Source organism: Lissotriton helveticus, chromosome 10 (genome assembly GCF_964261635.1).
Source record: "Lissotriton helveticus chromosome 10, aLisHel1.1, whole genome shotgun sequence".
NCBI classification, from domain to species: domain Eukaryota; kingdom Metazoa; phylum Chordata; class Amphibia; order Caudata; family Salamandridae; genus Lissotriton; species Lissotriton helveticus.
The window spans coordinates 78,685,985-78,830,163 of NC_136071.1; positions in this window are offsets into that span (position 1 = coordinate 78,685,985).

Sequence of the window (144,179 nt, forward strand, 5' to 3'; positions counted from 1 at the left end):
CGGGGGAGTCCAGGGTGGTATGGAATGCGTGGGTCCCCCAATGTTTTCCTACCCAGAAACCCCTGCAAACCTGAAATTTTGGTCAAAAAATCCACTTTTCCATACTTTTTTGGGTGGAATCTCGCTGCCGGAACAAATGTCCTACCACCCAGTGTTTCCCTTGTTCTCCCGAGTAAAATGATACCTCACTTGTGTGGGTGGGCCAAAGGCATGTGACTTAGGCTGGGGTGCTTAATTTGTAAAACGTAAATATGAGTAAAAACTACTTTTTTCAAAATTCATTTTTGGCGTGTTCTGCTTTGGGGCACCCACACAAGTGAGGTATCCTTTTACAAGGGAGAACAAGGGGAACGCAGGGTGGTATGATTTTTTTGCCGGTCCAGCGATCCCATGCCAAAAAGTTTGGAAAAGTGCAATTTTTACCTAATTTTAAGGTTTGCAGAGAGTTCTGGGTAGGAAAACATTGGGGGACCCATGCATGCCATACCTCCCTGGACTCCCCCGGGTGTCTAGTTTTCAGAACTGTTTGGGTTTGCTACTTTGCAAAGAATACCACCGAGCCCCGGGCCACAAACTCAGATGCCCCTTCCCCAAAATCAAGGTAGTTTTGCAATAAGGTAATGTAAATTCACCACCGTACGATTTGAACCGTTTCCTGTTGCAGCCACTATGTCTACCCACGCAAGTGAGGTACCATTTTTTTCGGGAGACCTGGGGGAACGCTGGGTGGGTGGAAATTTGTTGATCCACGCAGATTCCAGAACTTTCCACCTCAGAAATGTGAGGAAAATGTGTTTTTTTGGTCAAACTTTTATGTTTTCAAGGGATTCTGGGTAACAAAACCTGGGGGTAGGCAGGCGAGTCACCCCATCCTGAATTGCCCTGGGTGTCTAGTTTTCAAAAATGTATAGGTTTGCTAGGTTTCCCTAGGTGCTGGCAGAGCTACGGCGCAAAAACAAAAGGTAGTCTTTTTGTCCGAATCGTGCTAAATTTCACTGGGAAATTGAGGTGCGACCATGCTGCGTTTTGCGCTGTTTCATGTTGCAGCCACTATGCCTACCCACGCAAGTGAGGTACCATTTTTTTCGGGAGACCTGGGGGCACGCTGGGTGGGTGGAAATTTGTTGATCCACGCAGATTCCAGAACTTTCCACCACAGAAATGTGAGGAATATGTGTTTTTTTGGTCAAATTGTTATGTTTGCAAGGGATTCTGGGTAACAAAACCTGGGGGTGGGCAGACGAGTCACCCCATCCTGAATTGCCCTGGGTGTCTAGTTTTCAAAAATGTATAGGTTTGCTAGGTTTCCCTAGGTGCTGGCAGAGCTACGGCGCAAAAACAAAAGGTAGTCTTTTTGTCCGAATCGTGCTAAATTTCACTGGGAAATTGAGGTGCGACCATGCTGCGTTTTGCGCTGTTTCATGTCGCAGCCACTATGCCTACCCACGCAAGTGAGGTACCATTTTTTTCGGGAGACCTGGGGGCACGCTGGGTGGGTGGAAATTTGTTGATCCACGCAGATTCCAGAACTTTCCACCACAGAAATGTGAGGAAAATGTGTTTTTTTGGTCAAAGTTTTATGTTTGCAAGGGATTCTGGGTAACAAAACCTGGGGGTGGGCAGACGAGTCACGCCATCCTGAATTGCCCTGGGTGTCTAGTTTTCAAAAATGTATAGGTTTGCTAGGTTTCCCTGGGTGCTGGCAGAGCTACGGCGCAAAAACAAAAGGTAGTCTTTTTGTCCGAATCGTGCTAAATTTCACTGGGAAATTGAGGTGCGACCATGCTGCGTTTTGCGCTGTTTCATGTCGCAGCCACTATGCCTACCCACGCAAGTGAGGTACCATTTTTTTCGGGAGACCTGGGGGCACGCTGGGTGGGTGGAAATTTGTTGATCCACGCAGATTCCAGAACTTTCCACCACAGAAATGTGAGGAAAATGTGTTTTTTTGGTCAAATTGTTATGTTTGCAAGGGATTCTGGGTAACAAAACCTGGGGGTGGGCAGACGAGTCACTCCATCCTGAATTGCCCTGGGTGTCTAGTTTTCAAAAATGTATAGGTTTGCTAGGTTTCCCTAGGTGCTGGCAGAGCTACGGCGCAAAAACAAAAGGTAGTCTTTTTGTCCGAATCGTGCTAAATTTCACTGGGAAATTGAGGTGCGACCATGCTGCGTTTTGCGCTGTTTCATGTCGCAGCCACTATGCCTACCCACGCAAGTGAGGTACCATTTTTTTCGGGAGACCTGGGGGCACGCTGGGTGGGTGGAAATTTGTTGATCCACGCAGATTCCAGAACTTTCCACCACAGAAATGTGAGGAAAATGTGTTTTTTTGGTCAAATTTTTATGTTTTCAAGGGATTCTGGGTAACAAAACCTGGGGGTAGGCAGGCGAGTCACCCCATCCTGAATTCCCCTGGGTGTCTAGTTTTCAAAAATGTATAGGTTTGCTAGGTTTCCCTAGGTGCTGGCAGAGCTACGGCGCAAAAACAAAAGGTAGTCTTTTTGTCCGAATCGTGCTAAATTTCACTGGGAAATTGAGGTGCGACCATGCTGCGTTTTGCGCTGTTTCATGTCGCAGCCACTATGCCTACCCACGCAAGTGAGGTACCATTTTTTTCGGGAGACCTGGGGGCACGCTGGGTGGGTGGAAATTTGTTGATCCACGCAGATTCCAGAACTTTCCACCACAGAAATGTGAGGAAAATGTGTTTTTTTGGTCAAATTGTTATGTTTGCAAGGGATTCTGGGTAACAAAACCTGGGGGTGGGCAGACGAGTCACCCCATCCTGAATTGCCCTGGGTGTCTAGTTTCCAAAAATGTATAGGTTTGCTAGGTTTCCCTAGGTGCTGGCAGAGCTACGGCGCAAAAACAAAAGGTAGTCTTTTTGTCCGAATCGTGCTAAATTTCACTGGGAAATTGAGGTGCGACCATGCTGCGTTTTGCGCTGTTTCATGTTGCAGCCACTATGCCTACCCACGCAAGTGAGGTACCATTTTTTTCGGGAGACCTGGGGGCACGCTGGGTAGGTGGAAATTTGTTGATCCACGCAGATTCCAGAACTTTCCACCACAGAAATGTGAGGAATATGTGTTTTTTTGGTCAAATTGTTATGTTTGCAAGGGATTCTGGGTAACAAAACCTGGGGGTGGGCAGACGAGTCACCCCATCCTGAATTGCCCTGGGTGTCTAGTTTTCAAAAATGTATAGGTTTGCTAGGTTTCCCTAGGTGCTGGCAGAGCTACGGCGCAAAAACAAAAGGTAGTCTTTTTGTCCGAATCGTGCTAAATTTCACTGGGAAATTGAGGTGCGACCATGCTGCGTTTTGCGCTGTTTCATGTCGCAGCCACTATGCCTACCCACGCAAGTGAGGTACCATTTTTTTTGGGAGACCTGGGGGCACGCTGGGTGAGTGGAAATTTGTTGATCCACGCAGATTCCAGAACTTTCCACCACAGAAATGTGAGGAAAATGTGTTTTTTTGGTCAAATTGTTATGTTTGCAAGGGATTCTGGGTAACAAAACCTGGGGGTGGGCAGACGAGTCACCCCATCCTGAATTGCCCTGGGTGTCTAGTTTTCAAAAATGTATAGGTTTGCTAGGTTTCCCTAGGTGCTGGCAGAGCTACGGCGCAAAAACAAAAGGTAGTCTTTTTGTCCGAATCGTGCTAAATTTCACTGGGAAATTGAGGTGCGACCATGCTTCGTTTTGCGCTGTTTCATGTCGCAGCCACTATGCCTACCCACGCAAGTGAGGTACCATTTTTTTCGGGAGACTTGGGGGCACGCTGGGTGGGTGGAAATTTGTTGATCCACGCAGATTCCAGAACTTTCCACCACAGAAATGTGAGGAAAATGTGTTTTTTTGGTCAAATTTTTATGTTTGCAAGGGATTCTGGGTAACAAAACCTGGGGGTGGGCAGACGAGTCACGCCATCCTGAATTGCCCTGGGTGTCTAGTTTTCAAAAATGTATAGGTTTGCTAGGTTTCCCTAGGTGCTGGCAGAGCTACGGCGCAAAAACAAAAGGTAGTCTTTTTGTCCGAATCGTGCTAAATTTCACTGGGAAATTGAGGTGCGACCATGCTGCGTTTTGCGCTGTTTCATGTCGCAGCCACTATGCCTACCCACGCAAGTGAGGTACCATTTTTTTTGGGAGACCTGGGGGCACGCTGGGTGGGTGGAAATTTGTTGATCCACGCAGATTCCAGAACTTTCCACCACAGAAATGTGAGGAAAATGTGTTTTTTTTGTCAAATCTTTATGTTTGCAAGGGATTCTGGGTAACAAAAACTGGGGGTGGGCAGACGAGTCACCCCATCCTGAATTGCCCTGGGTGTCTAGTTTTCAAAAATGTATAGGTTTGCTAGGTTTCCCTAGGTGCTGGCAGAGCTACGGCGCAAAAACAAAAGGTAGTCTTTTTGTCCGAATCGTGCTAAATTTCACTGGGAAATTGAGGTGCGACCATGCTGCGTTTTGCGCTGTTTCATGTCGCAGCCACTATGCCTACCCACGCAAGTGAGGTACCATTTTTTTTCGGGAGACCTGGGGGCACGCTGGGTGGGTGGAAATTTGTTGATCCACGCAGATTCCAGAACTTTCCACCACAGAAATGTGAGGAAAATGTGTTTTTTTGGTCAAATTTTTATGTTTGCAAGGGATTCTGGGTAACAAAACCTGGGGGTGGGCAGACGAGTCATGCCATCCTGAATTGCCCTGTGTGTCTAGTTTTCTAAAATGTATAGGTTTGCTAGGTTTCCCTAGGTGCTGGCAGAGCTACGGCGCAAAAACAAAAGGTAGTCTTTTTGTCCGAATCGTGCTAAATTTCACTGGGAAATTGAGGTGCGACCATGCTGCGTTTTGCGCTGTTTCATGTCGCAGCCACTATGCCTACCCACGCAAGTGAGGTACCATTTTTTTTCGGGAGACCTGGGGGCACGCTGGGTGGGTGGAAATTTGTTGATCCACGCAGATTCCAGAACTTTCCACCACAGAAATGTGAGGAAAATGTGTTTTTTTGGTCAAATGTTTATGTTTTCAAGGGATTCTGGGTAACAAAACCTGGGGGTAGGCAGGCGAGTCACCCCATCCTGAATTCCCCTGGGTGTCTAGTTTTCAAAAATGTATAGGTTTGCTAGGTTTCCCTAGGTGCTGGCAGAGCTACGGCGCAAAAACAAAAGGTAGTCTTTTTGTCCGAATCGTGCTAAATTTCACTGGGAAATTGAGGTGCGACCATGCTGCGTTTTGCGCTGTTTCATGTCGCAGCCACTATGCCTACCCACGCAAGTGAGGTACCATTTTTTTCGGGAGACCTGGGGGCACGCTGGGTGGGTGGAAATTTGTTGATCCACGCAGATTCCAGAACTTTCCACCACAGAAATGTGAGGAAAATGTGTTTTTTTGGTCAAATTTTTATGTTTGCAAGGGATTCTGGGTAACAAAACCTGGGGGTGGGCAGACGAGTCACCCCATCCTGAATTGCCCTGGGTGTCTAGTTTTCAAAAATGTATAGGTTTGCTAGGTTTCCCTAGGTGCTGGCAGATCTACGGCGCAAAAACAAAAGGTAGTCTTTTTGTCCGAATCGTGCTAAATTTCACTGGGAAATTGAGGTGCGACCATGCTGCGTTTTGCGCTGTTTCATGTCGCAGCCACTATGCCTACCCACGCAAGTGAGGTACCATTTTTTTTCGGGAGACCTGGGGGCACGCTGGGTGGGTGGAAATTTGTTGATCCACGCAGATTCCAGAACTTTCCACCACAGAAATGTGAGGAAAATGTGTTTTTTTGGTCAAATTGTTATGTTTGCAAGGGATTCTGGGTAACAAAACCTGGGGGTGGGCAGACGAGTCACTCGATCCTGAATTGCCCTGGGTGTCTAGTTTTCAAAAATGTATAGGTTTGCTAGGTTTCCCTAGGTGCTGGCAGAGCTACGGCGCAAAAACAAAAGGTAGTCTTTTTGTCCGAATCGTGCTAAATTTCACTGGGAAATTGAGGTGCGACCATGCTGCGTTTTGCGCTGTTTCATGTCGCAGCCACTATGCCTACCCACGCAAGTGAGGAACCATTTTTTTTGGGAGACCTGGGGGCACGCTGGGTGGGTGGAAATTTGTTGATCCACGCAGATTCCAGAACTTTCCACCACAGAAATGTGAGGAAAATGTGTTTTTTGGTCAAATGTTTATGTTTTCAAGGGATTCTGGGTAACAAAACCTGGGGGTAGGCAGGCGAGTCACCCCATCCTGAATTCCCCTGGGTGTCTAGTTTTCAAAAATGTATAGGTTTGCTAGGTTTCCCTAGGTGCTGGCAGAGCTACGGCGCAAAAACAAAAGGTAGTCTTTTTGTCCGAATCGTGCTAAATTTCACTGGGAAATTGAGGTGCGACCATGCTGCGTTTTGCGCTGTTTCATGTCGCAGCCACTATGCCTACCCACGCAAGTGAGGTACCATTTTTTTCGGGAGACCTGGGGGCACGCTGGGTGGGTGGAAATTTGTTGATCCACGCAGATTCCAGAACTTTCCACCACAGAAATGTGAGGAAAATGTGTTTTTTTGGTCAAATTTTTATGTTTGCAAGGGATTCTGGGTAACAAAACCTGGGGGTGGGCAGACGAGTCACCCCATCCTGAATTGCCCTGGGTGTCTAGTTTTCAAAAATGTATAGGTTTGCTAGGTTTCCCTAGGTGCTGGCAGAGCTACGGCGCAAAAACAAAAGGTAGTCTTTTTGTCCGAATCGTGCTAAATTTCACTGGGAAATTGAGGTGCGACCATGCTGCGTTTTGCGCTGTTTCATGTCGCAGCCACTATGCCTACCCACGCAAGTGAGGTACCATTTTTTTCGGGAGACCTGGGGGCACGCTGGGTGGGTGGAAAGTTGTTGATCCACGCAGATTCCAGAACTTTCCACCACAGAAATGTGAGGAAAATGTGCTTTTTTGGTCAAATGTTTATGTTTGCAAGGGATTCTGGGTAACAAAACCTGGGGGTGGGCAGACGAGTCACCCCATCCTGAATTGCCCTGGGTGTCTAGTTTCCAAAAATGTATAGGTTTGCTAGGTTTCCCTAGGTGCTGGCAGAGCTACGGCGCAAAAACAAAAGGTAGTCTTTTTGTCCGAATCGTGCTAAATTTCACTGGGAAATTGAGGTGCGACCATGCTGCGTTTTGCGCTGTTTCATGTCGCAGCCACTATGCCTACCCACGCAAGTGAGGTACCATTTTTTTCGGGAGACGTGGGGGCATGCTGGGTGGGTGGAAATTTGTTGATCCACGCAGATTCCAGAACTTTCCACCACAGAAATGTGAGAAAAATGTGTTTTTTTGGTAAAATTTTTATGTTTGCAAGGGATTCTGGGTAACAAAACCTGGGGGTGGGCAGACGAGTCACCCCATCCTAAATTGCCCTGGGTGTCTAGTTTTCAAAAATGTATAGGTTTGCTAGGTTTCCCTAGGTGCTGGCAGAGCTACGGCGCAAAAACAAAAGGTAGTCTTTTTGTCCGAATCGTGCTAAATTTCACTGGGAAATTGAGGTGCGACCATGCTGCGTTTTGCGCTGTTTCATGTCGCAGCCACTATGCCTACCCACACAAGTGAGGTACCATTTTTTTCGGGAGACCTGGGGGCACGCTGGGTGGGTGGAAATTTGTTGATCCACGCAGATTCCAGAACTTTCCACCACAGAAATGTGAGGAAAATGTGTTTTTTTGGTCAAATTTTTATGTTTGCAAGGGATTCTGGGTAACAAAAACTGGGGGTGGGCAGACGAGTCACCCCATCCTGAATTGCCCTGGGTGTCTAGTTTTCAAAAATGTATAGGTTTGCTAGGTTTCCCTAGGTGCTGGCAGAGCTACGGCGCAAAAACAAAAGGTAGTCTTTTTGTCCGAATCGTGCTAAATTTCACTGGGAAATTGAGGTGCGACCATGCTGCGTTTTGCGCTGTTTCATGTCGCAGCCACTATGCCTACCCACGCAAGTGAGGTACCATTTTTTTTGGGAGACCTGGGGGCACGCTGGGTGGGTGGAAATTTGTTGATCCACGCAGATTCCAGAACTTTCCACCACAGAAATGTGAGGAAAATGTGTTTTTTTGGTCAAATTGTTATGTTTGCAAGGGATTCTGGGTAACAAAACCTGGGGGTGGGCAGACGAGTCACTCCATCCTGAATTGCCCTGGGTGTCTAGTTTTCAAAAATGTATAGGTTTGCTAGGTTTCCCTAGGTGCTGGCAGAGCTACGGCGCAAAAACAAAAGGTAGTCTTTTTGTCCGAATCGTGCTAAATTTCACTGGGAAATTGAGGTGCAACCATGCTGCGTTTTGCGCTGTTTCATGTCGCAGCCACTATGCCTACCCACGCAAGTGAGGTACCATTTTTTTCGGGAGACCTGGGGGCACGCTGGGTGGGTGGAAATTTGTTGATCCACGCAGATTCCAGAACTTTCCACCACAGAAATGTGAGGAAAATGTGTTTTTTTGGTCAAATGTTTATGTTTTCAAGGGATTCTGGGTAACAAAACCTGGGGGTAGGCAGGCGAGTCACCCCATCCTGAATTGCCCTGGGTGTCTAGTGTTCAAAAATGTATAGGTTTGCTAGGTTTCCCTAGGTGCTGGCAGAGCTACGGCGCAAAAACAAAAGGTAGTCTTTTTGTCCGAATCGTGCTAAATTTCACTGGGAAATTGAGGTTCGACCATGCTGCGTTTTGCGCTGTTTCATGTCGCAGCCACTATGCCTACCCACGCAAGTGAGGTACCATTTTTTTCGGGAGACCTGGGGGCACGCTGGGTGGGTGGAAATTTGTTGATCCACGCAGATTCCAGAACTTTCCACCACAGAAATGTGAGGAAAATGTGTTTTTTTGGTCAAATTTTTATGTTTGCAAGGGATTCTGGGTAACAAAACCTGGGGGTGGGCAGACGAGTCACCCCATCCTGAATTGCCCTGGGTGTCTAGTTTTAAAAAATGTATAGGTTTGCTAGGTTTCCCTAGGTGCTGGCAGAGCTACGGCGCAAAAACAAAAGGTAGTCTTTTTGTCCGAATCGTGCTAAATTTCACTGGGAAATTGAGGTGCGACCATGCTGCGTTTTGCGCTGTTTCATGTCGCAGCCACTATGCCTACCCACGCAAGTGAGGTACCATTTTTTTCGGGAGACCTGGGGGCACGCTGGGTGGGTGGAAATTTGTTGATCCACGCAGATTCCAGAACTTTCCACCACAGAAATGTGAGGAAAATGTGTTTTTTTGGTCAAATTTTTATGTTTGCAAGGGATTCTGGGTAACAAAACCTGGGGGTGGGCAGACGAGTCACCCCATCCTGAATTGCCCTGGGTGTCTAGTTTTCAAAAATGTATAGGTTTGCTAGGTTTCCCTAGGTGCTGGCAGATCTACGGCGCAAAAACAAAAGGTAGTCTTTTTGTCCGAATCGTGCTAAATTTCACTGGGAAATTGAGGTGCGACCATGCTGCGTTTTGCGCTGTTTCATGTCGCAGCCACTATGCCTACCCACGCAAGTGAGGTACCATTTTTTTTCGGGAGACCTGGGGGCACGCTGGGTGGGTGGAAATTTGTTGATCCACGCAGATTCCAGAACTTTCCACCACAGAAATGTGAGGAAAATGTGTTTTTTTGGTCAAATTGTTATGTTTGCAAGGGATTCTGGGTAACAAAACCTGGGGGTGGGCAGACGAGTCACTCGATCCTGAATTGCCCTGGGTGTCTAGTTTTCAAAAATGTATAGGTTTGCTAGGTTTCCCTAGGTGCTGGCAGAGCTACGGCGCAAAAACAAAAGGTAGTCTTTTTGTCCGAATCGTGCTAAATTTCACTGGGAAATTGAGGTGCGACCATGCTGCGTTTTGCGCTGTTTCATGTCGCAGCCACTATGCCTACCCACGCAAGTGAGGAACCATTTTTTTTGGGAGACCTGGGGGCACGCTGGGTGGGTGGAAATTTGTTGATCCACGCAGATTCCAGAACTTTCCACCACAGAAATGTGAGGAAAATGTGTTTTTTGGTCAAATGTTTATGTTTTCAAGGGATTCTGGGTAACAAAACCTGGGGGTAGGCAGGCGAGTCACCCCATCCTGAATTCCCCTGGGTGTCTAGTTTTCAAAAATGTATAGGTTTGCTAGGTTTCCCTAGGTGCTGGCAGAGCTACGGCGCAAAAACAAAAGGTAGTCTTTTTGTCCGAATCGTGCTAAATTTCACTGGGAAATTGAGGTGCGACCATGCTGCGTTTTGCGCTGTTTCATGTCGCAGCCACTATGCCTACCCACGCAAGTGAGGTACCATTTTTTTTCGGGAGACCTGGGGGCACGCTGGGTGGGTGGAAATTTGTTGATCCACGCAGATTCCAGAACTTTCCACCACAGAAATGTGAGGAAAATGTGTTTTTTTGGTCAAATTTTTATGTTTGCAAGGGATTCTGGGTAACAAAACCTGGGGGTGGGCAGACGAGTCACCCCATCCTGAATTGCCCTGGGTGTCTAGTTTTCAAAAATGTATAGGTTTGCTAGGTTTCCCTAGGTGCTGGCAGAGCTACGGCGCAAAAACAAAAGGTAGTCTTTTTGTCCGAATCGTGCTAAATTTCACTGGGAAATTGAGGTGCGACCATGCTGCGTTTTGCGCTGTTTCATGTCGCAGCCACTATGCCTACCCACGCAAGTGAGGTACCATTTTTTTCGGGAGACCTGGGGGCACGCTGGGTGGGTGGAAAGTTGTTGATCCACGCAGATTCCAGAACTTTCCACCACAGAAATGTGAGGAAAATGTGCTTTTTTGGTCACATTTTTATGTTTGCAAGGGATTCTGGGTAACAAAACCTGGGGGTGGGCAGACGAGTCACCCCATCCTGAATTGCCCTGGGTGTCTAGTTTCCAAAAATGTATAGGTTTGCTAGGTTTCCCTAGGTGCTGGCAGAGCTACGGCGCAAAAACAAAAGGTAGTCTTTTTGTCCGAATCGTGCTAAATTTCACTGGGAAATTGAGGTGCGACCATGCTGCGTTTTGCGCTGTTTCATGTCGCAGCCACTATGCCTACCCACGCAAGTGAGGTACCATTTTTTTCGGGAGACGTGGGGGCATGCTGGGTGGGTGGAAATTTGTTGATCCACGCAGATTCCAGAACTTTCCACCACAGAAATGTGAGAAAAATGTGTTTTTTTGGTAAAAGTTTTATGTTTGCAAGGGATTCTGGGTAACAAAACCTGGGGGTGGGCAGACGAGTCACCCCATCCTAAATTGCCCTGGGTGTCTAGTTTTCAAAAATGTATAGGTTTGCTAGGTTTCCCTAGGTGCTGGCAGAGCTACGGCGCAAAAACAAAAGGTAGTCTTTTTGTCCGAATCGTGCTAAATTTCACTGGGAAATTGAGGTGCGACCATGCTGCGTTTTGCGCTGTTTCATGTCGCAGCCACTATGCCTACCCACACAAGTGAGGTACCATTTTTTTCGGGAGACCTGGGGGCACGCTGGGTGGGTGGAAATTTGTTGATCCACGCAGATTCCAGAACTTTCCACCACAGAAATGTGAGGAAAATGTGTTTTTTTGGTCAAATTTTTATGTTTGCAAGGGATTCTGGGTAACAAAAACTGGGGGTGGGCAGACGAGTCACCCCATCCTGAATTGCCCTGGGTGTCTAGTTTTCAAAAATGTATAGGTTTGCTAGGTTTCCCTAGGTGCTGGCAGAGCTACGGCGCAAAAACAAAAGGTAGTCTTTTTGTCCGAATCGTGCTAAATTTCACTGGGAAATTGAGGTGCGACCATGCTGCGTTTTGCGCTGTTTCATGTCGCAGCCACTATGCCTACCCACGCAAGTGAGGTACCATTTTTTTTGGGAGACCTGGGGGCACGCTGGGTGGGTGGAAATTTGTTGATCCACGCAGATTCCAGAACTTTCCACCACAGAAATGTGAGGAAAATGTGTTTTTTTGGTCAAATTGTTATGTTTGCAAGGGATTCTGGGTAACAAAACCTGGGGGTGGGCAGACGAGTCACTCCATCCTGAATTGCCCTGGGTGTCTAGTTTTCAAAAATGTATAGGTTTGCTAGGTTTCCCTAGGTGCTGGCAGAGCTACGGCGCAAAAACAAAAGGTAGTCTTTTTGTCCGAATCGTGCTAAATTTCACTGGGAAATTGAGGTGCGACCATGCTGCGTTTTGCGCTGTTTCATGTCGCAGCCACTATGCCTACCCACGCAAGTGAGGTACCATTTTTTTCGGGAGACCTGGGGGCACGCTGGGTGGGTGGAAATTTGTTGATCCACGCAGATTCCAGAACTTTCCACCACAGAAATGTGAGGAAAATGTGTTTTTTTGGTCAAATGTTTATGTTTTCAAGGGATTCTGGGTAACAAAACCTGGGGGTAGGCAGGCGAGTCACCCCATCCTGAATTCCCCTGGGTGTCTAGTGTTCAAAAATGTATAGGTTTGCTAGGTTTCCCTAGGTGCTGGCAGAGCTACGGCGCAAAAACAAAAGGTAGTCTTTTTGTCCGAATCGTGCTAAATTTCACTGGGAAATTGAGGTTCGACCATGCTGCGTTTTGCGCTGTTTCATGTCGCAGCCACTATGCCTACCCACGCAAGTGAGGTACCATTTTTTTCGGGAGACCTGGGGGCACGCTGGGTGGGTGGAAATTTGTTGATCCACGCAGATTCCAGAACTTTCCACCACAGAAATGTGAGGAAAATGTGTTTTTTTGGTCAAATTTTTATGTTTGCAAGGGATTCTGGGTAACAAAACCTGGGGGTGGGCAGACGAGTCACCCCATCCTGAATTGCCCTGGGTGTCTAGTTTTAAAAAATGTATAGGTTTGCTAGGTTTCCCTAGGTGCTGGCAGAGCTACGGCGCAAAAACAAAAGGTAGTCTTTTTGTCCGAATCGTGCTAAATTTCACTGGGAAATTGAGGTGCGACCATGCTGCGTTTTGCGCTGTTTCATGTCGCAGCCACTATGCCTACCCACGCAAGTGAGGTACCATTTTTTTCGGGAGACCTGGGGGCACGCTGGGTGGGTGGAAATTTGTTGATCCACGCAGATTCCAGAACTTTCCACCACAGAAATGTGAGGAAAATGTGTTTTTTTTCGTCAAATTTTTATGTTTGCAAGGGATTCTGGGTAACAAAACCTGGGGGTGGGCAGACGAGTCACCCCATCCTGAATTGCCCTGGGTGTCTAATTTTCAAAAATGTATAGGTTTGCTAGGTTTCCCTAGGTGCTGGCAGAGCTACGGCGCAAAAACAAAAGGTAGTCTTTTTGTCCGAATCGTGCTAAATTTCACTGGGAAATTGAGGTGCGACCATGCTGCGTTTTGCGCTGTTTCATGTCGCAGCCACTATGCCTACCCACGCAAGTGAGGTACCATTTTTTTCGGGAGACCTGGGGGCACGCTGGGTGGGTGGAAATTTGTTGATCCACGCAGATTCCAGAACTTTCCACCACAGAAATGTGAGGAAAATGTGTTTTTTTGGTCAAATGTTTATGTTTGCAAGGGATTCTGGGTAACAAAACCTGGGGGTGGGCAGACGAGTCACCCCATCCTGAATTGCCCTGGGTGTCTAGTTTTCAAAAATGTATAGGTTTGCTAGGTTTCCCTAGGTGCTGGCAGAGCTACGGCGCAAAAACAAAAGGTAGTCTTTTTGTCCGAATCGTGCTAAATTTCACTGGGAAATTGAGGTGCGACCATGCTGCGTTTTGCGCTGTTTCATGTCGCAGCCACTATGCCTACCCACGCAAGTGAGGTACCATTTTTTTCGGGAGACCTGGGGGCACGCTGGGTGGGTGGAAATTTGTTGATCCACGCAGATTCCAGAACTTTCCACCACAGAAATGTGAGGAAAATGTGTTTTTTTGGTCACATTTTTATGTTTGCAAGGGATTCTGGGTAACAAAACCTGGGGGTGGGCAGACGAGTCACCCCATCCTGAATTGCCCTGGGTGTCTAGTTTTCAAAAATGTATAGGTTTGCTAGGTTTCCCTAGGTGCTGGCAGAGCTACGGCGCAAAAACAAAAGGTAGTCTTTTTGTCCGAATCGTGCTAAATTTCACTGGGAAATTGAGGTGCGACCATGCTGCGTTTTGCGCTGTTTCATGTTGCAGCCACTATGCCTACCCACGCAAGTGAGGTACCATTGTTTTTGGGAGACCTGGGGGCACGCTGGGTGGGTGGAAATTTGTTGATCCACGCAGATTCCAGAACTTTCCACCACAGAAATGTGAGGAAAATGTGTTTTTTTGGTCAAATTGTTATGTTTGCAAGGGATTCTGGGTAACAAAACCTGGGGGTGGGCAGACGAGTCACCCCATCCTAAATTGCCCTGGGTGTCTAGTTTTCAAAAATGTATAGGTTTGCTAGGTTTCCCTAGGTGCTGGCAGAGCTACGGCGCAAAAACAAAAGGTAGTCTTTTTGTCCGAATCGTGCTAAATTTCACTGGGAAATTGAGGTGCGACCATGCTGCGTTTTGCGCTGTTTCATGTCGCAGCCACTATGCCTACCCACGCAAGTGAGGTACCATTTTTTTCGGGAGACCTGGGGGCACGCTGGGTGGGTGGAAATTTGTTGATCCACGCAGATTCCAGAACTTTCCACCACAGAAATGTGAGGAAAATGTGTTTTTTTGGTCAAATTTTTATGTTTGCAAGGGATTCTGGGTAACAAAACCTGGGGGTGGGCAGACGAGTCACCCCATCCTGAATTGCCCTGGGTGTTTAGTTTTCAAAAATGTATAGGTTTGCTAGGTTTCCCTAGGTGCTGGCAGAGCTACGGCGCAAAAACAAAAGGTAGTCTTTTTGTCCGAATCGTGCTAAATTTCACTGGGAAATTGAGGTGCGACCATGCTGCGTTTTGCGCTGTTTCATGTCGCAGCCACTATGCCTACCCACGCAAGTGAGGTACCATTTTTTTCGGGAGACCTGGGGGCACGCTGGGTGGGTGGAAATTTGTTGATCCACGCAGATTCCAGAACTTTCCACCACAGAAATGTGAGGAAAATGTGTTTTTTTGGTCAAATGTTTATGTTTGCAAGGGATTCTGGGTAACAAAACCTGGGGGTGGGCAGACGAGTCACTCCATCCTGAATTGCCCTGGGTGTCTAGTTTTCAAAAATGTATAGGTTTGCTAGGTTTCCCTAGGTGCTGGCAGAGCTACGGCGCAAAAACAAAAGGTAGTCTTTTTGTCCGAATCGTGCTAAATTTCACTGGGAAATTGAGGTGCGACCATGCTGCGTTTTGCGCTGTTTCATGTCGCAGCCACTATGCCTACCCACGCAAGTGAGGTACCATTTTTTTCGGGAGACCTGGGGGCACGCTGGGTGGGTGGAAATTTGTTGATCCACGCAGATTCCAGAACTTTCCACCACAGAAATGTGAGGAAAATGTGTTTTTTGGTCAAATATTTATGTTTTCAAGGGATTCTGGGTAACAAAACCTGGGGGTAGGCAGGCGAGTCACCCCATCCTGAATTCCCCTGGGTGTCTAGTTTTCAAAAATGTATAGGTTTGCTAGGTTTCCCTAGGTGCTGGCAGAGCTACGGCGCAAAAACAAAAGGTAGTCTTTTTGTCCGAATCGTGCTAAATTTCACTGGGAAATTGAGGTGCGACCATGCTGCGTTTTGAGCTGTTTCATGTCGCAGCCACTATGCCTACCCACGCAAGTGAGGTACCATTTTTTTCGGGAGACCTGGGGGCACGCTGGGTGGGTGGAAATTTGTTGATCCACGCAGATTCCAGAACTTTCCACCACAGAAATGTGAGGAAAATGTGTTTTTTTGGTCAAATGTTTATGTTTGCAAGGGATTCTGGGTAACAAAACCTGGGGGTGGGCAGACGAGTCACCCCATCCTGAATTGCCCTGGGTGTCTAGTTTTCAGAAATGTATAGGTTTGCTAGGTTTCCCTAGGTGCTGACAGAGCTACAGCGCAAAAACAAAAGGTAGTCTTTTTGTCCGAATCGTGCTAAATTTCACTGGGAAATTGAGGTGCGACCATGCTGCGTTTTGCGCTGTTTCATGTCGCAGCCACTATGCCTACCCACGCAAGTGAGGTACCATTTTTTTCAGGAGACCTGGGGGCACGCTGGGTGGGTGGAAATTTGTTGATCCACGCAGATTCCAGAACTTTCCACCACAGAAATGTGAGGAAAATGTGTTTTTGTTGGTCAAATTGTTATGTTTGCAAGGGATTCTGGGTAACAAAACCTGGTGGTGGGCAGACGAGTCACCCCATCCTGAATTGCCCTGGGTGTCTAGTTTTCAAAAATGTATAGGTTTGCTAGGTTTCCCTAGGTGCTGGCAGAGCTACGGCGCAAAAACAAAAGGTAGTCTTTTTGCCCGAATCGTGCTAAATTTCACTGGGAAATTGAGGTGCGACCATGCTGCGTTTTGCGCTGTTTCATGTCGCAGCCACTATGCCTACCCACGCAAGTGAGGTACCATTTTTTTCGGGAGACCTGGGGGCACACTGGGTGGGTGGAAATTTGTTGATCCACGCAGATTCCAGAACTTTCCACCACAGAAATGTGAGGAAAATGTGTTTTTTTGGTCAAAGTTTTATGTTTGCAAGGGATTCTGGGTAACAAAACCTGGGGGTGGGCAGACGAGTCACCCCATCCTGAATTGCCCTGGGTGTCTAGTTTTCAAAAATGTATAGGTTTGCTAGGTTTCCCTAGGTGCTGGCAGAGCTACGGCGCAAAAACAAAAGGTAGTCTTTTTGTCCGAATCGTGCTAAATTTCACTGGGAAATTGAGGTGCGACCATGCTGCGTTTTGCGCTGTTTCATGTCGCAGCCACTATGCCTACCCACGCAAGTGAGGTACCATTTTTTTCGGGAGACCTGGGGGCACGCTGGGTGGGTGGAAATTTGTTGATCCACGCAGATTCCAGAACTTTCCACCACAGAAATGTGAGGAAAATGTGTTTTTGTTGGTCAAATTGTTATGTTTGCAAGGGATTCTGGGTAACAAAACCTGGGGGTGGGCAGACGAGTCACCCCATCCTGAATTGCCCTGGGTGTCTAGTTTTCAAAAATGTATAGGTTTGCTAGGTTTCCCTAAGTGCTGGCAGAGCTACGGCGCAAAAACAAAAGGTAGTCTTTTTGTCCGAATCGTGCTAAATTTCACTGGGAAATTGAGGTGCGACCATGCTGCGTTTTGCGCTGTTTCATGTCGCAGCCACTATGCCTACCCACGCAAGTGAGGTACCATTTTTTTCGGGAGACCTGGGGGCACGCTGGGTGGGTGGAAATTTGTTGATCCACGCAGATTCCAGAACTTTCCACCACAGAAATGTGAGGAAAATGTGTTTTTTTGGTCAAATTTTTATGTTTTCAAGGGATTCTGGGTAACAAAACCTGGGGGTAGGCAGGCGAGTCACCCCATCCTGAATTGCCCTGGGTGTCTAGTTTTCAAAAATGAATAGGTTTGCTAGGTTTCCCTAGGTGCTGGCAGAGCTACGGCGCAAAAACAAAAGGTAGTCTTTTTGTCCGAATCGTGCTAAATTTCACTGGGAAATTGAGGTGCGACCATGCTGCGTTTTGCGCTGTTTCATGTCGCAGCCACTATGCCAACCCACGCAAGTGAGGTACCATTTTTTTCGGGAGACCTGGGGGCACGCTGGGTGGGTGGAAATTTTTTGATCCACGCAGATTCCAGAACTTTCCACCACAGAAATGTGAGGAAAATGTGTTTATTTTGTGAAAATCTTAGCTTTGCAAGGGATTCTGGGTAACAAAACCTGGTGGTAGGCAGTCGAGTCACCCCATCCTGAATTCCCCTGGGTGTCTACTTTTCAAAAATTTATAGGTTTGCTAGGTTTCCCTAGGTGCCGGCAGAGCTAGGGTGCAAAAACTACAGGTAGGCACTTTGCCAAAAAAGGGTCAATTTGTAACTGCTAAATTTAGGTGTGACCACGTTACATTTTGCGCCGTTTCCTGTCGCAGGCACAAGGCCGACCCACACAAGTGAGGTACCGTTTTTATCGGGACACTTGGGGTAATTCAGATTTGTAAATCAACTGTTATTACCAATTGAGCTTTCATGGATTTCTCCCTTTGAATGAAAGACATTGTGTAAAATAAAAATCTTTATGAAAAATGACCAATAATTCTCATGCTAGTATGAGTATTCCCAACTTTGAAAATGTGCAATTATATACTGTTTCTGAACTCTATAATTTGTACCCAATTCAGAAATACATAGGTGTCTTTCATACAGATTATTCCATGTATACATTTTCCAAGACAAAGTGCACTATACCCAGTAAATCAAAAAATACCATTGCAAGTTGCTGCTCAGTTTTTGGATCTGGGTTCGTCGGGTTCTTGGTGAAACTACAAGTCCTATATATCCCCACAACCAGGAAGGTCTAACGGATGTAACGGTATATTGCTTTCCAAGAGCTGTCAAAATTAGAAAAAGTTATAGGTGAAAACGTTGAGACAAAAGGCTGTTTTTTTCAACAAAATTTCAAATATTCCAATATCTAACTGTTAGTTTCTATAACGAAACCTTCATGGATTTAGACAAATGACCCCTTTCTGAATTCAGAATTTTGTCTACTTTTCGAAAATGTAAAACTTTCCAGGATCCATTATTGCTTTCAAACTCATTTCTACCATTAACTGGAAGGAGGTTGAAAGCTCTAAAAATAGCAAAAATAGGCTATGTCCCAGAAAAATGCCAAAACTGAGTGAAAAATTTCGGTTCTCTGACAAAAGTCTGTCATTCCCTGAAAGCTGAGAAAATGGAGATTTCAGCCCCACAAACCCTTTTGTGATACCATTTTCAGGGAAACACCCAGAGGCTTTCATTTGCAGCCCGTTTTTCCCATTTTTCTGAAAAAAACAAAAAAATCACTATATTTTGGTTAATTTCTGGGCCCCCTCCAAGGGAATCCACAAACCCTGAGCGCCTTTAGAATCCACATGATGTTGGAAGAAAAGGACGCAAATTTGGCGTGGATACCTTATGTGGTCAAAAAGTTACAAGGGCCTAAGCGCGCACTACTCCAAAACGCCAAAAAAAGCCTCAGCACAGGAGGGGAAAAGGCCTAGCAGCGAAGGGGTTAAATCTATAGATTTTCCCATCTACAAGACCCTGGCGGAAGAGGACATATCGATGGGTAGTGGCTCCCTTGGACAGCCCACAGATGATCTTTGGTAGGACCGTCTGAGTAGCACTGTCTGCTCCCTGTGCTCCGAAATCACTTTTTGGAACACACTCCTACTATCCATGGTGAGTCAAGAGGCCCTATCCAAGATGGTGATACTGCCACACCTACTCCACTTTTTCGCAAATCTCCCAGGAGTCATCCCCTCACATGTTTTGCAACTTGGATACTCATTGAATTAATGTGGTGGAGAGACAGGCGGATAGTGGCATTGCCCAGTATGGGGCTCCCAACCAGTGAGGTCAGAATGTGCACCCAAATTCCTTCCTAATCTACCTAGCATGCAGCTGCGGTGGATGTGCCAGTATCCTGGGGAGTCTGGGCTACGGCATGAGCAATTGCAGGATGAGTAACCTACTCTTCACTGGCATGGCCATCAGGGTGCACCAAAAAAACAAAAAAAGGGGGTGTGAAGAGGTAATGCTCATAGGAGCAATGGAGGTGGATGCCTCCTCCGAAAAGTCAATGTATAGAAAACATAAAGATCCACCCTCAGATTGATGTTAAACCGTGTCCTCCCAGACTGCGTGTGTTTCCTACAGTTATGGAAAACACATGGTTTTGGTAAAATACCCCTCACACATCAAAAGGGCTCTTGTTGTCTTGCTTCATCATAGGGATCTTCCTACCCCACTATTTTAACAAAATGATGTTTTTTCCACCACTGTAGGAAACACGCGTAGTCTGGGAGGACACGGTTAAACATCAATCTGAGGGTGGATCTTTATGTTTTCTAGACATCAGGGTGCACCACCTGCCCTTGTTGTGCACCATCTTGGAATGTGAAACCTTTCTGATTTATGGGGCACTTAGGCAGGCGCTGATAAAGCACTGAAGTGTCAGAGGCTGCGAACCTACCACCAACCCACGTCAACACTCACGGCAGACACTTGGTTACGTGGCTCTACAGAGCATTTACACAAGACCCTTTAGCAGCCCTGGGACGATTCCCTCGGAACAGCATTTCATGACACTGAATCGCTTACCACCTTGGAGTACCCACAGAAGGGCTTCAGGAATTCCTGGTTTAAATGCATTCAATTCTACATCCTGCATAGGGCATATTTAACCCCTCCGCATCTACACCTCATTCACCCGACAGCAGCCGACACATGCCTCCCATGTCAATCTATGCCCACCAGTATGCTTCATATGTTCTGGTCCAGTGGGGTACTGCAAACCTTTTGTGGGCATGGGCGTCATTTAGGGGTCACCAGGGGTCACAGCTGCGACCCCTGGCTTGCCCCTTGCAACCCTTGGGACTGCTTTGCGACCACTGGCCTCAGAGGTCGCAAGATCAGTGCCTGGGACACAAGGGAGGATCTTTCGAATGGACGCTGGTTGGAGCTCCACTTGCCTGGTTTCTGTCAATTGTTTTATTATACAAATAGTGAATAATATTATTCACTAGCAGTGTAGTAAAAAAAATGAAAATGGAGTACATTAGCTGGGATATGACCCTCTCTGGAAGCTAAGGTAAGTAAAAAATGCTGTTAAAATATGTTGTATGCATGTTTGCAGGTGAGAGTGTGTTTATTTCCCCGAGAGTGTGTGAATATGTTAGTGTAAGCATGTGTGTGTGAGTCAAAGCAAAGATCGAATGGCGTGCGATGTCACTTCCACTATCCCTGGCCTTTTGGTGAATTGACGTCCATGTTTAGGGGCTTGTGCTCTCACGTTGCACAGACCACTCCAAAATAGTCACGGCGCATCATTGTTTCTTGGGCCTTTTCTCTTGACCCAAAGCCAAAAAAGGCGCAACAAGATTTACCAATTTAGCAACTATGAGGGCAGTGGCGATGCAGTGGAAATTGCACGTGCTCCCCCTTCGGTCGAATGATGGACAGCGAATGTGCTGAAGTGGGAGGTCCTTCACAGAGAGGAGGAGCGGTGCCTGCAATAGCACCCCCTGGCGACCATTTGCGGTACAATTCATCAAGCCTTTTACAGAACATGCCAGGGAAGACACCTGCCCACCATTGACACCCTGCTTGACGGGGCCGAAGGATCCCTGGAGCTGATCTCTTCTCCGATTCTGGCACCTCGTGGGCTGGGTCCTGCATAGCAGTGCCTAGTCACGGCCACCTTCGATCCTGAAGTTGTGCCGTTCTCCTAAGCACTATTGTACGGTGGTGTCCTCACGATGAATGTATGATCGCCAATGTTTTGCGGTGGCGAGTTTCTATTACGGGTGGCGAGAAGGGTCGTTATGTTAACTGTATATACTACAGGGTTTTTGGGGCTATGGGTGTAGGTTTTAAGGGTTGGGATAGTTTTTAGGGCTCAGGGAAGTTTTTAAAGCTCGGCTTAGTTTTTGGGTGCTCAGGGTGGGGTCGGGTAACATTTTAGGGCAATGGGGGTTGGGGTAATTTGTAGGGCTTAGAGAGGGCCAGGGTCATTTTTAGGGCTCGGGGGTCAGAGATATATTAGGGCTCGGGGGTTGGGTAGTTGTTAGGGCTCAGGGTGAAGTTGGGGTACTTTTTAGGTCTCGGGTGGGGTTGGGGTAGTTATTAGGGCTTAGGAGGGGTCGGGGTAGTTTTTAGGGGTGGTGGGGTCAGGGTACATTTTAGGGCTCAGGGGGGTAGTTGTTAGGGCTAAGCGCAGGTGGCATAGAGGGTCATCTTTACCACACATTCCTATACCAGTCATGAAATTAACGCAAAATTGAGTGGAAAGGCATGCGTGGTAGAAGAGTGCGTTGTTCGGATGCAGCCATGGTTTAGGCAGTGTAGCTGAGGTTCACTTGGTTTAGCCATGCCCACCTCTGTCATACCACCCTTTGGTACAGCCCTGCCGCCTCACTTTTAAATGGTCACTGATAGCCAAATTGGATTTTTTTTTCTTCTGGGTCATTGTGTTTTAATGCACGGTACTCACGCAGCACGTAGGCTGGCAGGCCATGCTGCGAGCTTGCGGTTTAAATTAATTAAACCCATATTTCTTTAGCTCTAACATGTCAGTCTCAAATATCTTCATTTGCAGCATATAGGATTCCAGGCACCCACCTTTATTGGGACTCGTAAAATCTTTTCCGAACATGAGATTGCAGGGGATTTGCAATGTTTATTTTTTCCAATCACTACTTTTGCATATGAGTGGCTTGAAGATTTAGCCTAGAAGCACAATCTGAGTTCCTACTAAAGCCCACTCTTAATTAGCTTCCTAGTCATCATTTCTCAAGATGTTGGTTTTGTTCTCTGTGACAGCAAAACCATATCAATGTCTCAGCACAATGTGGCAGCCCCAAGTCCCTTTAACCATGAGTGCCAGAGGTCTATACAGGTCGCATTGCAGGGCAGAGAGGACATAAAGTACTTTCTAGATAATTAAAATTAAATTATAAGAGGAATATGGGATAATAATTGGTATCCAGAAGGCAAGTCCCAGGATACATATGTCGGCCACCCGGCTACTTAAGGGAGGGGGGGGATGCAACCCAAGGGAAAGAGCAAACTTACCACAATCATTCTTTGTCTGTTTAATGCCAAGTTATTGAAATTTTCCTTCAAAAAGTAGGTTTTGGCTCTAGATATGAAGCAGGCATGTGGTACCGTAGTCTGAATCTGGATGTGCAATTTGCGAGTGTCGCTGTACATCAAGTGTCAGCACAGCATGGTGAAGGCTTCGCACCCATTAAGGTTGTTTTAAGCGACCCTGCCTGGCAATGAACTACAGTTCCCAGAAGCCTCTGAACTCTCGCAAGGTTTGGAGATGGTGACAGACATCTTGGGTTGTTGAGCATGACTTTCCTCTTACTTCCCAATACCCTTTCTAAGGGTCAAAGTGCAGAGTTTCTTCAGGCAGGAACCTTTCGTTGTTAATTTATGATTTATGTTCGGATAATCTATATTCTTCCTTGAGAGCGGCTGAGAGACATTGTTTCAGAGAACTATTCTGAAATAGCTAGTCAAGTAGAAAACGAGATCTGAACTATTAGAATAGACTTTTAGCATTCGAAGACTCTGGGACTCCTGGCACCCTCTTTAACTTTGAATTCTTTTGTGAAGTAACAGAAAGGATTCTGCCCTCGAGCTACACTTGTATATGACAAGCATCTAAGGTACAAGTGGTATTTTGTGGAGATACACGAGTGTGTGAGATTAGGAATCACAGTGTTAATGAATGTTAATTATTTTCAAGCTGTGCCAAAGATAAATCCGAACTTAAACCTGTCAGTATCAGATGGCACATATATTTGAAGTTGAAAGTGGTTATCTTGCCAATAGAAAGGGAATTGAATATGCATTCATTTGAATACTTTTATCTCATTATATGCCAGTTTCAGGAAAGGCAGGAGCACAGAGAGCTGGATACACAGAGATAATTCAAGGTATAGCACTACCACTGTGAGGGTTAGATGATGTTGTTACAGATTATTAAGGATATCTTATTTGCCTTTTGATATCCATTCCAAGCCGCAGACGCGCGTGCCCAGCCGAGTGACGAGGCAGTGTGCCCTTATCCAGTGTCTCTGCGTTCTCTCTTATCCCATCTCCTTTCCCAGCTTCAACTATTTGTCTCAGGTTTCGTTCTTTGTGTGGTCAGTGGTGGTTGTGCTGCAGGGTGCATCACTCCTGTTGGGGTCAGAGTTTCTGACACTTTCTGACACTTCCTTTACACCTGGATGTACCTGGATCCTTTCTAAGGGCACCTCTTAACTCTCCAGGCTGAAGATAGCTTCCAGGACTGGATGAGACAAACTCCTGGCTCACCCCCAGTGGAAAAATTGGACTTTGTTTCTTGCAGCTGCATGATGATTGGCTTGTATTGCACTTCTTTAAAGGGACCATTGAAAGGCAGCCTAGTAGATGCAGCACTCTCCCCTTTGACCACATGTTCATCATTCCTGGGGCTTCTGGTCTACTGTGGGTATCTTGGGAAGCTGACTGGTCTCTGTTGGTTGGGAGTCATCCAGAGGTGGAACTCCATAATGGCCCAGGTCTTGCACATCAACGAGTTGTGTGTTTCCGCAATGGGATCATCTTCGTGTCCAACTGTTTGAGTCAGATGTAGCCTCCGGCTCAGTGCCATTATATTCTCTGTGGCATAGGTGTGTCCCCAGAGGGCTACAGAGACAGTCACTGTTTCTAATTGATAAACATACTTCCAGAGGCCACATTTGGTGGAAGTGTGTGGCTAGTTTTACACCTTCTTTATTTGCGGCTAGTGGGTGGGCGTTTGCCGTAGACGTGTGAAGGAGAAGGCCTCCCTTGACTGCTACGGGAAGGGCACTCATATCCCTCCACCTTGTCTTCTGCTGCTGAGGGTTCACTTGTGTGGGGTTCATGAAGAGTGTGGCCGAATGAGGGCTACTAAGGATTGTTGTGAGTAGCGTCCCCTACTCACCAATCTGTGCGCTCAATCAACTTTGAAACACTATGGTTTCTTCAACAACTTAAAGTTTATTCGTCAAAAGTCTTATAGTTTTTCAAAATAAAGTTCTTTTTGAACGATTTCATGAATTATTTTCTTTAGATCATAATGTCCATCTTATGATACAAATTGCGACATGATTGGAAATGTTCACCTCCACCCAATGCATTTCGGGTCATAGAAATGAGACCCTTCGTCAGGGGTCTGCAAATAAGGGTCAAAACAGGACCAAATTAGTTACTCCCCAGGGGTAATACAATGTATTAAATCTAGAAAACTACTATATCAAGCAAATGCGCAATAGTAATGAGGTTGCATGCTGGGTGAGGACCTTGTGATGGACAGGACGCCCGTGTTATACCTCTATAGAGTGCCAGATCTATAACTGATATACTGTGTGCATATAGGCGGTGACAAAACAAAAAACCACCGACTGAAACCTCACCCAAACGTGAAGGTGCTTTCCTGACAATGAAAATTAAAAATTAAAACGTTAACTGATTCACTCAAACACTCACGTTCGTGTCGCATCAAGCTGGGCTTTCAAAATCCTCGGATAGTTCACCCGCGAATAAATCGCGCTATGATTAGTGCAAAAGTGAGTCACGTGTGCCATTTAAAGAACCAATGAGAACGACAGTGTGTCCGGGAACCCTCACCATGTGACCCGAGTGTATTGGCTTCAAACACGGAAGTGTGTCACGCGAACTCGAAATTGAATGTTAGGTGCTGATGAATGATATCTGATGGTGTCAAAACATAATTATAACAAACAGCAGATACATTTAACTTAAATACAACTGATAATGCGCAATTTGCTATGCAATGTAAGTTCAAGTAGTCATGGGGGCACGAAGGGCTAGATCAAACCAATACATAATAATACAATGCTCAGTGTATACTTATAAAAAGCAAGAAAGTTCAATCCGATCATTCATCCCAAACGGATGAATGGAATTCAATTTTCTGATCCAAAAGAATTCTGCTCTCAGTCTCTGTCTTAAGGGAACCATGTCTCGACGTTGTGGGATACTCTCCAACACCATAAACCTCAACTGTGAGATTTGGTGACCTGCTTCCTTCCAATGACAAGCTATATTGGATTTCAAGTTGGCTAGCCGTATATTGCTTTTATGTTCAGTTATACGAACTTTGATTTTGCGTTCCGTTTGACCCACATATACTTTGCCACACGGGCATTTGATGACGTATATGCAATTCATGGTGTCACACGTACTGGAATGGCAAAGTTTGATAGTGTAACCTTTCGTCGGATGCTTGAAAGTTTTACCTTCTATCACATTATTGCAATGTGTGCAATTATGGCATTTGAGCATTCCTCTCCAATTGAGTATGGTTCTTTTCGGTGAATTCAAAAGTTCTTTGAGATTCTTCGATCTTTGAAACGCAAATGTGATTTTGTCACTGTAAAGATCCTTCAGATCAGGTTCAGTTGTGATCAATGACCAATGGGAGTTGATGATTTTTTTGATTTTAGATGATTCTACAGAATGCTTCAAGACACATACGGTCTTTTTTACAATGTCTTTTTCTTTGGATTGTAACAAAGTGCCTCTGGTTAATTTTTCAACCTTACTCAGTGCTGTGTCCAAGATTTCTTGGGGATATCCTCTGTGTCGATACTTGGTTGTCTGTGATTTCAGTGATTCATTTAAATCCATTTCATTCGTTGTGATTCTCTTCAACCTAACATATTGCGACGTTGGTAGATGCTTTTTTAAAGCTTCAGGATGAAAGCTTTGGAATAACAAACAGGCGTTCTTGTCAGTCTTTTTGGTGAATACTCTGGTGCTGATTACATTGTTGCGTATCATCACTTGCACATCCAAAAAGGAAATGCTGTCTTTTTCAATGCTGTGTGTGAATTGAATACGCTCATTATGTGAATTGAGGGTCAATATGTTCTCTAGTAACTGATCTTTAGAACCACACCAAATTAAAAAAATGTCATCAATGTAGCGCTTAAATGTTACCACATGATCCATCCAAGATGTGTTGCACAAAATATGATCCCACTCAAATATTTGCATGAACATATTGGCGTATGAGGGCGCCCCCCCAAAACCCATTGAGGTTCCATTGCATTGATTAAAAAACTGGCCATTCCACTCAAAATAACTGTGGTATAATGCGAAATGCATTAATTCTAAGATGAAGATTTTTTGTGTTTGCTCCCAAATCGCTCTTCAATAAGCACCATTCTAATGCTTCAATCCCCTCTCCATGAGGGATCGACGTGTATAATGAAATGACATCTATCGTGCATAGCCAATATGTGGAATCTTGATCTAATACCACGGTTCTGAGGGCTACTGCCACATTGGTCAGTCTGGGCACCAGAGGAGAGGACCCAGGGAGCGGAACTGTGCCCTTCTCATTCCAAGCCACTCCTGGACCGTCCCCTTTAGCGCTGCCAAACTAGGCCCTCTCAAAATTAGTACAGCTTTATTGAGGGCCACAAGCCCTGAGAATACATCTCGAAGCGTGAGACTATAAGTCCATTCATTTATGGAAAGACTAAACATTACGACAGAGATGCTGAGTGCAGCTCGCGAGTTGACCGGCTTCTCTCACTCCAGCCTTTCGCCAACAGAATTTTCTTAAAGCCTCTTTGACCTGTGTCAGAATCCTGGCTTGCAAGACCCTCTTGTGGGCCTTAGACAGTGCAAAGATATCCTAGTGATGAGTTTAAGTACTTTCCTAAATGGGTTTTTAGAGCTTCTTTTCCCTGTTTTGATATGAATATTTATTGATAAAATCTCAGCAGCACCAGTGATGTTAAGCTTCTGAGCTCGGCCTGCGCTACCTAAGGGTGAGCTAAGAGCATTTTCTGGATTTTGGCGCTGTTCGGTTTGTGGACAGCTAGACTGGGGGATGTGGGAGCTGAGGCTAGCTCATTCGCTCCACTCTTATTGGCTCCACCCAATTAGCTCCACCCTGATTGGGTAGCAAAGCCTCAATGATCAACAGTAGGGATGCCCTCAGCCAGATAATACTTTATTCTCCTCTTTATTAATTCCATATATTCATTTGCAATGTACTACAGATATCAACGCTTATTACAAATACTTATTGAAGGCTCTAGCCTTCGTGTCTTTGCAGGCTTGGAAGTCAAAGAGTACCTACAATGCTGCCTTCTGATCCTATAATGATGGCGTATATGAAAATGGTGCCACTAGGTTACAGCAACACACAGTTTAAAAGGCGCAGAAAATGTATTAGAAAATGGGCCCGCCTCCAAAAAAGGCATGATTTCCTCAGCTCTAAAGTTTGTCTTGTAATACCAGATTGTGGCTCCCACTACATTATCATTGACCTAATGGCCCTTGAATATGACTCAGGATGCAAAACTTGGGTTGTGGGCAATCATCTCATGGCAATGCCCTCTTAAAAGACCATTAATATTATCTTATTGCAGTGTTAATATAAAACAACTAATTGATAGCACCGACGTCGCTTATCTAACAGATCCTGCAGATGCAAAAGAAAGAGATTTAAATAAGGGCGTGATTCTCCAGCCACGTAAGACAGGTAGACTCCAGTGACGCAGTCGTGGCTTGGACTGCAACGACAGGCAGAGAATATGTCAGGGCTGAGGGGCCATGAAAACAGCTGTAATAAGTAAGTAAAAACATAATTAACACCTAAAGAAATAAGAACCAAAACAGATGAGTGATTTGAGCCCAGAACTCGGAATGCTTTGCTCTGGTGGTACAATGTTTAATCCCCCACTAAATGGGCATAGCTAAGCTATTTAAGGCATGGGCAAAGTGGGCTCTGGCCCAGGGCGCCAGCATTTCAGGGGAGTCCTAATAGTCTTATCAACTGTCTGCTCGAGCCAGCTCTGTTCTGCAAACAGCCCTGCCCTGATGACATTTAATGATCCTTAATCACAGGTTATTTTAAATACTCTTTTCATTTTAAGTATTTTTGAAATCGTTACAGACTATTTGCAAAGAAATGTTGTGTTTTTGTTGTTCAACACCATGCAACAGGCATGAAAAATTATTGTGAATCGAAACAGGGCCTCACACATGAGAAATTTCTAATCAGGGCCAGCCCTGAATCAGATCGACTGGGACAGCGCCCCCGGTGGAAAGAAAATGTGGTGTTTGTTGTTGGGGCGGGTCATTGCGGTGTGACGGCAGGTAGTGTGTGGAAGATGGGAGTAGGGCAGGGGGTAGATGGGGCGCTAACAATTACGCCGAGGTACATTAAGGGCTGATTACAAAGTCTTTAACGAGATCCGATGGAGACCAAGTCGGACAGGCGAGCTGCTGTTTGCATGACATTAAGTCGGGCCGCTCCCAACTGCGCCCCTGGAACTATTGCCACCCCGGGCATCTCGGCCCAGATCGCCCAAGGCTGGCCCTGGTTAGGGGGTCACAAAGACTATCTGCATTTATATTAGTGAGCTGCTGCTGTATTACATATACTGAAAACACACATCACTATCCCCGAATGCTATAAGCAAACATTTGGAATTTGGACCAGTGTGCCGTGCGTTGTCGGCGGCCTGGCCAAAGAGGGCATGAAAGAGCTGAAATTGGATCATAAATTCAAAGGTGTTCCAAACAGGGAGCCTCAAAATACGTTTGGCTCAGGGCACCCAAATCCTTAAGATATCCCTGCATATTTGAGGTACATCCTGTACTGACTGAGCCTATTCGTCCTCCGCGCTGCTCTGGATGCGGCAGCTGCAGCAGATGGCTGATTTGTGTGTTAAGATTTCATTTCATTCCTCCCTATTACCAGGCACAGAAAATGCCAGAAATTACTGCAATCATGCTACAATGTAATAAGGTTAATAAGACAAACGGCAGAGAAGGGGAGGCGGCTGGTGGCGGCGTGTTGGCTGCGGGCCTTCTTCAGGAGCGGATACAACACCATTCTCACCTTGATCCGCTACTAATTGCAGCCGCTGCTTCACACACAATTATTAAAGTTTGCTTTATTCTGAAGGCTTGCGTGCTGACGCGGCTTTCACACAGTCGTAATTTTAACAAAAATAATCTAATAATGTGTCGGCATATCAGGGTGGACAGCAGCTGACCCTGCTAACAATCTGCACCTGCTTTTGGGGAAGCTGCCAAGGATGCTGCATCCTGTAATCAAGGCACTAGAATGTAAATGTTAGTTGTATTCGGAGTAGAGCTTATATACTGGGGGTTATATTTATTGAAAAGTAACACCCTGCATTGCAGGGAGAGGGCAGGAATGTGCCATTTTTAACATAATATGGGGCATTCCAGATTTTTACCCAGTGCTGTCGCACCATGCGCTGCCTAGTGCCAACGTAGGCACACTATATCTATGATGCAAGGGTGCCTGCATTTCATGCAGGATTGTTTTTATGGAGGAAGGGGCACCTTCCTGCACAAGAACAATCCCCTGAGGTATATTCCTTTTTCTATGTGTCCTGCAGAATGCAGGACACATAGAAAGATGAAGTAAAGGGAAGAAATAAAGTTATTTCTCCTTATTACACCTCCTCTGGGAAAGCGTATATTTTTAGTGCATTCCTAGTTCTACCAGTGATAGTAAATCTGGGAATGTGTCAAAATCCATTGGTAGGAATATCTACACAATGCCCATGGAACACCTTGCCCGGGCCATGTAACACAACACACTGATTCTGTTACTCCTGATTAATCAAGCCAATCAGGGTCTGACAAAGTGACTTTGCGTGGCTTAACCCTTTGAGTGCTCATGACGAGGTCAGCTCGTCATGAGCTATGGCGCTCCGGTGCTCATGACGAGCTGAGCTCGTCATGACCTCGCCCGTTCCGTGGAACGCTTGCATGCTGGGCTGATTCCCCTGCAGTGCTGAGCGTTCCATTGGAACGGGCGCGGTCATGACGAGCTCAGCTCGTCATGAGCACCGGAGTGCCTTAGCTCATGACGAGCTGACCTCGTCATGAGCATGGGGGCGCTGTATGCACCCCCCCCCCCCCGCCCCCAGCACAGCGGGGGAAACAGCTCCGCACGGAAGGGGTTAATAAATGGCATTTCAGCTTTTGCGTGATGCATGCACCACATTGCATGGTGCAAATGTGATGCGAACCAGTGATAAATATGCCCCTGGGTGTACAAAGCACAAGGGTAGACTCATTGATACTACCATCTGAAGATTACCAATATCCTTAAAGTTGAAATTCCTTCAGCACCACTAGATAATCAAGATGTGTGAAAGCACTAGCACTTGGGAGATTTCAGATGCTTCGTTCGTCAAAGATATAGGACCTGATTTAGATGTTGGCGGCTACACCGCCAGCCTGCGGCGGTCAGGAAAATGCCAAAAAGCAGGCGTCATCCTCGCCGCCATATTACAAAATCACCACTAGGCTCATGGTGTGCCTGCAGCAAAGTCATGGTGGTGGAAGGCTGTGCTCTAGTTAAGAGCTACCGCCAATGTCGATATGCTATGATGCATCTGGCCGGTCAGGCACACTGTTCCCTGCAGCACGGACCTCAGTGTGTTCAACCGTGCAACTGTGAACATGTATCCAGGGCACACTCGCCCCAGAAACATGTTTTCACCCTCAATACCTATCTTTCCACCAACATTTTCATGGCAGCGTCCCCGCCATGAAAAGTTCGGCGGAGAGGCAAGTTGTAAGCCTGACGGCAGTGCCCATGCCGGCACGCCACCATTGACTGTTGCTCGCCCCCCACCGCGGGAGCTCAGATCTTGGCAGTGGTGGTGGTCTGGAGTCGGTCAGATAGCAGTCTCACCACCCACATCTTAATCAGGCGGTCGGACCGCCAGGTATGTGGTAGGTCAGCCCACCATAAAGCTTCGGAAGTCCCAGGACCACCAGCACCTAAATCAGGCCCAAAGTCTGAGGTCGTGAATCTTGGCCCCTCGGTGAGCTGATTTAAGGATAGATGGGCATAACACTAGTGACTATATGTTCTGTCCCATCAGAGATTGCAGAGGTTTCTCTTGGAGATGTATAAAGAAACCGTACTAACTACACCCACATTCCTGACGAAAGACATTATACTACACCCTGATCTCTCCAGGTATAATGATACAAAACTACACCTCACTCTCTCCAGGTAAAACATTATACCACAACTCCACACTCCCAAGTATAGAGATACCATACTACACCCCTTTTCTCCAGTTAAAGACACTATACTAAACCCCCACCCTCCCTATGTAAAAACATGATTCCAGAAACCTACATTCCTCAGATATAAAGATACCATACTACACTCACCTTCCAGAAGAAAGACATTATACTACAACCCTCCCTTCCAGGTAAAGACACTATAACCCACCTGAACCACCACAGGTTTAAAGATACCATACTACACTCTCCCTCTCTGGGAAAATACATTATACTACAACCCCACTCTCCACAGGTATAAAGATAGTTTGCTAAACTCACCCTCACAGGTAAAGGACACTGTACTGCACCCCAACCATCCCAGGTTTACAGACACCATACTACACTCTCCCTCTCCAGGTAAAGACATTATACTACAACCCCACTCTCCACAGGGTTAAAGATACTTTACTACACCCACCCTCCTAGATAAACACACTATACTACACCCCAACCACTCCAGGTGAAAGATATACTCTCACTCTCCGGCGGAAGACATTATACTACAACCACACACTACAAAGCTATAAAGACACTTCACTGCCTCCACTCTACCAGGTAAGGACACTGTACCACATCCCTATTCTCCCCAGGTATAAAGATACAATACACCAACTCACACTCCCCCGGTAAAAACATTATACCACAAACCCAGCCTCCTCAGGTAAACAGATACAATACTGCCCAACCCCCTAAGGTAAGACATTATCCCACAAGCCCACTTTTCCTAGGTATAAAGACATCATCCTACCCCCACTCTCCCCAGGTAAACATATTATACCGCCACCTCATTCTCCCAAGTTATAAGAATACAATACTACACCCCACCCTACCGAGGAAATCACACTATACTACACCCCAACCACCCAGGTGTAAAGGTACCTTACTACAACAATCTTCTCTCAAGAAAAGACATCATACTTCACCGAACTGCCGCAGGTAAAGACACCATACTACACTTATCCTCTCCAGGTAAAGACACTATACTACACCCCACCCTCCACATGTGTAAAAATATAATACTACACTCTCCCTCCCCGGGTAAACACATTATACTACAACCCCACTTTCCACAAGTATAAAGATACTTTACCACACTCACCCTCCCAGGTAAAGACACTATACTACACTCCTACCACTCCAGGTTTCAGGCTACCATACTACTCTATCCCTCCCGGACAAAGACAGTATACTACACCCCACTCTCCCAGGTGTAAAGATACTGTACTACACCAATTTTCTCTCAAGAAAAGACACCATACTACACCGAACTGCCCCAGATAAAGACACCATACTACACTCACCCTCTGCAGGTAAAGACACCATTCTACACCCCACCCTCTCCAGGTGTAAAAATACCATACTACACTCTACCTCCCTGGGTAAACACATTATACTACAACCCCACTTTCCACAGGTACAAAGATAATTTTCCGCACCCACCCTCCCAGGTAAAGACACTATACTACACTCCTACCACTCCAGGATTCAGGATACAATAATACACAATCCCTCCCGGGCAACGACATTATACTACAACCCCACTCTCCACAGGTATAAAGATACTTTACTACACTCGCCCTCCCAGGTTAAGATACTGTACCACATCCCTCCCCTCCCCAGGTATAAAGATACAATACACCACCTCACCCTCCCCAGGTAAAAACATTATACCACAAACCCAGCCTCCTCATGTTAACAGATACAATACTGCCCCAACCCCCTAAGGTAAGACATTATCCCACAAGCCCACTTTTCCTAGGTATAAAGACACCATCCTAAAAATGATACAGCAAACAGTGTTTCAAGAAAACAGCTTCTTCACTGCATGAAGTGAAAAGAAGTTAAAGATTTTCAGATATTGGAGCTGTGACCAAATCCGTTGCCCTCAAATCTGCAGAGTTCTGCTGACTTATATGTCTGGGAAGTGACAGATTTTCTTAATAAGAAACTCTGAATAGCTTCTCTGTCTGGACACTTGGAACAATTTCCCGGACTGCCAATCACGACGCGTGAGCTGCAATACAATCTCCAGGTATATCAGTCGCTGGTGGACTGTTCCTGAGCGGCTCACTCTGGAACGGATACTAATTGCTTCCGGCTAGCTACCTCCCGCCTTCTCTCTCTTCCATCCCAAGTCCCCAATTGCTTTTTTTTGGCAGTTTTATATAGTGCAAGCCTAAATCCCAGGCATTTGGAGCGCTTTACACGACCACCCGTTACATTACACAAAGTCAGGAGCGGCTCGTGTCCGGGAAAAGAGGCGGGGGGAAGATGGGGGGCTATGGCGAAAAATAAAAAATAAAAAATAACTCGCCTGCCGCCCTCCAGCATTGTGCTCTTCTGCTCCTCTCCACTGCAGGCACGCTCCCAGACTGCCTGGCGGCCAATCCTGACGCTACTCTTATGCATGAAAGCAGCTTGAAGATTGGACAGAGTGCCGTGAATTTGTGCTCCCAGACAGACTGGGAGCCGGTGCCTGCTGTCTCCAACCCGGCAACACAGCTCGGGTTGGAGAAAGCTTCAGTGCGCATGACGATGTGGCTGTCCAGAGATGGCCGGTCAAAATGTCATGCGCACTGATAACAGTGCTCCCCACTCCCCCTCCAGAACTGTCACCCCTTGGCCCCGCCCCAAAGACTCGGCACACTGTCATCTAGAAGTAAAATAAAACGGGTTTTAAACCCATTTTATTTTTCACGTTTTTGAGGGGGAGGGGGTGATTCCTCCACCATAGCGGAGTAGCCGTTGCTGCACAGAGTCGTATTTAAACGCGGTTCTACAGTTGGCAGCTCTGGCCCCAATGCCACATCCTCTTCCATGCTTTATCCCCTTGTAACCCAAGAAGTGAAATTTCGTGAGGCTTCAAAGTGGTTCCATTCATTGACCTACAGGTGGGGGCTGTACTGAGACCAGTCCTACCTCAGCCCCTCACCCCCCCAGGTACATCATACATCCCCACCATTGATAACCACACTGATCGTCCCACAGAAATGACCAAACTCTCACTGCCTTTGTGTTAGAGAATATATTCCATTCACATGCCGTATTTATGGGACATCATAAACAGGACATGTCAAGTGGAAAAAAGAAACATTTCCACATTTATTTACAATTTGTAAAATAGTGATGTTTTGATGTTTTGCTACAACTAGTACATGGAAATCTCCTACCAACATTCTCAGTTTTTAGAGCCGTCAGAGTCATTGTTGACCACCACTCACGTCCACTATGGTATCGCCGAATTCAATTGACTTGGACTCAGGGGAGAAATCCCCCTCACGTATCCCACCATTATTAGTCCTTTACAAGGCGAGGCCACTTGTTCTCTCAAGATAGAGGGAGCATGGACCAGCATGAAGGCTGGTCCTCCAAAAACAACCATGCATGCCAGAGCCACCCAAAAGGGAATCTCCCTGGCACCCAAACAGGAGATGGGCATGGGCAACCAGGCCATACCTTGGTTCCCTGGCACAGCCACCACCCCCGCTAGCATTCCTAACGGCACGCAATGGAGTACCCTGCCAAGCTACTGACAGTCACTGTAAGGGACGTCTGGAGCCCTTCACCAGGGACCGTGGTACCCCTGCCCCATGTTGAGCCAATGGCTTAAAACCAATTCCACTTTGAGTTTGCCTGCACTTAAATTCCAGATGCCAAGGTTGTCCACCTGTTTTGTCGCCAGCATTACATTAGAGAAAAGGGTCGAGGTAGTTTGAGTATTCAAAAATTGTAACAGAGAATCCACCACAATAGAATTGCTTGTTGGGTTCATCAAAAATAATTAAATAAGTAAATACTTGCTATTGTGCTTGTCACAACACCTTTACCCTTTCCCTCACCTATCCAATCACCCCGATTCCTCCTACCAACTTCTCCTCCTATTCACTGTAAGCACTGTATCACTTGAAATAAGCCAAATGTTTTGAGTACTAAAGCATTTAACGTGTGCATACACTTATGACAAGTGTGGAGTAAACACATAATTTCTCATTTATGCTCTTAATCAAATACTTATGACGAATGTGTCACTTATTAAATGTATATTTTTGATGAACCCAACAAGCAATTCTATTGTGGTGGATTCTCTGTTAGAATTTTTGAATACTCAAACTACCTCGACCCTTTTCTCTAACGTAATGCTTTGTTAACCCAGGTTGGGTAGTTTTATCTGGGTGATCCCCGTTAAAACTCAACACTGTTTTGTCACCAAACATGACCCTTCCTCCGCAAAACATCTCCTAGGACAGAGGGAGGGCCACGGAGTGTGTTGTAGGTAGTCTGGGCAGCCAGGCAGAAAGGTGGTAGTCATGTTAGAAAGACCCTTATTTCGTCTGCCAGGCCCTCATCCGGCCACCCAGGCACCCCGTTAGCCCTCCAGGCACCCAATGGTTGCCTTTCATGGGAGGGCACTCAAACATTTAAAAAATGTGGGCACTGGCTGCCCGCTGCACCAAACTGGCCTAATCCGGCCTGCATCTGCCTAAGCTGCATTTGAGCCTGCAATGAGGCCATCGGTCCATTCCCTTCAGGTGAGGTGTGAAGACCCATCTAAGATGCACTTTTATGTTAATGGCACTGCTGGCTTGCCTGACTTGAAAACATTTTTCAAGAGAGGCTCAAATCCTCAATGATCACCATTAAATAATTAACAAAGTAAAGAAAACTGAGAGGCCTTGGAGACTGGACATATTTTGTTCCACAGGTAATAGCACTGCAAAGAGAATTTTGAGAGACATGCTCAACCACTGTTTCATCTTCACCTCTCTATTCAACTTGACTTCTTTCTCTACCTTCTTCTCACTTCGCTACTTCACTTCTCACCAGACGCCGCGTTCACCTCCGCCGACTCCCTCTCTCTCCCCACTGTTCCGTACCTCCCCCTCTGACCTCCCTCTTTTCATTATCTCAACTTTTCCATCTAAGTGAGGAGGTAAGTCTATTTCAGCCTGCCCAAGATGCTACTGATGCAAGAAGTCACTAAAATACCTACTTCACTGCTACACAGCAGATCTGTAGGTTTCTGATGTAAAAAATGCAGACCCTACGTTACTCTGACCTCGGCGTGAAAAGCATGCTGGGAGAAAAGCAGGCCTTGTTCTGGCTTTCTACAACATACTGCTACCTGGAGGGAAACATCCTTTACAACGAAACTTTTACAGCGCAGTGCTGTTACAACACAAGTATTACAAGGAAAACCTTTACAACGCATTACACTGGGGGGCGCTCTAGGATAGGGAATAGTTTTAATTTACTATCCAACACCTTCCCTAGTGTCCACGGGGACTGGAGTTGGAATAGTAAATTAAACTATTCACTATCCAGCACCCCCAAGTGTAATGCGTTGTAAAGGTATGCGTTGTAATACTTGCGTTGTAACAGCATGCGTGGTAAAAGCATGCGTTGTAACGTCATACATCCCTACCTGGAGTATGTGGACTATTTCACTGGACACACTTCTGGCCTCTCCAGCTAAAATTTCAGAGGGATTGATTTTTATTTATGTCTGAAAGTATGTAGTATAGGTATAGTGCTGACCCATCCAAGAGAAATCTATGCAGGGTTAAAGACAAGGACACAGTCAGCGGGTGATTGGAGGGGACCCTGGGTTAGGAGAGTGGAGATGGACTGTTACTTCATTTTGATGGACTGCTTTTTAAAGTGCTGGGTTTGCAGCTGTTTAACCCCTTCCGTACTCGCGTCGGCCAACGGCCAACAGGAGCACTCCCTCCCTGGTTCTGCGCACGACCGTTGGCCGTCGCAGCCCCGCCCACCCTTTAGAACGCCTGCACTGCGGCGGAATTTCCGCCGCGGTTAAAGCGTTAATAAACTGGAGCAGTCTTGGAGTGGTCCAGGTGGATACAAGGGTGTTGTTCCAGACCCTGGGTGCACAAAGGTGAAGTCTAGTTGCCTTGTCTAGTAGGGAAAAGACTTGGCGCAGTGGCCAGGACGGCTGACTCTGCAGCCCAGGGCTCTGGATTTTAGATCCCCAGACCTGCAGACAGATCAGCTCAGCATCATGTGACTTTGGGCAGTAGCTCACTTAATCTCCCTGACGGCCCCCAGCGCCTTGAGACCCTTACGGGTAATCATTTCATGCTTTTCAAATACAGTTTTTTTTAGTTCTTGGTCTCCAATCTGATGGCTACCTGTCTATGAGTATTCATTGAGACTGTGGAGATGGTGAGCCTGTCAGCCAAATCTGTGGGTGTTCTGGTCGCGGTAGCTTATGATAATTGTTTAAACTGTGTTTTTATCTTATTGGCTGTGGTCTACTGGCCAAGAGGAGGCCTCCAGCCAATCCAGGGGATGACTAGAGGTGCTTCACAGTGGTTTGAATCTCATCATAACTACCTCACCACAGGCAATGGAAAAGGACAGCAATAGTGACTTACAGTTCATATAAACTCCTTCCAGGGACGGTAAATGTGCCTTGCAACCGTGCTCTATGACACCATCAGTGCTTAATTTGAGCCATTGGTTTCCAGTGCGCGACACCAGCACTTAATTGTCAACACAGGCACTTATGAGAGTTGCCACATGGTGGCGCTGTTTGAGTAATTTAGAGATGAGCAGAACAACAATTGTTTATTATTCAATACGGATTAAAATCAACTAATACTTGCTACCCAAGCCATTCTTATAGCTTTAGGGGCCTTAAACAGTCTAATTTGTCACACTTGTAGCAGTGTGATGGTTAGTAGCTGTGTTGGTACAGTTATCAGCAGGCTGTGGCGGCCTCCTGACGAGGGCCCTCACACTTATTTTTTCCCATATTAAGCACTGGGCATCATCAAGAGATAATTTGAGGTCAGAACCGACCCCTGCTACTAACGCAGCACCCAATCATCGGTATCTGGCATTGTGTCAGCCCGGGTGCCCCACAAACCGTGATCCTGGGTGCAGGAAGATTATCCCTGAGCCACACTAAGAAGCCCCACTCAATGTGAAAGGGTGTGGTGGGCACTGGCCCTCTTGCCCTGAGTTTGTGTTTGCAGACCACTGGGTCTGTGTGCAAACATTGGGCCAGCCAAGAGTTGGGGGGAGCCAGTCCAAACACATCCCTTTGTGATGTTTTTCTATAAGGGGCTCATTAGGATTGCGGATTTCCCGCATCCTCCGGGCCGGCGGAAGCCACCGCTGGCCCGGAGGATACGGGAAATCCGCTGCGGACTGAAAAAGACTCCCCGCCAGATTAGGATGACTGGGGGATCGTTTTTCAGTCCGCAGCTTTTCCGCCGCGGACGCCTTCCGACCACGGCGGAAAAGCAATAACATGGCTGGCGGTGTCTATCAGACACCGCCAGCCATATTATGATCGCGTAGAAAGTATGCTTTTCCACGGCGGCTTCTCCGCCGTGGAAAAGCATACGGAGATTGCCTTTGAGGGCCCGTTGCGGGCCCCCTGGGTGAAGGGGGGGTGGGGAGTGCACATGGGGGTACCTATGGTACCCCCCTGCATTTGCGTGAACAAAGCGGCAGGCACCACGCGGTGCCTGCCGCTTTGTGCACGCAAATGCTGTGCATGCATTTTTAACATTGCGGCGGGTGCAGCTTGAAGTTCCAGCCGCCGCAATGTTAAAAATAGAGGATGTGACCGCCACCCTGGCGGTCACATCCTAATCTGTATGGAGGGACCGTCGCTGCCCCTGCGGACGGTCCCTCCTACTCTATGGTGGCGGACGGACTCAGGTCCGTCCGCCATCATAATCGGCCCCTAAGTTCGGAACCTTTTGCCTCTTGGGTTTAACATCAGCAAATGAAGTAATTGGTTCCCAAAATCTTCAGAATCCTTAACCCTATAAGATGGATCAAGTAGATCCCCACTGGTATTTTTGTAACCATCACCAATTGTTCCAGAGTGGCAGACATGTTACAATTTTGAACTCAACTAACATTAAAAGTAGCCACGCTTTGCATCAGGTAGCCAAGGAGAAAATGATATTTTAATGCAACACATAGCTCCTGAGATAGTGATCGAAATAACCAACAGGAAACCCTAATCCTAAACAGAAAATACCAGGAAATCCTAGTCCCCAACAGAAATAATATGTTGTGCATGCCCATTAGAAAGTGGAATGCCTGGATTTGTATCCACCTTTGATTAATAACAGATTTACCTAATTCTAACCTTTCCATTTTAGACCTTTTCCCCTCAAATTAACCAGATGAGGAGAGACCCTGATGGAGGCCTGATGGCCTTGAATACAATATCTTCTCCTCCACCGGATCCCTTGGTCCTTCTGTAATTCATTGCTAAATAAAAAGCACACTGCAGACCAATGCAGAGCTCTCTACGATGCTAAATTCTTGCAGGCTAATCTTGAGCCATCGTTCTCTGTGATTGGTCTCCCACTGGACCAAAATGCAAAGCAATGCACAGAACGGGAAACATCCTTTACAACGGAACCGTTACAACGCGGTACCGTTACAACGCAGGATTTACAACGAAAGTCGTTACAACGACTTTCGCTGGAGGGCGCTCTAGGATAGGGGATAGTTTAATTTACTATCCAACACCTTCCCTACTATCCACGGGGACTGGTGTTGGATTAGTAAATGAAACTATTCACTATCCAGCGCCCCCCAACGCAAGTCGTTGTAACGATTTGCGTTGTTACACCTGCGTCCTAAAGGTACGCGTTGTAACGGTACGCGTTGTAACGTCATACATCCCTCAGAACTGTCCAAAAATCACAGAAACAGGGACCCGGGCTAAAATGTATGCTTCACAACACCTTTTCAATGGGTGGAACTCGAGATTTGAGACCCACCCCTCGTCTCTAGCGCTTGTGCTACAGTTTTAAAATTAGGAAGTGTTATTTCCTTTCGAGTAATACATTTGACTCTCACTCATCATTTTGTGCACATAATTAGGGTTCCGTATTCGTTGATTTTCATCCCTAAACACAGATGGAAAACAATATGTTTCTTCTTCTATATTTATTTGTAATGATGGGGAAAAGTTAAAACATGCATTTGATGAGCACAACATGCTGACTGCAAACCTTCTGGGCCCAGGGCTGTGATGATTGACAGCACGGGGGGATATTAAAAACAGAGAAGCCCTCGCATGTAGCCTTTCGCTACTATCATTCATACCCCCTCCCTTGAGCCTTTGGTCTGACTGTCAGCACTTCCCCATCTCCTTTGACGAGGGAACACTTTTTAGGGGTGTGTCTGGCACTGAGGGTTGAGTGAGGGCTATTACTTAATGAAATGATGTAATTTTCTCAATTATGGATGCGTGTGATACTATGGAGGACTTGATAGCCCCAGAGTGGGCGAAAAATGAACTTCACACCTGTGAACACAAGTTTGTGCTGTATCTCACTCAACGTTCACACCACTGAACATGATGTTACCTTGTATCTGACTCACCCTTCACATCACTGAATATGACCTTTTGTTGTATCTGACTCAACCTTCACACACTGAATATGGCCATGTGTTGCATCTGACTTAACCTTCGCATTACTGAATATGACCTTTGAGGTATCTTACTCAACCTTCACATCACTGACTATGACCTTTTGTTGTATCTGACTCAATCTTCACATCATTGAATATGAAATGTACTTGTATCTGATTGAACCTTCACATACTGAATATGACCTTTTGTTGTATCTGACTCAACCTTCATATCACTGAATATGAAATCTAGTTGTATCTGATTCAATCTTCACATCAAGAATATTACCTTATGTTGTACTTTACTTAACCTTCACATCTTTGACTATGACCTTTTGTTGCATCTGACTCAACCTTCACATCACTGACTATGACCTTTTTTGTATCTGACTCAACCTTCACATCACTGACTATGACCTTTTGTTGTATCTGACTCAACCTTCATTTCACTGAATATATAATTTAGTTGTATCTGACTCAACCTTCACATACTGAATATGGCCGTTTGTTGGATCTGACTTAACCTTCGCATTACTGAAAATGACCTTATGAGGTATCTTACTCAACCTTCACATCAATGACTATGATCTTTTGTTGTATCTGACTCAATCTTCACATCATTGAATATGAAATGTACTTGTATCTGATTGAACCCTCACATACTGAATATGACCTTTTGTTGTATCTGACTCAACCTTCACATCACTGAATATGAAATCTAGTTGTATCTGATTCAATCTTCACATCAAGAATATTACCTTATGTTGTATTTTACTTAACCTTCACATCTCTGACTATGACCTTTTGTTGCATCTGACTCAACCTTCACATCACTGACTATGACCTTTTTTTGTATCTGACTCAACCTTCACATCACTGACTATGACCTTTTGTTGTATCTGACTCAACCTTCATTTCACTGAATATATAATTTAGTTGTATCTGACTCAACCTTCACATACTGAATATGGCCATTTGTTGGATCTGACGTAACCTTCGCATTACTGAATATGACCGTATGAGGTATCTTACTCAACCTTCACATCACTGATTATGACCTTTTGTTGTATCTGACTCAATCTTCACATCACTGAATATGAAATGTAGTTGTATCTGACTCAACCTTCACATACTGAATATGGCCATGTGTTGCATCTGACTTAACCTTTGCATTACTGAATATGACCTTATGAGGTATCTTACTCAACCTTCACATCACTGACTATGACCTTTTGTTGTATCTGACTCAATCTTCACATCACTGAATATGAAATGTACTTGTATCTGACTGAACCTTCACATACTGAATATGACCTTTTGTTGTATCCGACTCAACCTTCACATCACTGAATATGAAATCTAGTTGTATCTGATTCAATCTTCACATCAAGAATATGACCTTATGTTGTATTTTACTTAACCTTCACATCTCTGACTATGACCTTTTGTTGTATCTGACTCAACCATCACATCACTGACTATGACCTTTTGTTGTATCTGACTCAACCTTCACATCACTGACTATGACCTTTTGTTGTATCTGACTCAACCTTCATTTCACTGAATATGTAATTTGGTTGTATCTGACTCAACCTTCACATACTGAATATGGCCATTTGTTGGATCTGACTTAACCTTCGCATTACTGAATATGACCGTATGAGGTATCTTACTCAACCTTCACATCACTGACTATGACCTTTTGTTGTATCTGACTCAAACTTCACATCACTGAATATGAAATGTACTTGTATCTGACTGAACCTTCACATACTGAATATGACCTTTTGTTGCATCAGACTCAACCTTCACATCACTGAATATGAAATTCAGTTGTATCTGATTCAATCTTCACATCAAGAATATGACCTTATGTTGTATTTTACTTAACCTTCACATCTCTGACTATGACCTTTTATTGTATCTGACTCAACCATCACATCACTGACTATGACCTTTTGTTGTATCTGACTCAACCTTCACATCACTGACTATGACCTTTTGTTGTATCTGACTCAACCTTCATTTCATTGAATATGTAATTTAGTTGTATCTGACTTAACCTTCACATACTGAATATGGCCGTTTGTTGGATCTAACTTAACCTTCGCATTACTGAATATGACCGTATGAGGTATCTTACTCAACCTTCACATCACTGATTATGATCTTTTGTTGTATGTGACTCAATCTTCACATCACTGAATATGAAATGTAGTTGTATCTGACTCAACCTTCACATACTGAATATGGCCATTTGTTGCATCTGACTCAACTTTCACATCACTGAATATGAAATCTAGTTCTATCTGATTCAATCTTCACATCAAGAATATGACCTTATTTTGTATTTTACTTAACCTTCACATCTCTGACTATGGCCTTTTGTTGTATGTGACTCAACCATCACATCTCTGACTATGATGTTTTGTTGTATCTGACTCAACCTTCACATCACTGACTATGACCTTTTGTTGTATCTGACTCAACCTTCATTTAATTGAATATGTAATTTAGTTGTAGCTGATTCAACCTTCACATACTGAATATGGCCATTTGTTGGATCTGACTCAACCTTCGCATTACTGAATATGACCGTATGAGGTATCTTACTCAACCTTCACATCACTGAATATGACCTTTTGTTGCATCTGACTCAATCTTCATATCACTGAATATGAAATGTAGTTGTATCTGACTCAACCTTTACATACTGAATATGGCCATATGTTGTATCCGACTCAACCTTCACATCACTGAATGTGAAATCTAGTTGTATGTGACTCAACCTTCACATCACTGAATATGAAATGTAGCTGTATCTGACTCAACCTTCACATACTGAATATGGCCATTTGTTGAATCAGGCTCAACCTTCACATCACTGAATATGACCTTTTGTTGCTATCTGACTCAACTCTCCATCATTGTCCAAGTGTTGTGCCTTGCCTGCTTGAGCAAGCATCACAGGAGAGTCAAGAGGGGTTTGGAAGGCCGGCTTGTAAGTGTGGACCTACTAACCAGCATCTTTGTCAGTAGAAAAAGCCACCAGTATCCCCTTCGACACAGCTGGATGTTCTCTGAACTTTCTAGACTTCCCTCCCTCTCAATGCCAAATTTCCTCAATCCCTCCATCTTCCTTTAATGTCTTCTCTATGCCTTCATCTTTTTTATCTCCCCTTCACTTCCTCTCTCTCTCTCTCTCTTTATGCCTTCCTGTATTATTCTCCCCACCTGTTTTTTCTTGCCTCCTGTTCCATCAACTGCTCACTCCATGCCTGAACTCTCTTCTCCACACTCCCGACACCACGCTTACCTTTTTTCTGACTCCATCTATGGCTCAAATTCTCTCAACCTCCACCTATCTACCTCCCTCTCCGGTTATCCTGTTGCGCCTCCTTTTCTCTCCCTTTCTTCTCAACTCATTCACTTTACCTCCATTTATAGGCACCTGCACCTATTGTCACCACTTTCTCCTACTGCTTCCACTTCCCTTCTATCAGTTACACCTCATCTGTATCCCCTTCTCCACTCCCTCTTGCATTCTTCCTGCCTTTCCTCTTTTCTCCTCAGTAGCCCTTGTTCACACCTTGCCCAGGTCCATGTTGTAATCCTGCATGCTTGGGTGTCATGAACCTGGAGACCCGGAAACACTTTCAACAACACTTCCAAATGAGTTCACTGGTGTCCCACGCGCTGGAGTGCCTGCTGCTGACGTCATCAAGCTCCTCCATCTTGCCTCTACGCTGGTGACGTCAGTGAACACTTGACTTACCAGCTCTCAGGCCACATATCGGCGGTCCATGTTCCTAGTAGAGACGTGTCTCCCTGCGCACGGCCACTCGAGCTATCATTCCACTTATACATTTCATTATATCTCTTCCTTCATACACAGGGCCTCACTGCAGCCTCTGAGCTCTTCCCCCATTACGCTGTGCTCTGATTGTGGGAGGAGGTTAATGCAGGCCCGACGCGCTCCCGGCTGGCTTCAAGTCAACATTATTAAAGGCAAATGTTCCTCCAGGGATGGAGGCGCGAGCCGCGAAGGCGTGCTCCCTCCTCCGGGGCCTGGCGGGGACCTCACTTCCGCGGTGACTGACAGCTCAGCTGTTGCTTCTCGCGAGGGCAGCTGATGTGACCCGGATAGAATCCCCCGGGCGTTCTATGCCTGCTCGTTCAGCCCCAAGGTGCTCTCGTGGCATTATCCGCCCCTTATGGGACAATCCGGGTTAGACGCACATATGCCGGTTCAAAGGCTCCAGCCAGGGAGGCAGAGGGCCCGCCGCTTTAGGGTTAAGTGGTAATTGAAGAGAGGGCAGGAAGGGGTAAAAAGTCCTTGGAGGGTTATTTGGCGAGGAAGAATTCACTGGAAGAAATACCATAGAGTTCTGCAAAATACCGTAGAGTCAATTTAACCAGAGAACTCGCACCCTGCAGAGAAGTCAGAGGAATTAACACTTACTTCACTAACTGGAAGATTTCCTGTTATCCTAATTCTAAAGCAAGTCCTCTTCATGTATGTAGGGATCATTGTAAGAGGCGCTATTTGTACCCCCCACAATAACAGTAAGTCAACGGCAAGGAAAAAAACGTTTAATTATCTACTGTAATTTATTTATTCATTTACTCATTCTGGGGCATATTACCAAGCAGGGCGATAGGCAATTATCGCCGCCTTAGCGGCCGTTTTCGGCCGCTAAGCGGCGATAATTCTATCGCTCTATTAGCAAGCTATCGCTAACAGCAGTTAGCGACAGCTTTAGGCGAATGGTTTGGGGCCCGCTTTGCATTCAGCGATATTTATCGTTAATGACATGCAAAGTGGGCGTACCCAACCTGTTAGCGACTGAAAGCAGTCGCTAACGTCGCTATCGCCTATTAGCAAGGCAGGCGCAGCGATGGAAATATTCCCGCTATCGCCAAAAACTAACGCCTGCTCTCACCAGTTCCTAGCCATGTTATGCAATGCGAGGTGGATAACGTGGCTAAGTGCATTTTGTCGCTAATGCATGAATATCGCTGTATTCTCAGCGATATTCACGCTATCGCCAGAAAATGTATTGCTTTGGAGATAAACGTTGCTAATAGCACGTTATCTCAGCGATAATTTCCGGCGATGCTTAGCGATAAAAAATTCATTGCTAAGCCTAGTTAGCGATAAATATCGCTAATCGTTGGTAATATGCCCCTCAGTTTTTTTTTTCTAAGTTCAGACAAGTCACTTTTGTAGTACTTAACATTATGCTGATTAACTTGAATTTTGGCTTTAGTGGATACAGCGCAGGTCATTGTCTACCCCTTCTGACCTTGTTGTTTTAAGTAACTGTGCATATTAGGGGGCAGATTTACAAGCCCCTTGCACCACTTTTGCGTCACTTTTAACATGGGAAAAGTGACGCAAAAGTGGCGCACGGGGCTTATAAATCTGCCCCCTGGTGTCTTCTGGTGCCGCTCATTGATATGAAAAAAAGCATTCAATATATTCATTTTAAGGGCTTCTTTTCGTCGCGCCCTCTACATTTATCATGTTTCTTCATCTAGGTTTAATGATTGCACATTTATAGACTGAAGATCCTGATAATCAGGCCTTGTGGCTCAACATCGCCCACTATTGACCTAACATACGAGGAAAGACCAAAAAACAGTCAGATCTCCAGAGCCCCGCCCACTTCAAGCCCTGTGCTAGCCCACAATCCTGTGGTTGCGCCTGTGCTGCAGAAGTGTGCCGTGGCAGCCATCCAATCATGATCCATTTAACAAGGGCATATTTAATCCTCTGTTGTATTCTGTCATGAGATACGTCATGCTTCTGTATAAGCATCTGATTCTGTAAATCTGGCATAATGAGCAAACACTTGCCTAAGGGTGAGGCTGTTGTTTTGCTTTGCCAGAAAGTCTAGTGAATTTGCTAGCTCAGGTGGGTGAAGCTCTGATGCTAAGTTTCCTCACTGTGGGACTTTTCTGGTGCAAAGATGCTTTGTCCGCGGCGTGGTCATGGACACATGGCCTGTTTTCTAGCCACGTGAGATCTGCTCTATGGAAGACGGGGCATCCTGGGTCTAGAAGGAAGCCATAGAGGTGAAAGTGTGGTGGGAACTGGGCTTGGGTGAGTCAGAGCTTGAGACCACCTCGGTGGGAGACCACCCTGACCGTGGGAGAGGTCTGGAATGGTCCTAGGAGAGGAAGATGAAGTGAGGGCATGCACTGATGCAGGGGGCTCTATTGGTGCTATGCAAATAAATGGCTGATGAGGGCTGAAAGCACAAAACCGGTCCTAGGATGCTTGTTTCCAGTCCAAGGAGGACCTGGCCTGGCAGCTCGGGCTGGACTGCTCCCATTGGGCGCAGGGTGAAGACTGATTTGCATATGTCTGGGCCCACACTGGAATGGCAAAGGGAGCAAAAAAACATGGATTTAGGCCCAGATCTCTGTACTGGGGTGAATGTATGATATTGTTTCCCATTCTGTCCATCAACAGTTCTTTTTGCATTTGCCACCCCGAGTGGGACGGGTATGCTCAGACGTGAGTCCCGTGCTCTCCATGGCGCTGGAATCAAGCTATCGTGGCTGAAGAGGGGTGAAACCCCAAAACTGGTCCTAGGATGCTTGTTTCCAGTCCAGGGAGGACCTGGCCTGGCAGTTCGGGCTGGACTGTTCCCATTGGGTGCAGGGTCAAGACTGATTTGCATATGGCCGGGTCCAAACTGGAATGGCATGGTGAGCAAAACAACAATGGATTTAGGCCCAGATCTCTGTACTGGGGTGAATGTATGACATTATCCTGCATTCTGTCCATCAATTGTTCTTTTTGCAGGGGGCTCTAATGGTCCGCGGTCGGAAAAGTCTGCTGACACTGACCTACAATTTGAATTACCAAACACCTTCCAAGCTTTACACTTTGCAAAATCTACATTGTTTTTTCTTTCTTCTGCTTTGCTGCAAAACCCTGAATTCGAGTGTATGCAACTCACTCACGCACGCACGCATGCACACACTCATGCAAGCACACACACACACACACCTCTCTCTAACCACCCTCCCCACTCTCGTTTTATTAAAGGAGAACGCTTCTGATTCCAAGAATCGCGTGGCCCACGCTGCCCAGAAACCGTTTTTGTATTTCAGCGCCTTGCGCTATATTGAGTCATGTTATCGACCCAACACATTGCATTCGAGTAACATTGACCCAATAACTACAATTGCAATATAACCTAGCAGGGATAGAGACGCCGTTATTGGCTTGATGTCTGTTCTGGGAAATTATTGCACTCTGAGGTGCAAACACATCCAGACCCCCCACCCCCACCCATCCGCCGGCACGACAATCATGAAATCACGACCCTGCTCTGTGCTCCAAAATGCAATGACCCTTCCTATGTGTGCTTTGGAAAAAGACACTATAGTGCTTTGAAACATAAGTGAAAATCGTGTACACTAGTATGACGCTAGTAGTTTTTGCACAACTACTGCAAGAGCGGCACATTTGAGAGTGCGTTTATTCCCGTGGGATTGTTCTGTAGACGTATGGTGAGCTGGGGAGGTAGTGGGGCATTTGGGAAGCAGGTGGTGAGAGATCACGTGCAACACATTTGTCTGGTCTGGGCACCTTCAAATCTCTGCTCATCACCTTGAACCAGGCTTAAGGCAGGGAGGATGTGGCACAGCGGCCAGAGCAGTCGGCTTTGGAGCTGTGGAACCAGCGTCAGCTCAACATCCTGTGATTCTGAGTAAATCACTCCATCTCCCGCCGCCTACCAAAAGTGAATGTGTCCTTGTGTAATGTAACTGGTGCTCATGTAAAGCGATCCAATACCTTCGGGTCGAGTACGCGCTATATAAAACTGCAAAAAAAAAAAATGTTTTGGCGGGTGCTCCATTGGACACATCCAATTTCGGTAAATGCTTAGTTCCCTCTGAACAAGTTACCCTTGTTCATGGTTAGCCAACCCTACGCATCATCAACCAAGAATCCTGCTCGCGTCCTGAGCTGCACAAACTAGCTCTTCAGTAAAACCTTCAGGCATCCAGTGCTTAACTTGAGCCGGCGGTTGGTGGTGGGAGCCACCGGCACTTATTTTTGAGGACTAGAACTTATCATCAGACATTAACGAGATTGAGAGAATGAAAAGTACACAACGGGGAAAGAAAGAGAAGAGGAAAGACGGAGAGCATGTGCCAAAGGGAGAAAGCAGGAACCTGCATGAGTGAGATAAAGGGGCAGGGAGCATCTGGAAGTGGATTAAAGAGGCCTGAGGTCGATTCAAGACTGTGTAGCGGTAAAATGTGGAGCGCGCCAATTAATTTCGCCGGGCAGGTTTTCGAACAGAGTTTTGGGCACCAGCACAGACCCTTTCACAAATTATTACCTCAGGCATCCTCTTAAAATATAGTCATATCTTGGTAATGCTCAGCATTTTAACCATTGTGTGTACTCGACGAGTACTTTGCACTCTTACAAACCAAAAATATTACCCTTCCGGGTCATCAACCCTTTGAGCAAAAGTTTCCTGTGTGTGTCTCTAGTGGGGAAGGCACCAAAATAAACCACTCTTCATTGGGGCAGAACAACATGGGTGCAGATGGTATATCCACTTGGCACTTATTTGTTGATTTATGGCTTTGATGGTGTAATTTACATGTGTCATTGTGGTGCAAACTCCTCCTTGCTCACATTGGCAGGGAAAATACTGCAGCATTTTGTGTTCTCTGTCATAGTGGCTTTATACACAAGACCTGAAGCAACTTTGGGATTTGGAACTTCTAGCAGAAATGCTGCAGGTGTCCTTGTTGTAAAGTACTATTTCCACAATCTAGGTGCACCCTGGGAGAGTACCGCCAAAACAAGAGTACATTACAAGTGCTCACGTATCTAGGCTTCCTAACATGCATATAGGGCATCCCAGCATGTTAGGTAGATAACATTTGCTTTTCTCTAATAAACCATCATACTTTACATCATGTTTTTTTACAGAGCTAGCTTCACCAGGTGAAGTTGTGGACTAGATTCCAAGATGGGGTGCCTCCTCCGCCACTGTGAATCCTCTGCGAATCCAATGTCGGATGTGTCTCTGCCAGCAAGATGTGGGCATGAAGAAAACTCCATATACAGTGGTTAGGAAGATGTGCCATTATTGCTCTCTCCTAAATTTGACCTAGTCTTCAGGTCAACAAGACCAAGCAGATCAAGATCTGTGTTGATCAATCCACTCAGCATGGCAGAATTGTGGGACGTTGGATGCTGCAAATATGCCCATGCCTTAATCTATCCTCAAGATTACTATTGTTGGCTTGTTTCTCTTGGTGGAAACCTGTGTACTAGAAGATCTAATGTAGGCATCTTATTGTGTAAAAGCACACTTTCCTAACTTGGACCATTGGAGGGATCAGGCGGAGTTTCCAATCAGTGATTACACCGAGATGCTTCACTTAGAGTGATGGGTTAGGTGATGGTCAAGAGCTTTGGACCAAATCATGGGTGGACTTTGGGTGTTCTAGTTCCCAAGTCTACTGTCTCAGATTTTAATGTATTTACTTTGAGTGCATGTGTTTATATCCACTGATCTAAGGTTAGGTGTTATTAATTGATGACAAAGGATTCTAAATTGGTTCTGACGAAGATTTAGAATAACTTTGTGAAATATGAATAAATGTAGCATCTTAATTAGGAGGAAGTGATCAGCTGCGGAAAAGGTCTGAGTTATACATATAAGAAAAGGAGTGTGTTGTTGGACTCTTGAGAGACTCACAAATTGAGGGACTAAAGTGAAATCCTGTTTGGATATTGTAGATCAGATTATTATATTTAGGTTCAGATGTTATTTTTGTGTAGGTGCTATTTCAATGAATTTTCCAATCGGAGGACAACAGCAGCTCTGGTGATGCTCCCATGACGAGCTTAAAAGGCCTGAAGTGATCAGAGTCAATGGCTGTTACAGTGCAAAAGTCAAAAGCATGAGTGGCGGCAAGTAGACAAAGTCTTTGATCCAAATCATGAGAAATTGCAGTTGACAAGCCAAGTCACTGGAACCCCCAAAGGAAGAAAGAGGTTTGTGGTCAATCAATCTGGCAAGACTGATCAAATTTCAAGTTCAACCTCCTGCTCAGGTTTAACAGACAGTATAGAGACGCCTACGGGTATTTGTTGCGCTTTAGAAATGTCAAAAAATAAATAAATAAACAAAAACTATTGGTGAACAAAATCAAGTTGAGAACTTGCAAAAGGTAGCAATGTGAACCAGAAAAGTTTGATAAACAAACTGAGTCTAAAACCAGTGCGAGTGAATCCCCTGTCGCTAACAATATCAACAAAGAGAAAATTCCAGAGTAGAAAATATGCTTCACTTAAAGGGGTATATCTTGCTGCAGTCTCAGAAGAATAAAGAAAAAGAAGAAGACGAAACAGAGTTGGAAAGGTATAAATGAATGAACCCATGTCAGTACAGGTTTGGGAATAAATCTGAGAGTTAAATTGGAACCGAAGAAGAACATCCTTGAATTAGTGAAAGCTACTTTTGGGATGGAAAAAGATCTAGAGACAGCTGCTGAACAAAGAGAAGACTGAAATCAGAATCGAAATGAACTTTTGACTGAAATTAACTTTTAAAATAAACTTAAGAAGATTATTTTGAACTTTTTGTTCATGATTATTGTTTTAAAGAAATAAAAAGAAAGGAAGAAATCTGTTACTGTTTCAAAGAACCTTTTATTGACTATGAATTTTTGAAGTGTAGTACACTAAATCCTAGAGTTAGTGATAATATTAACAATATTAATATTTTAGTGTGCTTGTTGTTGTGCTTACTTACCTTGGTCTCATACGCTTCTAATCACACAGAATTTACTGCTGCTAGAAATGAATTAAAACATGATGCACCAGTGCTTAAGAATTTAGTTAGCAGTTTCCTATACAAATATTTCTACTGAAATGTTTCATAAGTATATGGATATAATGGAGGATAGGGTGCACTACATATTTGCAACTTACAGTTTCATATGCTCTTTCTTGTAATGTATATGTTGTTATATTTATTAATGGTGATTTTCTTTATTCTGATTTTAATGTGTCTTTACAGGATCTACTTGTAAAAGAGCATAACAGAGAAATTAAATAGAAAACATTTTTACCGGTGATTGCCAAAAACAAGTATGAACTTATATTACTGATCAAGGTCAGTTATGAATTTTGTGTAGTGAAGAGACTATTTAATATGAGACAACACAATGTGAGAGGAGTAAAACTTATAAGTATTTGGGAAGAAGAAAGGCCCCTGTAGAGCAGACAAAGGAAGAGTAAGAATTTAGGTTGTCAAGTTTGCATCCTAGGTTAAGGATGAAGCATGAACGAAGGGGTAACTTTGTATGGTAAGGCAAAGTTCTTTGAAAAGAAGAAAAGCTGTATTTGTAGAAGAAAGTGAGCATGCTGGTGGGAGAACCTATGAAGTAAGTGGAAACTCTTTGCTCAGAGGAGAGCCAGTTTTGAGAGGATTTCATTGTTTGTGGGAAAACTGCTTATTTCAATTTGACACCGAACTGAGTTGGATCTTATTATTTAGCTTCAGTATTCCCTAGAGGTTACCATATGAGTGTGATAGATAGTGAAATGAGTGTGAGAAGGGTGAAACAGAGTTTTGGACAAGTAGTTGTATATATGTCTATATATTAGGTGCTGCAATCCCTTCTTTAGGGGTGGCAATGAATGATGTGGAAATTAGATATCTGTCTATTCTTGACGATAAATTGCCAGCAGATACAGCGGGATCATGGAAGTAAGGCAATGTAGAAGTGATGGCTATTAGAGTCATGGTACTGCAGACTTGTTTAGCATTAGATAACCTCCTAGGAAAATAAGGCAGAGTCTGTAAGGTAATAAAGGCTAAGAGGTGTTGCACATACGTATTAGATAACTGTAGAGTTATTGATTCTTTCCTTACTGACCTTACTAGCTTTTTTCATGAAGTTCAATCCTTTAAATAATAAGGCTTCTGGGAAACTGTAGGTCCTGTTTTAATGGAATACGTAAGAGTTTTAGTAAAGTTGGTGAATGGATAGGTAGTGTAGGAGGAAGCCCTTCACATTTAACCTCAACCCCTATAATAATCATAATGGTGTGTGCAATTGTTCTGTTTCTTTTCCAAAAAAGTCTGGATGTTTGTAAAAGAAATATGCAGAAAATAAGTAATTTAAAGAAAAGGAAAAAGGAGGAACACAAGATGAAGGATGTAAGAATTATTTTTGCAACCAGCTAAATATGTCGGAGGAGGATTCTAGAAGAATCCAAAGATTAGCATTGACTGATTGATTTTCCTGACTAATAAAGTTATTTACGGGTTTTAGTGACTATATAATATTCAGAAGTGTTTTTTTTTTACTTTTATAAAAGTTCATATTCATCTGTGACATATAATATTGATAAATTCTGATTTTCATGTTAGGCCCAATTAGTAAAAACAAATTTGTATGAATGCAGTTAAAACAAGTTTAGTATGAGATTTAAAATTGTGGTTATTAATATGATTTAGGTATACCACATTTTAGTGAAAATACCATGGTTACCACATTTTAGTGAAAATACCATGGTGGGTAAACTGGATGCTGCTGCCTCTGCTTTCCCCTCCTGAATTCTCCCCCTCCCATCGGGTCCCCCTGCACATTTTCTCTCCCCACAGGCTTTTTCGAAGTGAAGACAGTTGATGAAATGTTTTCCTAACAGTGATGACACAAAGGTTTATTAACAAAACTTCCAGTGTACCTGATAGGTTGCAACATTGAAGGTTTCTTCCTCTGTATTTCCGTAGCTAGTTCAGTTTTTGCAAGTCCATGAATAGTTTTTGTCTAATGTTGCATATTTTGTTCAAAACATCCCCTGATGACTGTGACAAGGAAAAGCAGCATGCTTTCTTAGAAAACTGGATATTGTTAACATATAACGCTATGATGTGATTTGCTCCGATACACTGGAGAATGTTGATGTTGAATTTGTGCTTTTAGCTAAATTTCTATGCAAGAATTTTGTATGAGAACCCACTGATCCAGGGGATGAGACAAATGTTTCTTTTTTGCCTATTGGGGATGCTCCTGACCTATTCTAGATTTTGCCACTCATTTGGTACTTATAATGATTTTTGATTTATGACTATTCTGTATTAACTATGCATTTTGAGATTTCATGGCATTTATTCTATACCACTTGGTCTTTAGAAGAATACCGTCTCTAGCCCACTTCAAAAAGGAGACCAAAACTTTCCTAATGGGCAAACTTTTCTTCTAAAGCTCACACTACAATCACCCCCTCAACCCGACTTTACCTATCGTCACTGCACTATTCCTTAGCTGCCTTCCCCTATGTTACCCACCCTGCACTTTGAACAATCCTTCAGGGTGCTGCTTTTCTAGTTTATTGCATCGTTTTTGCTCCTATCCCTTATAGTAGTCGGATATTATGACTGTTTGTTTTACCAAATATTGTTTCTATATGTTTCCGTATCCCTGGGCTCTCCTCCCCCTTTGTTCTGTATCCCATCTGATACTACTGTAAAGCGCTATGATACCCTCACGGGTCTGGTTCACGCTCTATCAAACACTAAATAAATAAGGAAATAAATAAAGTCTTGAGATTTTTGCAATAAATCCTTTTAACTTAGATATTGAGTGGTCTTAATTACTTATTGTTGATACTCAGGTATACTGATTTTTGGCGGGGTGCCTTTTTATGCAAGATTAACCAGGAGTAGAACCTCTTCAGGTAAATTATGTAGATTTGCAAAATTCTGGAGTTTCCTTATTATTGTGGTGCAGTTCTGATTATTGTGGTACAGGGTTCCACTTCAACATTATTAAAGGGTTGTTTTATCTATACTGTTTTATCTGGACATTAATATGTTGATTGAAACTGTGATAACTGTATAGGACTATGCTTAGACTCACCCTGCACCATCTCCTTTGAGGTGCGCCTTGCTTACTTGAAGAGTTGAGAAGGATTACTGCAGTCATCCTTGTGCTGTAGACCATGTGCTTGGAGCACTGGCTTCTAGGTACTCTCACCCCGCGCTTGAGGTGATTGACAGCTGTTGTCCCAAAGACTGAACTGACACATATGGTGTGTTGGTTCTGCTGTTGATGGGCAGCAATGGCTCAGAATCCAAATGTTATGACAAATATGCTAACAGAGACCAGAAGAGTGGGGTGTTCAGGATCAGCGGTGACGTTGATCGCACTATCAATGGCCAGCAGACAAAGTCTTGTGTTAAAATGTGGGACAGGTGCTAATGAGTGCGATTTCCAGCAGTGATTTGACAATGGCGGCATCAAAGAGCAGCAGAGCCTGTGATTTCCAGTGATGTGACGCATGCAGCATCAAATAACGGTTGCAGGCTATGATTTGTATTGTGACGCAGTCACAGTGAAAAGACTTAACAGAAGCTTGTCTTTGCACGCTTTAGAGGGTTCACCCTTATTGCTGGTCATTCAGAGAGCAGTCCTGACTTGAGAGTGCATCTCACATGTTTCAAGTATCAGCAAACAAGATGCCGGCACTGTTTACATGTTCAGAGAGGGGTCCTGGAAGTTTATCTCCCAGGAATGCAAGCAGGGTGCACTGCCGACATGCAGTCTCAGAGGGGTAGACTGTTGTTGGAACCACCACTGCCTGGTTGGCAGAAGGGATGCCCCCAGCCAGGCGGAACTACCACTCCTGTCAAGGGCAGGTGATTACACTCACTGCATAACCCGTGCTCACCCTTTGGTAGCTTGGCACTGAGCAGTCAGGCTTACTACAGAGGCAAAGTGTAAAGCAAAGTTCCAGCAGCCACTCGTGATAAATACACTGAGTGCCACAAACGAGACTTCACACAAGATGTATGAAAAAATGTATAGCAGTCTTTCATTTATATGCAACATACATATTTAATCATTAATTCGACCATCATATACTTTTGGGCATAAAGCACATTCGGAAATATTACTAGCAGTACTAGGCCCACATGTATTGTTTATCAATAGTAAGCCCACTGCGGACAATTCCTAAATCCATCCAATTGAGAGACAGCATCCTTATGTGGTGCACGATATCAAAATTATGTACATACAAGGAATGGAACACTTTTTAGCAGCACCAAAGGCCAGAGCCATGCTGGAAAACTCAATGTCCAAATTTATTGTGCTTTTGGCAACAATCAATGTATAAAGCGTCCACGCCGGCCAGTGTCATGTATCACAGGCGGTCCGTAAACAATCACTCCCACTCACACACACTCACTCCATAACACTCTGCGGTGCAACAGTCAGCCTGTCCATATGGCATGTTCTCACACACCCACCTACCCACTCAGCACACTAATGTGGTGTCACTAGTACCCAGCAGGTCAATGGTTCACCCTTTCCATATTCTGTGGCCCACACCTCCCTCCACCCTCTAGTTCACCCCTTGTCCTATACCCCCGGATGGAAGATAACCGACCCTGGCTTTCGGACACTGGGCCACACGCGGCCTAAGTCATACTTACACTGGGTCCTCGGGAAGCAGGTGGGAATATGTAGCAGTTTTAATTAGGAGGCAGATGTAAACAAGAGAGCGTTAGCAACCACTCGGGAAGTTCACCAACAGGTCTCAAAACACAAAAGAATCCCACAGTCTTCCACTGCCCTGAAGCCCAAAACCCTGCACCCAATAAAAAAAAACACCCTAATCCCCCGTGCTGGGCCCTAAATCTGCACCCACTCCTAAACCACCACCCCCAAATCCAGCCCCAGCCCTCAAAACTACCCCTAAACTAACTAAAAACCTGCCCCTTTCCCAAAAGTACCCCGACCTCCGGGCCCTAAAAGCACCTCCCACCCCTAAAAACTACTCCCCCAAACCCGGCCCCAGCCCTACTTACCTGTCCGTATCCTAAGCTGCCTGTTCCAATGCCTCCTCTTCTTCTCCGTTCCATCCTGAACACTAGACTGCTATCTGCCTTACCCACTCATATAAGTGGTTAAGGCAGATGCGTTGGTCAGGCAAGTGTGGTTGCACTTGCGTTGACCTGGCATGGGTGAGTCTGCCCGCGTTGTTCCGGCCATCACCCTCCATGACCACAACAGAGTCCTCTGACAATGTGCACTATGCAGTCTGGGTTCTCCGTTCCCACGTCCCCACAAGCGTATCTCACCCCTTGCTGTAGGATGGAACCCGTAGTTATACTGTTGTGTGTTTTAGAAGTTTGGGGTGGTTTAGGGTGATTTCCCTTTGAACCATAGATGTCTCCCCTAAATTGCAGACCTGTTTGGCATTGGGCCGTGGAATGTAGATCTTAATCTTTAGTGGGGCCATGATCCGGCCCCTAGAGGCTAGGTGTCAAAATCTCTATCTTCAGTCTTTTCCATTCCGCCTTCAAATGGCAGAGGTCTGCTTTTCCTTTGGGATGCCCATGGTTTAGGGCTGTCACTTTGGGAATGCGCAGATGTGCTCCCCCTGACCATTGGCATCCACTGGAGCCAGGCACCATGGCCCCAGAGACTCCTGAATCATAGAAATGTTAATACCCTGTAAGTGGCATTTCTAAGCGAGTAATGCGGAAACCCCGTTTACCAATGGAAAGTGTTTGGCACTGCAAATCTAATGATATGAAACTTCATGAGGCTGCTCCACTTCTTCCCCATTTCAACTACTTCCCCATGTTAACCGATGGGAAGAGCAGGCTTCATAGATAGTGAATCCACACATAGGCATTCCTCACTAAATGTGCACATGTGCGCTAGTGTGCACACCAACCTGCGATGGCAGGTGGGACACAGAGTTCCCAGCACCAGGGGTGCAAGTGCGGCCGCCCGAGTCTGCACAGCAGGCTGAACACAAGTTTAACTAATGTGTGTGTCTGTGCACCCTCACATAAGCCTAAATTGGCAGGTGGCACATGCAATCGTGGACACTTACCATGGCCCACAATAGCAAGTTGCTCATGAGTTTACCAACGATAGATGCCAGTGCGCACCCACCGGTCTGCATGACAGATCGCCCATGTTTCAGAACATTGAATTAGCGCCACTTCCCAACACAGATAGGAAGGGCGCACACTTTCGTGTGGCAAGAACAGGCTAGGCACATGGCTTATCCAGGCCCTAGCATCTTTGGTGCAAGTGCGCACTCATCACCCTGCTCGGACCAGACGAACATGGGTATATCACCCTTACGGGTACATTTGCGCACTCTCAAGCAGCTACGGCAGACCGGCCACCTTGACACTAGCACCATGGATGCAAGCGCGCAGACACAGGCCTGCACCGGCAGGCCTGAACCATAGGTTAGAACACGTGGGATCCATGTACACGCTCATCAGCCCGCGATGGCAGGCAGGGAACCTTTCCAAAGTGCCATAGGTGCCAGGGTGCAACCTCTAGCCTGCCACTACGGATGTATGACGTTACACCGCACACTTTTACAATGCATACCTTTACACCGCATTGTTTACAACGCAACATCCATTACAACGCATGCCATTACAACTAATTTTTAAAAACTACATTTACAACGCATTCCATTATAACGCATAATACCTTTACAACGCATACCATTACAACGCATAACATTACATTGCATGTTTGGTAAGTATTGGATAGTGTTGGGGTAAAAATTACTATTCTAACTCCAGGGGGTGCAACAGTAGGTTAAGTGTTGGATAGTGTAGGGGTAAAAAATACCATTCTAACTCCAGGGGGTGCAACAGTAGGGTAAGTGTCGGATAGTGTAGTGGTAAAAATGACTATTCTAACTCCAGGGGGTGCAACAGTAGGGTAAGTGTTGGATGGTAATGTTATGCGTTTTAATGGTATGCATTGTAATGACTGAGTTGTAATGACATGCGTTGTAGTGGTGTGCGTTGTAGTGTCATGCGTTGTAATGGTTGTGTTGTAATTGCATGCATTGTAATGGATGTTGCATTGTAAAAGTTCCGTTGTAATGGTAGTGCATTGTAAAAGTTCCGTTGTAATGGTAGTGCGTTGTAAAAGTTGCGTTGTAAAGGTTGTTTCCCGCCACTACAGGTGTGACATGTTTGAAACAGCCTCAGGGCAGATGCGTACACCCCTGTCTGCATTAGCAGACCAGCCCATGTTTCAGAACAGTGTGTCCACGCCTCTTCCTAATCTGTTATATTTACAACAAGGGCTGGTGATGGACAGAGTCTCTGAATTAAGCAGAATACTCTCACCCAGTCAAGAGATCAGGGCTAGATCCAACATCGTTTCTTAGCTCATTGCACCATCCCAGTTTCAGAACCTGGCTGTATGCAAATTAGTCTGTCCCTGGCCCAGTGCATCATGGGAACAGGGCAGACCAGACTACAAAAGCCAATTCTTACACTGGGAAGGAAACAAGCTTCCGGGGACCGGTTTCTGGCATTTCAGCCGTCTTCGGCCCGGCTTGCTTGAATCCTGATGGTGCAATGAGCAAGGGACTCACATCTGAGTATACCCTTCCACGCTTATGGTGGACAAAAATATTTACAACAAGGGGTGGTGATGGACAGAGTCTCTGAATTAAGCAGAATACTCTCACCCAGTCAAGAGATCAGGGCTAGATCCAACACCGTTTTTTAGCTCATTGCACCATCCCAGTTTCAGAACCTGGCTGTATGCAAATTAGTCTGTCCCTGGCCCAGTGCATCATGGAAACAGGGCAGACCAGACTACAAAAGCCAATTCTTACACTGGGAAGGAAACAAGCTTCCGGGGACCGGTTTCTGGCATTTCAGCCGTCTTCGGCCCGGCTTGCTTGAATCCTGATGGTGCAATGAGCAAGGGACTCACATCTGAGTATACCCTTCCACGCTTATGGTGGACAAAAATATTTACAACAAGGGGTGGTGATGGACAGAGTCTCTGAATTAAGCAGAATACTCTCACCCAGTCAAGAGATCAGGGCTAGATCCAACACCGTTTTTTAGCTCATTGCACCATCCCAGTTTCAGAACCTGGCTGTATGCAAATTAGTCTGTCCCTGGCCCAGTGCATCATGGGAACAGGGCAGACCAGACTACAAAAGCCAATTCTTACACTGGGAAGGAAACAAGCTTCCGGGGACCGGTTTCTGGCATTTCAGCCGTCTTCGGCCCGGCTTGCTTGAATCCTGATGGTGCAATGAGCAAGGGACCCCTTTTCTGAATCATTTTTGGCCACCATAGGTGTGGCAGGGTATACTCAGACATGAGTCCCTTGCTCACTGCTCCATCAGGATTCAAGCAAGCCGGGCCGACGAGGCTGAAATGCCAGAAACCGGTCCCCGGTAGCTTGTCTCCTTTCTGGTGAAGAATTGGCTTGGTAGTTTGGTCTGCCCTGTTCCCATGATGCACTGGGCCATGGACAGACTAATTTGAATATAGCCAGGTTCTGAGCTGGGATGGGGCAGTGAGCTAAATAACGGTGATGGATCAAGCCCTGATCTTTGGACTGGGTAAGAGTGGTCTGCTTAATTCAGACACTCTGTTCATCACCACCCCCTTTTCTGAATCGTTTTTGGCCACTATAGGTGTGGCAGGGTATACTCAGACATGAGTCCCTTGCTCACTGCTCCATCAGGATTCAAGCAAGCCGGGCGACGAGGCTGAAATGCCAGAAACCGGTCCCCGGTAGCTTGTCTCCTTTCTGGTGAAGAATTGGCTTGGTAGTTTGGTCTGCCGTGTTCCCATGATGCACTGGGCCATGGACAGACTAATTTGCATATAGCCAGGTTCTGAGCTGGGATGGGGCAGTGAGCTAAATAACGGTGATGGATCAAGCCCTGATCTTTGGACTGGGTAAGAGTGGTCTGCTTAATTCAGACACTCTGTTCATCACCACCCCCTTTTCTGAATCGTTTTTGGCCACTATAGGTGTGGCAGGGTATACTCAGACATGAGTCCCTTGCTCACTGCTCCATCAGGATTCAAGCAAGCCGGGCCGACGAGGCTGAAATGCCAGAAACCGGTCCCCGGTAGCTTGTCTCCTTTCTGGTGAAGAATTGGCTTGGTAGTTTGGTCTGCCCTGTTCCCATGATGCACTGGGCCATGGACAGACTAATTTGCATATAGCCAGGTTCTGAGCTGGGATGGGGCAGTGAGCTAAATAACGGTGATGGATCAAGCCCTGATCTTTGGACTGGGTAAGAGTGGTCTGCTTAATTCAGACACTCTGTTCATCACGACCCCCTTTTCTGAATCGTTTTTGGCCACTATAGGTGTGGCAGGGTATACTCAGACATGAGTCCCTTGCTCACTGCTCCATCAGGATTCAAGCAAGCCGGGCCGACGAGGCTGAAATGCCAGAAACCGGTCCCCGGTAGCTTGTCTCCTTTCTGGTGAAGAATTGGCTTGGTAGTTTGGTCTGCCCTGTTCCCATGATGCACTGGGCCATGGACAGACTAATTTGCATATAGCCAGGTTCTGAGCTGGGATGGGGCAGTGAGCTAAATAACGGTGATGGATCAAGCCCTGATCTTTGGACTGGGTAAGAGTGGTCTGCTTAATTCAGACACTCTGTTCATCACCACCCCCTTTTCTGAATCGTTTTTGGCCACTATAGGTGTGGCAGGGTATACTCAGACATGAGTCCCTTGCTCACTGCTCCATCAGGATTCAAGCAAGCCGGGCCGACGAGGCTGAAATGCCAGAAACCGGTCCCCGGTAGCTTGTCTCCTTTCTGGTGAAGAACTGGCTTGGTAGTTTGGTCTGCCCTGTTCCCATGATGCACTGGGCCATGGACAGACTAATTTGCATATAGCCAGGTTCTGAGCTGGGATGGGGCAGTGAGCTAAATAATGGTGATGGATCAAGCCCTGATCTTTGGACTGGGTAAGAGTGGTCTGCTTAATTCAGACACTCTGTTCATCACCACCCCCTTTTCTGAATCTTCCTAATCTGGGCAGGAATGCACATGCACTTCCACACAATTTTGACAGTGAGGACGTGCGCTGGGCCCTGGGACCACTCCAGAGGGAAGGGAAGGAAAGTGAAGGGGAGGGAAGGGAAGGGAATAGACAGAGAGGAGAGACGGAGCAAAGAAAGGAATAAAGGAAGGGAGGGAACGACGGAGACAGTAGCGAGGGAGGGAAAAGATAGGGAGGCTGAAGGGAGAGGGAGGGAATGGGGATAGAAGGAGAGGGAAGATGAGAGACAGACAAAAGAGAAAGAAGAGAAAAAATATTAGAGAACAAGGAATAAAGTACAATAAGTTTAAGAGACAAAAGAAAAAATAAAGAGTGGTAAAGTGAAGGAAAGGGCAGCCTGCTTCTAGATGCCTGAGCGCTGCTCTGCTTTTTTCAGTAACCTATTCCAGCGGGGATGAAAGCTGCAGTGTCCATTTGCACTTAGAAAGCAAATTAGGTGAACATTTCATGTCACAAATCTTAAAGAGCTTGTCATTTAAGCCCAGGGATTTTGCATACATTCTGTGCAGAGACAGGTCCCACTGCAATCCTTATATCCATGACAACGCTCCCCCTCCAGCTAGACTGAAAATGTACGAGGCCCACACCAGATAATACAATGCATTCCTCTTTATATCCAACAAGTTTCTTTTACTGACCCTCACACTACTCAAAAAGTCCCACTTTATTCAGAGTAGCCCCTTCCCTTGAAAAAGAGGATACAACCTTTCAATCACAGTAGCCCCTCCCTTGAAGGAGAGGATGCAACCTTCCAATCACAGTAGCCCCTTCCCTTGAAAAAGAGGATACAACCTTCCAATTACAGTAGCCCCTCCAAGAAGAACAGGATACATCCTTCCAATCACAGTAGCTGTTCCCTTGAAGAAGAGGATGCAACCTTCCAATCACAGTAGCCCCTTATCTTGATGAAGAGGATACAATCTTCAAATCACAGTAGCCCCTCCCTTGAAGAAGAGGATGCAACCTTAAAATCACAGAAGCCCCTCCAAGAAGAACAGGATACACCCTTCCAATCACAGTAGCTGTTCCCTTGGAGAAGAGGATGCAACCTTCCAACAGTAGCCCCTTATCTTGAAGAAGAGGATACAATATTCTAATCACAGTAGCCCCTCCTTTGAAGAAGAGGATACAACTTCAAATCACAGTAGCCCCTCCCTTGAAGAAGAGGATGCAACCTTCCAATCACAGTAGCCCCTTATCTTGAAGAGGATACAACCTTCCAATCACAGTAGCTCCTCCCTTGAAGATGAGGATGCAACCTTCCAATCATAGAAGCCCCTCCAAGAAGAACAGGATACATCTTTCTAATCACAGTAGCTGTTCCCTTGAAGAAGAGGATGCAACCTTCCAATCACAGTAGCCCCTTATCTTGAAGAAGAGGATACAATCTTCAAATCACAGTAGCCCCTCCCTTGAAGAAGAGGATACAACCTTCCAATCACAGTAGCTCCTCCCTTGAAGAAGAGGATGCAACCTTCCAATCACAGAAGCCCCTCCAAGAAGAACAGGATACATCCTTCCAATCACAGTAGCCCCTCCCTTGAAGAAGATAATGCAACCTTTCAATCACTGTAGCCCCTTATCTTGAAGAGGATACAATCTTCAAATCACAGTAGCCCCTCCCTTGAAGAAGAGGATACAACCTTCCAATCACAGTAGCTCCTCCCTTGAAGAAGAGGATGCAACCTTCCAATCACATTAGCCCCTCCAAGAAGAACAGGATACATCCTTCCAATCAGAGTAGCTGTTCCCTTGAAGAAGAGGATGCAACCTTCCAATCACAGTAGCCCCTTATCTTGAAGAAGAGGATACAATCTTCAAATCACAGTAGCCCCTTCCTTGAAGAAGAGGGTGCAACCTTAAAATCACAGAACCCCCTCCAAGAAGAACAGGATACATCCTTCTAATCACAGTAGCTGTTCCCTTGGAGAAGAGGATGCAACCTTCCAATCACAGTAGCCCCTTATCTTGAAGAAGAGGATACAATCTTCTAATCACAGTAGCCCCTCCTTTGAAGAAGAGGATACAACTTCAAATCACAGTAGCCCCTCCCTTGAAGAAGAGGATGCAACCTTCCAATCACAGTAGCCCCTTATCTTGAAGAGGATACAACCTTCTAATCACAGTAGCTCCTCCCTTGAAGAAGAGGATGCAACCTTCCAATAACAGTAGCCCCTCCAAGAAGAACAGGATACATCCTTCCAATCAGAGTAGCTGTTCCCTTGAAGAAGAGGATGCAACCTTCCAATCACAGTAGCCTCTTATCTTGAAGAAGAGGATACAATCTTCAAATCACAGTAGCCCCTCCCTTGAAGAAGAGGATACAACCTTCCAATCACAGTAGCCACTCCCTTGAAGAAGAGGATGCAACTTTCCAATCACAGTAGCCCCTTATCTTGAAGAGGATACAACCTTCCAATCACAGTAGCCCCTCCAAGAAGAACAGGATACATCCTTCCAATCAGAGTAGCTGTTCCCTTGAAGAAGAGGATGCAACCTTCCAATCACAGTAGCCCCTTATCTTGAAGAAGAGGATACAATCTTCAAATCACAGTAGCCCCTCCCTTGAAGAACAGGATACATCCTTCCAATCACAGTAGCCACTCCCTTGAAGAAGAGGATACAACCACCCAATTACATAAGCCCCTCCCTTGAAACAGAGGATACAACCTTCCAATCACAGTAGCCCCTCCCTTGAAGAAGAGGATGCAACTTTCCAATCACAGTAGCCCCTTATCTTGAAGAGGATACAACCTTCCAATCACAGTAGCTCCTCCCTTGAAGAAGAGGATGCAGCCTTGCAATCACAGTAGCCCCTCCAAGAAGAACAGGATACATCCTTCCGATCACAGTAGCCCCTCCAAGAAGAACAGGATACATCCTTCCAATCACAGTAGCCCCTCCCATGAATGTTAAATGTCGTATACTTGTAAAGCGCACAGCTGCCCCAGCAAAGGGGCGTCCCGGCGCTGTATACCGCTGGGGAACCCATCCTGGCTTTCCCTGTGAGATGGTCCCTCCTGGGCATCTCCAAGGTGAAGACAAGCATCCCCGGCGCTGATGGGGCCGTTAGTAGAGATTAAGCAAGCTATTGCCCAGAGTAGCTGAGTGGGACCCATGGTTGGAGTAGGCACAGAGGCGAGAATTATCGAGTCCGCTGACCATGGCCCAAGACCCTGCCGCGTCAGGAATCGAACCTTGGTCCCGGGCTGACCTCTGCTTCCGGGTCTGCTGCCTCTAACCAGTGAGCCACACCACTCCACAGAGGAAGAGTATACAACCTTCCAATCACAGTAGTCCCTCCATTGAAGAATAGGATACCACCATCGAATCACAGTAGCCCCTCCCTTGAAGAACAGACCATAACCTTCCAATCAAAGTTGCCCCTCCCTTGAAGAACAGGATATGACCTTCAAGTCACAATATCCTCTCCCTTGAATAAAAGGATCCCTCCCCTTTCCTTCACCATAGACCCCCCCCTTAAGTACGGAACAGAAACCTCTATTTGAAGAAGAAGCCGCTCAAACCTCCCGCCACAAAGAAGATACTCAGCTTCTATCACCTAACCATGCGGTCTCTAATCTCTACAGACTCACTTTCTCCAGGAAGAGGTTGACATTAACCCCTACACTGAGGACAGAATAGGATTCCTTCCACTGGAGAAGAGTAGACTGCCCCCTTTAACCACACACCAATAGACTGGGATGAGAACACCTTTCCCTTAGAGAAGAGTACCCTGAACACTCAACCAACTAACTAGAAGAGGACAAATGCCCATCCCTTGGAGAAGAGGACACTGCACCAACCCCATCTCCCTACAAGAGAAGGGGCAAACACCTACCCCTCTGGAGAAGAATAAACTGCACTTTCACCTTCCTGCTCCCGGAGTAGAACAGGGCAAGGCATCATAACTTAAAGTAGAGGACATTGCACCTCCCCACAGAAGGGGTAAACTACTGTCCCCTGAAGAAGAGGACACAGCACCATCCCTGTCTCCCTGCAAGGGAAGGGGCAAACACCTACGACCATGGAGTAGAATAAACTGCACTTTCATCTTCCTGCTCCCAGAGTAGAACAGGGCAAGGCTCCATAGCTTGGAGAAGAGGACATTGCACCTACCCCCAGAAGGGGCAAACTACTTTCCCCTGAAGAAGAGGACTCTGCATCTTCTCTGTCCCCATAGAAGGGGGAAATATCTATCAATTGCAGAATGGTAGAATACCTCTGCCAGAAGCCACACATCCCTTGACGAAGAGTACACCTCACCCGCCTCCCACGACAGAAGAAGGGACAGGCATACATCACTTGAAGAAGCGTACACTATAACCCCCTGAAGAAGAGAGCAGTCACTCATCCCTTGGAGAAAAATACAATATGGCTAGGGGTGGTTGTAACTGGCATAATTCTCTTTAGCGTAATTAAAGTAAAATTACTTGTAATTATGCGTACTTGCACAAGACGTGTAATCCAGCCCTTAGCACTATTTTCGTAGTGCAAAATGTACCCTAGCATCCAAAATGGTCCAGATGATGCATTTTGCACTAAAAAAATAGCACTAAATGGTACAGGCCATGGACAGCAGTAGCCAGCAGCCACTCACTCTCTCTTAGATCATGGATCCTGTGCACCTACAGTGGGAGGTTTGCCACAAATTACTCTTAATTACTCATGCTAGCGTAATCATGTAATTTTGGTAATTTTGCATCACAAGAGTAATGTGTAGTTTCTGAATGTACTCCTATTACACTGACATAATTAAAATGTCACCCATGTCTAAATATGACCCATGTTTAGAAGGGGGAAATAACCCATCAGTCGGAGAGAAGGCACTGGAACCCCACTCTCCTCAACTGAAGTGGCAACACCCATCACAAGGTCAAGAGCACACTGCACCACTTCTCAAAAGGAGGCATATGCACATGCCTTGATGAAGAGGCCACTGCACCTCCACGAAGTGACCCGAGATCTCTGCCGTGCTACACAGAGTACCGCAAGCAGCAGAGTGCGTTAAGTCGCACTGTTTGTGCTGATTTTTTACGATGGGTGTTTGTCTTGCACTAGAAAATCAGTTCAAATGGCACTATGTGCAGCTCCAGAGGGTGTTGCTTCTCTCTGCCGCTCGAGTTGGTGTTCTACTCGAGCAGCAGCTTCCTCAACTCGAACGGACGGTTTCTCAGCACGAGTGGTAGTGGCCATCCGCGACCGCCCGCGTTGAAGAACCTCGGCAGGAGGTGGTCTGGAGTAAGATTTTCCTCGCTCGCACTCACCAACTTAATGTTGGTGAGCGAGAACGAAGAAAAAACTCTGCTCCGCTGAATGGAGTGGAGATTTTTGGAACACTGCGAGCTACGCGGAGTGGAAAAAACTCTGCGAGATGAGCGGAATTTCATGACTAGGTCTAAAATAAGGGAATCTGACTGGTCTGAAAGACTTAAAGAATGGGTTGTGCTTTCTCTGCTATATTACAAAAAAAGTGATGTGCCTGCTCTGCTAAAGTGTAAACAATGGAACCTCCCTAGAATATAAACAAGAAGATGCACATTTTTTTTTTTGTATAAACAACTGGTTGAACCTGTTCATTGGACTATAAAGAAAGCGTTGTGCATGTTTTCCCACAGTATAGACCCAGGGATGTGCTTGCTCGGTTAGACGATACACAATGGATATGCCTGCTCTGCTAGAGTGTAATCAGTGATATTTCCATGCCCTGCCAGGGTATAAACACTGATATGTGCCTGGTTTGCTAGACTACAAACCATGCTAAACTGTAAACAATGCAATGTGCTTGCTCTGCGAGAAAGCGCAGGACCTGCTAAATTGTAATCAATGGGTCCTTCACGCTGTGAGATCACATTTTACAGAAACTTCTGTTTAAAGCTTCTGTAAGCAGGCTGCCTTTTGCTAGGCTTGCACTATAGAAATACCATATACATACACACAGGAGATTGAAAATGTTGCCTTGGCATAACTGTAACTGCAGCAGCCTCCTTTCTGCACATGCGTGTGCCCGTCTATAACATGGAAAGCCTCAACTACATTCTTAGCTCTTAAGTGAGAAACCTCTGGTTGCATAGTAGAAAGAGTTTACATTTGTGTATCTATTCAAAAGTCGGCTGCCTACTTCCGCAGACTTCAGAATCCTCACCTGAGTTAATCCTTTCAATGGCGTAGCAAGGGGGCGTGGCCTCCCCGTCTTACTTGCGGCCGTCGGTGTGGTCGCTGAGGAAATCGCCGGCAGCACCCCACCCCCTTGCTCTTACACACGGCCGCGGGGCAGCAAATGCAGGTGCCCCACATGGGCCGCCATAGGTCTAGCTACGCCACTGAATCCTTTATTTAAATCTCATCTCATGATCTTTGTTTGAGTATTCTATACAAAAGCACATAAACGTGTGTGTTCTTGCCCTTGCTTGCTCAGCATGTGGTCATTTGGGGTGCTGATCCAGGGATAGATTTTTGTTTTGATAATAAACATATTCAGATTTTGAAATGACGTGTGGGCAGACTTTCTTTAACACTGCACATTTGTATTATTTACATTATATACACATTTAACAGTAGGATCTGCCAGTGGCGTAGCTAGGGGGGCGGTCCACCCCGGGTGGCACCAGTTTTTGGGGCTGCAGCCTCCCCCCACTATTATCTGTTGTCTCGGGGTAGCAACAGCAAGAAGCCCCCCACACCTTAACACGTTTGCCGCCCGCCCCACGGCTCTTCACTGCAGCAAATGCAGAGACCACCACGGGCAACCAAAGGGCTAGCAATGCCACTGGGATCTGCATTCTTTGATAAAGTCCTTGTGCAGGTCCTCGGCCAGCTCCCCTGTGACAGTCCTCCTGTCCAGCTTGCCTGCAGTCCACTACCCTCTGGTGCCTTCAGTTTTGTACCTACTCTGCTCGTTTTTCTGATTCTTCTCTGATCACCCCGGCCCATTATTTTGCCTCTTGCTGCTCGTTTCTGATCTTTATTTTGCCTCTTTCTGCTCGTTTCAGACCTTTATTTTGCCTCTTTCTGCTCATTTCTGACCTTTATTCTGCCTCTTTCTGCTTGTTTCCACCCTTCATTTTGCCTCTTTCTACTGGATTCTGACCTTCATTTTGCCTCTTTCTGCTCATTTCCAACCTTTATTTTGCCTCTTTCTACTGGTTTCTGGCCTCTATTTTGCCTCTTTCTGCTAGTTTCTGACCTTTATTTTGCCTCTTTCTGCTAATTTCTGACCTTCATTCTGCCTCTTTATGCTCGTTTCCAACCATTATTTTGCCTCTTTCTACTGGTTTCTGACCTTTATTTTGCCCTTTTTTGCTCATTTCAGGCCTGCAATTTGTCTTTTTCTGCTTGTTTCTGACCTTTTTTCTGACGTTGCATCCACAGCGCTCAGATACCCGTAGGGGTGACAGTGCTGTGCTAAACAAAACTCTTGTTTGATCAAAAGTATAATACATGGGATCTACCAAATCTGATATGCTAAAACAATGGGGTATTTGTATTGTAATACACCATGTAAAAGGTTCCTACGCTAAACAGTGCCCCATTGGTTTACTGCTGCATTTTTACTAGATAGATCCACAAACATGTGTAGGTACATGTAATGCCGTCTGCGTGCCCCGCTACACTACGAACAACAGGATGTTCCTGCTTTGCAAGAGTAAAGCCAATGGGCTCTTCTTGAATTCTCACAAGGAGATGATGTACGAGATGCTGAAATTTTGTGACACTCACCCCTAGTCACATATCTGGGTTGAATCCATCATCGTTCTTTAGCTCATTTCGCCACCCCAGTTCAGACCCAGCCAAATGCAAATCAGTCTTGACCCTGTTCCTTATGGGAACAGTCCAGCCCGAACTGCCAAGCCAGGTCTTCCCCAGACAGGAAATAACCTTCCTAGGACCGGTTTCAGGGACACACCTCTCATCAGCCAGGCTAGCTTGAATCCAGTAGGAATGTGAGTAAGGGACCCACGTCTGGGCATACATGGCAACTTAGGGCGAACAAAGCAAACACAAGGAGATGATGGACGGAGCGCTGAAACTTTTCAGGCACTCACCCGCAGTCACAGTTTTGGGTTGAATCCGTCATCGTTCTTTAGCTCACTTCACCATCCCAGTTCAGACCCAGCTATATGCAAATCAGTCTTGACCCTGTAGGTCATGGGAACAGTCCAGCCTGAACTGCCAAGCCAGGTCTTCCCTGGACCCTGAACAAGCATCCTGGGACCAGTTTCTCACTGAGGTTGTTTTGCCTTTCAGATGAAAGATGCAATTAATGATTGTTGTTTTGTAAAGTAAAAATGAGGACTGGAACTTGTGGTCCCAAAAACAACAAGTTGAAGCTACTGACATGTTGCTACTTGTTCATCTATTTTCAAGGTTTTTTTTAATACATACCAAATCTATTTGTGGTGCTTATGGAGTTTAATCCTCCGCCAGCCCCGGTATTCTGACACCAAGTTAGGCTGTGGGTTTTGTGAATTGGAGCAGAAGTGAGAGATAATGGCTGAATTGGGGGCAGTAAGGGCTCGGAACCTGGGTATTCCCCCCGGATGCCGCGTTCAATAGAGAAGCTGGTGAATCAGTTTGGTCAATGACGAAAGCAGTGACTGGGCAACAGTGACAGGTTCTTGACAGTAGTGGTGAATTGAAATGAAAATTATATATCCTAATCTTTTGAGAGAAAGATCCACCAAACGTGCAAGAACCACTTCTCAACATTGGGTAAATATAGCACAGAAAGAAAGCTCGTGACATCTAAAAGTGATATGATGAAATTTGTGTGGTCAACACAACTTCTTCCGGCAATAGCGCCCGTTTTGTGTTCCTACTCCTTGCCTTCCGATGGACCCTCAGATGCGAATTGGAGGCTGATATGGGCATAATGGTGGGATAGAAGGGCAAAGCTGATGTCATCAGGAGGTCAAAGGGTATATGATGTCACTTCCACTCCTCCCACCATTTTGGTGAATTGATCTCCACAGTGCTAACCAAATTGAAAAGCATGCTCTATTTCTTTTTGGCCAAGTAAAAACAAAACACAGGTTGAAACCCAAGTCTTCAGCATTCAAGGTCAAACATTTACCCTTGAGTACAATGATCCTGTCGTTTCCACATCCTCAGAGGGGAAGAGCACTCCAGAAGGAGTCTGGAAGTAGAAGTGCACCCATCACCAATAGCAGAATGGCCTGATCAGCCTGCCTGTGCACGCCAGCCCAGGAAACAAGCTTTAATGTAGACATTATTGGATGCACTTGCTGTGTTTACCTGGCATGTCCTTCTGGCGCTGTGTGTTGTATGCAAAGGCGGAGAGCGAGGGGGGGGGAGGGAATGGATGCATTCACAGGCACATATTTACCCATGCAAATGGCCTCGCTAACTGCTAACATATGACTAATGTACAGCCGAGGTGCCTAAATAACGCGTCCAATTACGAGGCTCTGACACCTGCGTTCACACAAATAAAAGAGCCCTGACAGCGCATATCAATAACAATGTATTTAGCCAGCGTGTTCCACGATTCATCATCAGCCGTGTTTGCCATCTGTGGGCCCCCGTACAAGGTAAACACTGCCCCCGCCTCCCACCCAATCACGTGGGGAGTCTGGCTGTTCATCTCTCGAGAAGCAGGGTGGTGCAGGGATGCTGGTGGCCCAGCCTTGCCAGTGGACAGCCTGCCTGTGGGTGCTGACTTCCCACTTCAAGCCGCATCTCATTGGTGGAGGAGCAACAGAAATGTGATTAGTTGCAGAAGGCGTTTTCTGTCATTTCTGCAAAAGTGTATTGAGAACCTTTCAGATTTGCAAAGAATTTCACTTTTACAAATGTGTGTGTGGAAATGTTGCCTTTGTGATCACTTATGTGACATCTATCCTTGCTTAACACTAAGAAGATGGGGGCATATTATCAAGGCGGGCGATATGAAATTATCGCCGCTTTAGCGGCCTTTTTCGGCCGCTAAGCGGCGATAATTTCATCGCCCTATTAGCAAGCTGTCGCTAACAGCAGTTAGCGACAGTTTGTAGGCGATAGCAACCGGTTTGGGGCCCGCTTTACATGTCAGCGATATTTATCGCTAATGACATGCAAAGTGGGCGTACCCAACCTGTTAGCGACTGAAAGCAGTCGCTAACATCGCTTTTGCCTATTATCAACGCAGGCGAAGCAAATAAAAAATTCATGCTAAGCGCGAATATCACTGAAAACAAACGCCTGCTCAAACCAGTTGTTAGCCAATATATCCAATGGGAGGTGGATATTCTGGGTAAGTCCCCATTGGTGATAATGCGTGAATATCGATGGATTACCAGCAATATTCACGCATTTCGCCGCTAACGCCTGAAATTTTATCGCATTTGAGATAAACATTGCTAATAGCCCGTTATCTCTGCGATAAAATCAGGCGAAGCACAGCGATAGAAAAAATGACGCTAAGCTTAGTTAGCAATAAATATCGCCACTTGTTAATAATATGCCCCATGGTTCTCCACGAGATATATTTTGTAGAAAGCAGATTTATTTTGCTGATGATGTCATTGGGCTTAGATGAACTCGGCTTAAAAAGCCTCTTGCATAGAAAAAGCCTGGACACTTTCCACCGCTAGGGGGAGCTCTCTAAGCATGAGTATGATACCCTCATTTAGTGAAAATAATCTATGAGAAGAAACACATTGCAAAGTCTTAGGTAAACAGAACACTACAAACAGTGAAAAAACATACCATATTTTTCAAAACTTCACCAGAAAATAAAATCTTTTTACCCCACTCCTGAGGTGGCAGAGATTGTAGTTTTGCAGCTTCAGCACTGCAGCACTGCCTGAAACCTTACAGTGAGGGGAGGAGAGCAGCTGGTCTGTGGAGCAATCCCTGTTTTGGCTCGGTACTCACAACCTGACTGCAGGAGAAGCGCCCATGGATCTGAATAGTAGGTGGGGTTCGGCCGATCTGGGCAAGTGAGAGCTGAGAGGGTTGCATGAGTGCCAGAAGTACCACAGAAACAACACAGGTTAGCAGCCAAATTGAGGAGTTGTGTAGGGAGTCTGTGAAAAACGACATCTCTGGCGACCCAAGATCCAAGGTCAGTGCTACTACTCCTTCTCTCGCGTCAATGCACTTTTGCATGATTCATCCTTACTCGGTGCTGGATCAGGGACTAGTATGTCTCTCTCCAACACCTTGAATATTTGTAGGCATAAATTTCGATTTTTGCTGCTTCATACTGTTCAAATTTGAAGAATCCTCAGGTAGACACATGGAGGTAGCCATGTGGCCATGTTTAGCCTGTGCCATTGATTAAGGCAACAAGTATTATAAAGCAAGTCCAATGCTTCTTTCTTGTAGTGAATGATGAAAACTCCATCTCAATACCAGGGTTTTCACCCCCTATTACATACATCTCGTGGTGAACAAGACATGACCAGGAGTGGCATAGTTGCCAGCATACTTTCACCCAAAATTAGAAAGGAAGCCATGAAAACAGAAGGTACAACCCACAATGCATCAGAGCAAAACACTAACCTATTAAAGTGACACAAGTTTCCCCAACACAGAACATTGCTCTATCTGCCCCACTGAATTACCCCAAAATGAGCCTCCCCAGCTCTCTTGTGGGGGCCAGTCTGAGAGAGCCCATTGCTGTAAACCAGAGGTTCAATGGTGAATGCTCAAACTTCTTCTGGTGCCTCTGGGGGAGGCAGAGTCTACAAGCTGATCAGTTCTAGATTCCAAAGGTTCTGAGGCACCTGACACTTCTCATGTCCAGCCAGGTCAAGCTGATCTTGCCTTCATTAGAAACCAAGAATGGGCAAAAAGTTACAAAATCGTGTGTAGAAAATCTGGAGCAGCCAATATAACCAGAAAGGAAGCATCCCAAATACCTGCTTCTTCTGTGGGGATCTCAAATACATAGCAAAACAAAAGAGAAAGCCTGAAAATATAAAAGAGTTGAGGTGGTAAGAAATAGAGGAAGTCTCTTGTCTTGTTATGGGGCACAGTGTGTCTGGCAAGCAAAGTGACCAACATAGATAATTACCACACTCTTTAATCTCAGGCCTAGAGTGACAGACAGGAAGAGGAGGGTAGGGACCTAAAGGCATCAAAAAGGCAATTTTAACTCCCCCAAAGGTGTCAAATAAATTGATCTACGTCTCTTTCTTGAAAACAGCTCCTGAAATCATGTTTTTTTAGAATATATTAGAACACCAGATTTGAGGTTACACCTTTATTTTACTTAGTGCAGTTTATCAAAACATTTGTTTGAAAACAATTCATTTGCTAATTAGCAAAAGTCCTATTAATAAAAACAAACAAAAAAACATTGAATACAAGTTCTGGGAACTTCAACAGTGCACACTTCTTTGGGAACAAATATACTTTGGAAAAGTTTGTACAAAGTTTGAATTTTCAACCCCAGGTTTTCAAATAAATTAAGCTTGAGCTAAACATTTATTACACGCTTCATTTCAAGCATATCCTTCTTAACAACAATACAATTCCCTGTGTAGCCCTGTGATAAGAAGGTTTGACAGGGACTGCAGGTGAGAAAGAAAACTAATTAAACTGGCTCTCATTGATGCATTTATTAAGCGCGATCTTACATCCCAAATGTGATAAGCAAACTGTGCGAGAAACTGTTGGGTTACATCGCACGACAAATAACACAAACAAACAAACATCAAGCAATCTAGATGGCTTTAAAGAGCACATCAGTCACACGACAAGCGTCATCTAAAACAATACCCTCATAGACCAGAGCTTCCCACACTGAGTGGGCAACAGCATCACGGATGAGGCACCAAACGGCATCTGAAGAATTATTGACCAATGGGTCCAAAAACTTGGTGGACAACATTCTGCTCTATCCAACTGGTAGAATATGATAAAATACACAATATTTGGGGATGCATTCCATGTTAAAATGTAGGACAAAATGACAGATTTGAAGATCGCATGATTGTGCTTAATTATGCCTTGATTTAGAATGATGACATAAAAGCAAATTATGCAAAAAACAACGGCTAAAAACAGCGGACAACATCACAATACATATGCCCGTACAAATGCACTGAAGGCTCATTACTGGTGGCCTATTATTTGGTGGCAGGGGACAAAATCTCTGTTTCTGGCCAGTATCCACATAATAATAATAGACATCACAAATTATTGACCTCAAAATGAGGAATAATAGGTGGACCTGAGAATATCAGATCCTTTTTTGTATGTCGTTTCTGATTGGTGGCCATTCAATGGGCTTTTACAGCTGCCTCTTGTCACCTGCTTCCTACAGGTGATAAATGGCCATGGGCGAAATGGTGAGGGTCGGTGCCAGGGGGCAGAGAAGGGCACAGGAGCACAATTCTGGGGGAATATTATCTTCTCATCCTGTGATGCAGAAGGGTGTAGGATGCAGGGCTACACCTCTGTCTGAAGATCCACACTTAAGGCCCGATTATGAGCTTGGCGGTGCGGCAGTGGGAGCGCCCAACAGACACACCATCAATCCTGTGTGAGGACCGCCCGCCTATAATGACATTTTAGTGATTTGCGAACATTTCCTTTGCCGTTCTCACGGAGGTGCCTATAAAATAAGCCCTGCAATGGGAACGTCAAAGGACGATCCAGCACGGCATGGATTGATGGACCCAATAAATAGGTTGCACACCAAGCTAAAGGTTACGGTCAGTCCACAGCCAGCTTCTGCCAGCGCTTACTTTGAGCAGTGGTTGCATTCTTATTTTGGGGACCAGAACTTATTTTTCATCAGTAGACTTTGTCCCAGAATAAGAGAGAGTTAGGCAGAAATGAAGGAAGGAAGGCAGAGAAAGATGGAAAAAAAAAACAAAAGGAGAACGCGTTAATGAAAAATACCAACAAGAATGAGATAAAAGGTCACGCAGAGTTTGGTAGTGGATGAATGAGGCATAAGGTGAAATCAAGACTGGACATCCGTTGTATTTGGAAACCCCAACTTTTGGCAGCACCACTGCTGAGCTACTGAGAAAGTCTTTGTGCACCAGCATTTATTATTTTACAAATTAAGCACTGCTAAATCTCAACTGATAGAACAGAATAGAGTACTGGGCCCTACATCACTGACAGATAAGAAGCAAGAAACAGGCGCAGGACTAAAGGGGCACACTTAGACCAATAAACAGGGTCACACCATTAAGCGGACAAGGACAGGTCACAGCAGTGGTTCTGCAGTCTGTTTTCACATGCTAGCGTCAAAGAGTCCCAAGTGGGTGGACCTTATGAAAGAATTGGTTGTTGACTCAATCACTCCCATCCATTTTTTTGCAGGAATATAAAACATTGTCCGTTTTCTCTTTCTCGCTTTTTCTTCCCTTTCGCCATTGTGATTTGCCTGTTTTTTCCCAGTTAAAATGTCCATTTGCGAGCAGTGTGTGTGTTCCCCCGGCCTCCCCACCATAAGGATTCCAAAAAGGAATCTTTGACTTATAAATTGATTTTGTAAACAAGCGGACATTTAGCTGTCGGGGCAGGCTGCGCCGGGATTGGATCGGTTTCCATGCAGAGATGGTTCTCGGCCGGCCCCCGCTGCTGGGTAATGGAAGGCGCCGGCCCGCCTGCTGAATATTCAGCGCTCGCGCGCCTCTGCTATCTCTGCCCGCGCCGGGCCTGATTCTCATGTCTCGCGGAATTGTTTCCAAACAAAGGGAAGGCTTTAGACAAAACGAAGCGCGTATTTACCGGGAGCTGCTTCAGCTTTCAGCTTTAAAAAGCCTTTCAGCCGGAGTGATGATTAGAAAGTGGTGTTTGCCAAGGTGGCATTTATACAGAAGAGCGGGAGCACGTGCTGATGGCGGGAAAGTGGATTTGTCAATGGGCAGCTTAGAGCGCCAGTCATTTTTGGATGGAAGGAACGCCTTAATGCAGTCCATATTCAGGAGGTTATTAAACAGGGCTCCCAGTTGTATTTTTATTAATTTTTTTAATATTTCACTAGGGCACAAGAAGTGGGAACGCTGACGTCACAACAGGTAGTGATGTCACGAAAGGTGGCTTACACCATCGGACTCATTGCCTCCCCTCGCTCACCCCTTAGATGCGATTGCATCAGAGAAGCCACCGCGTGAGCAGCGTTCTGAATGAGCTCCGATCTCGCCCCAGAGAGGCCAAAGTGTGAATATGTGGCTCCGTTTGCTCCAGTTATTGAGCTCCTGTTAAAATAAGTGAGGGACGCAGTCCACCCGCGTGGTACCCCGACTCGAGCCCTGCATTTCAGTCTGTATTCATTTTTTTTTTTTAGCCATCTTATTGGTATTTATCCATATTTATTTTGTGTTTTGAGTATAACTGGAGTCGTAAAATAGGTTAATTCCACAATTATTTAATGCTTGGACGGGCACTCATACGTGAGTGTCTGTCGCATTTTAGCAAATGAAGCAGTCACATGTAACTAAACACTACACTTACAGGTCCATATTAGCGTGATACTACAAAAATTTTTTAACAAATACTTGTATTTAAGGACATCTCATCCTAGTTTTTTTACTACCCATGTTGTCTCTCTCATTTTCACAATTGTTCCGCTTTTAAAAATAAATACAGACAGGAACACATTGCTTTATGTCTGTATTTATGTTAATGTTATTGATATTTCTGAAGCGCAAACTGTTACCCCAAGGTGTCTTGGCGCTGAGCATGATGTCCTACGGAGGCCTAAGACACAGGGGTAGTGAAGGGAAGTAGCTAGACAGAAAAAAGCCACGTCTTCAGAGACTTCCTGAAGTCCAGATGGTTTGACAAGCACTTTAGATGAAGCAGGAGGTCATTCCATGCCTTGGCAGCACCAACCACAAAACTTCTGCCTCCCCTGTTGGACTTCTTTACAAAAGGTACTGATACCAATTTTGCTTCTGAAGAACGCAGAGGTCTTCGAGGAACATACCACTGGAACTGCAGTTTTAGATGGAGGGGTCCATTTCCTTGAAGGGATTTGTGGACCACACACAGAGCTTTAAACAGAACACGTTTTTTGACGGGCAACCAGTGAAGCTTTTTAATCTCAGCCAAGATTGAAGCATGTTTTGGTATGCCGGTGAGTAGTCTGGCAGCTGCATTCTGCAGGAGTTGAAGTTTTTGCAGAAGACCTTCCTGTATATTGAGATACAGACTATTACAATAGAACAATTTGGACATAGCTAAGGCAGTAATGACTGTCCGTTGGCTGTCTTTGGGTAGGAGAGGCATAATTTTCTTGCAGGATCTCAAAGTGTAGGTTGTAGCGGAAACCACTGCCTTTACTTGACCCTTAAAGCTAAGTGTGTTGTCTATGTAGACTCCTAGATTCTTTACTTTCCTAATAGGAGTCGGCAGAGGACCCAGTGTATCCGGCCACCATGCTGGGGGTCCAAAAGTTTGGATCATTGCCAAACAAAACCACCTTCGCCTCACTGGAGTTTAGTTTAAGGCAGTTTTGGGCCATCCAGTTGCCCACGACTGTCATGCAGTCATGGAAACGGGACACCATTCCCTGTATCCTATCAGGTAGCAGTGACACTACAATTTGGGTGTAATCCGCACACAAGGTTAAAATAAAACCAAAAGATTCAATCAGGGGAGTCAGCTGTGATACATAAATGTTAAAAAGTGTCGGGCTCATGGAAGACCCCTGAGGGACTCCACAGGGCAGCGAGAAAGATTTTGCTGTGAACTCACCGAGGGACACGGTCTGTACTCTGTTGGATAGGAAGGATTTGAGTAACTTCCAGGTGGTGCGTTTGACTCCAATCTTTTGCAGCTGGTCCATAAATTATCCATACATGATCTGTAAATATCTGTAAAACCTGAAAACTGGGAGCCTTATTAATACACTACTTACAGCCTGTTTTAAAGTTAGGCAGTAAAGAAAAATCATTCGGGTTGTGAAGAGAGAGCAAATTCACAGGAGAGTCCACACCCAAATTTAATATTTTCTGCATAGTAATATAAGAGGAACTACCCAAAACCTGCCAACTCACACAGTGCCACCGTTTGTCACACGATATCAGCTCCCTTCACACGGTTACCTGGTGAGGAGCTTATATCACATGGAGATAGAAAAGCAAGCTGGAAACCACTGCAAAGAGTGGATTTCCAGCGCATCTGTTGAGTCCTTGAACAGCCAAAGTCCATATAGGGATACAGAAACACCCAGGGACGTTGACACCCGACTCATCAAGTTTTTGTTTTTTTTTGAGAAGGAAGGAGGTCATGAGTGGGAGGGGGCTGAAAGTACCTCTTAGGCACTTGACTGCTTAAAAACCCACCCCCTTACATGCCTGTCCCGTCATATGGTTATTATTTTTTTTTACTCACCATGTCTGAATGGCGCTAGCATATTAATCTGTATATTCTCTCAGGTGATTAGTGTGCTATACAAATCAATATAAGATAACATAATCTCTGAAGTTAGCACTTCCATTGCAAACTGGAGAATTTTATATAATAACCTACTTCTAAAAAATATCCTTGGCTCTTTATATCACTCTTTCATATTTCTGCTTTCCCCGTTTGTCACCTTTTCCATCTTTCTCTTCTTCCTTTCTTCCCCTTGTGATTTTTTTACTCATACTTTTGGTCAAAGTCTGATGAGGAAAAATCATGGCAGTTTCCAAAAATAAGTGCTGATCGAGCCCACCTGCAACCACTAGCTTAAATTAAGTAGTTCATATGCAATAACAATACAGGTAGATGGTTAGAATTTGCAACAGGATGGGGCCTGTTAAATGTCAATCACTTCTTAGAGCCTATAAAGGAAGGATAAGTCTAAGTCAAAGTTTACCAAAATCTGTCTATAAGCTGGTAGCACAATATGCAAGGATGAAATTTAAGGGCTCCCTGTAACTTCTGTGTTAAACGACAACAATTTGTTTTTATTCGTTGACATTTCACTGCCTTTTTCCACTTTCACCAGTTTCTTGACTCAGAGACGACCTTGGTGTCTATTCTAAGAAGCTCCTCGACCAAACTAGGCTATTTTTCAAGCTCCCCTGTGTAGATTCAGTATGGGTACCCCAGTAATCCACCAATTTCCAATAGAGTTTGTGTGCCCTAGTAGGCCTCCAACTGAAAATATTGTCTTTTCATACTTCAGACCACTGGAAAAATGTTTGTCCACAAGAAATAGTTTCCTCAATTTCTGCAGGTCACCCACATCCTCTTTTGTTTCTGCTTTTATTTATTTTATTTTTAAAGTTGTATATAGCGCGAACTTGACACTAGAAGGATAACAGAGCGCTTTACAAATAATTCAATAAGTAAAAAATAGATAACCACGAAACATAAACACTGACACTGTCTACTGCAAATCAGCAGTGGGACAGTGAGTTAAAAAACAGGACTCAGACGGCTTTGTGTGTCATGTTTCCTTGCATTCTAAGGAAGAGAGCCACTTGTTTCCAGTGACCTCTGCACACCCACCACATACTGCCTCAGTATGAGTTGTTTAGTAAGCATATGGCTGAGGAAGAAATTCGACAAAATATTCTGGTCCAATAAATTCTACATGAAACTAGTCACCTGGAGCCATCTTAGCAAAATAATTAAAATCTGATTTTGTTCCCGATTTTCTTCTAACAGGATGTTCTAAAAAATCTCCACTGCTGATAGGAAGTTGATTCTCCTCCCGGAAACAAATTCTGCATCACATAGCTGAGCATGGTAGGAAACTTATTGTATGTAGCATGCAAGTGAATGCCTTTTCTGGCACCGAGCTTTGGTGGTGAATCTACTTCAAAGCTGGGACCGAGCCATCTTGGTATAACATGTTATATCACATAACTTCACCAGGTATGTAACTTCACAAGTTACATACCTCCTTTCAGCATGCTAAAGTTGAGCTATAACCATATTCTTCATTATGGTTAGGGCTCCGGGTTTTGTGGTATTTTTTTTTTTTTTACTTTTCCGTCTTTATTTATCTATATTTATTTTGGGTTTTGTGGAAAAATTAAGCTGAAACTAGTATATTTCCACATTTATTTAACCGATAAATGTGCCCTTATGCTTAAAGGCATTAGAGGTTTTAAAGATATGAAAACCCACAGATGATAAATCAATGCACATATATGAAAACCTACACATAATTAGTATCACCCTTGTACATATCTACTACTGTTTAAGCCTTTTTACTAAAATTCCTTTCTTTTTCTAACCCTCTTGCCAGTCACTCTGCACAGCCATCTGCTTGCCAGCCCTGACTGACAACATTTAGAATCACTCAAAATAGGAATCCAATTTCCGTTTTTATCCGTGTTTAAAAATAAATACAGACAGGAAAATAAATGGGTTTCTGTCTGGTTTTATCTGTAAAAATCAGTAAAAATGGAAAACAGGGAGCCTTAATTATGGAGAAGCCTTGTACTATTACCATGTTATATCACTACTCTTCATCATGGTATAGCTACACAATATCACCAATATTTATTATACTATAGCCATGGAGTTTTACCACCCTAATTAATTAAGCCGTTATATGAGCATTTTCTACAATGCTAAATTCATATTATACCATCATGCCAGGTTATTTCAAGTCCATATTTTGTCAATCTGTGTTTTGGGAACCTATGATTTTGCCAAATATATTTTTGCTGTCTTTGGCCTCAATTAAGAGTTGCATGGAACTGTACTACCACATGATTCAATGATGCAAATTTTCCATTACCATGCAGTACAGCCTCTAAGTACTCTGCAGTGATGAGTTAAACCCAATGAAATGGTAAATTACTGTGTGCGGCTGTTTTTTTTCTGGCATTAAAACCACATGGAATTGAGACGCGCGAGTGCGCGAACAAAGGTAGCCGCCGCGCTCCTACTCTAGCGCATTTTTGTGCCCGTTTTTACAATTGAAACGACGATTCCTGTCAGTATTTATATACAAAGTGGTCGGAAAGCTTCAGATTTGCCCACCTGTTTGATACTGCGAATTTCACTGTTTTTGGAGCCCAAGAAGTTGCTTTTTTCACAGACTGTCTCCTGGACCCAGCCCAGCTCCGAGGTACTGCAGGGTTTTCAGTCAGGGGGGTGGAGTGCAATTCTAGGAAAGGGCCTGGCTTGGGCCTAGCAACGCCCACAGCTCATTTTAGCTGCTGCACCAGTTGTTTTCCCCTCATTTCCACATAATTTGCTGCATTTTGGATTTGATTCTTTCATTTCTACTGTTTCCATTTTATTTTTTTGAGAAAATGGAAAATAAAGTTCCTGTTAATAATAAAAGGAGGCAGCAAGTTTCTCCACCTCCTATTAAATCTAAGGTTGTGGAGTCATCTGAGCCTTCCTTATCTTTAATACTAGAGGAGATTCAAGCTTTGCGAGTTAATACTGAGTCCATTGCCTCAGAAATTAAAAGTGTACGCAAGGAAATGGCTGGTTTATCCATGAAAATATCAGGTAATTCAATTAAAATTCAGGATAATAAGGCTAAAATTGACTCTTTCACTCCTCTAGTGGCAAAAATGTCACCTTTGTGTTCTCAATTGCTGGATTTGGAAAATCGCAATAGGCAGTACAATCTTCGCATTTTTAATTTGCCTGAAGATGTTGAAGGAGCTAACTGCAGATTATATTTGAAAAATGTGCTTCCTGGTCTTTTGCAGCTTAAATTTCCTGAAAAATTTGAAATAGATAAGGCTCAGAATTCCTTCCTATCGAAACCCTCATCACTCCAAGCCACGCCAAATGATCTTTAGGTTCTTCGTCACCATCACTTGGTCTTAATCAGAAAGGCAGCACGAGAAATTCCTTTACTGATGGTTAATGGAAATAAGATTTTTATTCATCAAGATTTTGCCAAAGAAACTGTCGCAATTCGCAAGGAATTTTCTGCTTTCCTTCCTCATCTTCGACGTCTTGGTTTCAAGTATGAACTTTTTGACCCATCGACGATGCGTATTTGGAAGGATAATTTCTCCAAATCTTTTCAACATCCTGAAGATTTGAGACATTTTATTGAACAACAGTCTCAACATTCAATGGATACTCAGGACTCCAATACTTGATTTATAACAGTTCTGCCTTTTCTGACAGGATACTAAGACCTTCTTATGTAGGGCTCCAGCGGTTCAAGTCATTCTTGTATACCGTGTGTGCGTTTCACATTTCACATTTATGCATTCTGTTTGTCGTTTTTTCTATGTTTTTTCTTTTTTCTATCCTTTGGTTTGTTTTGGATCTACTTTTTTCTCTTCTTTTTTCTCTTCCGATATTTCCTCTGTTTTCTTTTTCTTACGCCATTCTTCTGGATCTCATTTCTTATCCTTTTCTATTATGGATAATGCTCATAAGCTGAAAGTAGTGTCATTAAATGTCAAAGTATTGTGTCATCCAGTTAAGCGTACAAAAATTCTGGATTACTTAGGAAGTTATAACGCTGATATTTGTTTTTTTCAGGAGACTCATATTGATGACAACATTTTAGATCATATGAAAAAGAAATGGGTTGATATCATTGTCTCTTCTGCTTCTGGTAAGAAAAATGGTGTGGCTATTCTGTTTGCAAAAAAAATTACCCTGTCAAATTTTAAACAAATTTTCTGATACTGATGGTAGATATATATTGGCAAAAATTAAAGTTCATGATACACTCTTATTTTTATTAAATGTTTTTGGTCCTACTGCAGATGATCCTAAATTCTGGTCCGCTCTTGCTACAAAGGTCTTAATGGTTGGAAATGTTCCTTTAATTATTGGAGGGGATTTTAATATCATTTCTGATCCTTTATTAGATAGACTTTCTCATACTAAATTTCACCCTTCTAAAGGGTATTTCGCGTTCAAAGCTTTCCTTCAAACCACTAAATTAGTAGATATATGGAGATTACATTTCCCCACAGAAAAAAGTTTTACTTTTTTCTCCAACCCTCATAGCTCCCATTCTCGAATTGATTGCTTATTAATTTCTAGACACTTAATTAATTCTGTTACAGATCCTCGAATTGGTAACATTGATATCTCTGACCACGCCTCGGTTTCATTACTTTTGAATTTAGAATCAAAATATACTAAGCAATCTAGGTGGCGAATGAACACTAGTATTGTATTAAATGAAAAGAACAAACCAAAACTTTTATCAGCCATTAAAGAGTAGTTTTCATTTAATCCAGAAGGTTCTACCTCTTTAATTAACAGATGGGATGCATTTAAAGCTTATATTAGGGGGGTTACGATTTCCATTATGGCACATGAAAAGAAAACCTTCAATGTGTCCATTAAAGAATTACAAAAACAAATTGTGAAACATGAAAGACTCTTTATTACCTCTAATGACCCCCAATATAGGTTTACGCTTCAAAAATTGCGCTATGAATTTAACTCCATCCTTAGTAAGAGAGCAGGCATTCAAATTTCTAATGCTAAAACCAGATTTAGTTTTAACACCAATCGCTCTGGCCGACTTTTAGCTAAATATTTACGCATAAAAAAGGACACAACTCAAATCAATTCAATATAAAAGTCCTCACAGAAAAATTGCTTTTTCTCAAAATTATATTGTTCATTGTTCTTTAATTCACTCCTTTTTAACTTCCTGTGATTTACCCAAGATTTCCCAATCTGATAAAAATGGACTTGACTCTCCTATCACTAAAGATGACATTTTACTAGCCATTAAATCCCATAAGAAAAACAAATCTCCTGGTCCTGATGGGATACCAGCAGAATTTTATAAAGAATTCCAATTACACTTGTTACCTTTTTTATTTCAACTTTTTACGTTTTTTGGGTCTACAGGTACAACTTCTGGTTCATTCACAGAAGCTTTAATAATTGTAATTCCAAAGCCAGATAAAGATCCCACTCTTGTCTCTAACTATCGCCCTATATCTTTGATTAATCAAGACTGTAAATTATATGCAAAAATACTCGCTACTAGATTAGTACCTATTTTAGATTCAATTATCCATCCCGATCAATCTGGTTTTATGAAAAATAGATTTTCTGCTAATAACACCAGAACTTTACTTCACGTTATTGAACACATTTCTACTTTACCACACCCCTCAGGTATTCTAGCCTTAGATGCTGAAAAAGCTTTTGATAAGATTCACTGGCAATTTTTATTTCATACGTTATCTTCTTTTAATTTTGGAGATTCTTTTATACATATGGCTTCATCTCTGTATTCTGCTCCTACCACTCGTTTATTTATCAATGGACACATTTCACATCAGTTTTCTCTTTTTAGAGGTACGAGGCAAAGATATCCACTTTCTCCTCTTTTATTTTTAATTGGCATTGAGCCTTTCCTCTCTTCAATTAGAAAATGTGATGAAATTAAAGGAATCACTATTAAGGATGTTCTTGTTAAATCCCTAGCATATGTAGATGATGTGTTTTTATTTATTAGTGACCCTGTGTCCTCTTTCCCACCTTTACTTCATATTACAACAAATTATTCTACTGTTTCTGGTTATACTTTAAATACAAATAAAACAGAATTTTTCCCTTTAAATATATATTGTACCCCTGACATGCTTCCCATGAATGGTATAATTTGGCAAAAAAAAGCTGAAATATCTTTGGATTTTATTTTCTACGTCCGTCCATAAAATCAACAATTACTTTAAATTGTGATTTTCTCTTAAATTATATTAAAGACAAAACGTCTAAATGGTCTTCACTACATCTCTCATGGTGGGGTAGAATGGATGCTATAAAAATGACTTTAGCGCCTAAAATTGTTTATACCCTTGCAATGCTCCCGACTCAATTTCCACTGAAGTTTTATAAAAATATTGATAACATTTTGTGTACGTTTTTATGGAGCAACAAATCGCCTCGTATTGGTTACAAACTACTAAAAATTTCCAAGCGTAACGCTGGTTTTGGTATTCCTGATTTTTTTCTTTATCATAAAGCCTTTATTTTAAAACAAAGTTCTCTTTGGTTTATTCATTCTTCATTAAATAACCTGCCTGCTTGGTTATCTATTAAGAAATCATTAGTAACTCCTCACCCACTTCCTTCTCTAATAACAATGTCTAATACCACATCAATTTTCCATAAATCAGCCATTATTAAATCTACTAAAATTATGTTTAATGATTTAGATTAAATTTTTCTCTCCCCCATGAATATTACTGAAGATATCTCCCTTTGGTATAGCAATGTTATCAAACTGAATAGAAATGTTAATTTTTGGTCTTCATGGATTAAAGCAGGTACTTTTTATCTTCCAATAATTCTTTCATTTTGTTTGAAAATGTACAATCCCGATTTGGTTTATCTCAATCCCATGTTACCAAATACCACTACTTATGTAATTCAATTTTAGATTCTTTTCCTGATGCTATTCCTTCTAATGTTGATGCTGACTTATCAATCTACATTCAAACGATTTCTTCTTCTTCTCATGGTGTTTCTATTTTGTATAAAAGGTTATCGGACACTCTTGGTAACAATATCGATACGCTGTCAACTTTCTGGAATAATGAACTGTCACTTTCTCTATCTAATGACACATGGAAAGATATGTGGTGTAATAGTATATCTGGCTGGCTTCCTGTATCCCTCTTTCAAACTAACTCTTATATTTTACTTAATAGATTATGGACCCCTTTACGGTTATTTCATGCTAAACTCCTCCCTTCTGCAGACTGTTGGCATTGTAAATTAGAATCTGGTACATTACAGCATATGTTATTTGATTATTCTTTAATTGTTAAGTTTTGGTCAGATGTTTGGGCTATTATAACTAAGATTTTACGCATTTAAGGAGATATTTCTTATAAATTGTTGATTTGCAAATCTATTATTTTATCACAAGACTTAAATGTTTTAGAATGTAAACTTTTCAATTTTCTCATTTCAGCAGCATTGAAATCTATTACTTTTTGTTGGAAAGATAGTTCCTCTTTATCTGTTCATGCATGGTGGTTGTGGGTTCTTTTTACTAGAAGAGGTGCTCAGTTATCTATGAAGGGGCTCATTCATAATTCAATTTCTTTTCAATCGTTCTGGTTACCTGTTGATATATATTTAGATATTAAGTAATGTATGAATATTTTTGTCATCCAAGTTGACGTAATTTTCAATTAATGCTGTTTTTCTCTATTATAGTAGCTCCGTTCATTATTTATGCTGTACTTGTATATTTGCCCTTTCCCTTCCCTTTTATTTTCATTTCAAAACGTTCTTATATTTACCTAATACAATTTCTTTCTATATTTTGATAGTTACATTGTAAGGTGCTTTAGGTATTTTCGCCCTATGGTAATATTTTTTGTATTGTCTTTATGTATTATCTGCTTATAACTTTCAATAAAATATTTTGAACACAAAAATACATGGAATTTACCATTCTGTCTGTTTTTCCATATCCATTTACCATTTTGTTCTTAGCAGGTGGTAAATGTATGCAAGGGACCTTGTGTGGGACTGGTTGTGGAGGGAGAGGTAGGAGAGAGAAGTATTGTATGCTTCGCCTTGTTAGGAAATATAAAAAAACAGAAATGGAATGGAAGAGAATGGGACTTGACTGCTGCGGCAACCAAAGTCTCTTTTGATTTTCCCATCCAGTTTTACTGGCCACAAAATCTAGTCTTCTGCACCTGCAAAAACCGAGTGTAGAAAAACCTAATCAGCCAAATGAAATGAACGCATAAAAGCATGGTTTAATTTTGTTCTGCCTGACTCATAATAGGGACCTAACTAATACTAATAGAGTCTAAACAAATCTAAAATTATAAAACACAGAGAGACAGTTTTTTTTATTCTCCCAGCAGAATGGTAGGCAATGGAATCAATAATAGTTACAGCAGAACCTCTATCACTGCAATCAAGTCTTTATAGGAGAAGTACATGTATTTGAATACAATTCATTATTTTGCAAAAGCAAAACACTGAAAATGTAATTTTCTGCCAAATAAACATCTAGTGTAGTAGTCGGCATGACCACGTGGAAATGCCTGAGAATTCTGTGAGATTACACATAATTACATAAGAAAAGTAATTCTATGATTAGCACTATTTCTTAATGTAGAAGTGTCTCCTTGCATCTGAAATGGGCATGACAATGCTTTTGCACTTAGAAATAGTGCTAAATGCAATAGAACATTAATTGCGAGTATGAGCAACTTCTCGCATTCACTATCTGTGCTGTCAGGGCAGGATATTACCCAACTTACTCCTGGCATTTAGCACTATTTTCTTACCCGAAAATGCCACCTACCCTCCAAAATGGGTGTGAGAATATGCTTGCACTATGAAATATTGCAGAATGCATCGGAACATGGACAGTGCGCACAATGGCTGCTTGCACTCGCTAAATGTGCTCCTGCAGTAGGTTTTCCCCCTCCCAAATTACTCATAACTACGTGAGCCGGAGTAATTGTGTAATTATCGTTAAATCCATTTCAAGAGTAACAAGGAATTATCGATAGTCCATGATTACTCCAGCATAATTGAAAGTGTGATTTTTCCATCTGGTTTCCACAAAAATTATGTCTTAAATCCCCTCCCCCATGTCAAGTTTATATCTGGCATATGGTGGACTCTTCGGTTCACAGTTGCCTTAGGAGAAGTAAATAAACACAATTCATACCGTTGTAGAATACAAAAGAATCACAATGCAGAATTAGAAAAACATATAAATAAGCATAAGTACTAAAAAAGCATAAATTAAACCAGGGCACATTTGCTGTTTCCTTTGCGTAAATTAATCGAAATTCCCCAAAATTGTTATTGCACAGACTGCCAGTTTTGGCATTATGCACAACTTTTTAGTGTGAAATGCATCGCTGCATCTGAGTATACATTTGACAGCAAAACAACAGAATCACAAAATCACAAGCGAGGTGAACAACAGCCACTTAGGTTTGGCTCTTTCACGTTCTTCCAATGCTCTCCTGATCAGATTTGTACCAGAACAAAGTCTCAACGTGGCAAATGTCATAATCTGAGGAATTTAGCAATACAGCCATAACACAAAATTCAGGAAATCAAGCAAGATTATGAGGAATAAATTAAATTTCACCAAGGCCAGTCTTGTAATAAATATAACCATACATATAATAATCAATGCAGGACATGGGAAAGATGCTATTGAGATGGTTACCGATTAATACATATTCTAAGTGATGTGGTAACATTTCTTGAGAATGTGAATGATGGCCAGGGCTAACCGTGGGGTCAATCTGGTTAATAGAGGACCTTGTTTCACCCGGGTAGGTTTAATGAAATAGAACCCATGAGGATGCTCTGGTGAAGCTTTTCTTTTTTTTGCACAAGGTTCACACTTATTCCCTCCTGTGTGGACTTGGATCCCTGAAACACCTAAAGAGACAGCTCTACATGTTCCTCGGAGCTCTGTTTATTCGTCCAGCTACCCCGCCACTGAAAGGGGCAAACCTGCAAATTTAGGAACACTTTAAGGTGGGCCCCCCTGTCGCCCTAACTCCACTGAAGGAATCTTCATCCTGAGCATCAATTGAAACCCCTAAGCTCAGGAATCTTAGTAGCTGATTTAGAGGAGGGTGGTCATGAGAAAATCTCTAGTTCTGGAGGAACTTCAGCACCTAGAAAGAATTCACCTTTTTAATTTGCTTCACCCTCCTATTCCTGCTGTGGAGGAAATCCTTCTGGAATATTCTCCTCATGATGAAGCCGTTCTATTGGAAACTGAGTGATTGTCCTTGACCTTTTAACTCTCCATCAGGCCTACTGTGGCCTTGGGATCTTTCAGTGCCAGAGCAGAAAGAAACAGGGGGGAGGGATTCCTGACTCTTATCAGAGCATGGGAAAATACATGCTACCTGCTAAATATTTTCAGTAGATGCCAAGAGCATGGATAGTAACAGACGGTATAAATTGTCCTTGGGCAAATAATATATGTATTTCAAACCACCATCCTAGAATGAATAAAGGCAAAGGGGGACCCTAACCTTTAGATATTTCCTTTTTTCAGCTCTTCTTTGGAGCAGCCCACCTTCTTGAACTTTCTTCCAGCTGCATTTACTGCAAAGGATTCCCTCCAAGTCCCAAAAAGTTATAAATGCAACTAGTCACATCCTTCCTAGAGCAGCTTGTACCGTGGCTTCCCCATCTGTAGCCTGGCATCTTTCCCCCACCATCTTTCCTCCTGACTCTGTGTGCCCACTTGTACCTACCCATCTCTTTCACTCCAAACAGGCATTCGCTACCTCTCACCTATGTTTTAAATTTGATCCCACACTTCTCTAGTTCTACTATGTAAGTCCCTTCACCATCTTTCCCGTCTTTCCCCTTGCACCACCCATTCTTCCTTCAGAATCCCTAAACCCTGAGCTTTGCTACCCCACACGCTTGTCCCATATTACACCCTTCTCACCCCTCCATGAGGATTTTAGTGACTCCTATTCTGTTTATTCCCTCACTACTGTGTCCATTTTTCTGATTAATTAACACCTTCCATGCGGCCGCGATTTTACGGAAGTGCGGCACTTCCGCAAAACGGGCGGGGCCGCGTCGGCTATTGGCCGACGGCAGCACCAGCGAGGTAGTGCTGCCGTCGGCCAATGGCTTTTCTTTACAATATACATGTATTTTCCTTGTAAGAAGTAGTTTAGTATTTCCCTATTGATTTTGTGTTCAGAATACTTGGTAGAGTTGCTCTTTAGAAAAATATAACATTAATGAGAAATACTATTAATTACATGGGAGTAACCTGCAGCAAGCAGCTTCTGAGCTTAACCTCGTATCATTCACCATCGCTAGTTCCACTTGCAAACTCATTATCTTTGTTATCAGGCCATCCATCACCATAATTAGTTCTTCATAGACAGTGTGGTCCTCATAATCCCATATATAGGAATTATGAACCAGCATGCACTGTATTTTGACCCCAGTTCCTCAGTTCCTTCTGTTGACACATTGGCAGTTAGACCAGCAGAAACTGTTTTGACAGTAGCAGCTGCAGGGAAGAAGAGGGCAGACAGCACTTCCCCAAAGGGAACCTTGTGGAGTTAATACACTTCTTTAGCCTTCTTTGACCAACATCTAGTTCTGTACTTTGAATGAACAACTGAAGCAGCAGGAGCTTCCTCTGTCATTCCTGGAGAGCAGCCGCCAAGGAGCTTCTGTCATTCTCTGAGAGCAGCCGACAACAGTCATGTACCCATTCAGGTAACGCCACTCAGCAAGAGCCGCTGCTGCTCCGTTGTTTCCAATGTCCCACACAATATTTGCGTGGTCTAATACAGAAGTATTTGAACATATTATCATATAATTAATATCAAACTACAGAAATATCTAGTTTTTAATATCATGGCACATTAATATTAAGATGCAGAAATATCGTGGACATTATTATAACATTTATGGAGAGTAATATCATTTGCAGGATTATCTGTGTTTTTAATATCGTTTGCAATAATCTAGTCTTAAAAAATATCGTTTTTAAATTATATTAAATGTTTTAGTTCATATTTAAATTGTATATGGTGTATATAGTTTGTATAATTTGATATATTTTTAACTATTGTGTTTAATATTAAGTTATTTATATTTTTGTATGTAATTGTTAATAGTAATTTATAGTGTAGTAGCCAGTTTTGAGGTTTGCAGGGGTACCAGGTGTGAAGTTTATTGATAACTAATTTATTAAATTGTGTATTTAATATATATATTGGTGATATTTTTGGTGTGTGCTGTTGGCTTTGTAGGGGTATAGGGTGTGAAGTTAATTAAACACTATTTGATTAATTTTTCATTATTGATTTAATATTAATTATTTATTGATAATTAGGTAAATTGTGTAATTATTTTTGTATGTTATTTTTTAGGTGCAGGCTGGTGGGTTTGAAGGGGCATAGGGTGGGAAGTTAATTAAGTAATTATCAATTATTTATTAATTTTTGTGTTGTATTTCTAGAGGAATAGGATGGGAAGTTATTCAAATATAATTAATTAAGAAATAATTATGACAATGAATGCGTGAAGACTATCATTATCCAATAAGAAGCTTTTTCGATATTGTCATACATATAAACCCTATTGACCTCTTGATATAAGCAGAACGATAGCAGTTTTGGACAGAACTACACGCTGCTTAGTATCCCAAACAGCCCAGCCACTTTCCAGGTAGAGGACTCACTGAACACCCTCCATGGGAACCAGGGCAACAGAATGCAACACACGTGGTGTGCCCCTTGCAAACCCAAACCTCATGAGGCCTCATGTCTTAGGAGGAGCTTGGTATGATTATTGGATTCTGGCCTCTGAGTACACACCGAAAATACCCTGGCTCTGTGCTATGAAGGATCTGCTTCATAGACTGAATAGGGATGAGTATTGGGTAAACCCTAAAAGCATGCGCATGATTGGTAAGTCCAGTATAAAAGAACTTTTTTGGGAAAATGTGACGGTTAACAGAATTAGGATGTGTACAGGTTCTCTATCCATGTCTGTTTTTGACCGGAAACCGTTAGCCGGCTATGAAGGTACCATTGACTAAATTGCTCCTCCACTGGCTAGGAAAATATATTTACAATTTAGGTATGGTACCTTACCCATAAGGTCATTTACCTGTTGATGGCAATATGCAAAGGGGCAAAAAGATGATATGTGTCCGGGCTGTGATGAGTGCTCTGAAACACCCATTTATGTTTTGTTTTTCTGTCCCTTATACAAACAAATACGGGAAAATGGATTGTTCCTTTGTGCAAAATTTTGGGTTGTAGGGTGCATAGGGAAACATTCGGAATATTACAGAATGATACTAGCCAGATAGTACTCTGTTGTGGAGCCATGTTTCTTAGGGCCTTTCGGATTAAGCGTGCAAAACTTTTACGTGCTGCTATGGTTTTTATATGAGAATGGTTTTAATGTGGGAGGCACTGAGCTGTGAAATTTTCTATTTTAAAAATGAAGGCAAATTTTGAGATTTGGGTACTAATCCCCCTTTTAACCAATATGCGATTTATTATAATTTTTAAAAGTGTATTTGTATGTATTTATGTATTTCTTTACTGTGTAATTGTTTGTTTATAATTTTATGACCGTTGTCAATCGAAATAAAATTATCATGATGGGCCCATTTCTCTACTCCCGGCCCCAGCAAAGCTGTTAGAGGCGCATCTTAACATGCACCTCGCCGCTTTTGTTGAGAACTCGGATTGTTTGGATCCCTCTCAGCATGGGTTCAGGAGGGAACATAGCACTGAGTCAGCCCTCACCATAGTGCTTGATGACATCCGCTCACGCGTTGATGAGGGCCAGACCACCCTCCTGATCCTCTTAGACCTGACGGCGGCTTTCGACACTCTTTCCCCCTCAGTCTTAACATCTCGGCTGAGGGAGATTGGTGTACGAGGCACTGCCTTGGATCTTCTCACATCCTTTCTCACTCACCGAGTTCAAAGAGTGAAGCTGGGGGAATTCCTATCTCCATCCCATCCTGTGCAATGGGGGGTCCCTCAGGGATCGGCACTTAGTCCGACCCTATTCAACATCTACGTGACCCCTCTTGCCAGGCTTATTAGTTCTTATGGGATGGAGATAGTCTCCTATGCGGATGACACTCAGATCCTCGTCTCTCTCTCCCAGGCTAGCGCTCAGACTGCCTCCAATTTTAGATCTTGTATGGAGGCAGTCGGTCAATGGATGATCTTGAATACGCTTAAACTAAACGGAGAGAAGACTGAGGTGATGGTGTTCGGAGGGAAAGAGGACATCTGGTCATCGTGTTGGTGGCCAGATTCATTAGGTGTCTGTCCCACCCCTACCTCCTCCGCAAAAAATCTCGGAGTGGTGATTGACCCTTCCCTTGATATGGGCAAACAGGTTAGTCGTACCATCTCCTCCTGCTGGGGCATTATTCATGTCCTAAGGAAGATTAGGCACTATTTATCCTTGCAGGCGAGGAAACAACTTGCTGTTGCCCTTATTGGTTCCAGGATGGACTACTGTAATGCGCTGTATGCGGGCATAAATAAGGCCCTGCTGCAGCGCTTACAGGTGGTCCAAAATGCCGCTGCCAGATTTGTTCTAGATCTTCCGAGATGTACTTCAGTCACAGCGGCTAGAAAGCGGTTGCATTGGCTTCCTGTTGAGTCTCGCATCCACTTTAAGATTTTGAGTATGACCTACAGGGCTTTGGCTAGAAATAGTCGTACCGGTGTTGGATCTATCCTGTTTAGGTACATCCCTGTAAGGGACCTGCGGTCTTCGAGCAAACTCCTGCTATCTGTTCCCCGCTTCATGAAAGTGAAATGGGGAGGTAGGGCTTTTTCCACTCTTGCGCCGAAGTGGTGGAATGCCCTCCCTTTGGAAATAAGATCCCTGCCTACTCTCCAAACTTTTAAAAAGGCTCTAAAAACATACCTCTTTGTGCAAGCGTATCTGTAGTAAGTCACTGTTTTGATCAAGTTTGGTAGGCGCCTTGATGCCTTCGGGTTATTGTTTTGCGCGATATAAATTTTATTCAATTCAATTCAATTCAATTATTATTGGATTCTGTGCATATTTCAAAAATGACAATCCCTGAAAAGAAAGAAGATACCGCCTTTTTCTATAGATGTTTCATAATTGTTGACAATTTCAGATGCCTCACCAGGAGTGGTCTGCAAAATTCACGACTAAAATTAAATCACATTAGGGCAAGTTGGGCAATTAGTCATACTACCCAAATCACTGAAGGGCAGAACCCCCACTATGAGATCCTGCACCCCATAATCTCCTGATGTTTTTAATTTAAATAACACCAGTAAGCTTACAGAATATATATATATATATTTTTTTTTAACTACGGGTATATGAATATGTTGAAGCGTGTCAATAACGATACGTACTTATAGCTAAGTTGCACTTTCCTAACAAAGTGGCTCATATTATAGTGTTTCCTAATAACTCTGGCACAATTTCAAGATCTCCATAAAATGAGACACTCAAGCTTGTTTTTTCTATTACAGATTTCCTGCACTGACGTGCTAAGTTATTTGGGGATAAGAAAAAGTACTTTTTTCATTTTAAGTCCAACATCATTTATTTGTTTCTCTCTGCAGCAACTATGGCCAGTAGTGGATCCATTGTGAATCAATTACCCTCTATTGATCATAGTATATACAACCACAAATTGCATTAATAGAAGATATGGTGGCCTCGAAATATAGTAAAACTTCATGTAATGAAGAGTCTTCAGAGAATTTATCTTTTAACATCTTGACATCATCTAATACATCTTGGAACCTGATGCTCATATACTGCACCCCACATACACCAGCAGGCACAAGGAATCAGTAGGCAGGCTTAATTTACTCCCACTATAAGATGACCCATGTAATGTGGTAACGAGCGATTATAGTGAGCATTAAAAAAAATCTGGTGCCCCACTTGTACAGTAATATATGGAGTTACTTTCACGAGCTAACCTATTTGCGATATGCAACCTTCACATGTCAAATGCCACGTGTTTGAGGTCATTTGTGGCACAAATTTTCTTTTCTGAGTTCAACCATAAATTTCTTAATCTTGGACCGACCACTTCCGCTTTCCATGACTTGGCTAAACCCTTCCGGTACAAGGCAAGTTAGGTCCAGATTCTCAGTTCAAAACAGCCAAGAAGAGGCATAAAGGCGAATCTGGCTCTGGTTGATAATAAATTAGAGTTGGGACAAGATTTTCTAATATTATTAATTAATCTGAATAAGAGACTTGAAGCAGCAACAACAAAGTTTGCTCTTCTGAAGCAGGTTCCATTTAATAAAAAAATAAATAAAAGGGCAGGAATATGTGATTTAACTCAGAAATCAAAAGGCCACACAATGATTGCAAGTCCTGGAACATACAGCGCGACGGGATTAAAAACAAAGCAAATTGGAAAATCTGGAAAACTATATTTAACAAGGCAACACACAGATGAGGGCGATGCTGCAGTATCGGTTCTATTTGACCTCTCTGTAGCATTGCATAACATTACTAAACCTGGGTAGAGTTCGCAGAGTTCTGCTACCCGGAACTCTGTGGAGCTCTCCAAGCGGCGGAGTGTGTTAGATAAATGCCATTTGCGGTGATTTTCAGTGCCGAGTGTTTGTCCATACTGTGCAATCATCGTGAACAGCACCATGCACAGCACCATGCACAGCGCAAGCAGGCGCTGCTTCCTTTCTGCCACTTGAGTAGATTTTTTACTCAAGCTGCAGCTTTCTCAACGCAAACGAACAGTTTCTCAACTCGAGTGGTTGCAAGCATACGTGACCGCTCGTAATGAGAAATCCGACCACCCACGTTGAGCAATGTTGCCAGGAGGTTGATTTTCCATGCTCGTGCTCACCAATTTGACTTGAACAATCGTGAACAAGGATAAATCTCATTGGAGGTGGACTTTCCTCGCTCACGCTCACCAACTTGATGTCGATACGGGCGAGCGAGGAAAAAAACTCCACTCCATGAGTTTTTCGTAAATCCGCAACCTCCGCGTAACACGGCTGGAGAAAACTCCGCAAACTCCACAAGCGGATGGCTAAGCTACTTCCTCATTGCAAACATATCTCAGCTTAGTGGCATCCCACAGGGCTCCCACTCTGTTGTCTGACCTTTATATGATTCCATTAGCAGATCAGAAGGAATCATTCAGGATCATCTTTTCACATTCACCGACAATGATTAATATTGTGCAAAATCAACGACGAGAGTGGGGCCACCATAACACACTTCAACAACTGCATGGCAGCCAGAATAGCTGCATGTCAAACAACTTTCTCATTCTAAAAAGAGATAAGATTTGTTAGACCTGGCATCCTTGGTATGTTTTCCCCCAACTTTTTGCTTTCAGACCTCCTGTTTTTGCTGACTACATCTTTGCTGGCCTTAGGACTCTGCACACTTTCCCACTAGTGCTAAAGTGCTTGGGCTCTCTGCTCAAAACACAGTAACATTGGCCTAGACCCAACTGGCACATATCATTTACTTTTAAGTTACTAGTAAAGTGCACTACATGCGCACAGGCCCTGCAAAATAAATGCTAATGGTAAGACTGCAGCAGTGCTTGTGCCACCCGCTGAAGTAGCCCTTTAAAACCATCTCAGGCCTAGCATTGCAGAGCCTGTGTGTGCAGTTAAAACTGCTGTGATGACCTGGCAAACTAAACATTTTGCCAGTCCCAGAACTTCCATTTTAATACATATAAGTAACCCCAAGGTAGGCCTGGGACAGCCCCAAGGGGAGGGTACAGGGTACTGATAAAGCTGGACATGTACTTTAAAAATGTACATGTCCAGGTAGTGAAAAATTATTGAATTCGTTTTTTGCTACTGCCTATCTGTCCAATAGGATAACATTGCAGTTGGCTTATCACATTTTTTAAGTGTAATTTATGAATGGGAAGAGATAACCCCTTTAAGTATGGTGTTTATAGAATCACAATCTAAAATCGTGACTTTTGGTGACGTCGGATTTTAAATTGCAATTCAGAAAATGCCACTTTTAGAAAGTTGCATTTTCTTGCCTTAGTCATTTAGGGGCAGATTTACAAGCCCCTTGTGCCCCTTTTACTCCGCCGTTGCGTCACTTTTAGGACGCAGTGGCAGCGCAAAAGAGGCGCCATGCTGCTGGGTATTTACAATGTGATTCATCTGGGAGATGCGTCACGTTGTAAAGCCCTGCGCCAGAAGTAGGCGTTCCGGCGCAGGGGGGGGGGGGCGTTCTGGCGCAGGAACGCCTCCTAAAAGTATTTGAGTGAAATCCACAAGATTGCACTCAGGCACTTTTAAGCCCATGCTGCGTCAAAACCCTGCGCCTGCTTGAAGCAGGCATAAGGATTGACGCAGCATTGTACAGATGGGGCACCCCGGGGCCTTGCTGGAGCTGGGTCGTGCTTGCGATGCTACTCCAGCAATGCGCCGCCTGTACGGCACAGATGCATCACGCATCTGTCCATTTTTTCCCCATGGTGCACCGCATTTTAAATGTGGCGAATCCATGGTGGCAGGGCCCTGACGCACAATAACTGGTGCATCCCTGATGATATACAGGGTTGCGCCAGCTATTATATATATGCCCCTTAGTACCTACAGCATGTCTTTAATCACATGACTGGGTGTACCTAGCAGTTGGGCTTTGTGTATTCCTCTTAGACAGCCACACACATTGGGGAGCTTAGGTGTGACTGAATGGGCCACCCCCTGCAGGATGGGAGGGACGATAGGCACAGCCCCACATACACTTGAATAGCCTGTGTCCTCTCACAACTCAAAAGGCCTAATGACTCTGCATTGTCACTTCAGCCAGCTTGGATCCAGAGCAGGGAAAGCAGGGAATTCCCTGAATTTCAAAGGCAATTCTAGAAGCTTCCTTCTCGCACCTTCCTGAACCAGGGGCACCAGTGTATAAGCAAAGGACCTCAGACACCACCTCTTGAGTACACTTCAGGATCTGTGGCTATTCTGCCAGGTAGAAGGACTACTGTGTGCTGACCTGTTTACTTCTGCCCTCTTGCCTGGGGAGGAAGAATTAGACCTGTAACCCATCATGAACCCAGGACCCCAGAGTGACTGCAAGAACGCGTCTGCTGGCTCCTGATCGGAGCCTCAGGGACATGAAAGGCTCCCCAACAGCTCATGGACCCTACTTTAGTGAATCTTGACCCTCAAGTGGTGCCTCTCAGACCCTGGACCTTTGGTGTGGCTGTCAAATTCCTAAATTCAAGGATGTGGGCTATCTACAACTGTGAAGAGGCGCATTTGCACCAGAACCTTGCCGTTCACACCAAACAGAAGTGCGAGCAACCGCCAGACTCTCTCTTTGCACAGCAAGCATCAATCATCGTGGAGGAACGCGAACACGAGGATCCAGTCACCCGTCCATAACGCCTACCCTGTGATCCCCACTAGCAACACTCTCCTTGCTCCTTGCGGCCCAACTTGTATGGGACTCTTGGTGCAAAACCTGGGAGGGTAACCTTAAGGAGGACTGGGATTGCATCTTCCTCGCACTCCATCGTGGTCGACCTGAACCTTTGAAGTTGACCCAGCCCAGCTCGACCAGATAGCCACGGTTGCCACTTTATACATTTAGGTGCTATATTGCAGTTTATTCTTTAAAAAGTCATAACTTTAATTCTACTAATTGGATGTTTGTCATTTTGGTCTTGTTTTATTTTTAAATTAAGCCCTATTTTTCTAAGCTGGTGTGGGATCTTTTGTGCTCTTTTCACTGTTTTACTGTTTGAAGTGTTGCACAACTACTTCACACATTGCCTCTAAGGTAAGCTTGACTGCTCTATGCCAAGCTACCATGGCATTGAGCATAGATTAATTTGGGGTTTTCTTGTGCCCTACCATGACTAGGATTATGGTTGCTGCTTGACCAGGGCTCACAACCCAGTCAGCCAGCAACCCAATTTCTAACAGGATTGAACTGCCTGTTGCACAGACACCTTTTTTGGCATAACAAATATTTATCACATGCTTTTGAATCTTTCCCAGATCTGGAACCATGTGTGATAAAACTGGGTGTAAAGATCGAACACACGCACAGTTTCCAACTTCAGGCTGCCTCATTACTAGCCTCTTTCCGTTACCACTAGGTGTAATATCAGGTATAGTTGATATGTTATAGACTAGATTATAGTGCCCTAAAGTTGTATGCCTTCCAACAACAGATCTCCATGGATTATAGTTACTGCAGAACGTGATACCCCAACTGATACATGGCTTTTCCTGTTGTGACATGTAACACCACCCTGGAGTGCTCTACATAGCTTTCATTGAGCAAAGGTGCAAATCACTGTGCTTATTTTACAAAGCACAGTCCGTAAAATACGACTGATGGCCATCAAATAAATGTGCACAAGACAGACAGGACACTTAGATATCCTCATCAGCATCTTGCGCAAGTTCCAACATTCAGAAAGTCCAAGGTAGACAACCACGCTACTTTAGTAACAGCTGCTTCCCTGTGAAATATGTTGTGTGTTGCTCTTTGCATGGGCTCCAACCTCCTGATGGTCAAGAAACCAGTGGTTAGTTCATGAATTCTTCCACCTTCCTCAGGCACCAATGCACATTTTCCATCACTGGCAATAATCTTTCAAAAGTGCCTTGGATCCCTCGGGTGAGTTATCCTGATTTATAAATATCAAGAAATAGAAATAGGTATTACACCAAACCTTGCAACATGGTAAAATCTCTACTCAGATTTAGCTATTTTTGTGATCTCATGTATAAACCCATTTAATATTTTTATGATATTTGTTTTACAAAAAGTAAAAATGTGTGCCTTAGCGTACACATTGATAGTATCTCTTTCTGTAATGTGTGAATTGTCTGTGGATACGGACTAAAAAAGGTTCTGCAGATCTGAACTGTGAAAAGTGATGTAATCTGCTTGAACGAGAAAGCAGTTTGGGGCCAATTACAATATCAGTTGGGAAGCCTCTGACCGCTAGTCGAAAGCTTTCCGACTGTGGTCAGAGACTTTCCGATTGACACAGTTGGTTTGCTGCCCGACTGCTGAATTATGATGTTGGTGGTCCGAATGTAAACTGTCCGGTCATTCCGACGTGGTTCCAACTGGCTCTTGGAATCTTCCGGCTATTCGGACCCGCACCAGAATCCCCTACGGACAGCATTTCTGCCATCGGGATTACGATGTCGGTTTTCTGAAGCCTTTCCATGATTTTATTTCATAATGCTTTAAATCCATGTGTGAAAAACAAGTGGAGAGTTTTTTTAGGCTCTTTCAACCCCAGGTAGGATGTTGGTGAAAAGCCCAAAGTATAGAATATGTCTATTCAAGAAGAAAGAAATGATGGATTATGTAATGGCTCTGTGGATACAGGACTGGGTTCAGCACAACACATAGAAATCAAAAGGTCAAGCTCTGCACCATGTCCAATATGGATGAATGAAGGCCACATGCAGTGGGTTCTGTGGGCAGGTAGGCCGTTCATCGGGCTTGGCAGAAGGCTGCCACCCTGCACCCACAATGTACAGTGCATGGTCAAAGCCTTGTGCAGCACTTCCTTGCTTTGGCAGAAGGCAATATTTCATCATTACCTAGTCCAAACAAGTACTGACAAACTTCTGAAAAGAGAAGATAACACTTATTGCTTTAAAAAATTGAATTGAATACATTTGAAGGGATATTGAGATCACATTACAAAACCTAACAAAAACTCTGAAATCTGGCACTTATGGCGAGCAATCTAACCATAACTCTGCCTTACTGCTCATAAGTTACATAATGCATGAGCCTTCCACCAGATATTCCCTAGAAAGCCACTCTGTGTGAGAAGACAACAGGACAATTCTTGGATGCCTGCGTTCTGCAGTCATGAACTACTTGAATGTTTTTCTGCTGTTTCTTGGTATTTCCTTTCCTCTTCTTCAATTAACGCTGGGTTTGGATGACATTTCTGCACACTATGCCCAATACACAGATTGTTCCTCTGAGTCACTTGCAATGCACTGTAAGAATGGAAGGGAAGGCATGTGTTAAGGAGGCGCCCATCTGGTCTCACACGGTGGCTGTCACTGCTCGCAGATCAGGAGCAGGAGTTGGGTTTGGCTGCCTTCTATTGACATTGGATTGAAATTATTCAAACTTTTGATCATCTTGAATGTTTTTCTTTAATGAAGAGACATTGAAGTAGCTGACTTTGCCTTGGCCAGCAACAAATCACGAATGCCACCCACGGCACACATGGCACTTACATACGCCTGCCTTCATTGAATAAATACAACATGGGCAACATCCATGGACCTCATTCACAACACCCTCCTCCTCAGTCAAACGCTAGAGTCCTGGACGTTGATTCATGGACCGGGCAGCATTAGGCTGTTCCTGCCAACCGCGTGTCAAGTGATCCTTTACAAAGTTTCACCTGTAGCATCTGCCAATAGGTACAATGGATTGGTGAATCCATAATACCATATTTACAGAGCTGGAAGAAATATAATATCTTTCATTTGTGGCACAAACACATTACCAGGGGCCAGATTACTACAACACTTAGGGCCCGATTATGATGTTGGGCAGATCGACACTGACAGCCGCCGGTGGCACTCCGTCTGCAGTCTGACCGCCGCATCGAAGCGCAGCGGGCGGAGGGACCCCGTCGGAGTATCGGTCGGAGCATAACCCCTACAATGGGGGCGATGCCTGCAGGGGAACCACTTTGGGGATTATGATGTCCCTTTTCCCTCTGCCTTTAGATGGTGGTCGGACTGCCATGATAAGGCAGAGGGAATGGGTCATTACATCCCCAGGGCCTCCGTCTCCTATGGGCCTCCGCTATGAGTCCAGCGGGGCACATGTGGTGCCCTCCCAAACATCCATGCACTGTGTGCCAGGCACCACATTGTGCCTGGCATACTGTGCATGTATGTTTGAGAACTGTCCGGTTCCACTGTGGCTTGTGCTGCAGCCCTTTTCTAGGGCCGCAGCATAACCCGCAATAGAAAAGAGCAGTTTTCCAACTGCCTGCATTGTGGTCCAATTGTAATTAGGCAGGTGGAACTGATGTCTACATGTCGGGTATTTCCATTCCAGTGGCAATGGTGGTCGGACACTCATCTAACTGCCATCGTAATCAGGCCCTTACTGCTAAGAAGAACTTGAACATCCGTTAGACCCTTTTTCATTCTTTCACCCCTCTCCTTCTCCCTTGTCCCATTGTGTCTATCCTAGTATAATCTATTTGTAAATAATATGTAGATTATAAGGGTGATATATTCCTTGATACAAGTGTGATATTTGATACAAGTGTAACATTAATGAAATGTTACTATATTGTGCATGTACCTATCTGATAATTTGTAATCAATTGTACAAATAATTACCAATAATATTTAAAAAGAGGGACCATGTGCTTTTCTTGAAAATGTGTCACATGTTAAATGAGATTTTTACAACACATCTCATAAGACTGACTGTAATGGTGAACTTAACTGAGTACTATCTGTGTAAGCTGCATGTTCACACAGATGAATATTACGCGTATTACGCTGTGACCTTTCTAATCCCCTGAAATCACACATTTAACCTCAGGGAATGTCAGACTGTGACACTTCTTGTCACTTGTGATCTCAGATGGTGGCATGCCTTATCATTTGAGATCTTAAACCCTATCATTCTTCTATATGTCTAATTTAAAACTGTAACTGTAGTCCTTACTTAAGATCTCAGGCTATAAAAGTCAAAGTATAACATTCCCTCAAACTAAGGTTTCTTAATGTAACACTCATAATCAATTAGGATCTTAGACAACATCCTTCTGTGTTCTATGTGATCACAGACAGTAAACATGTCTTATCCCTTTCCTCTCTCAGAGTATAACCACAATTAGAACATTGGGATGTTGCATGGTCCATGGAAGAAAGTGGGGTGACTTAGGGCAAATAATGGTGACTTAGGTCTTCTTCAACATCTCAATGCTGGTCCTTGTGTTTCTTTCTCTTTAATTTGGAAGATCCCACTCTCAGTCGGCTGTCTAATGACGTAAAATAGCTTATCAATTTAAAACTCAATCTATAACCTACTTTATAAAATTTGGTCTACAACATTATCACTTGGGACCTCAGACTGTACATTTTCACCTGGGACCTCAGACTTTCCCATTCCTCATCCTTTTGGATTGCAGAATATAACCTTCTCCTTTGCATGTGAGACTGGTTTGTAAACATGCTTATCAATGGGTTGTAATATCGTATATCACTTAAGATTGCGGATTGTAGCATGGGGAATTACACACTAAAACATTCCTCATAACTGTGATCCCAGACTGTAGTATTCATTATCACTTGAAATTCCAGACTGTAGCCTTCTTCATCTCTTGGGATCTAACTGTGACATTCCCCATCACTGGAGGTCTCAAACAGTAAAAATGTTTCTTTTTTACGTGTGATATAAGACTGTTACCGGTCTTAAAATGTAAGATCTCAGACAGCAACCTTCCCTATCACGTTGGCTCTCAGATAGGGCTCCTGGTTTTATGGCATTTTTTTTTTTAACATTTCGTCTGTATTTATCCATATTTATTTTTTTGACATTTTATCTGTATTTATTCATATATATTTTGTGTTTTGTGAATAAATTAAGTTTTAAAACTGTACATTTCCATATTTATTTAACTGATAGACACACTCATACTTTAATGTCTGCCGTGATTTAGCGATTTAAGCTGTCAAATATTTACGTAACAATGCATCCACTAAATATTAGCATTACACCACACATTTATGTTGACATATGCCAATATTTAAAGAAATTTCATCATGTTTTTGAATTTTCCAAGCTGTCCATCTGCTCAGCTGTTGGGCTACAATTCATGAAAAATATCACAGAGCGTACTTAAAATAAGCACAATTTTCTGTATTTATCCACTTTTAAAAATAAATGCAGACAGAAAACACATAGTTTTATGCCGGTATTTATCTGTAAAAATCCGTAAAAACTGAAAACAGGGAGACTTACAGTCTCAGACTATAACCTTATTCATTATATATAATGCCAACATCTAACATTCTTTTCCTGGGGATCAGAGACTGCACATTCCTTATCCATTGGGATAGCTGGCTGTGACATTCTTTGTACTTGTGATGTCAGACTGTAGCCTTCTTTGTTATAAGTCTTATTGGACTGATGTTTGATGTCACTTGAAATCGCAGACTGTAACAATCATTGCACATCTATAAAAAAGAGGGAGTGGGAAAAAACAAGTTTGTAGAGTGACAAATAAATACAAAAAAACCCCAGGAAAACTGTTTGCTGGTGCTACTTCACACTGGCCGACTACCTGTTCCAGCCTCCTTTGATTGTTTTGAGGTTTTGAACCACATTTCCTTAGGCAGAATTTTCTGACAAATATTTCATGAATGCGGTGCGATTTCCATGATACCCAGAGATCTTTTTTTAACAGTAAGACGTCTGAGCTGATCAAAATTTATTTTCTCAGATCGGTACCCTTAGGCCCAGCTCCTAGGAGTTGAAATCCGGTACACTTTTTGCCCATAGGGAGCGTTTCTCTGTGGTTTAGCCTTCTGACCTTACACACTCTACTGTTTATACTACTAAACCTCTATCTTAATCTCTTTGACATCAGAGTGCCTACTATGTCAGTGGTCCTGACGAAGGTTGAGTTGATAATTGAAGATATCCAATGAGTGAAAATTGTGTAAATGTGTTCAATTGTCCTCTGTTGCTTGACTTCAGAGAACACATTTTAATGATGAATAACACCTCCCAAAATATGAAGATCTGTCTTGCAACACAGACCTTGTTTTTAAGCAAATCAACTATTTGTGTAATTTCTAAATATGAATGTGGTCTATTGTGTATCTTTTTGAGCGGTTTCACAGAAATATGAAATGTAAGATATATTGTAGTAATTAAAGACATGTTTTTCTGGATATACTGATTTTTGGCCCCTGATTATGGGATGAGTGGGCAGGAGTTTTTCAACCCCTGTCTAAACCCCTTTTAGTGCGGGGGCGGAATTCTGATTTTTGTGGTTTTCTGTACACAGTAATTATCGGGTGGTATAAAATCCACGCCCTTCATTACCTTTCAGCAGGTAAAACTTGCTCAAAATGAACTAGGAAAGAGTACGTTACTTAAGCGTGAAATCCACAGTTTGGTGCACTATGCACCAAAATCCACAAGCTATTCTCCAAAAAACATGGAAAAGGAAAATGCATTGCGCCTGATAAATTCTGAACCAAGTGAGTCAGACTTTACAAGGCGCTATAAATAATCAGGATCACAGTAGATTTATTAGGATACATTTGTATACAGGGAATTGTGTTTTTTTCTGAACAGGAGAAGGTATTTTACATTAAAATCAGATTTGAAAATTTACATTTAGACCTTGGAATGTGAATTTGCTCATATATTTTTTTGTATAAATACAATCTCCCTTAAACTAGGATTATTAGGTTGTGCGTATAGCGCATAATTTCTGTTTTTCATTGTGCTTTAACCAATTGCCTAACTGTTGTTTTCAGGAGACCTGGTTTGAACTTTAAGGGGCCTATTACAATTTTGGGCGGCGCAGAAACGGACCGACCGACCTTTGGTAAGCGTTCCCATCTGCCCTTCATCATGATACAACCAAACACCGATTGGTCGCATACTCCCATTCCTCTATGCGAGCACATGTTACGGCCGTAAACCAGCCGTAACACAAGCTCCCATAGAGAAATGGGAGTCTGTGTTCATCCCTGCACCATGTGGCAGGCAGCTCAGGGTGCCTGCCACATGGTGCAGGAATGAACAGGGTGCACTATAGGTGCCCCCTCGGCCCCCAAATGGAGGCCACGGAGGTAGGGGAGCCCTGCTAGAGGCCCCCATACTCGCTCTCCGACAGACTTTTCATGTCGGAAAGCCCAACATGGAAACCCTGCTTTAGACTGAGTATCATGATCACAAGGACGGAATGGCCACCCTTTGGGATTAGAGGCCAGCCTCTGACTTCCCAACGGGCTCCGTGAGCCTGTCGGAAGCGAGCCGGAATGACCGGCCGGTTTAATTTCCAACCCCCAGCATTGTAATGCGGCGGTCGCAAATTAAACCGAGATGTGGCAGGAAAGGCTCCGACCGGCAGTCTGATCCTTTTCTGGGTGCATTGTAATCAGCCCTATAAAGTGAAAATGGATGTGTGCCATGAGCACATATGCTGCTCTAACAGCTCGGAATGATAAATAGAGCTGGTAAACAGGGGTTTTCACGCAGACAAACGCACATGCGCTATTCACGTATTAGTCCCTGATGTTGAGCATGTCAGGAGGTATTGCGGAAATGGCAGGTGCAGTACCAACATCAACAGCAGCAATTTCCCCAATATTTTAGACATATACAGAGAATTTTAGGACTAAACTATCCAAACGTTCATTGACAGTCAAATGTAAATGTGTTTATATTTATATAGCGCACTTCTACCCAGAGGTCTCGTAGCGCTGTATTCATATCGCTGTGGAACCCATCCTGGCTTTCCTGTGAAATGTCCACTCCTAGGCACCCCCAAGGTGAAGCCAGGCATCCAAGCGCTGCTGGGGCCGTTGTGGAGATTAAGCAAGCTATTGCCCAGAGTCACAGAGTGGGACCCATGATTAGACTAGGCACCGAGGCGAGAATGATCAGGTCCGGGGAAATTGAGTCCAAGAGCCGCCAAAGCAGGAATTGAACCCTGGTCCCGGGCCAGACCTCTGCATCAGGGTCTGCCACTCTAACCATTGAGCCACGCTTCTCCACGACAAGATATCTCATAAATGAATTGCAAATGTGTGACGTCAACACTACACCTACTGGTAATTCCAGAAATGGCCTCAATGCTATATTTTGATTATTAGATATCTTCTTCTCTGCAGAGCAGTAGCAGAGGGTTTGGCCTGGACTCTTTAATGGTATAATCTAAAGCAGTGTTTAACTTGAGCCAGTGGTTGCAGGTGCAGCTGACTGGAACTCAATTTTGGGGACAGGCACTTTCTTAATGAGACTTTGACCGATGACAATAGAGTGAAAAAAACAAGGGGGAAAGATGAAGGAAGAGAAAGATAGGAAAAATGTGACAAAGGGAGAAAGCAGGAACCTCTAAGAGTGAGATAAATGTGCAGGGAGGGAAACATCCTTTATAACGGAACTGTTACAACGCGGTACCGTTACAACGCAAGATTTACAATGAAAGTCGTTACAACTTTCGTTGTAAATCTCGCTGGAGGGCGCTCCAGGAGAGGGGATAGTTTAATTTACTATCCAACACCTTCCCTACTATCCACGGGGACTGGAGTTGGAATAGTAAAATAAACTATTCACTATCCAGCGCCCCCCAACGCAAGTCGTTGTAACGACTTGCGTTGTTAAACCTGCGTCGTAAAGGTACGCGTTGTAACGGAACGCGTTGTACCATCATACATCCGTTCAGGGATGTCCGTGGTGGAATAAAGAGTAATGGGGTGGAATCAGGAATAAACAGCCTTGGTATTCGGAGCACCGACATACAATAGTGCCAGCCGCTGGCTTTTGAGCAAAATGTTGGGCTCCAGACTCAGGGCCAGACTAGAAACAGCAACCAGCCCTGGCAGATTGCTGTTTGACCAGCAATCGGAACGGGTGGGGGTGGGGGTGAGTGATGGGAAGAAGCACTGCTCCCACTTTTGTTACAGGGGGCCGATATTGCTGCACGGCTGCAAAACCGGCTCCCATTGACAAAACTGGCCCCCATGGGCACAAACAGGCCCCTACCCCTCCGGCCCACCGGGGGAATGCTCAGTGCCCGATACGAACAGCCCGGAACTGTCCAGACTTTATTCTTTCACAAATTAAGGACTGATCCAGGGTCTTTACAAGCACAATACATCATTGCAATATGATATTTAGGGGCAGATTCATCATTATTTCACGCAGCAAGCCACCTTTCTGAGCTGCACTGCGTGAAGAGAAAGGGCAGGACTGCGCCATATTTAATTTCATATGGCGCATTCCTGTCCTTTCCTTGTACTGTTTCACAATGTGCTTCTTAGCACTAACCCTAGGCGTGCCCGCGCATGCGCATTTCTCACAAGGACAGGCCGCTGCAGTAAACAGGTAAGTGATTTTACTTTTTTTAAATTCCTTGTAACTTATATCTTAATGGGGGGTGGAGGCGGGCGGCGGGCCAACTCCGCTCCGCTGCGGGATGTGCAGAGATTTGCCTACTCCGCGTTCTCCAAGGAACATGGAGTAGGCAATTCTATGCACACTCCGCGGGCGGAGCGGAGTTCTCCTCCCACAGTTACTTAGCACCAGTGGCATAACAAAAGCCCCAGCAGTCCCCATGGTGCCAGAGGCCACTTTTGGCACTGGCAGGCCCCTGGCCAGAGAGCTTCAGACTGGGTCCAGGGTGTGGGGACCTCCTGCATGTACTTTGCAGGGGGGTGGACCCTCAAGTTTCGTTATGCCACTGCTGAGCACCAACACAGGCACCTTTGCGCCATGGTGCAAGGGCGTCTGCATTGCAGACAGGATTGTTTTACAAAAACAATCCTCTGAGGCGTTTTCTTCTAAGGGGAAAGAACGAGGAGAAATAAAGATATTTCTCCTTATGATGCTTTACCTGGGGAGGTGTATCATTTTGACGCATTTTACGCATTTATCATTTTGACGCATTTAAGTGCCGAGACACCATTTTGGTATTTGTGCGCTTTATAAATATCATTATCATTATCATTATCATTACCAGTGTACCAGTAATTGTAAATCTGTGAATGCACCAAAATCCATGGGTGGATGTACGGGAACACCCACGCTTCACCCAAGGAATTTTTCCCTGGGGCAAAGTATTGCAACGCAGAGATTTGCTTGGTGTTGCGTTACTCTAGATTCAACAAGCCATGCAGGGCCGTGCAAGGTGGCCTTGCTTGGGTTGATACATCAGGCGCAGTAGTTGCACCCTCTTGCGTGGCACAACGGCGACGCAACCCGTTGATAAATCTGACCCTTTGTTTCTGGAAAGTGTAGCTGGGTATTACTAAAAACTCCAAAGATGCTTAAATACTGGATTATAGAGCAGAGGGAGCAGCAGGGCTTGCCACAGCCCACTTTATATTAATTTAAGCAGTAGAAGGATCTTGAGCCATAGCCACAAGCACAGCTTAGAATTAAAGAAAAGAAAAGGGCAGAGAAGGTGAGTTCTCTTCAGAAACAGAAGACATATAACTCCCAATTTGAATCGGGTAAGTAAGTTAGCATTTTAGGGGCACTTAATGAATATTCATGTTCGAAAATTGGGAGCCGGATTGTGTCAGCAGAAACAGAAGCCGCAATGTTCAGCAGAGTGGAATAAAATGTATCAATTTGTTCGCAAAGTTCAAAATCTTATATCAAGCTCCATGTTGGGATTAAAGTCCTTAGGAAAGAGGCTGTCTCAGGCGCGGGCGGCACAGGTAACCGCGGTGGTGCAAGGCGAGGGAGGGGCATGAGCGGGAAGGTGACAAACCATGGGATGGGTCAAATTAAATAAATAAATAAAACGGTATACAGCCTTTACAACGAAACTTTTACAACGAACTACCATTACAACGCAACTTTTACAATGCAAACCATTATAACGCATAGCGCTGGGGGGCGCTCTAGGATAGGGAATAGGTTTAATGTACTATCCAACACCTTCCCTACTATCCACGGGGACTGGAGTTGGAATAGTAAATTAAACTATTCACTATCCAGCGCCAAATAGCATTATGTGTTGTAATGGTATGCGTTGTAAAACTTGCGATGTAAAGGTAGGCGTTGTAAAAGTATGCGTTGTAACGTCATACACCCAAATAAAACCACTTACCTTGCGCTCGCCGATTCGCCGAGTCGGCATTGCGGCTAGTGCAAGGTAAGTGGTTTTATTTATTTATTTATTTTACTTTCACTATCCCGTTGTCTTTACACTTTCCCCGCAATCCGCCCCACCGCGGTGACCTGTGCCGGCCGCACCTGGGATGTCCCCTGCCCGGCAGCAACAACAGACATAAAAGAGGCAGCACTTTATGCACAGGGACGCGCACTTTCACAGCGGATGGGAGAGGAGGCTTAGCCCTAAACGGGCACTTGCATCCTCGTGCAAATTGAAGGCTTGGCCCCTGTGCTCGAATCTGTCCAGTGATGGAAGCTTCGAGAACCTGCTACCAGAGAAAAGGGTAGGAAAGGTGGGAAATTCTTCATTCTGGGAAAAAGAAAGATGACATCTCAGCCTGTAATTACACGAAAGCAATGCTTTTCTGGTGTTTGGGAAAGATATCATTATAATGGCCTGTGACTGACTGCAGGTGTATTCATAATTATATTTTAGCTTCTCAGCGTGCAGTGATATTGTAAAAAGGTATTTTGCAAAGAAAGGAGTGTATTTTCAAACCTGTATTTATTTTTTAGTAGGACTTCAGTGATGAACAAGTATGTTTGTACGTTTACCAAATTACCAAATACTATTTAGCTTTATAGATGGACAGCAGAAATTGGTAGGTGATTGAAAATAGATAGATAGATAGATAGATAGATAGATAGATAGATAGATAGATAGATAGATAGATAGATAGATAGATAGATAGATAGATAGATAGATAGATAGATAGATAGATAGATAGATAGATAGATAGATAGATAGATAGATGATAGATTCCAAGACCTTCCTATAGTGCTGACAAATGGGGGCATTCTACTGGTCCCAGACAGAGATGGAAAAGGAAGATAAAAAGAAATGCAGTCAGGTCTCTAGACAACTCCCTAAAGATAGAACGTCTTGGGCCACATGTAGGTAGCTTAATACCGGTCGGTAACGGCGGAAAATCTGTAAATTTGCTGTTACTGACCGCTATTTCGCTTTTTCCAATGTAGGTGGCTGGATTTAAGGATTCGGTAATTTACCGATTCGGTAATTTAAGGAATCGGTAAATTACCAAATCCTTAAAATACCGAATCGGTAAATTACCGAATTCTTAAATCCTATGTAGGGAGCACTCAAGTGAGTGCATTTTTGATTTAAGGATTCGTTATTTACCACCAACGACAAGTTGGTGGTAAATATCGAAAACCTTTAAAAAGCAATTTTTGTGCTTAGGGCATGTATGTGTGCCACATGTGCACACATGCACGATTCAGGGGTGCAACAGGGTGTCAATGTGACACCCTGCCACCCTTGAATATGTTCCCCCTATTACCGATTCGGTATTTACCGAATCGGTAATAGTGAATTGCTTCCCATTCATTCCTATGGGACTGGAGGCCCATAGGAATGAACGGGAATTACGAATCGGTAAATACCGAATCGGTAATACCGAATAGTAACGAATCGGTAAAATTTACTGAATTTTTACCTACATACTATTTACCGATTCTTAAATACCGAATCGGTAAAATTCGGTATTTAAGAATAGGTTAATAGAGATAAAGGGCTGTAAGTAATGTGCAACAGGGTAATCTGGATAATGTCCACCTAAACTCTACACCAGTATTACCTGTGACAAGTACAGATTGCATTTCTACCTCAAGTCTAAATAATGGTTTTTCTACAACGTCGACGCAGCAGCGTGGGGTTGAAGGCAATAGAATGAGGCAGGCTGAGCTGGGTACTGAAGGTGACACCCATCTACACCCCAGTCTTCACCTTCCGCCAGAGGCCACGTCCTATAAGGTAGTATCTAGCCAACGTGCCCCTGCTCCCCCCAGGCACTCGGGAGCATTGGTCGACGCTCAAAAATAAGGCTTTACATTTAGTGAGCAAAACGACAGGCATTAGAGATCAGTTATTTGAAGAATTCAAAATGGTGCGTAGAATAAACTGGGTAGGTCAATCATGTAAATCCATGGCTGGAGATTGTGTGGTACTTAGCTTCAGATCACCCTTATTGGTACACCACATTTTGGAAATGGCTGGTTACTATCCCCCTGCAGTAGATGATATTAAAATACTCCCCTTAGGTTTAGTTTATAATCCATGGAAGATGCCTAGGTACAAAGAACAGAGGGTCCCCACCAGGGCACGCAATCTGTTTGACTACCCAGTCCAAATCAGCAATCGCTTTGAGTTACTTTCATCTCTCGAAGATATTGACTGACTGAGAGGGAGTGACATCCCATTGGGGACTAAGGGGCATATTATCAAGGGGGTTTATCTCCGCTTGTTTGGCTTTAAAAGCCAAGAAAGCGGAGATAAAATTATCTCCCTATTACCAAGCTGTCGCTAACACCAGTTAGCGACAGCTAGTAGGAGATAGCGACCATCTTGGGCCCCACTTTGCATGTCAGTGATATTTATCACTAATGACATGCAAAGTGGGCGTGCCAAGATGTTAGCGACTGGAAACAGTCGCTAACATCGCTATCTCCTATTACCAACTTTTGGAGATATTCGCGCTAAGCGGGAATATCTCCAAAAACTAACACCTGCCCTGAGCAGTTCTTAGCCATGGTATCCAATGGGAGGTGGATAACATGGCTAAGAGCATTAGCTCGGTAATGCATGAATATCGCTGACTTTTCAGCGATATTCATGCATTGCGGCCGTTTTTTATCGCATTTGCGATAAACCTTGATAATAGCAAGGTTTATCTGCGATAATTTCTGACGATGCTTAGCGTTAAAAAATTTGTTGCTAAGCATCGTTAGCGATAAATATCGCTTAACGTTGGTAATATGCCCCTAAGTGTTTAGAGTCATAAGGCAGGTTGATGGAAACCTGGAAGACTATTCTAGAGGTCTGTTGGCTAGTCAGGCTGTTCCCCCATGTGATACACAGGTTGACGGTATAAGGCATATAGGCATAGGATGTGAATCGCCTGTAAAAGCTAGCAACCTAGGTCTGGGTGTAGTGTCTGCAACCCCTGTAATATCAGGAGTTTTTGCCCTCTCCTCTTCTGGTATTCAGAGTGCAGGTTTGCCAACAATAGATAATACTAACGTTGTGGAGGAAATTATTAGTATAGAGGAAGCTGGTACTAGTCCCCCAAATTTATGAATGACTCTATCCTCTTGGAACATAGTGGGAATTTCATCAAAAATAAAGTCCACAGAATGGTCATCATATATTGAGACAACTGATGTGTGGCTATTTCAGGAGACGTGGTCTATAGAGCGAGTCTACTATCCACTTACATTTTTTTAAGGCAGTGATAAGAGGTCCGAGGGGTAGACCAGTTGGTGGGTTGACCTGCTGGGTGAGACGATTTGAGGGGATAAGGGTGGAGGAGCTATCTATAGATAGCCCCGACATCATGGCCATACGGGTTAGATCACCAAAGGCCTAGACATAACGATATTTAATGTCTACTCTCGGGGACAGCCGGGTGGTAGGTGTTCAAACTTTATTACATTTCTTGAAAGTCATCGGGTACATGATGTAGTCACTAGCAATTTGATTATCGCGGGTGACTTCACTTGTAGTTTTGAACCCCTGGATTTTGATGATGGTAGGCTCAGCGAAGATGTGGATGTGTTATGGGGCATTCCCCAACTAGACTTACAACCCATAAGAAATGGTCTGAGGGCGCCTTACAAATGAAAGGGCTCTGCCTGGAAAGGGGTTTGAGGGCAGCCAATGGAAGGATGCAGTCCGACAGGTGGGGTGCAAATACCTTTGATAATGGTAGAAACAGTAGTCGTATAGACTACATTCTAATTAATGTGGAATTCTGGCCCTCGGTACTAGATATGGAGGTCCAGTGGAGGCCGGAGTGCGATCATAACCCCCTGGTTTTAAAAATTAACGATAGAAGCTTTTGTAGTTCAAAACAGAGGGAAGGTGAATTAGTTATTGAAGCGGTCATTGTCACCAATGATCTGAGAAGGGTTCGGTGGGCAAACATTGCTAATAACGAAGGTGATCTTGCACAGATGAGGGACATGGTCTCGGGGTCTCTGTCTAAACTCTCCAAATGTAAGTCTCAGTAGGTGCTAAACGTCATCCCACTGGGTGTACATGAAGAACTTTTTAAGGAATTGAAAAAGTTTTACATTAAAAAAAGCTCCTGTAAAAAGAATAGACCCTTGAAGCCAAGTACGTGGTGCAACAATACATGTAAGAAGGCCTTCAAAGTCCTTGTGAAAGCTATCAGATCAAGGGCACAGGGCTATATTAAACAATCTAGAGCCAACTATAAAGCAGTACAGAGACTGGTGTAGAGAGAGTGGGACGAAGAAAGATGGCAGAACCCGTTATCGGCATGCAATGGGAGTAACATGACCCAATTTTGGCATTTAGTCAAATGGGGAAATAGTACGCAGTCACAGACACCGAGCAATCACGTTGTCCCAGAAAAGTGGGTGACGTATTTAGAGGCACAGTTCTAGTCCACATATAGCAGTGAGGAGCCCTCCCAGCTTATTTTAACTAATGAACCATTGAATTTCACTAGCTCTGAAGTTGAGTCAGTGTTAAAAATAGCTCGAGTGGTACGGCACCGGGGCCCGACTGTATTCCTGCAGATCTATTTAGACAAGACATAGATTTATGGATTCCATACATAAAGTTTCTAGCAAATGCCATAGTAAATGGTGCCCCGCTCCCAGAAACCTGGTCTGGTGCTGAGATCTTGCCGATCTACAAGAAGGGGGACCATTCTGAACCAGCGAGTTATAGACCCATTAGTATTATTGACGCAGTTCAGAAGATTGTAGCCAGACTAGTGCTTGGGCGAATACAGGGTTGGATGACCGAAACCGATATCTTATCACTACTACAGGTAGGGTTTCGGTCACACACAAGTACTCTCGATCAGGCCTTTAGGTTTGTTTTAATGTATTGGAAGGAGGTGGTTTTAGGTAGGGGTACGCTCTTTGCGGTGATTGTGGACTTAAAATACACTTTTGATTTTGTTCCTCGTATAAAATTGTGGAAGGCATTACTGAAAATGGGGATGCCCCCAGGTTTGGTGACTATTTTGGTTAAACTTCATGAATCGACCTATGCGCAGGTTCGTTGGGGCAAACCGGGAGAGACCACAGAAAGGTTTATGGTGTCCAAAGGGGTTCGACAGGGGTGTGTGCTGGCCCCTACTTTGTTTTCCTTATTTATAAATGGAGTAGTCCAGTACTTTGCTAACCACCCAACTGATGCACCAATGTTAGCTGGCATGAAAGCCCCATTGCTCATGTTCGCGGACGACACCCTGCTTATATCTAAGACGAGACAGGGGCTGCAGGCGGCACTGTCTCATTTTGAGGTGTTTTGAGAGAGTTCTGATACAAAATCCAATTATGAGGTTAAAACTGTTCAAGAACTTTTAAAAAGAAAGAGTTCAGTCAAATGATGAGGATTCCACTTTCTAACATTATTTGATTCTTGACCCTAATTAAGTGCCGGATTTAGATCTTGGCTGGAGACTTTTGGGACCTGAAGGTTTACCGACCACCATATTTAATATATCCATTGTCTCTGTGGAGGTCTCTGTGCCTTCAGCGGTGCCACCATCAGGAACAATATTTTTGTGATCAATGTAGAATTTTGTGAGCTGATCTATGTACTAAATGGTTGGCTCGCAAAATCCATTCAGAATGGGTTGTCTGACCTGCCTCATGACTATTAATGAGTTAGACCACAAATTGTGACTTACTCTGATTGCATGCTATTACAGGGACTGTGGCCAGCAGACCACCATTTTGTATTTAAATAAGGTTAACTTATTTTTTCATTTAATTAAAGCCTCTTTTACTTTAAAAAAAAACCATGGCTGTGTTAAAAAACAAAACAGTTTACTTTGTTTTAAAAGTTTTTATGAAATTTGGCAGTGATCCTATATACAAAGGAGAATGATCTCATGGATACCTGTTCCTTATTAGGCATGGCTTACCACCCCAACTTGGGAGTCTGTAAATTTTCTATGTTTTGTGACCGGATTTCATCAACAAAACATTGATTCATCTCCTAAGTAATCGCTATTTGGAGGGAATGCTGAAAACACACCCCTTTCACTACCGCAAACAGCAAGAATTGACTGTAAAAAAGTTTTGAACCTGAGGCTCATGGTTGCTCCTACAAGACCACCTCAAATTCCCATTAAATTAAATCTTCAAAGCACTGTACCTCACTTCTATCAGTCTAAACATTTCCTTTGACTGTAGACTCTTCCGGCCTCCAAAATGGGAGCATGTTCGTGAATTTACTGCAGACAGCTTACGCGTCCTTTTGATGGAAATTAAAAATCCAACCCTTGGGGTCACTCAAAGCAACGCAATTATTCTTCAAAACGAGGAGCCTAATTTATTTCAAGTGGGAATTTAAAGTGCTCGTGTCCCCAGTTTGCGGTTTGAATTATCTGCTGCTCAGCTGGGCCATGGCGGATTCTCATTTCAATGTAGATTTTTTTGTTTTAAATCTTTCCAGTCCTATCCAAGGTGACGGTCAGGATTATCTTCTGCCTGTGATACAAAGATGGAAACAGAATGGCCCTTGGCACTTCTATTATTGTTTTTTTTTTAACAATTGGCCTGCACGGGATTCCGTACCAACTTCGTCTATATGTCCCTATGGTCCATGAGAGATATATTACCTGTATGTCAATCCCTCAATCCTGTGTCTGGTGGCTAAGACCTGGAACAACCTCCCCCTGCACCTCAGAGCATCTCCATCGCTCCGGCAGATCAGGAAGGACCTCAAGACCTGGATGTCCAACCAATTGGAGAACCGTCAGATCGCTCTCCCAGCGCCTCGAGACCCTCACGGATGATGCAGTTGCACTTCACAAATCTGATTGATTGACTGGTGTGCTGAGGACAAGAGCATTGCTTTCATCACTAAACTTGGAAACAACTGCAAACGTTTTTTGGCAAAATTCACTAAAACCTATCGAAAACTTTGCAACTTCGCAAAGTTGGGAATGTTTTTTGCTTTGCTACTGCACTATAATAATCTTAACTTTTGTGTTACACGTATCTATCGATAGAGCTAACAACATTGTTCTACATATTAAGACCAGATGTATTAGGGGTTTGAGTGGGGGTTTATGACACAAAGCGCCACCAATGTCAACATTGATTAATTTTGCACGCAAAAGATATTTTGGCCCCAAAAGTTGATACAAGCACCGCTTCCAATGTTTTGATTCTTGGAGAACCATACATGGAAGGAACAGCCCGCTGAGATTCCATGCACTTTGAGTCATATTCCCACTAATAATGGTAATTTCTCAAAAGTCGTTCATTGTAGTTAGCTTACCTTTCACCAGTTGCCACTGTATATAATCGTTTATTGGAGCGAGCACCTCCTGTACACTTCTGACATTCTGCCCTGCTCAGTCCATGGTGCCATGCTTGGTATCATACTAAAATATACAAAAAGGTGATGGATGGAATGCTTGAAATACTCTCAGCCACTGGTAATTACTCGAGCCACATCACAATCCTTCGTTATAATGCACACCATGCCACCTCGGTTTGGACCCAGCCATATGCAAATCAGTCTTGACTCTGCTCCAGTCGAAACAGTCCAGCCCGAACTGCCAAGCCAGGTCCTTCTAGCAATGGAACATAAGCAACCCAGGACTGGTGCCAGGCTAGTGATGGGCCCATCAGCCTGCTACAGCTTGGTTCCAGTGACACAGAGAAACTGAGGTGGCATGGTGTGCAAAGTAACTATGGATTGGGAACAGTTCAGCTGAACAGGTGATGTTACTATTAGGGTTCCAGCACATCCTATAATAATTGTTGGGTAAACCAGTTTCCCCTTCACTCTTGGTCTTGAGCAACCTACTTATAAGAGAGAATGTGATTTGCAATGGATAATATTTCCTAGAAAGGCACAGTGGCTCGTGAACGCTTTTACTGGAAGAGCATTATAAAGCCATGGCCAAGTTTATAATATTTATAGTCTACACCTTCCCAATTCCCATCACTGGCAGCATCAGGAGGATCTTACAAAAACACCCCATGCTTCAAATTGACCGATAGAAGGATGACTCCCTTTCTCCATTCCTGAAGCTCCTTGGAGATCTTTGGCGTGTTGCACTTGTGGAGATTCACCATTAAGGCCTTTGTTGTGATTTGCAACAAATTGCAATCCACATCTACCCAACACAGGAGGTGCATCTTTCATTATTATTACCACTGCTGGCATAATTACTGCCGCCTTAGCACAATATGGATATAAGAAAGGATGGGGATACCCGACAGACCAAAGGGGAGCCTTCGCTGCCTAGCTGGATGGGAAACCATGGGTTGGGTAAGTATTTTTCCAAGTCATGGGGACTAATTTTTGTCGTCCTCACATTGAAGAATCCAGATTGTTTTAATTAATTACTCTGGAGACAATGGTTGTAAGAGAGTGTAAGAATAGTGCCCCCTAGACAGATTTTTTTATTTTTTTATTGGTTCAACAACTGTCTGTAGAAGTATGATGCACACAGTTCTTACCGGGATTACACAGAAGTGATCAGTGAAACAAGAGGGGACAAAGAAATAATAGAGCCACAACAGGGAGGACTGAACTCTGTTGTTGTATATTTTTAGTGAGAAGTACATGCCAATATATAAACAATACGTAAAAAAACAAGAAAATTAAACAATAAATCAAATTATGGCCACACAATAAATTACTATGAAATGTTAACTTCTCAGATTTCTAAACACAAAAATATCATAATACAGATATCAAAAGATATAATATCTGAGATACTCATAAACACTGGAAAGGAAGAAGGGGCACTGAACGATCGTCCTTTTGTCTTCACACAAGCTGATTGGACAAGCTATGAGTATTTTACAGGCCGAAAAAGACCAAATGGAACATTTAATTCACCTCGATGGCTTTGCATCATTTGAGTACAGTTTTCTTAAGATTGCACCTTAAGATTAATAAAATTAGCCCTAAAATCACAAAGGCCGAACACACAATAGCTGTGAAACTATGTAAGTCAACAAGACTCTCCCAAACCTTGGCCACTAAAGTTTGTTTTTCAGGTGTAGCCTGAAAATTCATGCAAAGATTTGGGCTACAATCAGACATGGCTACTGTCAACTCCTGTCCTGAATTGGACCAGCCTCTGTGGGAGGTGAATTTAAATCAAGTACCTGCCCTATTATAGAATGAATATGGCCTCCATGCGCATGCATTTGTTTTGGGGTGACACATAGGATTCAGTTATTGCACTAGACGGCTGCCTAAAGCACTACTTAGTTTGAGACGATTTGTGTGGGTGAGACCCACCGACACTCATTTGTGGGGAGAAGCACTAATTTTTCTTCATTAGGCTTCTACTCAGACCAGGATATCAAACACAAAAAGGGGGAAAGAAGGAGGAATAGAAAGATAGAAAAATAATGACAACGAAAGAAAGCAAAGATCTAAAAGAACCCGAAAGATTGAGATAAAGTGGCAGGCAGTGTCTGGTGGTGGATGGAAAAGGCGTAAGCACGCAGAGTACGCAGCACTGGTATTCAGAACTTCAACCTTCGGTAGCGTTGGCTGCTGGCTTCCGAGCAAAACTTTGGCCTCCGCATTTATTATTTTACAAATTAAGCGCTGTAGAAGGTATGTCTAGGTCATTGGTACTCAAAGAAGGCCATTAAGGTCTGCCTCAAGTCAGCTTTTCATTATAACCTATGCATATCCAAATGCCACCATTCTTATCTATTATACTGAGTTTTAGTTCTTAATTATTAATGTTACTCTGTCTCTCCATTAACGTCAAGGAGCTCTCATGCCTCTAATGTCCTCCTCTAGACACAACACACCCATGCACTTCCCTCCACACTGGTTTTGTTTTAAATCTAAATCTCTGCAAGTCCCTGACATGTGCAGAATGTTCTGTGATGGATCTGGGCATCTCAGGGTTCAATTGTCCCTGGGGACCAATGGCGCGCAAGCCTCTTTACCCATAATATCATTGCTGGTGTCCCTGCCCATTAGTCTGCATTCTGATGCAGTGCTTAGTTTGTAAAGAAATAAGTGTCAGGGCCCTAGGTAGCTTTGAGGGGGCCACTGCAGCTTGCACCTCACACTGCCCCTCCCAGCACTGCCCAATGCTATTACCAGTGCTATCAAACGGGGAACAACCTTTACAACGCAACTTTTATAATGCAGAACCATTACAACGAAAATGTTACAACGCAACATCCATTACAACGCATGCCATTACAACGCAACCATTACACCGCATGAAACTACAACGCATACCACTACAACGCATGTAATTACAACGCAGTCATTACAACGCATACCATTACAACGCATACCATTACAACGCATAGTACCCTTACACTCTCCAACACTTACCCTACTGTTGCACCCCCTAGAGTTAGAATAGTAATTTTTACCCCTACACTATCCAACCCTTACCCTACTATTGCACCCCCTGGAGTTAGAATAGTAATTTTTAACCCTGCACTATCCAACACTTACCCTACTGTTGCACCCCCCTGGAGTTAGAATAGTAATTTTTACCCCTACACTATCCAATACTTACAATACATGCAATGTAATGTTATGTGTTGTAATGGTATGCGTTGTAAAGGTAGTATGCGTTGTAATGGAATGCGTTGTAAAGGTAGTTTTTAAAAATTCCGTGTAATGGCATGCGTTGTAATGGAATGCGTTGTAATGGATGTTGCGTTGTAAAAATGTGTTGTAAAGGTATGCGTTGTAAAAGTATGCGTTGTAACGTCATACATCCTATCAAACTCCTACAAAAGTGATGGTTTGGACTATTTCAGGTCACCCAAAGCTGTAAAAATGGCCTGTATGCCCTATTATTTATTCTAATGTATTAAATTGTTATGTGATCTGTTGATGTGCTCATTTAATATATAGCCAGACAGCGCCACCGTGTGCTAGGCCATCAAAGTGCCGGTGTTAGGAAATAGGTGCTGAACACTGACAATACCGGCAGAAATTAAGCACTGCTCTGATGGGATTTGTAGTAAAAGGGAGAAGCATGCCTCCTCATGTCCAGTCTTTCAGATGAACTCTCGTCAGCCCATAGTGCGGCATACTTCTTCAGCTCAATAAAAAGTCATTTTAGCACATATTTGTCATTGTATTTACTAATTGGTTTTATCTTACTTACTGCAAGTGTGAAATAGGAAGACCGTGCATTGCAAAGTCCAGAATCCCATTTTCACATTTTTAAGTTCAGTATGTTTTCACTCAGTAAGGACCTTTCCTTTCTTTCCAAGAACATTATCAGAAAGACATCACAGCAAAAGCCAAGGTCAGGCATTCTCTGACAGCACTTCAGAAATCAGGCATAGTTCTCCTCTGTGGGATTTGCCAATGTGATGTAGATGACGTGCTTTGAAAGTGATGAATATCTGTGTGGCACCTTGTTGAGGAGATGCAGCTTTGACCCCCATAGCATGAAGGATCACAAACATATAGGGAGGGAGACTGGGGCATATTACCAATAGTTAGCGATATTTATCGCTAACTGAGCTTAGCGTTAGTTTTTTTAACGCCGCGCTTCGCCCAATATTATCGCTGAGATGACGTCCTATTACCAACGTTTATCTCAAAAGCGATAATATTGCAGGCGTTACCGTGAATATCGCTGGAAAACCAGCGGTGTTCACGCATTAGCGTGCAAATGCTGTTAGCCATGTTATCCACCTCCCATTGGATAACATGGCTAAGAACTGGTATTTGCAGGCATTAGCCTTTGGCGATATTCGCGCTTAGCGCAAATATTTCCATCGCTTCGCCTTTCTTGGTAATAGGCGATGGCGAGGTTAGCGACTGCTTTAATTCGCTAACCGGTTGGGTACGCCAACTTTCCATGTCATTATCGATACATATCGCTGACATACAAAGCGGGCCCCAAACCGCTCGCTATCGCCTACAAGTTGTCGCTAAATGGTGTTAGCGACAGCTTGCTAATAGGGCGATGGAATTATCGTCGCTTAGTGGCCGAAACGGCCGCTAAAGCGGCGATAATTCAATATCGCCACCCTTGGTAATATGCCCCACTATTTCTTTCGGGAAAAGCAGCAGCAAGAAAACTGAAGATCAGGTGGGATTTCGCACTGCTTCAGAGTGCTCTGCCTCCTGCCTTCCAAGGAGTCCCTGGACCCAGCATTGCATCTTTCCTGGACCTGGCAGTTTTCTGCAGAGAGCTGTGTGCTCTTGGCACAGGCATCCCCTAGCTGTGCCAAGCCTGGCCTCAGATCTCTTTGTTTATGACCCTCTCTGGCTATCTCCGTCAGACCTGTGTCCTTTGCATTGGCACACTCGGGTGAGATCTCTGCCAGCACTTCCCGTGCCTTCTTCCTGAGTCATCCATCAGCAGCATGGCTGCTTTCATTAAATATTCACTAACATTTACGTGGCCTTCTTCTCCTTTGTAAGAATTGATTGGTGCATTGCCTCAGAGGCAGGGCTGGACTGGCTACCGGGCTTTCCTTAATGTTTTAAAAAGTACGCTTTAAAGCTATTTGTTTTGCATTGTTCATTTAAAAGCGGCTGCAGCTCCCCAGCAACAAAATCGGCCCGTCCGCAGTTAACCTGGACCTCACTCTGCCTCCCCAGCAAAAAACATTCGGTAGCTATTCCGGCCCTGCTCACAGGCCAGACAGTCAACCTAGGGAAATTGACTTTTGCGGCGGGGGTGCAGCGTAAAGTGCTCCGCGCTCTACCCTCGAGGTGCCTTGGATGGCAGTCCTAACATTCTGCTCAGGAGCTGCTGCCACCCACTACCACCCTTCAACTGTATTTATAGTGCATGGAAGTATGTGTGGTGAGGAGCAGAGGCTGCTGGTGACAACCACCTATGGCAAAAACAAGTTAGGCATGAGCATGTGGTGCTGGGGCACTTACTTCCACCTTCTCTTTCTGCCCCTTCCGGTCCCTGGGGTACATCCCTCAAACTGGAGCCCCAGTGTAAACTGGCACTTAGGCCTGTACCTGCTGTGTGTAGCCTGCCTCTACCTGTGCTGTTGGATGTATGACGTTTCAACGCATGCTTTTACCACGCATGCCTTTACAACGCAGGTATTACAACGCAAGTTGTTACAACGACTTGCGTTGGGGGGTGCTGGATAGTGGAATAGTTTAATTTTCTATTCCAACTCCAGTCCCGTGGATAGTAGCGAAGGTGTTGGATAGAAAATTAAACTATTCCCTATTCAACAGTGCCCTCCAGCGAAAGTCGTTGTAACGACTTTCATTGTAATCCCTGCGTTGTAATGGTAGTGCGGGGTAAAAGTTTAGTTGTAAACGATGTTCCCCGTGCTGTTGCAGGGAGGGTCTGGAGACTGACCCCGGGTGTCCTGGAGAGAGGCACCCCGGGTCAGAATAGATGAGGCTTGCGGAAGATGGCGGCCTTCATACAAATGGTTACTTTTACACTAGCCCAGTAATCTCATTGGTTGGAGTGGAGGAGCGTTGCACCACTTAAATTACCCCCAAAGATGAAAAATAAAATGATAATTCATTAATTAGTGCAAGCCTCCCTGGCATTGGGGAGCAAAGAGTGAGGCTGCTCCCTCCAATCAGGGCGCTGCTCTCACAGCATAAGAGCAGCATCAGGATGGGTGGCCGCACTGCAACATCCAGTTCCCCAGAAGAGACCCAGGGTGGAGGACGTCGGTTCAGGTAAGTTTTATTTTTTTTATATTAAGATTTACCCATGCCCTCCCTTCCACCCTCACCCAGTTGATGTCAGCCGCCACTGCCAGTATATTGGGAAAATGTGCAAACTGGGCCAGTTGTCATATTGTTCTGCACTGCACCGTTTCTAAGCCGGTTTCTTCATTTCAGTGAAAGTCTGTGAAAAATGTGTGCAGGAGGCTGCAGGTGGTGGACATCTACTGATATTTAGAAGCCATAACCTATTTCTAATTATCTGATTTTGTCCCAAGAGGAAGGAAGAGAGCGGCAGCAAAGAAAATAAAGAAAAGGAGTAAAGGGTATTTATCACAATAGAGGCAAGGTGGAAGCAGGAATGAAAAAGAACCTGCTAGAGAGAGTTAGAGAGGAAGGGTAAGGTGGTGGGAGAAAGAGAGATGGGGTGAAATCAATACAGTTTAATGGGTGTGCGAGGAGCACTCCGTTGTAAACAGTGTATTCAACCTAAAAAATGGTGCTGCAACTAATCAGGTGTGTCACGCCTGTGACTGAATACTAGTTTAGGTGAGAAAAAATCTCAACTAGTTGCGCACTGTTCACTGTGTGTTATCCAACACTTATCAATATAAACACAAAACTAATCAAAGACTTCAGTTATTTTAATTCATAACTTCACATTCTTATAATTTTATAATCATCTGCACGTTTATACAAAATCTGATAATGAATCAGTTCAACATATAATTTACTGATTCTCAATTCTGTACATGAAATATTTTCATTTTTGAATCATCACAACGCAAAAAAATATATATATGATGCTTGATTTACACATTTTCAAATTATGCCCAATGCATTTCGGCACATACGGTGTGCCTTCATCAGGGGCTGATCTGTAATAAAGATGGAAACAATAAGACAAGTAAGTGTATTATATGTGATGTATACCATGGGGGTGTATTCACTAATAAGATGTCACCATACCTCTATTGGACGTAAGACTCACAAATTACACTGTGGAAATAAAACAACAGGATCGAAGAAAATACCACTGTTAAAGTAACCTGTAGCAAATGAAATCAATGTCGCTCATAGCACAAACAATAATAATGCTGATCCAACAAACACAAAAGTAAGCTTACCTAGATGAGAATGACTTGCCCTGTAGATACAAATAACAACCAAAACATTCTTATTATCCACATGTTGTTCGTTACTTAGAGTCTTAATAATGAAAGTCTAGGGTCCTACCTGCTTTGCGTTGTGTATTCCAATCTACAAAATATATAATGGAATATAGTTGACAAAATATCCAAAGCGGACTCCAAACGTCCATGAACAATCCTTTAAATTACAACTCACCCACCTCTTACGCGCTAAGTTCTGACCTGAAACAAAAACCAAGTACTTATTAGCTCCTAAATATAGCACTCTGCTTAGCCTACAACAATAAGACTAGTGTGATACTCAATCACGCGTTCATCAAAAGGTTTTTAATTTACCTTCTTACAATGTCGCCTGTATTTTAAACAGTGATTCCCAGCCTCGAATTCCGTTCTAATCCAAACAGCCTTGTAACAGAACGTCTCACGCCATTGCTTAAATCCACCGCGTTTACAATGTATCTTCATCATCAACACTAAAAACGGACTATTACTGTCAGAACGCCTATAATCCAAGGTAACAAAGTCGCCATTTTAAGCCAGAATGAAACATTATAGTCTAAGTGATGAATCCTCATTAAAAAACCGCCATGCAATATGTACTGTTCAAACACTATGTGAGCTTTTCATTATAAACGAAGAACACACTGTGCTGCCGTCACATTTCTAAACTCTGTTCTCAGCTTACATATTTTTCGGAAACAACACTGAAAACGGACTGTTAACTCCGCGGTCAACAATTTGTACACCTTCCGAACCTGAACAGTACTAAGGGTGAACTCCCACCTGCGCCTGTGTCTTATGGGGAAATTTATAAAATGTGTTTCTACACTGAATAAACACGATGTAATATAAAACTGTGAGATGTTGTCAGACTCAAAACGGCAATTAGGGTTATAAAACGCAGCTCCAAAGTATGCATGCTCTGAATGAATCATGTGAGTGAAGAAATCTTATAAAATCAATGCATGATATGACAACTTAATGACAATACTGGATTAATCCATTACAATACAATGATGAGGGATGGAGAATAACAGGCAATACAATTCAGTTAGTGTCTTTTTACATTCACTGTGCATGTAATAGAAGGACTTACATGCTCACCTGGCCCACTTTGTCATTACGTAATTCCAATGTTGTCGTTATAGGCTAAACCATGTTTACTCATTTTACAAAACTATATGTGTGTTAAAGCATTAATGAATCACTTGTCAATGCAGTTGTTCAGTGCGTAGTAATATACAAATATCATCATTAATATAAACATATGCTTTCGCTAATCATTGGTGAAAATTTCAGCTATGTACATACCAGTGTAAATGGTGCTTTGGATAAGAAAGATTTGCATCACAATATGATTGAAGCTTATAAGGTATCATTACAATCATTGTGTATGTTCTAAAGTAAGCCATTGAAAATATATATAGCGTAAAAAACTTCAACATAATATAAACAACATTTGGTATTCTGCAGTGCAATAACTCAAGTAAGACTGATGTATAGAATTGTCCAATATGTAGAACCCTATAAATAACACGAGAGGTCATATCTATCATTTAATCCCTTAGGCTGCATTGTCTGTAGAAATTTAATCCAATACAGCTCGCGTTGCAAAAGACGGAGTCTGTTGTCAATGCCTGATTTAATCTCTACCTTCTCAATAATAAAGCATCGTAATTGAGAAATTGTGTGACTGGACTCTTTCCAGTGGGTGGCTAGTGGGGATGATAAATTCTGATTCCTTATCCGACTTTTGTGCTCATTTAATCGTGTTTTGAGCTTGCGCTCCGTCTTCCCTACATATAGCCTGCCACATGGGCACTTGATGCCATAGACTACATTAAGGGTGTTACAATCACTACTGTGTCTAAGTTTGATTGTTTGGCCAGTTGTTGGGTGTGAGAAAGTGTTTCCAATGATTATGTTATTACAGTTCACACAGTTCAGGCAACGAGTAGTTCCTTTATAATCTCCATGTTGGTCATCTTTTCTTCCTTTCAGGATTTGCCGTATATTGGGTCCTCTTTTATATGCGTGCATTGGTGGTTGTGCAAATATCCCGTTAAACTCTGTTTCTGTGGACAGTAGTTCCCAACGTTGGTTGACAATCCGTTTAATCTTTGGTGAGATTGTGGTGAACTTGGTCACAAACACCATTCTGTCCTGGCTAGATTTGACTTTTGGTTGTAACAGAGTATCTCTATTCATTTCTACAACTCGCTCTCTGCTCCGTTGTATGATAGCATCAGGATATCCACGACTATGGTATCTTTGAACAAACTTTTCAATGTTAGTTTCACATGTTGTAGTCAGTGAACAAATCCTTTTGATACGAATGAATTGAGACAAAGGTAAATTCTCAATCAATCTTCGTGGATGAAAACTGGCGTAATGTAAAGCACTATTACGATCCGTGTCCTTAACAAACAACTCGGTCTGAAATCCTGTGGACTTTTTCTGAATCCTCACATCTAGAAAATCCATTGTGTTAAGATCAATTTTGTAGGTAAATTGAATCCTGGGATTTACGGAATTCAAATACTTAATTGTGTCCAATAATGATTGTTCAGTGCCTCGCCATATTAGAAAGATGTCGTCTATGAAACGATAGTACATCTTGATATGTGTCAACGCTGCCGTGTCAAACACATGTTCAGCCTCAAACTGCGCCATAAAAATATTCGCATATGCAGGAGCCCCTGCAAAGCCCATAGATGTTCCGGTCATTTGAGCATAAAACCTTCTGTCCCATTCAAAATAGCTGTTGTGCAAACAGAATTTCAGTAACTGTAGAAGAAAAACTTTCTCCGTGGGTAGTTCCTCCATTTGTAGAAGAGCCCATTCTACTGCATCTAATCCATCAGAGTGTTACAACAGCTATTTTGAATGGGACAGAAGGTTTTATGCTCAAATGACCGGAACATCTATGGGCTTTGCAGGGGCTCCTGCATATGCGAATATTTTTATGGCGCAGTTTGAGGCTGAACATGTGTTTGACACGGCAGCGTTGACACATATCAAGATGTACTATCGTTTCATAGACGACATCTTTCTAATATGGCGAGGCACTGAACAATCATTATTGGACACAATTAAGTATTTGAATTCCGTAAATCCCAGGATTCAATTTACCTACAAAATTGATCTTAACACAATGGATTTTCTAGATGTGAGGATTCAGAAAAAGTCCACAGGATTTCAGACCGAGTTGTTTGTTAAGGACACGGATCGTAATAGTGCTTTACATTACGCCAGTTTTCATCCACGAAGATTGATTGAGAATTTACCTTTGTCTCAATTCATTCGTATCAAAAGGATTTGTTCACTGACTACAACATGTGAAACTAACATTGAAAAGTTTGTTCAAAGATACCATAGTCGTGGATATCCTGATGCTATCATACAACGGAGCAGAGAGCGAGTTGTAGAAATGAATAGAGATACTCTGTTACAACCAAAAGTCAAATCTAGCCAGGACAGAATGGTGTTTGTGACCAAGTTCACCACAATCTCACCAAAGATTAAACGGATTGTCAACCAACGTTGGGAACTACTGTCCACAGAAACAGAGTTTAACGGGATATTTGCACAACCACCAATGCACGCATATAAAAGAGGACCCAATATACGGCAAATCCTGAAAGGAAGAAAAGATGACCAACATGGAGATTATAAAGGAACTACTCGTTGCCTGAACTGTGTGAACTGTAATAACATAATCATTGGAAACACTTTCTCACACCCAACAACTGGCCAAACAATCAAACTTAGACACAGTAGTGATTGTAACACCCTTAATGTAGTCTATGGCATCAAGTGCCCATGTGGCAGGCTATATGTAGGGAAGACGGAGCGCAAGCTCAAAACACGATTAAATGAGCACAAAAGTCGGATAAGGAATCAGAATTTATCATCCCCACTAGCCACCCACTGGAAAGAGTCCAGTCACACAATTTCTCAATTACGATGCTTTATTATTGAGAAGGTAGAGATTAAATCAGGCATTGACAACAGACTCCGTCTTTTGCAACGCGAGCTGTATTGGATTAAATTTCTACAGACAATGCAGCCTAAGGGATTAAATGATAGATATGACCTCTCGTGTTATTTATAGGGTTCTACATATTGGACAATTCTATACATCAGTCTTACTTGAGTTATTGCACTGCAGAATACCAAATGTTGTTTATATTATGTTGAAGTTTTTTACGCTATATATATTTTCAATGGCTTACTTTAGAACATACACAATGATTGTAATGATACCTTATAAGCTTCAATCATATTGTGATGCAAATCTTTCTTATCCAAAGCACCATTTACACTGGTATGTACATAGCTGAAATTTTCACCAATGATTAGCGAAAGCATATGTTTATATTAATGATGATATTTGTATATTACTACGCACTGAACAACTGCATTGACAAGTGATTCATTAATGCTTTAACACACATATAGTTTTGTAAAATGAGTAAACATGGTTTAGCCTATAACGACAACATTGGAATTACGTAATGACAAAGTGGGCCAGGTGAGCATGTAAGTCCTTCTATTACATGCACAGTGAATGTAAAAAGACACTAACTGAATTGTATTGCCTGTTATTCTCCATCCCTCATCATTGTATTGTAATGGATTAATCCAGTATTGTCATTAAGTTGTCATATCATGCATTGATTTTATAAGATTTCTTCACTCACATGATTCATTCAGAGCATGCATACTTTGGAGCTGCGTTTTATAACCCTAATTGCCGTTTTGAGTCTGACAACATCTCACAGTTTTATATTACATCGTGTTTATTCAGTGTAGAAACACATTTTATAAATTTCCCCATAAGACACAGGCGCAGGTGGGAGTTCACCCTTAGTACTGTTCAGGTTCGGAAGGTGTACAAATTGTTGACCGCGGAGTTAACAGTCCGTTTTCAGTGTTGTTTCCGAAAAATATGTAAGCTGAGAACAGAGTTTAGAAATGTGACGGCAGCACAGTGTGTTCTTCGTTTATAATGAAAAGCTCACATAGTGTTTGAACAGTACATATTGCATGGCGGTTTTTTAATGAGGATTCAACACTTAGACTATAATGTTTCATTCTGGCTTAAAATGGCGACTTTGTTACCTTGGATTATAGGCGTTCTGACAGTAATAGTCCGTTTTTAGTGTTGATGATGAAGATACATTGTAAACGCGGTGGATTTAAGCAATGGCGTGAGACGTTCTGTTACAAGGCTGTTTGGATTAGAACGGAATTCGAGGCTGGGAATCACTGTTTAAAATACAGGCGACATTGTAAGAAGGTAAATTAAAAACCTTTTGATGAACGCGTGATTGAGTATCACACTAGTCTTATTGTTGTAGGCTAAGCAGAGTGCTATATTTAGGAGCTAATAAGTACTTGGTTTTTGTTTCAGGTCAGAACTTAGCGCGTAAGAGGTGGGTGAGTTGTAATTTAAAGGATTGTTCATGGACGTTTGGAGTCCGCTTTGGATATTTTGTCAACTATATTCCATTATATATTTTGTAGATTGGAATACACAACGCAAAGCAGGTAGGACCCTAGACTTTCATTATTAAGACTCTAAGTAACGAACAACATGTGGATAATAAGAATGTTTTGGTTGTTATTTGTATCTACAGGGCAAGTCATTCTCATCTAGGTAAGCTTACTTTTGTGTTTGTTGGATCAGCATTATTATTGTTTGTGCTATGAGCGACATTGATTTCATTTGGTACAGGTTACTTTAACAGTGGTATTTTCTTCGATCCTGTTGTTTTATTTCCACAGTGTAATTTGTGAGTCTTACGTCCAATAGAGGTATGGTGACATCTTATTAGTGAATACACCCCCATGGTATACATCACATATAATACACTTACTTGTCTTATTGTTTCCATCTTTATTACAGATCAGCCCCTGATGAAGGCACACCGTATGTGCCGAAATGCATTGGGCATAATTTGAAAATGTGTAAATCAAGCATCATATATATATTTTTTTGCGTTGTGATGATTCAAAAATGAAAATATTTCATGTACAGAATTGAGAATCAGTAAATTATATGTTGAACTGATTCATTATCAGATTTTGTATAAACGTGCAGATGATTATAAAATTATAAGAATGTGAAGTTATGAATTAAAATAACTGAAGTCTTTGATTAGTTTTGTGTTTATATTGATAAGTGTTGGATAACACACAGTGAACAGTGCGCAACTAGTTGAGATTTTTTCTCACCTAAACTAGTGAAATCAATACAGGCATGGATTGCAGTGCTGCTGGGTGGGGAGGCTCTTAACAAACTATTTAGTAGGCCTGGGCGGTAAACTCCGTTCCGCTCGTGGAATTTGCGGAATTTGGGTAATTTCGCGTTCCGCGGAGAATGCGAAAATGCCCAAAATTCTGCATTCCGCAACTTCGCGAAATTATTTGCTTGTTCGCGTTCTCAAAATGCATGTTCACAAGATATTTCCCCGCGAGCACGTAAACAGCAATTGCAAACAGTAAAAAAGCATCACGAACAAGCAATTCTGCGTGTTCGCGAAATTTCTGCGTGTTTGCGGAGATTTTTTGCCATTTCGCAGAGATTTGCGTAACGCGTTTACGCAAATTCCGCCCACCCCTAATTTAGGCCCCTAAACCTGTCATTGTTGCGTTCACAAATGAAGACCACATTATACATCGCATAGTTCACATAGACTGCTCTATATATTATGAAACAAAATTGGAAACTGTCAAAGCAGCTGTGCTTTACGGAATTTGGAAAAGTGGGCAATAGAAGTATCATTAGTGCTGAGGAAATGTGGAAATTGGCATTAATACAGCATGGTGGATCTTTAGGGCAGTATAGAAACTGACTTGGCAATACAGGTTTTACAAAAATGGATCATGTTGCCATTGGAATTGTAGCAACAATTGCAACTTAAGGGATAACGCTACTGTCTGGGGCCTTGTGTACTATCAGAACCTACGCATTCTAGCGCCTAGAAAAAACCCCAAGCACAGTGAGCAGTCCCTGACACAATGAGCAACCCTGTTGCCTTGGAATCAGTGACTACCCTTGAAACTGTGACATGTGTGAGTACTACTAATGGCAGGCTAGCATGCTAACCCTTACATGAATACCAATATCTTGCAATAGCTGGGAAACATGCAAGTGTGTGTCATAAGTAACATGGCAAATGATGGGAACATCATGGCATGGGGCAGCTTTTCCTCGGCTGGCATTTTATTTTCTGCCCATAAACATTGATGGTGACTTGAATTGCTAAAGGAGCGAGCTAGAGACCAGGTACCTGCCCGCTATTTAAAGTATTGTTTCTTGGCTTCTGAAAGAGTGCACACCAGTCCCTTCTGCTCACAGCTGCAGACCTGTTTTCACTCACAGCTGCACACTTACTGATTCACATCTGTTACTGAAACTCGGAGCTGCACACCTGTTATTCTTACCCACCGAATCACGTGATATGTGTACTCACAGCTGCACACCTGTTATTCATACTCACAGATTCACATCTGCTATTTGTCCTCACAGCTGCACACCTGTTATTCTTACTCACAGACACACATCTGTTGTTTGTACTCACAGCCGCACACCTGTTATTCTTACTCACAGACACACATCTGTTATTTGTACTCACAGCTGCACACCTGTTATTCTTAATCGAAGCTGGACACCTGTTATTCTTACAGCTGAACACCTGCTATTCTTACTCACAGATGCACATCTATTATTTGTACTCACAGCTGCACACCAGTCATTCTTACTCACAGATGTGCATCTATTATTTGTACTCACAGCGGCACACCTGTTATTCCTACTCACAGATGCACATCTATTATTTGTACTCACAGCTGCACACCTGTTATTCTTACTCACAGATGCACATTTATTATTTGTACTCACAGCTGCACACCTGTTATTCTTACTCACAGATGCACATCTATTATTTGTACTCACAGCTGCACACCTGTTATTCCTACTCACAGATGCGCATCTATTATTTGTACTCACAGCTGCACACCTGTTATTCTTACTCACAGATGCACATCTATTATTTGTACTCACAGATGCACACCTGTTATTCCTACTCACAGATGCGCATCTATTATTTGTACTCACAGCTGCACACCTGTTATTCTTACTCACAGATGCGCATCTATTATTTGTACTCACAGCTGCACACCTGTTATTCTTACTCACAGATGCACATCTATTATTTGTACTCACAGATGCACACCTGTTATTCCTACTCACAGATGCGCATCTATTATTTGTACTCACAGCTGCACACCTGTTATTCTTACTCACAGATGCGCATCTATTATTTGTACTCACAGCGGCACACCTGTTATTCCTACTAACAGATGCGCATCTATTATTTGTACTCACAGCGGCACACCTGTTATTCCTACTCACAGATGCGCATCTATTATTTGTACTCACAGCTGCACACCTGTCATTCTTACTCACAGATGCGCATCTATTATTTGTACTCACAGCTGCGCACCTGTTATTCCTACTCACAGATGCACATCTATTATTTGTACTCACAGCTGCACACCTGTTATTCTTACTCACAGATGCACATCTATTATTTGTACTCACAGCTGCACATCTGTTATTCTTACTCACAGATGCGCATCTATTATTTGTACTCGCAGCTGCACACCTGTTATTCTTACTCACAGATGCACATCTATTATTTGTACTCACAGCTGCACACCTGTCATTCTTACCCACAGATTCACGTGTTTAGATAACTTGGACCCTCCTGAGGCGCAGCCGGGAGTAGAAGGAGACAGAATTTATTCACTGTTTTTAACTTAAACAATTGTATTTTTGCCACTTGAATTTTAACTCACTCACCCCTCCTGGGACATATCCTCTGTGTGCAGGCACCCTTCCACGCTGAAAACAAGTGCTGGTAAGGGCGAAATCGCCGCCTTTCCCGCCTAATAATCTCCTCCCGCCCTGATTGGGACACGCCCACTCGAGGCCACGCCTCCGCCTATCCCCTCCCAACAAAATATGTGCATGTTCCGGAAGCGCAGCGGACGAGCGCAGCGGGCACGACGATTGCGCGCTGAAGGCGCGCATAAGGCAAGCTCGTCTGTGCTCGTCCGTGCCGAGACCGGGCCTAGGGCCACCCCCCCTATATCCCAGGCTACAAAACGCAAGCATTACAGCACGGAAACTCTCTTGGGATTAAGACCCCATGGCAGGGATTGCTATCAGTCCCAGTTCCACGCAGAAAACATCCCATTTACCTGTCCCTCCTGTCAATCAACCCTCAAACCTAAGCCGGCCCCAGACCAATCACACGAGTACCGCATGTTCTTGCTCAATTGCAGATCCCTGCCCAAACACAGGGCAGAGTTTGCGCTACTGCTGGAAGAACGTTTGCCAGACATTGTTTTCCTGACGGAAACATGGCTGGCCACAGACTCGGACCCGGCGGTAATCACAGCCCTCCCTCCTGGCTTCCAAATCATTCGACAGGACCGACCTGAGGGCAGAGGAGGAGGTTTAGCTATTATCTATAAAGACCAATTCCTCTGTCGAGTAATCCCTGCAACCATCCCGGACTGCGAGAGCTTAGCCTTCAGCCTCGAACTCTCCCCTAACATCTGCTTCACAGGTACTCTAATTTAGCGCCCCCCAGGCCCTCCCAAGCAATTCCACAATTTTCTCGCTTCAATTGTGGCGGACCGCGTCAGCACTCCCTCGAACTTCACCCTGCTAGGGGATCTTAACTACCATTTTGACTCCACAACCGATCACATAGCCACTATGCTGGTAGATGACCTAGCAGCGCTGCAGCTAACCCAAATCGTCAGGTCCCCCACTCACGTCAAAGGCCATTTGCTGGACCCTGTGTTCAGCAATTGTGCAGATCTTACATCTAGCCCACCAATCCCCCTTCCATGGACTGACCATTTACTAGTCCCCTTCACCTGGACCACATTCAAACCCCCAACCATCAAACCCACAGTACGAATAGCCAGAGCCTGGTCCCGCCTCCCAGTCGATAAATGGACGACCAAACTCGCTAGCAGCCTTCCTCTCCATAACAAGGATCCCTGCCTAGCCAACCAGACATTTGAAGACTGGATCACCCAATCCCTTGACAACACTCTCCCCAAAAGAAAAACCACTCTGAAACGTTCCCACAAATCTGCACCCTGGTACTCAGAGGCCTTAGGGCAAAGAAACGCCTATGCAGGAAAGCTGAAAGGAAATGGCGTTTGGACTTCTCTCCAATGGAAAAAACCAAATACCGAACGCTTCTTAAAGAGTACAAAGAAGAAATCAAAGTTACTCAGGCGGCATATTTTGCTAACAAAATCATTCTAGCCAAATCAAAACCAAGGGAGATTTTCCAAATAGTAAAAAATCTCACCAAGCTACCACCCAGTTTGCCTGAAACCACATCCTCAGAGCACTGCAACAAGGTGGCAGCCTTCTTCCATCAAAAGGTTGACAAAATCTATGCCTCCTTCCCCCCCTTGGCCGCACCCGTCACAGCCTCGACTAACACAGCCTTGGCACACCTTTCCCCACAGACTCCCTCCACACTAGATCACTTCCCCCCCCTAGATCTGGTATCTCTGGAAACTGTAGCCCGGAAAGTCAAATCTGGCTCCCCCAATGACCCAGCGCCACCTGACATTATAATGTCGGCATCTCAGGTCACCCTGCCCATCATTATGGACCTCTTGAATGCCTCCATCTCCTCCGGCACGGTCCCGCCTGGATGGAAACGGGCCATGGTTAAAGCGCTGCTGAAGAAACCCAGTTTGGACCCACTAGACTTCAGCAACTATCGGCCAATCTCCCTACTTCCCTGGCTGAGCAAGGTTTTGGAGAAATACATCAACAGCCATCTGGTCACCTTCCTAGAAACCAACCAACTACTAGATCCCACCCAGACAGGCTTCCGACCCAAGCACGGAACCGAGACCGCCCTCCTCATGGTCACCGAGGAATCCCGAAAAATCTTGGACCAAGGAGGATCAGTGGCAGTGATCCTCCTTGACCTTAGCGCGGCCTTTGACATGGTCAGCCATGACATCTTGCTGAACCGTCTAGCTAATGTTGGTGTCAAGCACAAGGCTTGGCTATGGTTTGAGTCCTTCCTGAAAGACAGATCGTTTCAGGTATTCGACGGGGAATCAGTGTCCACCAGCAGACCTTTAAGGTGCGGGGTCCCACAAGGCTCCTCTTTAAGCCCGGCGCTATTCAACATTTATATGAGGCCACTGGCTGAGGTTGTTCGTCCGTATGGAGTTAAGATCATCTCCTATGCGGACGACACCCAGCTGGTGGTCTCACTGGCACAGGAGGCCAACATTCCCATAAGCGGAGGACTCTATAAGTGCCTTGAGGAGGTAAAGAGCTGGATGTCTGCCTCATCACTCAAGCTAAACGGGGACAAGACGGAGCTGATGCTTCTAGGTTCCGCGAACCCAAGCTCCTTCAATTCCCTGTGGCCACCCTGTTTGGGTACCCCTCCAACACCCAAGGACAACATCAGGAGTCTTGGGGTGTGGCTCGACAAAACCCTGTCATTCGACACACAAGCTACCAAACTTTCGGCCACCTGCTTTGGCCTGCTTAAAATGCTCAAAAAAATTCTTCATCTTTTACCCATGGAGGCTAAACAGGTGGCCATCCAGAGTCTGATCCAGTCCCGCCTGGACTTCAATAACGTCCTGTATCTCGCGGCACCAGACTACACACTGCGGAGACTTCAAACAGTGCAGAACTGTGCAGCCCGGACACTGCTCCAGCTCCCACGCCGACAATCCATCAGAGCTGGTCTGACCAGTCTACACTGGTTGCCAGTCCGCCAAAGAATCCACTTCAAAGCCTTGTGTATCGCCCACCAGGCCTTCTGGGACACAGGCCCCATTATCATCCGCGACCTAATCTCTCACTACCATCCAAGTAGAAACCTACGGTCAACCCAGACCTTCATTGCCACCACACCCAGAATAAAAAGAGCCAGATCAGGTGGTAGGACCTTCGCCCATAACGCCTCCAGGTTGTGGAACGCCCTTCCCCTTCATCTGAGAGCTAACTCCAATCTTACCTCATTCCGGAAACAGCTCAAGACTCTTCTTTTCAACTCCCCACAGTGATTCCTGGTACTATCCCCGCCTCTGCCTAATCATCTGTTGGTCCCTTAGCGCTTGGACGCCCCCGGGCATCAATCGCGCTCTATAAATCCACTTACAATTACAATTACAATTACTTGTTATTTTTAATCGCAGCTGGACATCTGTTATTCTTACTCACAGCTGGACACCTGTTATTCTTACTCACAGATGCACATCTATTATTTGTACTCACAGCTGCACACCTGTTATTCTTACTCACAGATGCACATCTATTATTTGTACTCACAGCTGCACACCTGTCATTCTTACCCACAGATTCACATGTTATTTGTACTCACAGCTGCGCACTTGTTATTTTTAATCGCAGCTGGACATCTGTTATTCTTACTCACAGCTGGACACCTGTTATTGTTACTCACAGATTTACGTGTTATTTGTACTCACAGCTGCACACCTGTTATTCTTACCCACAGATGCACATCTATTATTTGTTCTCACAGCTGCACACCAGTCCTTTCTTCTCACAACTGCTCACCTCATATTATCCCCGACAGTTGCACACCTGTCCTTCCCACTGCTGTTCCCACTCGCATCTCGGCAGAGACATTTGAAGGCATGGGAAAAGTGGGCTGTGGCCCTGGGCCCCAGCCTTACAGGGGCCCCTTCATAGAGCCAGCTCTTTTCTGCAGAGAGCCTTGCCCTGACGACCTTTAATAAATATTAAATAGACTGTTTTAAAAATTGTTTTCATGCACCATCCATATCAAAGTTTCTCTTAACTCAAAACAGGACTGCACCTATGAGAAATGGGTGGGTGTCACCGAGATTTGCAGTAATATTAGTGAGCTCCTGCTCTGTTACAATATTGAAGGCCCCCAAAATCCCTAAAATGCCCCTGCATCTCGGTATGAAAGCACTATGGGATAAGGCCCTCTCTTCTGAGGGTTCTAAAGAGTAGAAACTCTGCCATCGGCCCCAAATCCTACATTCCTCTGTCTTTTAAGCCACATCCCGGAGAGACAGCACTGTCTGATGCAAATTAAAAAAAAAAAAAAATGACCCAGCGGCCGGGTCCGTGATCACTTCTGAGAAAATTTAAGGTATGAACAGTTTAATTATTCACATCGCTTTCCATTAGCAAACTCGGCTCGCGCATCCCTCCGTGACACGCGACACCCAGGGGGGGAGCGCCACATATACCATTCTCTCCAAGAACCGCAGCGGCGCGTCAGATTCGCTTAGATCAAAGCCAGGCTCGGGGAACTTCCAGGCCTGCAAACTCTCAAACAAGATTTAATCTGGTAATGAAAGAAGAAATTGGAAACAGCATCACAATGTGAAAATTTGCCCATCACGGGGAGCCGGGCGCGCCTCTGTTCTTCGTGATTGAATGCACAAAGCAGCTGCGGGCCTGGCCTGCGCCCCCGGAAGGTCGTTTTATTTATACCCCGGCGCCCCAGCATCGAGGCGCTTCGATTTCTACGCGGAGATAAAAATCATGAGTCAAGAGGACTAAAGGAAAATGTATCTTGGTATATCCCTGGAACAGTTCCAGTGGAACCATAAATCGTGGAACAGCACGGGAGGATAGTTGGGGGGTGTTAAAATGGCCGTCCGATGAGTGACGTCACAGCTGATCTAAAAAAAAGCTGATGTCATCAAACGAACATTCTAGAATGCCCGCTGCTTATGATTGGTAGATAATTATTACAAAAAACAGTCGGCCCTAGTAGTTTGGGTGATCAGGGTAAGAATAGACACAAACTGGAATAGTATTTATGTCCTTTGTCCAGCCGGACAGGAATTTATTTGGCGATGCACACAATCAGAAAGTAATGTCAAGGGGGCACAGCCGGTGACCCACAGTGAACAAGACAAAACAACAAGTTTAGGCAAGAACGAGCAAATCGGTCTGTATACTTATAATCAGTGAACATACTTGATTGTAGTTTGAGTGACCATTGTACATAGTATTCACAAGCATATTCAGTACATATGATCCTATTGTGTCGACGACGTTTCGATGCCGAAAAACAAGATAAATGGCATCATCTTCAGGACAAATATATAAATCATGTTTGGTTGGTAGAGATGCAGAAGTGCGCAAAAAGAGCTGTTTTTTTCCTATATACTCAAGGGGCTTTAAACATTATCTGGATTGTGGGCCTACATCTTAAAAAAATTACAAGGACCGTATTCGCGAATAATTATTTTGTATAATTAACGAGGTGATACGGGATGGTGATTAGGAGCATCCAGGTTGAGGTGCATTCTGGGAGGAATATATTATGAATTTATGGGAGTCGGAGAGTGAAGTGCCTAGTGCAGACTCCACTGTTGCATCAAAATCTAAGCTCTCTAAAAGTGCCATGGTGATGTTTCTTAAAATGATTGTGTGATCTTGTGTAGGTTTAACTTAATGTTCATGTTTATATTTGTTTATGTTTAAGAATTTGTAGTGCGCGTGGCTTGCCCGAGGGCTTCCCAGCGCTAAAGAGTACTGTTTCTAAGCTCTTATCCATAGGGCGTCTACAAGGGAAACAGCAAAGTTTTGAGATGTTTCCTGAAAACGGTTTCATTGGGTAGAATACTTATTTTATATGGGAAGGCATTCCACATCTTTGGTACCAGGTGGGCAAATGATCTGCCCCCCCCCCCACCTGGCTCTTTTCGCTCTCGTTGTCCTAAGAAGCTGTTGCTGGGCTGATCTTAGATGCCTGGTCGGGATATACCAGGACATCATTTGTCAACAGTGGTCACCTCATCCATATGTTGTACAAATGACACACAGGGAGGCATGTGGGGAAAGCTATGTATATGAATATCAGAATGCTTGTATTTGTCCCGTGTTTGTGATCCTCTGTGTGTGGTGTTTTATCATTCAAAATCCCATGGTTACAAGGCAGTAACACGCCCCACCCCCAAGGGTTGAAAACATTTGCTTGGCTCCGTTTAGCAGACACTGCAGTATTTATAATTCAAATTAATTTATTATAAGTGGTTTTGCACTTGATACGCTTTTCAGCGTGGCCGGCCCCCTTTCGCTTGCCCGTCCCTAGATTAGTGACGGTGATATTTTATTGAATGGTGGTATATGTAATTGTTAAATAATTAACAATGCAATTAGAACGGTGCCAAGAGCTATCTGCGATTAACAGTCTAATGGCATCATTAGGGCAGGACAATATTACTTGAGAGTAATTGCACTTAGGTTAATACGACCGTCACATCCCATTGACATTGTTCAATCCTTCGTCATCTTCCCACAGAGTTGTGTTATAATTATTCTGATATGTCAGCCTTTAGCGTCGGTTTGGCCTTCGGCGCATGAGCACTTGAGTCTGTGCTATTACAAAAGAAGCCATGTAAGGTCTGGTGTGCACCTTCCTAGTAGCAAAAGACACACAATTGATGGACGGAATGCAGAACAAATCAAAACATTCACCCCAGTCAAGAGATCTGGGTTAAATCCATCATTCTTTAGTTCACTCCGCCACCCCAGTTTAGACCTGGCCATATGCAAATCAGTCTTGACCCTGTGCCTCATGGGAACAGTCCAGCCTGAACTGCCAAGCCAGGTCCTCCCTGGACCGGAAATAAGCATCCTAGGACCGGGTTTGGGCTGGACTGTTCCCATGAGGCACAGGGTCAAGACTGATTTGCATATGGCCAGGTCTACACTGGGTGGCATGGTGAGCAAACGAATGATGGATTTAACCCAGATCTATTGACTGGGGGCAAATGTTTTGATTTGTTCTGCATTCCGTCCATCAATTGTGTGTCTTTTGCTTTCTCTACCTACTATCAGCACACCAATCACGATGGGTCATTCTCTTCATTAGCATAAATGTTCCACATTCAAGTGAGGGTATGCAGCCGAACCTGTGTGCTTTGTAATGCTCTCAATACACAGGTGGAAGCGCTCGCTCCTCATTTGGAAGTAGATTGTAGTCTAATGCTCCTTTGTGGGGACTTTGGAAGAGGCCACAAGCCTCTCATGAACTTTATTTGGGGGAGGGGGGTAGTAAGAGTCTGTAGCTTTCATCTAGTTTTGTTAACAGCATAGTGCCAATATAGGCAACTCACCCCAACATGGAGACATAGCATGCACAGCAATAAATAACCACATAAGACTTGTTCGTGGGAAACCATTTTGCTGCAGGTTTATTTCATACAAAAATTATGCCAAAGTGGTGGGTTAACATACGGGCAATCCAAGGGCAGGCAGCGCTGACTAACCTAAGCTGCCCTGCCTGACTGATGAGCCAACTGCACCGTGGCCAACCCAATCGGTGCTACCATATTGTGGGGATTATCCCCCTTAACTACAGTGGACCACCAGGCCATCCCTTTAATCATGCCTTTTTAGGGGCAGAGCGTGTCCAGGCAAGTCCCCGGTTGCTCAGGCTTACAACCGCCCGAAGGCTTAGCGGGGCGCCGTCACTTTCCTCCAGGGTCCTGCCGTAAAGACTCCTGGGGTTGTTTGGCTTCTGCACCCTTATTGTGCTCCTGAAGAGGGTAACCCTATGTACCATTCAGCCTCCGGATCGCCCAGTAACTCAGCCTGCAGCACAAATTGACATGTTAACATGTCAGTTCCCTGGCTACGCAACCCAGCCAGCAGGCCGAGTATGCGGCAGGGAGGGAGATAGCGTGACTAGGAAGAAACCAAAAGGACGGCCAGATGGGCGGTGGCAGGTATAGTTACCTTGCCTCCGCCTGCACACGCACCGGAAATGATGCATGAATCCGCACCAGACGTAGGGGACCCATGGGGGTCCGCAACACTAGGCAGGGTCCTGCCTGATGTGCACTAAATTGGCCGCCCTCTTGGGTGGCACAATGCGTGTGCCGCGGGCAGCCTCAGATTACTGGGTGGAAAATTATCACACTGTTGCGTTAATGAAGAAAAATTGTGGAGGGAGTTTTGCTCCAATAAAATGCAGTTTAGTGCGATGCTAAGTATTGTGTTATGGTAGAAAGGAGGCCAAGCGGCTCCTGGTACGACATTTTTACTTGAGGCAATTGGCTTGAAGGGGATGAGGTGCACCACTGAGTGAAACCCTGAGCAATCTCAGCTTCCTTAAATCTTGGTTTACCATTCCATATTGAGAGGACATTGCTTCCCTGGGCCTTGGCTTTCCATTTAGACATTAATGCATTCTGGGATTTGTAGTCCTTCTTACATTCAATTTAACCTCTTGGACAAAGATATCTAAAAGTGATTTGTAAAAGGAAAGGTCAGGACGTGAAAAGAGGCGTGCTCCTAAAATGGACCTCTCTGACACCTCTAACAATCAGCATTACAGCTGAGCTTCCAGCGGTTCATATAATTAAACTGCCAAGCCAGCTTTGGGACTAAAACCCCATGCAGTTGAACCCCGAGAGTATAATATAATCTAACGTCATTTTAGCAGCATAAGACAAAGTAGCATAGCACGACTTAACGTGACTTAACGTAAAGCCACATTTCTTGAATTATTCATAGAAATAGGGGCGGTGTTTGTTGAAAGGCATTCTGGGGCACGGCTATTCAGACTGAGCGCTGGAAGCCAGAGCTGAGGAGTGATATGAGGGAAGCTCACAGGACCCCTTATAAAGAAAGACCAAGCAGATCTGCAACTGAAGTCTCACACAAATCATAGTCAGGATATATCCTGTAAGTGTAATGATATATTTTACCAGTGTTTTTTCTTAATCTAGGGGCCCTAAAGGTGGAGTAGAGCAAGACATTAAGATGGATGGATCAGTAGATCACTGGATTTGCATGAATTGATGAATGGAGACGGATAGATGATAGACGGTCGGATGGGTAGGTTGGTACAACATTGGATTGGCACGAATTGATGGTTGGAAAGATGTATGGATGGATGATAGACAGATGGACGGATGGATGAATAGAGCAATGGATGAACTGATGGACAGACAGATGGGTAAACGGATGGATGGGTGGATAGATGGTTGGTCTGAGAGAGACGGCACATAAATGCAGTGAGTTATCTTAATCTAGGTACCCTAAAGTTGGAGTGGTGCAAGACATTACAATGGATGGAAGGATGAATCAGTAGGTCATTGGATATGCATGAATTGATGATTGGAGACAGATGGATGGATGATGGACAGATGGATGGATGGATAGGTTGGTACATCATTGGATTGGCATGAATTGATTGATGGAGAGATGGAGAGATGGACGATGGATGGATGGATGTACTGATGAACAGACAGATGGACAAACGGATGAATGGGTGGATAGGTTGGTACATCACTGGATTGGCATGAATTGATGGATGGAGAAATGGACGATAGACGGACGGACGGATGGATGTACTGATGGACAGACAGATGAACAAACGGGTGGATGGGTTGATAGATGGTTGGTCTGAGAGAGATTGCACATACATGCAATGTGTTTGTGCCACTTACTCTCCTCAAAGGACCCCGACTGCTCAAGTGATACTACAAGAAGACCTGTTTATGCCGACTTTAAGTCTATATACTCTTGGCTCAATTGTTTAACGCAATGATATATTTATTGGCAAAGCGGGCATAATCAATCGATTTTCTAGACCAGGGATTCCACCATAAAAGGCTCAGAGCATACTCCAATTTTAGGATAGATTTACTTTTGGTTGCAAATGGAAATCTTCCAGTTTCTGTAGGAAGTGCAAAACCTAGAGGAGCTTTCACCACAGATTTTAAGCGCATTAGTGGATGTGACTCCAAATTTAGCACTTCTTGATGAAAATAGAAAATTATTATTAATTGGCAAGCTCTAACAGGCCCTCTGGGTCCGATTCACGAGTAAGCAGTCTCCGCACTCGCAATGGAGTCTCTGCAGTCGAGGAGGAATTTCCAGACGGTGCACTCTCTGCAGTGGCCTGTGCGGAGTTTCCTTCCAAAGTGCGTAGACCCAGTAGCGAGTGCAGAGCATGACTTTACGTGCTCGTAACTTTACTACACGTAAGTTACCTTTGAGTATTGTACCCAAATTATTTTGTCTCTTTTCAGATTCTAATATGTTAAATTATTTT